We start from the raw sequence: 144179 nt of genomic DNA on the forward strand, positions 1-144179 counted from the left end.
AAATATGTGATCAGATATAAAACAAATTCAGTTTCATTTTTTTTCATTTGCAGATAAACCAGGTAGGATGAACACAAAGTTTTCTAACTTCACTCCGCATCATGGACTGTTTATAAAAAGCTCTGCACACAACTTCCAGCATGTAAAACAATGACAAATTGACAGCATAAGGGAGATATTACCACAGACCAAGCAAATCGTCAAAATGCTGCGACGAATGAGTCCGACTGCGACTGAAAGCAACTGAAGTCGAGAAGTTTCGAGCCCTCAGCACTAAGACGGCTGAAGTTAATGCTGCTGAACAAAAAAACACATTTTTCATGTCTTTCTCTTCTGGACCAGTGACAAATGATGCTGCGATGGATCAGCAGAATAAATAATGGGTGAGGAAAATATCTATGGGCTTTGTTATGTGGATGGACTGATGATAAAACACCTCTGAATTGTTTGGCAGGTATTGATAAAATAAACGAATACTTGTATTAATTGGGGCTGACAGATTTGCTTCAGCTGCAGAACATTGTTTTCCTCGCAGCTAATTTTCTGCTTATCTTACCTTGAAATTGTTACGGGAGGTAAACAAATAAATGTTTGCATTTCAGAGAAACATTCGCTGAAAGAATCGTGCTTCTGCTGATATGTGTATTTCTCCGGCACATTCTGGTGCTTCTGGGCCTTAATGTCACCACAAACACCCACATCGAGTAGCACAACTCGTCTCGACCTGCCACTCGGAAAAATAATGATCCACCTATTAAATATTACCCAGAAACCTATTTGAGATGGAAATGTAATGGCCCCGGTAGTAAATCACCTGGATAAGATTAATTTGTGCATGTGGGTGCTCGTGCCCATGCACTTATTATGTATTTCTTTGCGGTGGAGTCATGAGGTGGTGGCATAATAACTGAGAGCTGTGAATCATTAATGACAGTGCAGTGGGGTTAAGGAGGCTGTCTATCAAAGCAGACACAGGATAGTTAAGATGCCGCCATGTGGGTGGACACGGAGCTTTGTGTGTGTGTGTGTGTGTCTGTGTGTGTGTGTGCATCTGCATTATGATTCCACATCTAAATGGATAATTCACCTTGATGTTGTGGAGGCAGTTAACCGTGATTCTCACCAGTGCTAACAATAATGTTTTACTGTTTAAAATTCTAGTGCTCTTTGGCGTGCACCCTCCACAGGGAGGCCCGGGTGCAGTGGTGCAGAGTCATCCTCAGGTCAGCGCCGACACAGCTCATAAGGATGCACAGTCTCGCAGAGGACATTTTCGTGAGGGTGGATCATTTCCATATTGGGGGCTTGAACTTGGCTCCTCCAGTTGAGGAATCTTGTTTGTCATTAAGCTCTCACCGTGTCCTATACGTGTGCGAACGGAGAAAATAAAATGTAATTGCTTGTTGTCGGGTTCTCCTAACTTTTAGACTTTCAATTAACATGGACGCTTCCTGTGACTTCATTTATTTTAAATGAGGATTTTAGGATGTTTGTTTAACCTTGGGCACGGCAGTCATGCCTGACAGAGAGTGAGTCACATCCATGGAAGTGAACTCCACTGAAACTACTGAGGAAAACTATTCTGAGGGAAACATTAATAAATGATCCTCATGAAACTAATATCATTAGTCAGCAGATATTCATAATTAATTTGTCTTCTATTTTCCTGCTTCATTTTACATTAAATCACTACTGTAACCACGTGAGCATTTTTAATTACTTTCTTTACATTTACTGTTGTTTCTTTATTCATTAATTTAGCATGAATCCTTTTTAAAGGTCATTAAATACAAGGCGCCTGAAGGCAAATTGAAATTCTCTCTCAGTTGATTTAATAAAGTCAGAAAAAAAGTCCAGTAGCACCACAGTGCAAGTTTCATAATCTGACTTCAAAATAAAAGCAAATGAGTTTTTCAAGTCATGGTTTTTCATTAGTTTTTTTTACATTATGTATGTGGAAAGATAATGGAAAATATAACCTGTATGAATGTATATGTTGGTCAGTCTTTTCTAAGGTGTGAGAAATTCTGAACATAAGTAAAACCAACTGCAACGAAGAATTAAGTCCTCAAGGCTAATTTGAGTTAAATTGACAATTTATATTGAATTAGAATTCATATTAAATTAAGTTAAATTGGACTTACTAATTAATTGTGTCCTTAAAATGTTGATTGTAGCCTCATGCCCATCACAGATCATCTCAACCCTAACTTTTCAGAATGTATATTTTATTACATAGGCTACAACAATAAAGAAAACATAATGCATCTCATATGGGCTATTATATTTATTAGGAGGATTATGATTGATTCCTCGAAATATTAGATTATTACTTTACTAATATTGGCATTACTGTATTAAAAAAACATCATTATAAAGTGTAAACGCAACATAAGGGAATACACAAAAGCATTTAAAAAGAGAATTAATTCAAAAAATCTGATTTTAAAGATTGAAAGTAACAATGCAGTATAAGAAAGTTGTTATTTCATTTAATAAAAGAGGCAAACATCAAAGTTAGAGACTTGAATCAGACTTTTAGATTAGGGTTAGGTTTATTTAACACAGAATAAAAAATACATTTGAAGATGAACAATCTTAATAAACAGTATAGGAGGAGGCAGAAGTGATCTTATTTTGAAGCATCCAACTAAATATAGAAAAAATTCACAAAATTCTAAGTGTGTATACAGAAAATACTAAATTAACAGCAACATGTTTAGCTTAGTAAAAAAAAACATCAATGTTATTATGAATGCAACAGTAAAAGACAGAGTGTGTGAGTCGAACAGGGAAGTTAGAGACTTGTCCTTTAGTTGCAGCAGTGAGGTGTTTTACTTTGGTAACCGCCTCCGGAACTGGAGTGTGTCGTTATGGCTACCTTGACTCTGATCTGTGCCGCTCGCTCGCGCGCAGCTGCTCTCATTTCCCAGCGCTCAGTGAGAGAGAGAGGAAGCAGCGCGCGCTTCAACAAGAAGAAGAAGAAGAAGCAGCAGAAGACTTCACCTCTGTGAATATGACTCAGCTGTGAGTGAGCAGCGCAGGAGAACACGCACTGTTTGTGAATGTGCTTCACGTGTCCGCGCGCCACAGTGAGGGACACTTCACCCGTGTCACCGGCGTGGGGGTCGAGCCCGTGGATGCAGCGGCCGGGGGTCGGTGCGTGAGCCCCGCAGGATCCACCTGTCTTAGGGGCGCCCGCGGCTCCTCCAGCGGTTCCCATGTGGATGAGGAATATGACTCCGGAGATGCTGCTGCTGCTGGTGCAGATCCTGTGGGTTTTACCTGGGACCGGAGCGGCTCCTCCTGTGAGCGCAGAGCAGCTGGACACCGGGGTGGTAAGTTTCACACCTTCCCCTCATGCCTACCCCACTCATGCACAAGTTCCTCCCTCCCTCCCTCCACCTGCCAGTGGATCCAGGGGTGCAGGCTGTGGGGCAGAGGCGGGTTTCCTCCCCTGTCCTACTTCTGCTCCTCTTGAGCGTCCAGGGAAGGAGCAAGTGCCGTCTTCTCCAAATACTTGATCTGCATGTTAACGCCGCTCTGCAGCTCCACCAGGCTGGAGAGGAAGATGGACAATGCATCGAGTGGATGCTGATTCCTCTGAGGGAAATGTAATTCAGAACATGTTTATTTACTGTCATCAATAAATGCATGTGATAATAAGGGAGTCTTTGGTTGGAGCTGCACATTCATTAAAACTGGCAACCTCCACCATCCAATCCATTTGAGCCTGCCACTGCTTATGACAGGTCCCCCTTGATCATGTAGCACATCAGAGCTCCTCATGAGCAGTGAATCTCATGTATCTTCATGTTTTTCTATGAGTTCTAAAGGAACATGAGTCCAGACTTAAAAAATTCCAGGCAGCTGTATCAAGGGATAATACCTTGTGTGGGTTGCACGCGAATGTGAGAGCATCGTCTTCGTAAAACTTTAGATTCTCAGGCTTCTAAAAGCTGTTAATCATCTTCTCCTCTGAGCAACGTTAGGTTTTCGTTGCTCCTCATCCCAACCTCTGTCTTTCCTTCCAGTGCTTCAACTCCTCTTCTTAACACCTGCGCTCGGGGATTAAGTTGTTTTAACAAAGACGAGAACGAGAGCATTAAAATGGGTCAGTTTCTACAATTTTACTTATTCTTTGCTTTAGGGTTTTTAATTCCAGCTTGAATCGCTGGGGCTTTATTTTTCTTTAAGTCCCGGACACTTTGATTGGTAGCTTGAATGGGCAATATTTATAATCCAGCTAAGATTGCATGGGGGGGCGAGACAAAACTCGAATTCGATGTATGTAGGTTACCTAAATTTGTTCTTGAGTTTCATAATCTAGAGAAATTGTCCATAAGTCCAACACAGCACACACAATAAAACCACTAAGCATAGATTATCCAAATTTTCAGTTAGTGTGAAAGAGCCAGACTTGGTGCAGAAGTGAATGCCAACAACCCTGACATCAGGACACGGTCCGCTGCACCTCAGCTCTGAATCAATCTTTTTGTGGTTTTCCAAAAGGTCAGTGTCATCCGGCAGTGTTTTCGTCAGGACCGCTATACAGTTCTTTTTTTCCCTTTGGCCACAAAAAACCAAATGCCTTCAAACAGGCCATTACATCAGTAGAATAGACCTCCCACATTAAGACTTTAATTTCTTTGTCTTGTTATATTGTCTGGTTGAAAGTATGCTGCTGCCTCTGAGCACTGACCACACTGTGCGTTTTCCAGCTTCATCTGACCTTTCTGGAATCAATTTTAAAAATACATGGACAGAAATTGAAAAACTATGGCAATACTTGTTTTTCGTGTGGGTCTGTAAGGCTCCTTCTCTTTCTCTATGTTTCACTTAGTTGCACTTATCGCTTGTGATGTGGAACAGAGAGAATCTAGCAGAGTAGAGATGCCAAATCTGGGAAATTGAGGATTAATATCATTAAAGTGCAACACCCAACAACACCCAACAGAACAGCTTTGGCATACGGAGACAAGGAAGGCGATGGCAGATGTAAGAGTGGAGGAGAAGTGGAGGAGTTTTCCCCTCCAGAATAACCTGAAGTGGGAATTAGTGTAGTGGAGGACCATGGGCGTCCTGAGTCGTACCAGTTCAAGCCGTTGGCTACAGCTCCAGTTACTCCCTAACCTGGAGCTCTCAAGGCAGATGCAATGCATGGAAGAGTGGATGGGGGCAGGCTTTGAGTGGTAATGCGAATGTGAGAAAAAGGCTCAAATAAGTTGCTAGATGAGAAGCTGAGGTGAGAGCAGCAATTTCCTTCCATTTACTGCGACAGAGAAAATAATACACAAGGTGGAAGCTTTCCTGCGTTTTCAGATAGAGCTGTATATGACACACACAGTACAAAGTGGTCCTGTAGCCTCTCTGCAGCCTGTAGTCTGAGGGCCATTACTCTTGTTTTGATGCCTTGCTCGAGTTCATGTGGCGGTAAATGCAAAAGCAACACTGCCAGCCCAGGGTTGGATACACACCTGAGAATGTCCACATTTGTTATCTAGACTGGCACTAACTTCTGTTTGTCTATTGGTGCAGGTCCCCACACACAGAAATCTCACACTCTCTGGCTACCTCAAGAGTTTTTTTATGTCAATATATCTATAAAATCTGTTAAAAGCACCGTGTGTGTAGAATTTAAGAAACTTTGTACCAATGCAAAGACAAATATTGACTCTTCACTGAGCGCTCGCACATACAGTATATATTGCTTATATGCTTCCAATCACATTTTCCCGTTGCGTACACAAAGCAAACTCCACAACCAAATGAACACACACCAGGTTCCCCAGCTGCCTCTGCCTCTGCAGCATAGATCCATTAGCTGTAATGTATTGGTCATCAATGAGGAGGTCGTCTACACAGAATGATTTTCTTGACCCCCAGTATGATTCTCACTGTGACGACACACTTTGAAAGATCTTCGATAGAGCGTCTGCAAGGTAACTAGCTTTACTCCTTAAGTCCACCCTAGGGGGTAAATGTTTGAACTTCCTGTGCCCACAACCCACAAAGACATGAAAGTGCCTTTCAAGTTTATCATTTTGTACCAGTCACCCAGCTTATGAGTAAGCACTTGGAATGATCTTTGCACTACTCATGCAGGTCCAGGACAGGTCTTACATTCCCAAGTTTTTGGGGGCTGCCAAAAAAGTAGTCCAGAGTACAGACTCTTTCTTCTTTTCCCAGGAGAGGGAGCAGAAATAAGCTCTCTTTGTAGAGGCTCTTGAACCTCGAGGGAGTGGGTGTCTTCCTGTCTGCTCTTCAGAGGCCATATGTCCCTGCCTTTCTCTGGAGATTGAGGGGCAGATGGCAAAAGTTCAGTCCATATTCGTATGAATTCCACTCAAATCAGTGTCATACTAAATGTTGAAAAGCCCTGTGAGAAAGTTAGTATTCATGAAGTCGACCACACTGCATTATAGTCGCCAATTCTGTGGGTGCACAGATTTGCTCAACTGGAGGGATTATGCATCTGTGATTTTGGGGTTATATCATTGTCAGTCAAACTCCAAACCTTAACCACAAATCAGAATGTGACTCCCTATGATCCAACAAATCCAACTGGAATATTTAGAGTGCAGTTGTTTGGGCCTATGGGTTAGTGTTAGGGCAAGGGTGTCTGGCATTGAACTGTTAAGAGCTCCCACTGGCAGTAATGTAAATCGTTGCATTTGCACTGCGGTATCTTTAAGGAGGGGATATACCTGATAAAGGGTGAAATGTATTTTAGACATCCACCGTTGTCAATTACTTGAGAGACAAAAAGTTCCCCTCCTGTTTTCATTGCAAAAAACCCAGATTCCTCTGTGTGATCCCTGATAGCGAGGGCAGTTTATCTCAACAGTATAACGTAACAGCCGCTCCTAGTTCATCATGAAAAGACACAGAGAGAGTATGAGAGCAGGCAGAGCCGATGATGATTAGTTGGCCGGTGACTGATTTCATGTCACTGGGGAGCCAGAGGACACACAGAGAGCATCATTCTGCGCCACTGTAAAGGCCGTGAAGCACAGATAGGATCAGCTGATTGTACACATCATTCTTTCTCCACAGTGGATAAATGTGTGTGAGTGTGAGTCTAATCGTATTCGCTATTCACTCAGCATAAAAAATGTGAAAAAAACAAAAGAAACACATAACCACAAAACAATCTTCTCATCTCTATCATTGCTCCCATCCAGACCCATTACATTTCATAGCCATGGTGCTCCATCACTTGGCTTTTGGTTACGATTGTGAACCTTATATACGGCGTGTCACTTCAAACCAACCCCACAAAGTCCTTAAGTATCTGAACTACACACCCTAGCACAGATCAAAAGCTTTCGTTTTATAGCTTCGCTGCTCTCTGGCTTGATCTACCACTGCACAGCAGCAGTTGAGGGAACGCATTCCCAACAATTAAGATGTAAATACGCCCTGTATTTTTTCTACTCATCATATCAGGAGTTTTTTTTATGTGCTGTTTTCCCAGAGGAACTACTCAGCTAAACAGTCAGGGCTTTCCTTTGGATAAGCAAGAGTGAGCTCAGCAGATTAGCAGCTGATAAATTACCTACAATGCCGTATATTCAGCCACCTGTGGAGATTTATTCATTAAAGAAACACAACCATTACACATTTGAGTAATGATCCCAAAACCTTAAGACTGTGCGATAGTGTGTGTGTGTGTGTGTTTGTCTGAAAGGACAACTACACCCCACCAGTCCCTTTCTCGCCTTCATTTTGCTGTTTAATTTCTTCAATGGAAACACCATCTGGCATCAATTCCTCTGGAGCGGCAGGCGCTCCCCCGTCTGCTGCTCTCATACCGCCACCGCTCACTGCCTTCCCCCCACTGCTCCAAATCCAAAATGATGAGTTCCTATCAGGTCCTGGAATTGCATTAACAACAAAAACAAAAAATCAACTCAAACAAAAAGACAAGAAGTAGTCTTACACAAAACTTTTTTTTTTTATGCTGTTAATGATGCCCAGGAGCATTTTAGTGACGATCAAAATCCCAAATTCCTTGAATTGTGGTGAGTTCTTAGGATCAATTCTGATGCTATTTACTAGAGCCTGACTGATATTGGTATTTGGGGGCTGATGCTAATACGGATTTTTCTCATTTCAGATACAAATGTACAGAAAAATTCAGAAGACACCTTTATCTAACCCTTGTGATTAAGAATATTGAGAATTGTTTATTATGTAATCTAAAGCTTTTCATATTGACACATATCAGCAAACATACGCAGACATAGATATGTCCGTGAAAGGCTCAAATTTGCTCTTAATATTGTCCAACTGAGAAATCCTTTTGGGTTATTTTGTTAGGTTGAAAATAGCCACGTTTCAAGAGGGAAAATGTCAAGAGGGCTTCACTACTATGATGAGTAAGTAACTTGATCATTTAAGTACTGCCTCCATTCTTAAGAGATTCACAACAAGAACTCAAAGAGCATTCAGCAACAAAATAGTGGGGTACCAATCTCCCTCCTCCATAATCCTCCACCCAACAATGGTTCAGCAGTGTTTAGTCTTGTCTGCAAGCTGGAAAATGTTCATTTTAATAATTCACTTTAATAATTCAGTACATAATGGTGAGATCATTTAATTTGCAAGCCCTGTTTCTAATAAACGCAGTCTGGCTACCAACTTTACCACTGCACTCATTAGTACAGTGTTTGAAATGTGGGTACGTTTCACCAGCATGGGATTCAGTCCCCTTTGTCCCTTCTTCACTTACTCTGTCTCCTTCCATTTCCTTCCTGCACTTATCGTTGGAGGCTTTCTACCACACATCATGGTTCTGCTGATTACGCCCAGAGGACCAGAGATAGAGGGGGCTCAAAGAGAGAACTGGAAGCAGTGACAGTCAGGGGAAAGTATGATGGAGGGATTACTGCAGGAACATGACTGAGGTGCAAGAGAAGAAGACTTGCTAATTGAACACACTTTCTTCCCCAAAGAACAGTGGAATCAGAAGTATTTCTGTAGGTGCTTTCAGACATGCCCCAAAGTCCAGACCTTTTCCTGCAAACCCTTTAGTAAAAAGTCCAAAAAACATCAGAGTGAGCTCATTCTTTCTTTGGAAACAGGAAGAATACAAATATCTTGGAGAAGGCGCTGACAAAGATGTCAACATGGAAACACAACAGCAATCGAGAGCTTTTGGTGATAAGGGCAGATGCTGGCGTCAATGTGCCGTAAACTAAAACACCATTTTCCTCAGCGGGATATATATACATCATGGCCGACCACCTGCATGCTCTACCCAGACGCCACCCCTCGTCTGAATGGTTTCGGAGTTGTTCCTGTTGTTGTGAACATGCCTGACGCAGACAATCTCCGGTGTCATTCTTCATATGTTAAAGGAAAAACGTAAAATGTCCAGTTTTTGTATTTCTGTCTGGAAACAGCTTATGTCTGTCTATGGGTGGTTGGATTGATTGATTGGTTGTTATAATATTAGTTACATAGGTGATGCAGAAATGTTTAACCATGTCAGAAAAATCACTGTAGATGCTACTCACCACAAATCAGTGGTTACACTCTCAGCCTGGATCATTGGGAGACTTTGAGAGCTGCTGTTCCACTTCCATTAAGCATCGTGACCCACTGTCTGTAGAAATGTGTCGTGGGACTCGTATTGAGGACAACAAGATTATTTCAGGAACAATGTCATGTGTGAGAAGACTTGCACACAGAGATTGACAGAGAGCTTGTGTTCAGCTTGGAATATACGATATAGCACATTCTCGGCTTCTTGGGAAGACAGGAAACCCCAATCCACTCCTGTCCGATCTGTCACGAGAAGCCTTGTTAGGCCTAAAAGTTCTCCAGAGATGTGCAAGTTTCTGAAGAGACTGTCAGCGACACTGCAAAGTTTATGAGTTCCTCAGAAACCAATTCCGCGAGGGTCCCAGGAGCCCGGACACCTCATTGGTGGCACTGTAGCATGGGGGTGTGGGACTGATGTGTGGCAGCTGCTGGGCTTCTGCATGACTTTTGCCGACAATGACAACACGCTGGTTCTGAGTTACAGTTCCACAGCAGGAATACAGAACTCGATTGTCTGTAGACGTTTCTCACTCTTGACTCCTGAGTAGAATGGAATAGATAGGAAAATAAATACTGGCCACTTACTCTCAATGTAAATTTTAAGCGGTTTGAGTTTTTTAGGTCAAGCAAGTTGAAGCATATTGAACTCTGCTTTTATGGTTCAAACCAGTTTTATTCTGAGAGCTTCTGTTTTCCCTGTCTTCTTCTTTGGTCCATTGGCGGGGGCCATCCAAGGTCAAGGTGCATCACTGCCATCCACTGCTCTACTTCTTCTTTTTATTGGAGGCTGGCCTGTTTCTTTGTGGTTTCATCAATTCCATTTACTTCTTTTTTATTTTTGTCCTTTGTTGTAGAGCTATTTTAATATGAATGATAGAAATCTTTACCTTTCTTACATTTGCTGGTGTCGACTGGGATAATGTATTGTCACTGCAGAATTGATTTATTATTAGATAAATTACACTTTCAGCCGTAGTTCAGCCATGAAAGTGCAGCAAGACTAAGGTCTCTGGCATATGGACTGATTAGGTAAAGATTGTAGTAATAAATAACATAAATATATCATATGATAATTATATGATCACTTCAGTCCAAAGCTAATTCTGTGATAATGCCACTGAATGTCACATCGTAAATGGTCACATCTTTCTCTTTCATTTCGAGACTAAAGCCTTTTGAACATTTTGCACATAAACATGCAGAATACAGGTTTGTAGATATATGTGTGGTTATTCTATAGCATCCTGGTGTAATTTGTATGTGATATAATCAAAGTGAGTGGTTTTCCATAATGGCTCTGCAACATACCTGCCACCTTCAGATGGCTGCAGAGGGCTAATGAACTGAAAGCAGCTGTAGAGAAACCTCTGTGGGAAATAAGGATCATTTAAATTATGTTATTCATAGTAATGATGTATAGATTTTCCAGTGGCTGATGCAGATATTTAGAGAACAGGATGGCTGATGGCCAATATATATACTCCCAATATTATGCTGTTGTCTTTTTGAGAAATGAGACACAATTTACTATACAAATATATGACTCACTGAAAACACACACAAATATAATATGTGTATTGTTATGTGGATATGAAATTGCCTCTCTGGATTTGAGATTTTGGTCATTCTGTGCAGCCACTTCTACGCCTGAGACATATTTTCCATGAAAAGTGACATTTTATTTTGCTCTCTCTCATTTGAATGAACCTACCACCTGCTTGCACCTCTGCTTCCACCTGTGCTGCCGCGCTTGGCACCGAAACACCGCACAAATGGGCAAAAGCAAATGGGTCCAGAAAAAAACCAAACTGTTGGAGGGCAGCTTGTGCTAATCATTGCCCCCATCATGAAAATAGTGCCCTATGGGTCTTATAGCATCCCATAGCCATATATAGAGATTACTGCTCTGGTGCTGACTGAAGACTTAGTGCCACTGCAATTTTGTTAAAATATATTTCAGTGAGAGACCAAAGGAGCAGACAGGTGAATTTTATATGCAAACAATAGCTTGAAGCCATGTACATTCATCTATGGCTAACTGTGGGAATGGAAATCAGGCCTGTGCAAATGTGCCCAGTTTCACAATGAGTAGGATTTATAAAAACCAAACCATACATATGCATGGCCTCATAAATCTAACAAGCACAGTACGTTTGCAGATATCTGCCTCATCAGAGTTTTAATCTTATCCACAGAGTTTTGGTGCTATTTATCAGAGTAGGTGTGTATTGGAGAAGTACTGAAGTATTTTCCTCCGCTGTATTTGATCCTTGCCGTCTCCCATAGGCTGTTATTGGTTGCATGGCTTACTGTAACTGTGGTTTTGAAGCGAGCTCCCTGTGTAGAAAACCCCAAATCAACTCCATGTGGCCTTTCTATTTTAACCGAGGCATCTCGTCCCCCTGTAGTCACGGACCAGATCAAGGTTTTGGTTACCAATGCTATTCAAAGGACTGACCAGATCTTGTAATTATGGTGGTTTCTGGAGTTGTGCTGCTCGCACGTTGAAGTTAAAATAATCCAGAGGAGCCTCCAAGTGAACTGAAGGAAACCCCAAAGCAACAACAGCGCTCCTCTGAAGTTTTCCTTCTGAAACTGCGGCAGGATTGTAATAAATGGAGTATGTATGTGTGTTTGAATGCATGCGAGGAGAAGCAAAAGGCTGTTGCCTCTGCGGAGAGTGATGTACATACTGATTTTCATCTCTGACATCGGCACAGTAGTGATGGCACAGCTGGTTGTTGGTTTATTTCCTATCAATCAGAAGGATAAGTAGCAGAAATTAAGGGGGGGAAGGAAAAACTGAGGGTGCGTTTGATGTGTGCTTTGGAATTAACGTCCAGTACTGTACGCTACCCAAAATGAGGACACATTAGTCTGTGTGTCTGAGTAACGGGAAGAAAGACGGAGCGAGACAGACTGAGAGACAAACTGCACAACTGGAAGGCATCGAGTGTTTTGGCCAATGTCTGTGAGTGGTGTGTTTACAGCATCATAGTAAAAGCTTGGATGCAATAAGCATTAAGGCATAAAAAATCAGACGTTGCTACCGAGAGCTGAATCATTTTGTCCCACAGCTCCAAACACAGCCACATTAATTTGGAGAGTGACTGTTATGTTAAAGATTGTATCTTGAGGTGCCTATTAGCTCAGTTATTATTCATTGGCTAATTATGTATCCACAGTGTGTTTTCTCTCTCTCTCTCCAGCCCATGGGAGACAAATAATAAGTGACAATCAAACTAATTACATACCCTCCACAAAAAGATTTAGTGAACTCTGCATGAATGAAAAAGAAATTCGATTAAAGTTCAAGATTTACACAGCAGAGGTGATTTGTGGCAGGTAGCCAGCAGACATGGGGGGGAAGAAATGTGTTACTAAATTGATGATTAGACTGGAATTAGACAGTAATGCTTTATTTGTATAGTACATTTCAATAGCAGGGCAATTGTAAGATATAAAAGGCATCATGACTAAATATGGAAGTTCAATGTGCTCCTCAAACACGAGCTGCTAACTAAACACTCGTCTACTCACCTCTGCCGTCTGCTGTCATATTCTTTTAATTTACCGTGATGAGATCCTTTTCGGGTGGAGGAGGCGAGAATCCTGCAAAGTTATTAAATGATTGGGATGAATGTAACATTAATAAGTCACAGCCACTCTGCTCCTTGATCCATTTAGGTTAACCCAGTTTAATTAACTGATCCTGAAAGTGCTGCTTCCACTTTATTCTTCACGATCCTTAAAAATTACTAAAACGTCACTCGGTGCAAATGTGAATATGATTTGATTCAGGTTATAATAAATTACTTTATCCTTTCTTCTGTTGTCATTTGGATTCATTAAATATTCTCGATTGTCTCACTGATGAGTTTTTGAGCGTCTGCAGCTGTTTCCTTGTGGTTGAATCTGAGTTTTCTTATTTTATTTCCAGCAGCCCAAATGGAGTTTACATTTCGAACGGGGGAATCAAAGCAGGATAAAAGCGGTACAGTGTGTAAACTGGGTCATGGGGAGATAAAATATTTCCGCAATACAACTTTCACTTTACAACTTTCCACCAGGAGCTGGAGATGTTGATGATGACAAACCCTCGAGCAAGTGTCACAGCAGCACATGTTTTTATACACGCAACCACAACCTGCAAGTAATTAAAAGTAACACGTTTTTTGCTGTGAGTTTAAATGACAGTGGAAGACAATTTTTGGGGGATTTGATCATTTAAAAGAAAATCAAACCATATTCTTTCGCTGATGAATCACTGCATGGAAAATCTTCAGTTCACAGTATTTTCACGTGAATTTAAAAGATGTCTGAGGTGTTTAACACAACCGATGAGTGTCTACTGATTCGTCTTCACATGCTGACATTCTTTTTTTTACCTTGTAGCTGCAAAACAAATCCTCAGATCAGAGACAGCTTGTCAGTAATGCACGGTTGCTGAGACCCTCAGTCATCAATACAGGTGCAGGGTTGAAGCCAGTAAGTAGTTCACCGTGGTCTGTGGAGCTCTGCAGCAGAAGTGATGAGACCGACAGATGTGAGCACGTGTAAGAGTCTCAGGAGCAGTGTCTGCGTGACATTGATCTTTGACATATTTATTGGCCTCTGTGTGTTGAATGTGATGATTTACAGAAACCCAGATCAAATAGCCTAACTTATTAATATGCACTGTCCCTGTCAAATAAAGCAAAGTAAAGATGTTTCTATCTTTTGTTCAAGGGTAAATCTTTCTGCTAAGCTTGCTTCTAATTAGTTGCCATATTTGCTCTAACTATAATTAGATTGTATAAAATGGGGTGAAAAGTCATGATCCGCCCCTCGACCCCACGGTCACTACTGCACAGACTCTGGCTCCAAATTACGTCAAAAGCACAAGATGGTGGCACCCCATCAAGGATATTTTGGTTTTGTGCAACGACAGTACTGCAAATGATTTACTCTGAGGCTGAAACCTGTCTGTAAACAATAAATTACGTGAAAAAGTAAGTTACCCATTTTTCTAAAGTTTATTTTTTTCCCTTAGACCACTATTCGCTTAATCGACCAATCCTTTCAAAGACATCATTATACACCCTGTATTTCTAGGTATGCTTAAAGGTCTCGTCTGTATGTGGATTTTCTGAACTGCATTTCAGTTTTTAATGCATTTGTATGTATGAAGTTGCATTTTTACATCACTGCAGATATTCCTTGCTAGTGTGCTAACTCAAAGCCGCTCTATTGTTTGAAGTACTGCTGAAGTAAACACAAACCCTGTAGCTCCACACACTCAATTATTCGTCTTAGACTTCTTCGGCTTCTCCCCACACCTACCAAGTAGTTTTTATCAGATTGAGGCGGCACGATAATAAAAACATTCGTTATTTTCCACGACTGTAGGGTTTTCTCTCTCCTTTATCTCCCACTCTCTGTTTCCCATGAACACTGGCTCGGAGGGAATCTTTATTTGTGTTGATCCTTTGTTCTGTTGTCAAGCAGATTTGGCTTGATAATGAATTTCCGCCTAAGGTGACGATAGTTTGTTTCTATGCAAACAGTACATGTACATGTGTACTTGCTTATGAATGTATTGTGGCTTTGGCTTTGTGAGTTGGTCTTTATGCTTGGGTTGATTTGGTGTGTGTGAGTTTGAATGACTTTTACTGTGCAGGTGACAGGTGTTTTGTGGATTTTGTACAAATGAATCAGCAGTGATGTCTCTGCAAGAAAACTTATCTGTAATGTGCCAATACAGTATGAATTGGGATTCGTATGAGGACGATTCTATAATGCTTGTCTTCTCATTTTAACATTTTGTGATTTATAGTGACATTTAGCTTAAAGCAAAGCCTCCTCTGATTGGCCGGCTGGTCCACTTTGTTGTGATTGGTCAAACGCTTCCATCACATGTAGGAAATCTCGGCCTCAGCTCTGGCTTTACCTGACTTTGTTAGTGGGCGTGCCAGACTAGCCGGTAGAAACCATTATGCAAATGTGAGTACATTTAAAGTATCGGCTGAGTTTACTGTCCAGGTGTCTCAGGAGTTTTCTTTGTGGGCGAGGAGCTTCCTTCACTGCAGACTTCGGGCTATTTAACTTTGCAGACCTTTCTACATTCACAGAAAACCTATGTAGCACACTAGAGGAAAGAAGAACTGAAAAAGCATCATATGTCACCTTTGTACTTGGATAAGGCCAGAACTTATCTAACAGGGATTGGAAGTGCATGGAAGTGCATGAATTCAAATCTCTGGTGTTTCAAACCATATTTCGTCTCTGTTGTGTTTGCACATAACTACAAGACTGTAAATGTATTATTTCACCTGTAAACATGTTGTTTTACCGTCTACAACCATTTTAAAACAACTGTAATTGAGCTCAAATCATTTTTTGCCTTGGCCGCATGACTGTCGTGAATGTAAGATGAGCTCTACTCGGATTTCTCTCCCACTTACTGGCTAGAAATGTCTCGGTATACAGTTTCAGACTTAGCTATGCAGCTGGGCTCCGCTATGCCCATAAAGTATCTTACTGCCTTGTAGCATCACAGCATTATCCACAGGAGATGAGTTGAAAAACAGACACACACCATCAGCCTGACGTGCAGCACGAGGAGGGATGTGCACCAGGAATGAAGTCATAGGAGAGAAATATACAGCCCATGAAATAAATTCATGGTAATGCACTCGCTCACATGACCACGCCGGCTGTCTGAGTGCGGAGCTGCGGCTACATCACAGCGGAGAAGTATTGCAGAGAGTTTGAACCTTGACCCCATTTCCAGGCTGCAGTCGTGTCGAATTGCAAAGCAAGCCGGCTCCCTCTGCACCTCGTTTTGTCCAATTCAACTCTGTGTTTCAGCCTTGAAGTTCGACTTTGGTGTTGAACGAGCTCCCTGCTGCAGAGTCTCAGTGTCTGGCTGTGGAGGAATCAGCTGATCCACTGCGGGCCTGTCATTTATATGCAGCACTTTTATTGCTGTAGGTCCAGCACAGTTCCTCTCAGCTTCTTTTCCCTAATGAAACCACACACATCCAGACAGCTCATGCCTTTCTGCAGGTGCAGCGTGCGCGCACACACACACAGACACACACACACACAGACACACACACCACCACCTCTTTTTTCCCCTTCTGGAGCTGCTCCTCTTTTCTCAGATAGTTCTTCAGTGTCACAAGAACTTCTCATCACCAAGTGGTGTGTGTTGTACTTTTCACAGCTGGGAGCTGTGGGGGGGCTCCTCAATAAAATCCTTCTTTGTTGTTTTTTATTTGTTGAACTTCTTTTTTCCTGTTCTTGCGGGGGGGGGGGGGGGGCAGGCTGTGAAGTTTTTTTGCTGGAAGGTGAAACTGCTTGTGAGTGTGAAAATATACCGACTAAAGTTTGCAGCCTTGCAGGGATGAGAAGTTTGTCTCACGGGTAACAAGTTTTTCTCTTCAGACACAGCAGCACATGTGATGTAGCACATGTGATGTAGCACATAGACAAACACACATGCACGATGTTGCATGGCGCGTTCATGGTGACAATGTCTCTGGGTGCTGCCTGAAAAAGAGTTCAGGAGAAGCAAACTCTAATTTAAACCTTGTTCAAGTTTTGCCTTTTCAATTCACTGGATAAATCCAATACTTTGAGCTCATTCTAGGTAGATGCATTTCTACGCATGTATCATTGAGCATTGAACTAGTTCCACAAGCTTTGGGTTGGATCAGTAAACACTCCAGAAGTGTTAATACTCGTAGCTAGAGTCTACCATTTAGAAAATATGTGCATTCATTTTGAAAAGATCTCTCTTTATATTCTTCATCTTAATAAAGTACACGGTTTAATTATACATACATGGGAAACGTCAATGTCAGTATCGAAGATTTTACATGGTCGGCCTCTAATCAAAACCATGGTCACCAAAGTCCAACATGGCAGGAAGTGTGTGTAGCGTGCACCTGTGTGCTTCAGACCAGTTGCCACCAGTTCTCAGTGCGTGTTGTCATTTACTTGCCTCATAGCTTAACCATTGGGCCTATAAATTACATACAAGATCCATAAATACCCTCATATATTTACCGTGTGTGTGTGTATATATACATATATAAATTCCCTCAGCTTGTTTGAAGTCGGAGCCGACAGAGATACCATCTCTCATAACTTCACTTTAATGCAATACGAGCCAATAAATCCACGAGTGAAGCTAAATAAAAAAATATAACACGTTTAACTTAATTCACTGGATTTATTTTGACTGTCACACATAAAACTTTGTGAACACTAAAATCCAATCGCAGATTCACGCTCTCAGAGTGCACACTTAGAAGTAAGAGATTAGTCCTGGCAGAGGATGTCGTGTGCGATAGTTGAGCAGATCTGTCATGCAAACAAGCGTGCGTGCGTGCGTGTGTGCGCTAATTTCTGTTGTCGCTCTAGGACCCTTTCCAGCAAAAACACAGAAACCTTATGGGGACGTAACCCTGGTCTTAATGAGTCAAAGTGGCATTTTTGAGGTCCTGGTTGAGGTAAAGGTTAAGATGTGCAGTGTTTTTAGGTTCTGGTCGATAATGAATTAAAGTCAATCCTGTGTGTGTGTGTGTGTGACTCTGAATACTTCCTCTTTGCTGTGGCATGTGGGGTGAATGCCACAACAGGGACACTGGTCAGGCGTTATTCAATCCATGTGTTTGTGGGCCTTGACTCGGTGCCATGCCACAGAGAGGGGAACTTCAAAGAAGGTTTGGGGGCTTTCCCCCCCCGAGTGGGGGCCACAGAATCTTCTGCTTGTTAAAATAAACTTCAGTTACAGGGACAAGGCCTAATTGGCTCAAAAAGCCATCAGTTTGTTTATCTTTAAACCGAGGTTGACTTATTTTTTTTCACTGCGTGCACTCTGTTTGAATACCCTCTGGAGCTAAATAAAATATGCTATTTGGTGGATAATTTTGTCCAATATTCTTCAGAAGTTCACAGCACTCTGACAGCTGTGGATAGACTGACACCTTCGCAGAGCAAGTGCTGTGCTCCACACTTTCAAGAACAATTTATAAACCCATGCAAGCTCGGACTCTCAACACAATGGATTTGACTTCCTTACTTCAATTTCTACTCAATGTTGCATTGCAATACGCAAAGTGTTCGAAGTTTTTTACAAATGCAATTGATTTCACTACGTCGACTACACTTTTTTTAACTTTTACTTTACCTCAGAGGAATATGCCCACTGCTTTTCCATCTCGCTCTTTTTAAGCAAACACAGATGTAATGACGTTAGGGAGGGCAAAGAGGGACACGCAGAAACAGGATCCCATGTTTTTCGAAGTGAAAATCTCAATGGCCAAAGCTTTTTTTTTTATTTGATGCATAATTGTAAAGGAGGAAAAAGTCCAGACCTCAGGTTTTCCAATAAAACCACTAAAGCTCTGCTTCATGAAAACATGTTATGACTCCTGGCGAGCAGAGGGAACGACTTTATGGCAGGTTTTTAAAAAAGTTGCTGTTTACGGTGCTCGTATAGTCGGCATTTACTCCTAGAATCAACACATTTAATATCACACATGGTTTTCCCCTGAGTTGGGTCAGTAACGTGGATACATGATGGAGCCTGGCTGCGCTTCTTGTGCTTCTGTTTTCTCGTAGGCTACATCCACACACTTAATGTTTTTAGTAGTAAAATGAGTCAGTATTGCTACGTTTACTGCAGTGTTTTGGAGAAGGCTACTGTTCTCGTTGTAGTTTGGAAACCTCAGGCCTGCGTTATAGTCTGGACGGGCAAACAGATGATGCAGTCACCAGCCTTCGCTTCCTAATTGGTTCTTATCGGTCACGACAACAAGCAGTGAATGCAAAACATTCCCCTTCGTCGTTGCTTTTGTGCTGTTTTGACAAGAGAACTTATTACTATGGATCTCAGCTTTAGTTACACTTCTTCAAAAACTCACTCAGTTCAGCAAGTCTTCCAATACAATATCTACTGTATTAGTACAGTTGGCATCATTGAACCAGAGCTGGACACAGTCTCCTACAGCCGAGTGGCTGTTGGCTGATGTGGCTCAGGTGTTGGGCCGAGGTTTTCTGGAACAAGCTGCTGAACCCCAACAGCAGAACAGTGCATTTCATAGCAGCTTGATCACTAACACTGTGTGACAGTGTGATAAAATGAAAGGTGCTGTGAGGTGCTTTATCTTGCTCAGATAAAAAATAACCAAATATACCATTTACAGTGATGGTGATAGTTTTTGTGACTTGTCCCGGCATTTACTACTACATAGAAATTGTAGTTTTTTTAATCATAGACTGTATATATAGATGGACATCATGACTGCACCCCAAAAGTTAAGCCAAATCATAATCATAAATACCTCTGCTCCATCCTCTGATGGCTACTGTGCAGACTCCGCCTACAAATAATGTGATCTGTGCACGATGGCAGCGTTCGTATAGGAGATATTTTGCTCTTGTTACTGGATACTGGCTGGAAGTGAAGGCACGACCTCCATCTTTAAATACAGTCTATGGTTTCAAACTATAACCACCAGGTCCCTCTGCCCCCATGTGCACAGCTTGAGTCATTACCTACATTATGTCACGCCGGCGTCTTTGCCAGTTACTTCCAGCGGTGGGTTAACTCTCAGATCAATTCACTCTATTACCGGATGTCCATCAATCCCTCCATCCTTCAGTCCTCCACTGCTCTGTATTTAACAGGACTGAAGAAATGGTAGCTTCCATTAGCCAGGAATGTCTAGGTCACTTAGTGTTGAAGATCTAAGAGAGGTAGAGGAACCAATTTTACAGCTCTCCCTCCTCTCCCTCCTCTTCGTCCCCTTTCACTCACTCACTCACTCTCTCGTTTTCTCTCCTCGACAGACAGGAGTTGCGTCTCAGCTCTCTGTCGTACCAGCTGTCTCTAAGCCAGGGATTAAATGATTCACTTATCAGCCACACTTTAATCCTCGCTGTCACACTCTCGCTTTTTTCTCTTACACACTCGCACTTTGTTGATTCACATGGGTCCACCAAATTGAATTATATTTGAATCATAACCGAGAGTTTGAGATCTGCAATTATACATTGACATTTGGCTGCGAGTGGGAACCGGGTGTTGAAGCAAGCACACCCAGCAGAACATATCCTTACAACAAATCAGCCATGTGTTCCATTATAAGCACATTAGGTGGAAGTACTTGTCTAATGAGGTGATTGAGTGCTTCAGCGAGCTGGGGTGCGTGCCATCTGCTCGCGGCATTGTAGCTTTGATTCCAACAGATGACGACTATTATATGTCAGTCCTTGGCTGTCTTCACCATCCACTGCACTGATCCCTTGCACGTACAGTAGCTTGGATCGAATCCGCCGCCCACGCTTCTCCAGACATTTGTAGGTTCCAGCTTCTGTGATGAAAGGTTTTACTGCTTTTTTTTCTTGGGGTTTTCACTGTTGATCAGACAAAACAAGCAGTTTGAAGAAATAAAACTGGATTCTGGGGGAGAATGAGTTAAGAAAATCAGATCATTAATATCCTCGGCCAAGAAGGTTAAGAGTTGCTCCTGTCCATTGGTTTGTTGGTCGGTTTGTCGGCAGGATTGTGCAAAAACTGCACAAGGGATTTCCACAAAACTTGTTGGAAGGATGGGACATTAGACAAAAGAGAATTAATTACATTTTAGGGTTGATCCGGATAAAGAGGCAGATTCATTTCCTGTAACATTGCGAGAGAGGTTTTGTGACATTTTCACAGATTTTTCAGAGAATATATGGAAAAAATATGGATTTACTGGATTTAAATGCGATTTCAAAAGGGGACTGTTGAGCCTTGCACTCAGTCATCTAGCTGCAGCCAATTTCACACTCGTATCAGTTCCCTAAATGTGCATGATCTTTTTTTTTTTTCGCAGCAAAATTGAATGTGTTCCCTGACTCATACACATCCTTCCACTAAGTTTTGTAGAAATCAACATTTGCAGCCCTGAAGCCAGGTGAAGCAAACAGTGAAACTATATGGATACAACATCTTAAATGAAGAATCACATTGTATTCTGACTCTGTGTCTTGGTGCAACGTGAAGACGAAGATAAACATTGAAACTTAGATTTTCAGTAATTGGTTCTACTGCTTATTCATCACTTCCTTCTACATTTGTAGCTCTGTTTGGGTCGTGCCAATATAAACGTATACTGGTTATTGACGACTGTCAGACCCCCCCCAGCCTTGCACATAAAGATTATTGTGTCTCTTTATTTTCCATTACACTGGGAAGCACAGGTAGTGCATGTTGCAGCTGCAGTGTGTTGGTGATTATTTACTCTCTGGCGTCCACTTGTAAAGGCACATAAGAGCGTACATGTATCATCTCTGGTGCCTGCTTTTTATTAGATAATGACTGCAATATATCAGATTTGGACCGTTCGAGCACTATCTGGAAGCATATTAATGTGTGTGTGTGTGTGTGTGCGCGCACTTAGTTTTTCTCTGCACATTCACCCCCGTGTTATGTTTGCTTCATGTGGGTAAACACGCTGAAAATGTCCTTTCAACCTACTCTTCATTTTCTTGTGCTCCATCAAATGCATTATTATGGTTTTTCTATGCAAATGCAGAAAGTATGAGTTTGACAGTGTTGCAGTCCGCCTACATGGGAGATTTTATTTATTTATATTACTTGATTAGTTTTGTCTTCATGCATATTTTACTGATGAGAACAGGACAGTGGATCTCATACGTTTACGAAAACAAAACGAAAAGTAATAAACCCCCTAAATATGTGAAGATGATAAACCTGGACTTGTATTAGGCAAACAACACCAGTGTCCCTGCATCAGGATGAATCGTGTTATATAAAGAAAAAACAAGATCCTCATCAAAGATCGCGATCATATCCTTTTAATATTACATAAAAAAATGTTTTTTAAACCTCGGAATGAAATCCACCCAAGATCTATTTCGCATTCCGCTGGAAACTGCACAAAGAAGTGAGCTGATGAATAAAGAAATAGTTTCATTTAAAATTGTATGTTTACATCTCGGAGCCAAGAGAGAACAAGAGGAGGTTAGAGCGTTGGGAAACGATGAGATGTGCATGATGCAAATTTGAGGAGGTTGCATTGAAGGCTGTGAACGTTTGGTGCTTTGCCCAGTTGCCCCCTGGATTGAACTCGTCGCAGTCCAGGGGCAACGCAACAGCTGGACGACTTAATGATGAAATAAATATGAGGAAGTTGGTTGCAAGAAAAAATGTATGAAGCCTCAGAGCTGAATTTGACTTATCTTGTACTTTACAAGGCCTTTATGAGTTTAGTTTATCATTTTTTTTAACCCTGATTAAAAGATAAAGATTATTGATCGAGTAGCAGTTGAAGGATTTCTGCTACAACATGAATTATACTGGCTGAATGAAGAAATTGATGAATGTTGCAGGAACTTAAGCTGCGAGAAGATCATCAGAATTGAATGCAGTGTCTTTCGAGAATTTCGAGATGTCACCCATCGGTTTATGAGCTGTCGTTTCGAAGCCTCTGGTTTTTGTCCAGCACCATCTTGTTTTTAGTTTTTAAATAGAGGTAACCATATTTATAGAAGTGATGGGTAAGCCTCAGCCTGCTACCTACACCCATTGGACAGTTAGAAATTAAGTGAGAAGAGGAGACATTTTTTCATAGAAACTTTGATAGAAACTGACGGTATTTTCGAGTTGCCCTCTGCTGGTCAGGAACTTCTGCATTAGCTTCACTTTGCGGAGCTGGAGTCGATGTCCATTTTTATATACAGCCTATCGTGTGGATGCTGATTGTCATGAATCTAACTGGACCTCCGCTGATTGACATCTTGTGTATGAAGTCAGAAATGTGTTTAGACTTGAAAGTTGCTTGATGTGTGATTATTATCATTACCCTTTATAAATGGACTTAATATTTATAGTGTGTGAAGTGAAGACGAGTTGAAATCAGGCCAGAGCTCAAATCCCCTCTCGAATGAATGCCCGGTATTTCAGTCCATTACCCATAATTCCTCCATTGTGTTTGTCCCTTTCAAAGTTAGAAGTAATATGCCCTCAATCTGGAGGCCACAGGCTGTCACTTATATTTCTCTCCTTTTCCTCCCCTCCTATTGTAAATCGAACTGTTTATTATTTTCTTTTATCTGCACACACCTTTTCTGATAACTTATCCCTGCATATGGACGTCCTCGTCGCACACTTTAATTTCCGGGAAAGCTTTGGAACAAGGTCTTTCTTTGAGGAATAACAGTCTAAGATTTAGAGGTCGACGTGGCTTTTCAAGAGCTGCACACACTTTATTGTGATTATTATGAATGTATTAAGTTGAATCCCCGTGCTTGTCAGTCTTCATCCACCAACTGTATGAATAACCTTGAAGATCCACGCATCTTTCTTGAATCCCAAGCAAGTTCTTCCAACAGAAGCAAGTTTTGTTGAATCATATTTATTATGTGATCGTGCAAAACAAAGAAGCTTTTGCATATCTGGCTGTTCTTCCTGACAAATGGAGGAATGAACGTCTGTCGCGCAGCTCTTTGATATTATTATTGATATTTTATACGGTTTGTACCAAAAGCTTGAGTGTAAATTATGCATTTTGGGAATAAGTCATATTGAAGGATGCTTGATAACCGCTTCATTTTCATCACCAACAGAAGCATCCATCAAAAAACGTTTCTTATTCTATTTTAATCGGATACATCAGTCAAAACACCTTCCTGAAATGTTTCTGAGTCATCAAGAGAGGTTTTTAAGCGGGGGGATGATGGAGAGATGCAAAGAAAGACAGATAACGTCTAGACAGGCATTTACACACTTTTTTTTCCGCCTGCTCCAGTTTAATATTTCTTCAAGGTAGAACTCACATCATCATTTCAGATGTCAGTTAATGACAATTTGCCGTGTTTTTCAGTCAGATCTTCATTTTGACGGGTGACATGGACAGATAGAGAGCAGCCCACAGAAATTATGTGACACAATCTTTCCAAAAAAAGGTCAAACATATCCACTGAAATTCTCAGGTGAGGTTTCTAGTTTTGCCCACAACACATAATATTTCTGTGAATGTGACAGAATCCCAATGTCCTGTCCAATGTCAACACTGTCTATAGCCAATGAATGGTTGAGATGAGATCCTTTCTGTTGACGATTGGTTATTGGTTCCTTTTTGACTACTTCTACAAGATGGTAAACTCAAGGGGCGCTCAGAGAAGGCAAACCTCCACCATGGCTAACACCATACCTTGGATCTAACCGTTTATCTGGATCTCCTCCAAAATGTATTGGCTTCTTCCGTGGGTTTTTATCCACCCCTGCACAAAATTTGATGGAAATTGGTTAATTAACTTTTGAGTAATTATGCAGACAGACAAATAAAACATAACCACCTTGGCAGAAGTAAACACAAAACAACCTACCACTGTTCTTGTGCAGAATTGATTTTACCTTCAGATGGTTCTAAGTGCAATGTGCAGGCAAGGAAATCTGCAATTTATTCAAATGATATTTACTATAATCATAAAGAACAATAATATTCTTCCTGCTGTGTTGTGGGTTTTTTACTCCTGCAGCTGCAGCACAGTTCACCACCAAGGAGCAACATTCATTTTCAACACAGCAAAAGATGATAAATAAGCCAGGACAGGGTTAATGAATGTCACAGAGCACGGTCGTAAGATGCTCCACCATCTCAGCACCGTCACATCTGTGTGATCAAAGTATGATGCTGAAAGAAATATATATAATGCATAAGTGTATAAGAGACGTAGTTTTCACTGTATACAGTCTATATACTAAATATGTGCTGCTTTAATACCTTTAAACAGATGATATTATGTATATGTGCTGGTTTTGTTTAACAATGAATTTGTAAAACAAGCAATTTCATTACTTCAACCACAGACAATGTATAAACTCTACAACTCAAAGAAATAAATTGACGGCTCTTTTGAGTAGAGAGTAAATGTGATATTTAATCTCCTTCTCTCAGCCTCAGGTAGAAGTTAAAGGACTCATTTAACTCAGAGTTGTCACTTAAGGTTTGTAGAAAAACGTGAAGTTGGTCAAAGTGGAGAGGAGGGAGCAGGGCTGAGGTTAGAGCAAAGTATTTGTGTGTCTGGGATCCTGCAGCAACTAGCAGGATAAAAAAAGGTGCTCGGGTCTTTTATTCGTATCAATCTGTTCCTCCTGCCTTCTCACACATTTTGAAAAATTGCCAGTTGAGTTCTGGAGTGTGTGGTATTCTCCTGCAGGCGTCTCTCTGAAGCAGATAAAACCGCATTGCTAATATTCCAATTGTGTTTTGACCTGGGCAGAGAGCCCATCCATCTCGCTCCCTATCTTCCTTAACCTTATGTATATTGCCCAAGACAATGGCTGGAAGGTGGGGTTTAAATCTTCCATCACCTTCACACACCTTGAAGGCCACGTCCACACTAATTCATTTTAGGTTTAAAATGCAGCACTTTTGCAGCGTTTATGTCTGGTGTCCACATTACTCTGCAGCTTTCAGGCCTCTAAGAGAGAGATTTAGGAATCGCTGCAGGCTCTGATTTAGTTTGAAATTATTATGGGATGGGGTTTAGTCTGGTTGGAAGGAAACCGAGACAACCTGTTTCGGTCTTTTCCACCCAATGTGTGCAGAGATAATCGTGTATTAATCGTAATCCAGGTAAAAGTCGATTTGAAGTCATATCGCCCAGCCCTTGTATAAATGCAGATTATTTTTGACGCAGAGCAGAAAACACTTCTCTCAATGGATTCTTTTGTTTTAAATCATTTAAAGCGTTGTTTTTAAAATGAATATGCATGACGTAACAGAGGAGGTCCCTGGTGTGAGGACTCAGCTCAAAAGTGGAGGAGGTCAGCACAGTTAGGAAGATGGCAAAACAAGTGAAATGGAAAGCGATTGCAAGGGATGAAAAGGCTGAATGTAAAATTGTAGTTAAAGTTGTGATAATTGCTTTTCTTTTGGCCCCTTCGAGACTCCGCAGCAAATCCGAGCACGTAGCCACAATATTGTTGCTTTATAAAGTTGTTGGCGAAAGAGTCAGCAAACAACTGCCCATTCACACATCCAGCAGACAAAGACCAGAACATTAGCATTCATTCAGAGTCACAGCGCTGGCAACATGATGAATGTAAATCAGATATGTGCTCCTTCTGCTCAATATTCCTTCTCTGCCTCCGCCGTCTCCGAAGAAAATAATCTGGCACTTTATCCTGCTAGGTGTTTTGGCTCTTAATGATTGCCAGCAAGTTGTGAACACTGGACTTTATTTGTTTTTCTAAGCTTAAAAGGCCCCTGATCCAGTGTTGATGTGAAGGAAATATTGATTATTGGAGTTTCACATTTTACATTTTTTTAAAGAAAGAAAGCTGGTAAGTAATAGAAGAAGAATTAAAATCGATGCAAGGTCCCTGGTAATGTCTGTTCGGAGCGTGTGAGCAGCGGAGTCCCTCCAGTCCTCTGCAGCGTCTCTGTCCTCTGAAGCAAACATAACATTAGATGAAGAGGGGAATGATTCACCGCTCGCTGCTGTGTTTCCATTTAACTCGTCCCTCTTACCCCCTCTGACATCATACGACCGTGCATGTCACCCGCACACACTCTCGAACAGAGACACATACTTTAGGAACATCTCGGATTAAGCGTGACCCCCGGGGGTCAACATATGCTGCTGGTGTCGCACACACACACACGGCTCCAGTGTTTCAGTGTCTCACTCAACACACTGTATCACACACTCTAACCAGCGACACATCCGGGAGCTGATTCTTCTGCATTTTACGCTTGCGTTGGTTTTCTTTGGACTTGGTTTGAAGACATTCTTACATGAAAATGTGCATTAGAACATAATAACAGGACAATCAAGAACTCTATCGAGCGGGTAAATGGCTGCTAAGATGGTTATTGAGGTTAAAGTGAAGTATTGTAGTTAAGAAAAACCCATCAGGGCCTTAGTGAATTGCTGACCTTTATTTTTTTACAGACAGGGCCATGAAATGAGATGACCTCTATTCTCTGCAGAGAAATTAAAGAGAGTTGTGTGTTGACAGGCGAAGACTCACATCTGGGATTCTTCTGGTTTGGTTATCATCTGGTCGTAGTGCGCAGGAATAAACTGGAAGCTGTGGCTCAAAACTATGATTATTTCAAAATCATTGATCTGAGCCTGTCACAGACGTGTTGGTATCTGTGTTAATGTTTGTAGACATGCGCTGATATGAAAATCTTTATCTTGCTTTTATTTTAAGATGCACAAACATTCTGGCTGTTGGAAATGGTGTCAGTTTGTTCTCAACGAAATTTGTTTTTACTAATATAGATTTTTCTTAGATGTTAACATAAATTAAATGTTTACAAAGATGTTAACAATACACAAAAGATGTGAATTTATGTTTATTAATGTTGTTTATAATAGAGTTTGTGGTTGACATGTAATAATAATATCGACCCTTGATTACATTTTTTTTGTCTTAAAAATTTAATAATCATATTTTTTTTTAATATTTTATACAAAGGCTGATATATTGATATCAGACTTTTTTTCGGTTTGTCAGTTTCAGCATCAACTTCCAAAAATCTGTTGAGCTCTAATTACAACATGACGATCATGTAAAACGTCCTATGGGAATGGTGCTTTTGATTTTGCCCTACACCTCAATCTGTGGAGGCTAAAAAAATGTATTAATCTTGATGATCCCTTCAGCTTCATGTACATAAATGTTGTTGGTTCTCAGGTCACAGTAAGTGGAGCAGCACAGGTTGGTGGTATGTGTGTTAATTCAATAACGTCTCCCTTCTCCTTCTCATCCGGATCACGTCCTGGCTGAGGGGAAAAGTCGTCTCCATTTATTTTTTGATGAAGGCGTTGTGCTTTTTAACCCAGACTCTCTGTTGATTTAATCCTTGACCAATTTGATCAAATCCCTCTCAAAATAAGGTGCTGGCGGATTCCATTTCACTCAGACATCCACCACACACCGAAGCTTAAGAAGCTCATTTTATAACAAACCAAGTTCTGGCATCAGAATAGTTTATTTATTAAGGGATTCTCATTCGCACTTGGCACGTTCACACTAGGTAAGTCTGTTAGTGGTAATTTCCGCTGCACACACTTTCTCTTTGCAGTCGCCGATGCTCTCTGATGTTTTGTTGGCGCGGAGAAAGAGAACACGTTGAGTGATGGGTGGAGATTGAGGTGCATCTAATTTGTAAAAGTCGTAGATCTGCGGATCCTAAATGAGGCGAAGGCTTTGAGTTACATCCAAGCAAAGAAATTGTGATCATGGAGATTTATGAAAAATTAGTTTCGAGGCGTTTAATCAATGAACTTTAAATCACAGATGTGGTCTGGCTCTCAAGTTGGCAAGAAGTCGACTTCATCACAAGAGTGCGGTTTGTTTGTGAGAAGTGAGACAACAAGTGTGGGAAGTGCATCAGTGAAAACACACAACAACATATCTAAAGCTCAGTTTAATTCTCACTATGTGATATTTTGTGATCATAGCTTGTTTGGTCCGAACCTTCTGACTTTCCAGGTCTAAGGTGCCTCAGACCAATGTACCAACATTTAGTCCGACCAAAAGGGGTGGTCCAGATTGTTCAGACTGTCAGACCAATTGCAGGAAGTTGAGACTTCATTTAACGATAGAAGAAGAAAACAAAGCTGAAGCGGATTGCACGAAATTACCAAAATGAACCAAACCAATCAATGTCAATCCCTACATTGAAATGTGAAAACCACAACTAACCAGATCAAATGTGTTGGACCTTCATCCAGACTCTCAGGTGTGAAAATGATTGTGCAACCACTCCTGTGTGTCACCAGCTGTTTCTCTCCCCCTCTTATCTTTTACATCCTCTTTATTTTCCTCGCCTCTGCCTGCACAGGTGAAACCACATCCTTCATTCCTCCAGGAAACTGCATTTGCTTTCCAAGTCTGTCATTGTTTCCAATGTTTTTATGAGCTCCTTAGTCAAACACACAAGATACCACTGCTCCTCTTGTTATATCGTCCCAGTGTAATGCCTCGAGTAAACGATTTCTCACTATAAGCCGCCGATATAAAATGGAAAGCTACTCCAACTGCTTTGGAGAACGATAGCATCGCAGCAGCTACTGCATACACTCCCCGGGTGTTATGGCGAGCAACAGTTTAGAGAAATCGGCTTGGCTGAGAGCAGAGATTTTGTGTTGATCCACAGACGGCGGCACGGTGATGGTGGAGTATAGGAGATGTTCTCTGCAGACAACACTCAGTTTGTTATGTGTGATACTGTGGCTAATAGTTTTGATATCTTACGTTAGGATTATACTAAATATACTTAGGTTAATGTCATATCACACCGGGATTCAATTTAAATTCAAAGAGGACATTTCCACAAGCAGAGATTTGGAACATTGCCCTGGGAGAACGGGAGAACTACAAAAAAAAAACTTTATTTTTATAGAACCTTTCTTAACAATATGTAGCCCTTAAGTAAACAAACTTTATTTTTGAATCTTATTCCCAGAACAATGGTGAAAGTTTCCCTTAAATTTTTTTTTATATTTAGTTGGATCTATAGAGAATTTAATGTCATTTCAAGAACTTTCATGAATACACCCCCCAGATCTTGTGAATGTTAATATATAGGAACCATTTTGAGGATGAAAACTTCCTAGAATGTATTTTCCCATTCAAATGCTTCTTGATACAAACTCGTTTCCTCTTTTCTGCTTTGTATTAGCTCTTTGCTGCTCAGCAACCATGTAGCCGACAGGAAATACAAGGTCTGCCCTCGTCCCAGAGGCATCTCAGAACAATGTAAACACTGAAGTGGCCGCTGCTACTTCATTGAACTTTGAGAGACATTGAGGTCGCGGGGTTAAACGTCTCCTGGTGACTCATTACTTGTCACTGAGGCCGGGGCTTTGAGGGGACTCAGCAGCTGTTGGTCTGGAGGAGAAAACAGAGGGAGGCTCTGTCAGACAGGAGCTCGACTGCAGGAGGGACAAAACAAATTAAGCCTTTTACAGAGGCTGAGGTGAACTTTGACCTTTGGCTGAATGGGGAAGGGAGCTCGTCCCATCTGATGGGATGTGCTGCACGTTCAAATGACTTCCTCTTTGACTTTAACGATGAAGAAATGCTGTGGAGTTAAATACAGAATGCTCTGTTTATAGGCTTTTCTCCCCTCTCTGTCATTTTGTGTCGACACCTATTTCCATTTCCCTCCTTTTCTTTCATCTCCATGGGGAGTATGATTCATATATTTCATCACAACATGCCAATACACAGGTAGGGAGAGCGAGTAAATGGAGAATTGAGAATGACAAATAGGGATAGAGAAATGGAGTAATGAAAGAAATGAAAGAACCAGAAATATCTACTGCAGCCGTTTACCTGCTCAGTCCTCATGATATAATGCGATTGCAATGACCAGGGCTCCGCATTTCGAGACCAAGCTAATTTCTTTCCACGGATAATGTAGCATGAAATAGAACAAACAGAACCTCAAATGATTTAATGCCGTCGGTGATTGTACGAGTGTGTGAGGAGCGTAGAAAATGTGCTATTAGATCATAGAAGGACTAAAGTGCAAAGAGATTGATTTTCAGCTCCCTTTTCTCATAAAGAAATCTGGATCAAATGCAAAGTGGGGTTTGTTGTTTTCTGGGGAGAGCTGTATCAGAAGAGTTGTGATTTGCCCTCTGGTGACTTCACTTGTTGCTTTATGTTTTCTGGTTTACTTAGAAGGTTGAGACCTGGACTGACGACTACACAAGTTAAGTTTGTGTCAATTTAAGTGGGCGACTTCTGACTCAAAGCCTCTAATACGTTCTTTCCCCTCTCAGGTTGTCTCTTTTGAAAGATTTTTCTTTGTGCATCTCGATAATCATCTTGTGACCTCATGTTTTTCATCTTAGAGTCATGAATAAAAACATTCCTCGGTTCTCAAGTTTGATAAAAAAGAACTTTAATGTTGCAGAGCTTGCATCTACAAATGTTTAGAATATTACACAAGTGAGTTACACGGTGTCGTGCAAGACCTTGGGGCTTCTGTTTTAATTTGGTTTCTGTTTTGATTCATAACAGTGGATAGGTACACAGTTAAAAACTGTAAGAGACTATCAAGAGGATATAGAGGATTCAGCAAAACACTGAAACCGCTACTTTAACTGATTGTTTGTACAATGGGAGACGTATCAGGCTTTTGTTCAGGTTTATCATTTTACTTTCGGTTATTACTTGAAAAGGTTTGCGTGCTTTAATGTTCAGAAAACACATCACTGTCCTCATACTGTCCATTTTTGCAGCTCCTCTCTCCTCCTGATGAGGTGTTTCAGGAGAAGTATTTGAGGGAAGAGGAGCTCCCTTGACTTTGGGCTTTTTAACTTCGCAGATCCTTTACATACACAAAAAACCTCATATAAGACACCAGAGGAAAGAAAACCTGAAAAAGCACAACATGTCTCCTTCAAGTTAAACATGAAAGTTAAATGATAAATTAACCTACAGGAGATCATACATGTTTTGTTTCTGTTAGATCAATCCTTTGCTCTGTATTTATTCACAGGCATTGATGTGAGACTACCTGCTGTTTTTGTGGATGACGCTGTTGCCAAATTACCGTCGCACTAATCCTCAAGGTGCAGTCGACTATCCTCCCAACAACACGTTTGCTCAGAGCATGATAAGCAACCAATTGCATGCTGTTTGGCCATGACTCAATATGTTAGCGCCTCTGCATTAGTATCTGGCTGCAAGCTCAGGTGGTTTCTGCTGTCCAGGGGTTGCAGTAAAATGTTTGCAGTTTAGTTTGTTTCACGTACGGTGGAGAATTTCAGGCTGTAAACACCCTCAGAGGCAAATTTAACCAACCCATGAGACAGTTTATAAATACCAAAAAATCTCATGACAGCAATTATTTCTCCTAGTTTGCAGGGATGCAGTTGCGGCGAGAACAAGTTCAATCAAGTGCATCTTCACAGCTGGAAACATGCAGCTGCATTGTCTGACTTACAGGGACAAATACAGCGCTCTTTGACGACATTCTGACAGGGACGATGCTGTGCAGGCGGATTCTTTTGGGTGATCGAGCTAATGGCTAAGATACTGAAAGAAGAATTTGCGAAGGAGCCTTGTTTGCCGCTGTGAAGCTGCTCTAACAACACAAAGTCAAATGTTGCATTGTGTGCAAACACTGTGTGTTTTCCCACAACAAAAGCCTGAAGTGACGTCTGAATTATGCTGGTGAGTTTGCAAAACTCCTCCAGACAATTGGCGAGAGGTTTCAGGACATGATAAGTAAACACAAGGAGCTCAACACATTTGCTACACCATTTAACGTGGGAGCAGCCGATGTGCCTGACAACCAACAACATGGAATCACTGAGCTGCAAAGCATCGACAAGCTCAGGGCTGCGTACAACAACCTCCCCCTGCTGGAGTCCTATTCACTGTATGTGCATCCTGAGGACTTAAATGAGACATCATATTTTTGGGGGTTTTTCGTCCATCTGTCCTATTCTTGTGAACGCAATATCTCAGGAACACCTCCAGAGAAGTTTTTCAACTGTGGTGCAAACGTTCACTTGGACTCAGGGATGAACTGATTAGAATTTGGTGGTCAAAGGTCAAGTTAACTGTGGCCGTACTTAACACGTTGTTTTGTTTTGTGGATGCAACATCTCAGGAACAACTTGAGGGAATTTCTTCAAAGTTGGTTCATTCCTACGTTCACTTGGACGTAAAGGTCAAGGTCACAGTTACCTGCTTTGTGAACATAATATCTTTTAGAATACCTTGATAGTATTCATCCAAACTTGGCACAAATGCTCTTTTAGACTCATGGGTTGGCTGATACGATTTTTAAAGGTCAAATGTAAAAGGTCAAAGTCTTACAAAACATGTTTTTAGCCTCTTGAACACGATATCTCAAGACGTTAGAGTTTATGTATGTTTGCTGTGAGCAGTTATTTTCAAAACAGACCCTTGCAAAGTTCCGATTCTGCTCAAAACTGATTGACCCAGAAAGAAACTTATTCTGGTATCGTCCATTTAACACCAGATGCTTCGCCCAAGCAGCTCCACAAGCAGCTCCAGCCATCGTATTAGTGAGGTTAGTGTAATATATGTGTTCAATAATTTAGTACAGCCCTCGAAGGATGTTATAAAAATTTAAATGGCCCTTGATAGAAGAGAGTTTCCCAGCCCCTGTTGTACAACATACAGTGGAGCTCCCCTCAATATTGCAGCAGTGCAGTGTTTTACAGCCGCCGTGTGAAAATCAGTGCATCTTATTGAAGCAGTGAGCTGTGCGCCCAGAGATGGGGAAATATAATGACATTACATAATCACTGTCATTATCGTTGAACACTTCCTAAATGTTTTTTTTTTTTTTCACTTTAGCTGTGTGCTTTCACTGCTTTTACTAATCCTTGTGGATTCTGTGCGTCGTTACATAACAGGTTTTACTAATCTGGGAACAAAGTGGTTTGATGTGTTGGAGACGGCGGAACACACGTGTGTGCCAAACATGCAACTGTGTGACGAGACGAACCAGGAAAAAAGTCTGAATTGAATCCACTTCTGGATGAAATGTTGCTTCTGCGTGCATTCTTGTATTTCACGTTCTTTCATCTTCACCCTGCTGCTGCTGAGGTTCCTCCACACTGTTTCATTTCTAAATTAAAGCAAATGCTGCAGAGCAAAGTTTCTCATCAGGAGGCCGATACAAATCCAACAAAAAGCAGCAATGTGTCAAACATGTTGAAAAAAACACCTTAAACCGGTGAATTCAGAGCAATTTTTGTAATGCTTATGCAACTCGTGGCATAAATTCAACCAATTTCTCCCATGCAGCTCAAGAAGTACACGGTGTCTTCCATCTTTACACTGTGGCACATCACATCCCTCCCCGTCACCTCCGTCTCTCCCTCGCTGTCTTTGTTCTTGTCTTAAGATCTGCTCTCCCTTTTGTCCATCTGGCTCTTTGACCTGCTGGCGATAAGGAGGAGCAGCTGACAAAACCAGCTTTAGGTTCCCGTCTCTCAACGTCTGAGCTGCCCCCATCTCTTCGCTCGCTCTCTCTCCTTTTTGTACTCCTATTTATTTTCTCTTTCTCCTGTGCCTTTGTTCTGCAGGGGACTGATTCAAGTCTCGTTCGGAGACATGTCAAAAATGTGGGGGAGTGGGCTGAGGTAGAAGTGAAACAATTGATCCTGTCTGTCTTTGCAATTCAAATGTTTTACAATTTTTACGATTGTGGTAGATTTCCTTATTCAGCCCAGTGTCGGTATAGTAAGAATAAAACTAAAACAAAGTAATGTCATAAGCAAATAAACATTTCTCAATCATTGGGCCGCAATCTTTTACTGAAAAAATTGCTGCTTATTTGTTCTTAATATAAAAACCCCAAATCTTTATGGAAAATTCTGTATGTTGACATTTTAAGTGTTGACATATAAAAAATACGTCAAGAAAAACTGCTTGGTTTGTTTCTTCCCATTGGATTCATCATCTGGGGAGCATGAATGTCTGCACAACATTTCATAATATTAATAAAGGAGAGTTGTGGGCAAAATGAGTTGGATCCATAACCATAAAGTGTATTTTTCTGATCTCCACATATCATTTGGACTCAGCTTGTGTGCTGCCACACTCTCTTTTCTTATAATGACGCCCACAGCTGCGTCTGTCGAGGAATCTATCATTGATCACTTGATAAAAATATCCTGTTAAGATGATTGATCCAATGCTTCCCATCACTATTTTCTCTCCTTGTGAAGGACCCAGTCTTTGTTTGTTCTCGCTGCCTCTTTAAGCCTTTTATTGGCCCATTATTCTTCCAGCACATTCTGGATAAACTCTCTAAAATTGATACAAATGACTGTTTGTGTTCATCAAACTCTTGAATGAACAATAAAATCCCCTTTTAAAAAATGGTGGAAAGTCTCTGTTTCCACTTAGTTCCCCATAACACGTTCCACATTGATCTTTATATATTTAAGATATATATACACAACCATAAAACATTAAATTTGCCTTTTCAGTACAAATCCTCTCAATTTCTTGGCTCGAAATGTGGCTGTAAAGAGGTTGAATAAGAAAGTTTTTACAGTGGAAAGTGAAACGTCCACAGGAACTTAAAGTACATAAATACACACATAAAACCAGTTTGGCTGTAGAAGTACCTAAAACAGTCCTATATCCTCTAAACACTACCAGCTGGTATAAAACACACATGAGAGGACACGGCTACCTGTTTCACACTGACCTGTTTTCATACCACGGACATAAATCCACCTTTAGGAAGGTCAGCTGGAATAAAGCCAGTGATGCTGAAGTGTGTGTCTGTCTCCTTCTTCTTCTTTTGGGGTCAGTGTCATTCAGTCTGCTCATGCATGAATGACGTTTATCTCCTTGTCTGCGTGAAATTATAGCCAGTTGTTTGATTTGATGTTTACAAGGCTCCTGAGAGGATGAGTATCTTCAGACTCTTCGTCTTCCTCCGTCTACCCGAGTCTTTTGCCATCTTTCTTTTCTTTGACACACACACACACACACACACTCTTACTTACCCGTATTGTACTTGCTGATAGGCACAGTCACTTTCTGAGCAGCAGCATGCAGCCCTGACAGTTAGATAGATGATGGAGTTTGTGGTTCTCGATGGCGTAGAACAACGACCTTGTGTCAATAAATATGCGTCACAGCGATGGACAGCTTTTTAATAGACAGTCCAATTATGCTAAACTGAAGTTTGATATTGGATCTGCACAACCTCTAATGATGTTCAGTGACAAAGTGGTAAAGGACCCTTTTCTGTCTTGACCACTTGTGTACACACTGTACTTTCTCGTCTTGTCAAGTTAAGGCCTTGTTGGTTCTCACATTGGCTTCAAATGCTGGAATTGGTTGAACATTGTGCCACAGAAATGTTGCATATAAGGAATTTATTATTGTGGTGGACTGCTGTTAAAATGGGTCTTATTTTGAAACGTGAGACAGGAAGGACTTGTGTTGAGCTTGGATCATCATAAGCATTATTGGCTGAAAAGACCAAACGTGAGAGGAGATGCATAAACACAGACGTGATCCTTATTTACTATCTATTTACAGTTGTTCTTTGGTTCTTATCTACGAGTGGTGAATCAGAAGTGCAGATTCTACACATTAACGCCGACGTCAGCAGAGCAACTGAAACATGACAACGTCCGACAAAGAGTGATTTAGATCGTTCGGATAAAGAGCTTCAGTGCTGCTGGCTTGGCCGGATGTTTTTTTGTTTTCCGGAATATGTTTTTCATTTTGAAGAATATGTGATAGCCGGAGTGTTAGACCTCATTGTTTGCTGTAGTTTTCTGTGTCTCATGCGTGACTTAATGGTGGATGATTAAAGAAGAGTGTCGTCCTGGCCATCTGCGTCAGTCCCTTCGTGCTGCTGTTAATCACAGATTTACAGAGAAACTCATACGTGCGGCTTCAGTACTCTCATCATATACAGGCTGAGCGAGGCGTCTGCCCTCTCCACTCTACCTTTTCCTCTTTTTCTTTGAGAATTAAGTGTAATCAAATGTGTCCTTCAGTGAATGCATTTTTATAACTGAGCATCTGTTGTGTGTCATCTGAGCATCTGCAGTGCTTTACATGATCCGTGAACACAGAAACTCTGGTTTCAAACTGGTTTCACATGCAGCTGATGGTTGCAATGGTGCATATTGTATACTGCCTCCATTTTTTTCAGGTTTCCTAGGATTATATAAAGTACTATATACTAGTAGCCGCACCAAAATTGCACTCAAGCGTTGTCATTTGCCAAAAATGAAGTTTGAACGAATTTGACATGACACAGAATTAGTTGTAATGCATTTGAATATGCCCCGTCACCCACATGCATGTACGTAATCACAAGGTTTTGAACACTTGACGTTACTCCACTCGTCCGTGGTTCCTCCTCCGCTGCCTCAATTGAGTGGGAAGCTAACAAGTGAGCCTGCAGGTCTGTTGTCGTTGAAGAGTAAGATAGTTGCATGGTACGCGGTCAACAAAAAAACGTACCTTTGTTTGTTACTTTGCCGAACACAAGATACTTCCACAAACCGCATCTCAGATGTTTTGGTGTCGAGATCGTCCACCCAGGATACTCGTGCTTGCTAGCGTCCTTCATTTTTGTAGAAAAACAACATAACATACTGGTTGTGAGCGCCCTCAGGTGGATCATGAGGCAAACTACCTCAGGTGGTCCCATGGTCTTCTAGTCTGTATATTTTGAATTCCAACAGGTCATTACAGTTCAAATATGATCTTTACCTGCCACTTTCAAATGAATGTTCGAATTGCAAATAAAAGGTGACAAAACTATTGCAAACACTCATCGATTTTCAGTCCCCTAAATGTCCCCCAAAAAACGTGGAACGTTAAAGAAAGTGATAAAGACAACCCTGGTTCTGCCCCTTTGTCCGGATCCATGTCTAACTCGTTCTTTCTTGGCCCATGTCCCATCTTTCAACTACGTTACGTGAAATTCCATTCAGCATTTTTGCGTAATTGTGCTGACAAAGCAAAACAACAAAAAAGAACAAGCCAACGAACAGGGGTGAAAACATTTCAGTCGTTTTAGTGTAATTTAATATACTTCCTACTTACCTCAACTGATAAGATTCCTCTCTAGTGTGCCTGTAAGTGTCCGACTGCATTTTTGTACCTTACGTAAGGCACATTGAATTGCTTTTATTATCGTACTATCACTTCAGATCCAACAGCACTTTGGGATTGATGCTCTTAGTGGTTTCAACAATGTGCTGAAACTGCTCAATTGTAGTCAAAAGGTCCACTAATGGTATGGTGGTATTTTTGTGTTATTTTTTTCTTTGTGTGACGCACAGAGACATAGAAAGCTTGTCTGGATATGCAGCCAGTGGTATTAACTGATGTCTTTCTAGATAACATACAGTTAAAATGCAGAAATCATCCTTCTGGTCTCAGCGAGCTGGTCCTTGAGAAAGAAACCAAATCTATAGCCGCTGATATTCGCTCACCCTTTGATGTGACTGCCCTGTAAATCGAGGAAAAAACTGACATGGAAGTTTGACACCGAGGGAACAATATCGCCTTCTGAATACGGTATCATTATTTTTTGCTGCAGATTCTGCCAGAGCTTTCAGTTTGCTGACATATCACTCAGGCACTGAGAAGTAGGGCGGCTGGCTTTTGAACCTCAAAGTGCTTCGCTGTAGAACCTCAGCATAACCTGCCCCAGAATCCCTGTGCTTTTCACCCAGACCACATTCAGGGTTCCACATGTCAGCTCTGTCAGGCTCAACCCTTGATGCTGTTCAGAATTTTCGAAGCAGCTCTCTTTTTTTTTTTTTTTATCTTTACCTACTACTTCATAGTTTTTTCGGTCATTAACTTTCCTAATTTTCTTTTTTTCCCTTTTCTTTAAACCGGTAGATGTGCGGTGATATATTTACAGAACATCTCAATCATAAACCTCAGCTCATCTACCTTTTTATATCCGAGCCACCTGGCATGAGCGCCGGCACTAAAAGCACATCATCACAGAGATTTCAGTTTTATTAGTGAGTGAAAAGTGTCCCGTGTCCCTGACATTTATCAGGACATTAAAGTATAAGGCAGCGTCTGTGTGTGTGTGTACATGCAGGGAGTTTGTAGTTTGTACACATCGGAGACATAACTCAGATTTCACACAAGAACAGGACGATTCTGGAGTTTTAGACCCGCTCCATAAGAATTTGTGGACACACATATATACTTAACAATGCAACCACTAGAGTCCCACAGATTTATCGGTCGGCTCAATAATACACTTCTTTCTACACAAGGGTGTTTGTCGATATGGAAATTTGTATTTTACAGAATATACAATGCAGATGTGCATCTGTGTTTGTTTTTGAAAAATAAATAGATTACAATGACTTTTCTTTTTTAGAGGAAATTAGACTATAAATAGTGAACCTTACTTATTGTTTAAACACTGACCCCTATGTCTTATATTTTCTTATCATCCCCAACACTGCTACTTCATCTGTATTCTGTAAACTCCCCGTTTGTTAAGCAAAGCCAAGCACGAGGAGGCAAATATCATCAACATAAAGATTTGTGACAAACTAAAGTTAATGGGATTTTCACAGTGTTGTCGACGTGATGTTTGCTTCTGTATTGATCTGTGTCATTCATCTCAGCTGAGCGCTGATCAAAAATCCGTTAAAAAACCTGACTGGCTGTTAGATCACGGAGAGGTAGAGCTGAGAGATGGAGGACAGAGAGAGAGAGACAGAAACCGCAAGAAAGAAAAAGAGAGGAGCAGCCGGAATCAATTAAAAGAAGAAAGGGAGGGAATTTTGCCTTAATTGGAACAGATGATAATTGAAAGTAGAAGGGAAATAGTTTCACAGCTTCTGTGAATAAATATCCCTTATTTTATTACAAGCAACCAAAGGAAAGACTCTTGAAGAATTTACACAATTTGCAAAGATGTGGAACAGTGGGAGTATATCATTGATTGCAAGTTGAACAATACGCGAAAACAAAACTGACAAATCAGAATAATGGTATTAAACAACGGACTTTATAAACAACTGGCCAACGTGTCTCTACTTCCTCCCACTGTCCAGAAATGAAGCCAAAATATCCCACATACGAACGCTGCCGTTCCTCGTTTCTCCTCGTTTTTATAGAATCAACTAACTAACCAGAATCAAACTTACTGGAAAATTAAACACTTGAATATTCATCAGTGTTCTAGGAACTACCTAAAATAATAGAAACCATTTTTGAGAAGAATTTGGTTGACATTTAGTTTGGCTTTTTAGTTTGGCCCATGTCCAATCTGCCAACTTACATTGATTTTGACTCTGTTCCTTCTCAGTGCTGCTTTAAAATATCCTTTATTTTTGAGTCCTTTATTGTCTGTTGTTCCAGACAAGAGCACAACCTGTCGCACACTGACACAAAGCTCTCACAAATCCTGGATGCTCACACGTGTGCAGACACTGAATCCACAGAGCGTAAACACCAACAGGTGTCCAACCGTCTCAGCAGCTGTGGGATACTTGGAGTCATTGAAATGCCTGCGACGACTCTTGACCTCTGCGTCTGCTGTTTCCCTCTGCAGGACTGGCTGAGCAGGTTCGGCTACCTCCCGCCCCCCGACCCAGTGACTGGTCAGCTGCAGACCAAGGAGGCCCTGACCAAGGCCATCAAAGCCATGCAGAGGTTCGGAGGCCTGAAGGAGACCGGAGTCTTCGGTATGTGGCCTGTGTTTTGCTTCGAGGAGGGAGAGTTCCCTTTGATGGAAGCACAATGTGTGTGTTTGCTGTGTCACGACAATATGTGGGTGTGAGAGGATGAATTGTGCTTTGATGTGAAGTGCACCTGGGGATAAAATGCAAGACATGCCCCACAATGTAGTGCAATATCGCGCAATCCAGCTGACAACAAACACAAAGTACGGCTTCGGAAAGTGCCACCGAGTTGAATCAATATCATTGTGGCACAACCGGCGAACATTAGAACATTAGTCAAATTTATTTTTCACGCCTTTTGTGCTGGGTTGCATAACATTGCAAAGACGTCTAAACACCGTGGGACAGCTCGTAAACACCAATCAGCCGCTGTCACACACACGTGGGGCGGAATGACAGCACTGCACCATATGACTGATAACAGTGGCATCTGTAATACTGAATAACGGCATATTGATTAGTTTATTTCCTCATATATATATATATATATACTGTACACATCGTTTCTCATAAATAACTTCCAGTCTCACTCACATTTACACGCCACAATCCTCCTTTACAAGCAACATCATTCTTTGCCCCGACGTATACGACTACAGACAACAGAGAGCTTGATACTACGTGTGATTGATTTTAAAATAGTGCACTGGTGTATTCAAGTATAATTTCTGGCCTGAATAGCAGCATGTCAGAGCTGGAGTGTGACTGTAAAAGGGGTTTTCATAGATAGCATGTATGATTTAATGGCCTCTCACAACCTACGTTAGATGCACATGTGTATTCATGCGAGTGCACAGCTACTGAAGTGAGGTTTATTCCTTAAAATCGGATGTTTTCCACTAGATGAAACCACTTTATGTTCAATAAAATCTGTAGCTATTTGTCAACTGTGTTTATTTCTAAGATGCCTGTCTTGAAAAAAACATGTTGAATATATCCCCCCCCCATCACATGCTCTTCTCTGCCTCTCTTTAGACCAAGCCACACTGGGTCTAATGAAAACACCCAGATGTTCTCTGCCAGATGTGTCTGAGGCCGAGGGGACGGCGGGCCGAAGCAAACGAAGCTCGACCCCTCAGAACAAATGGAATAAGAGGCATCTCTCCTGGAGGTAGGGAAGAACTTAGTACACATTGAATTGATGCAATGACGAAACACCTCAAAAGAGTAAAATAATCCAGAATCCTACTTTGATTCTAGATGTCAAATGTCAAATGCTTTGGAATATGTGATGCAGAGATACTGTTGGTCAAGTGCGTTGACCCAAACTGAACCAAAATCATTAATTATTTACATCTGAAGTAAATCATAAAGTATTTACATCTGTAGTTATGAAGAATGAAGCTTCACAGAGATGTGACCACTGAGTCGATGAGATCTCATCATTAACACTATGGTGGGTCGGTGACGGTGTTTCTTCACAAACCAAATAACAAGCTCATCAGTCAAATTCATGTGTGGATATATTCATTTAATTAATGTACTTAAGTACAATTTTACTTACCTCAAAACAGTGTGATCTACTCTAAACACAGGTGTGAACGTTAGCTCACAAATATCAACTCATCATGTGTTGGAAACAAACAGCAATTGTTTTGCATAGGAATGACTTGTCCAGTAGTATTTCCATTTTATTCTACTTTATACTTTCTCCTCAAAAATAATTCAGATATTGAATTACACAGCATTCATTTTAGAATTGTACTTAATACTTTTGTTGCAGATTCACCTTATTCATAGAAAATTAAATCAACAAATAAAGGATTATGTGCAAATATGGATTAAGCTTCCCAGCAGTACTTAAAGTAGTTATAATTACCTTTACCACCAACAGCAGCATTAGAATATAAATTAATCCATCCATGATCATAATCCAATAATATAATACATATTTGCAGCGAAACCACTGCTGAAAAGGAAAAACTATTCCTCCCACAATTCAGGACACAAATAAACTACATGCTGTTCGTATTAGTATGATTTTGTACTAATATTTACCGCCGTGTTTCAGTGTTTGTTTTTCAGTGAAGTTCAGTCCGTGTCAAATGAGAACAGGTTCTCTCTGCCTCAGCACATCACATTATTGCGCTGCAGGGAACTCAGAGTCATAAACCATTACGTTTGTTTTGCCACTTTTCTCTCCATCTGTGCAGCCCTTGATAAATTACATTAGGTGGCTCTTCCTCAAGGCAGAAATGTGTAGTTTCTGGATCAATTTTTTGGCTCAGAGGAAGAGCATTGTGTTGAGAGTGGCGTGCTGGCTAGAGAGACTGGCAGGAAGTGCTTCTCTCCTCTCAGGTATACAAAGAAACGCACTCCTGTCGCTGTGTAAATAGAATATATAATAATTTACAACACTTCAGCAAGAGAAATGCACGGAATACAGAGGTTTTTTAACATGTATACTTATTGCATCTCTGTGTCCATGCAGTCCAACTCACGGTCCTGCATCTGTATAACTCCTAAAGATCAACAGTCAGTCTGTGGTTTATACAGTTCATGATAAAATAACATGTTCATGTTAAGTGCAGTTGGAACATCTGTCAGGGAAACAGCTTAGTGCTCGACAGCAGAGGAGGAGGAACATATGCTTGGTCCTGTGCTCATTCATGCACACACGCCATCAGCGTTTACACAACAAGGAGATGATGTACGCTGGTGCGGTGGCGAGTTCGGACATGTTGCGTGTGCAAATGTGTCCAAACACAACGCATGAATGCAGTAGACAAACAAACATATGCAAACACACAGGAACACAACGCAATGCAAAACACATATATCTGCTTATGGTGACTTGTATTTCCCTCCATGTTGCGTCTCCTCCATCTGGTGAGAGGTGGTTGTTTAGGATTAGTGTCATTACAAAGTCGTCATGACGACAGCCTACTTTTGATTAAGATCTTCCAGCTGATCTCTTTAAACCATTCATGGTGTTAATAGTATTCGTTCATGGGCTTGAACATCTCCCAATTACATCCCACTGTATTGTTGTCTTAATATACTAGCTTGTATATAAAGATGGACGACATGACTCCATGAGCTCCCTAAAAGTGAAGCCAAATTACCCTGATTGCCCCCTTGTGGTATAGGTCATAAACCCCTACATCCTCCGTGTTGGCTGCTAGGACATAGACCAACCTAAAAAGTCAAAGGACACTTAAAATACATTATTCTCAAAGATAGTTCCATATTCCAGTAAATTTGGCTTAAATTACTTATTTGATGTCATAGAAAGGGCGTGAAACATAATGATTGACACTGGATACTGACTTGTGATTGGTCGAGAACATGTATCGTCAGAACCTCAACCACGATCACTACAGCGCGGAATTTAGCTCCAAATGTCTAAGTCACTTTAAATTGCAGCCACTGTTTGCATCCCTCAGCTGTATTTTGTGTGTTGTGCCAATTAGTAAATATCAGCAAGATAATGTGCTGAACTAAGCTTTTAGCCACAAACCACCTGTGACACATATTGGCTGTGTGCTCATTCATGATTTGTCACATCATCAAGTAGCTCTCTCAGCTTATACTGAATTTTTATTGCTCAAGCTGGTTCTTGCTGCAAGTGTTGTAGCTGCAAAGTTTCTAATTATGCATGACAGGTATGAAAACTCAACCTAAGGACAAGTAACAGCTGCTGAATGTGTTGCACATTGTAGGTGCGCTAACAAGCTAATAACAAGGGAAAAGCAAGAAAGCTGTGGTAGAGAGGATCTGTTTCATTTGGCACATTGTAAACACAGCAACATTTGGTTTGATGATGCGTAGCAGGACTCTTTCTCTCTGATTTTAGTTTCATTATTATTCTCCCACTAGTGTTGAGCCACCTTTTTCACCAGTGTAAGAGTTTAAACTGCTTTGGTTCAGTGGAGGATCGGGCTGTTTACAGCTGACAGGCCACCACGGCTTCTCAGTCGAGCGCGGTGTTGCTCCACAAGCTGCAGTGCGTACCTGACAGCAGGAACCGACAGGTAGTCTGTGAGAGCCCTGGCAATGAGGATGTGTGGGGCCGAGATACTGTTTGTCAAGAAAGTAAGTTTGGTTTGTGAGTGTGTGTCCTGCAAACTAACATCATGACGAAGCTGCTTTGCTAAGGGTTGTTTTTTTCGTTTGGTTTACAAAGACCAAATTACCTTTTGTCCAATTCCAGACACATGAACTCCTGTCATATCTGAAGGATAAAATCAAGTCGAGGTGGGTTTGCTAGTTTGTTGCCTAAAGTAGCCAAAATACGCAAAGTGAACCTGCTGATGTATTTAAAAATTCAATATAAGATATAATATGCAGCAGTAAGTTGCAATATGTATACCGAGCAGAATGCCTGTGGGTACACAGCGTATGTAGCAGAGATCTGTTCAGTGGACGAGCACTAGTTAAACAAGTGTTTACGTACCCGAGGGAAAGTCTAAGGTTTTATTTTGCCCAGACCAACTTGCAGTTAAGGAGAATGGGACACAAACAGGTCTGATGGGGCCAAAGCAACAAGACGGATGAGCTGAGGAGGCTAATGGAGCTCAGGCAGGACAGAGGGGAAGCAAAATGAAGCAAGATGCCGAGGGAAAGCAGAACATCGGGACACTGGAGGATTGAAAGAAAACAGGTCAATAAGCAGGAACTCTCAGCTGATGAGGAGGGAGGGGGGGGCTGCAGTGCTGTAGGAGCAGAAAATAGAGAAGCCACGTCCAGCAAGACGAGCATCAGGCTACAAACTCTACAAAGAGATGTACTATGCTACTACATTGGTGTATCATTTTTATTTATGATAATTAGCGCTTTGCATTGAACAATCCTGCAAAGTCCTTGATTTGCATACACTGTTTCAGCCATAATGCTCAGGATAGCCTCAAGAATCAAATATCTAAATAGCTATCAGATGTATTTCCATGAAATAACAGATATTCACAACCCCTCACCTGAACGCTCAGGTTTTCAAAATCTGTAGTCTGAGCCCAGCTTTAGTTTAAGTTTGACCAAGGTTTCAGGTTTTAGCCTCTGGCTACAGGTGCTGGGCTGGGCCATCCCTCTTCAGTGAAGGGAGAGAGTCTTCAGCTCCACACTGGTTTGCAGCAGCCGAAGTTAAGACTCAGACTTTGAGGGGGGACTCAGAGTTCAGAGGGATGAATCACTTGTCCCCGGGGGCAGGATGGTTGTGGCGTATTGATAACAAATTACCTGGTGACTCTGTCCTTGCAGGCATTGCCTTGTTGCAATAATCCTCCACATCCACCCACCAGAGGCTTTCAGTCTGAGGTGCAGAACATTTTTTGTTGTGGATGTGATTTTTGCACAGAGGCTCTCTCTCTCTCTCTCTCTCTCTCTCTCTCTCTCTCTCTCTCTCTCTCTGTGGAAAACCTGGTGGCAGCGATCCAGCATCCCACTGCACAGAGACAGTTGTTAGGGAGTCAACATCTGCTTCAGGGGACCAGCATGCACCCTGCTGTAAGGACCCGCTGTTTTATGACTGGAACATTTTCTATTTTTCCTTCTCTCTTCGCCGTACTACTGCCAAACTACTGCTGCCAATCATCTCCGCCTCTCAGCTCGGCCCCGCTCGGCTTTGAGAATTAACCTGTCTTTTCAGTCCAGTGAAGCCACCTTTCAATGCACAGCTCTCGCATTTGTAGAACAGCCCAAAGCAGCCAAGAGTTTCTGCAAACTGAGATACACATGAACCTTGAATTTCTCAGCCTGGATCTCCTGCCATGAAACAGATGGTGAAGTTATTGTGCTTTTTTTATTATAAACACTTGTGGATCTATTGCTTTCATATTCAGGTTTCCATATGGTGTCACTTATCAATAGAGCAACATTGATATTTCATTCAGACCTGCTGTCTCAGGAGTGTAATTTACTTTATATATTCTTTAATCCAGGTTAATGTATAAAATGTTTCCTTATGGACCTTTCCCTTGCATATCTCTGTATGTAACACGCTGGTGCCGAGCTGATTCCCGAGGTGGAAAACTCTTCGCTTACACACTCAAAAAAACTTCAACAACAATCTCACAACTTTTACCTTCTATAGTCGACTGCGCCTTTATTCTGCTTCAAGGTCCCTGCACTGCCGGCGCCACACAGAGAAGATTCATATTCATCTGCAACAGATAAAGCTGGAAGGAAGCGAGTTGTGCTCAGATACTTTCAATCGGTTCAAAGTTTCCGGAGGTTGAACATGGATCCACAGACGTGGGTGTAAAATTGGTGCTGAACAAAAAGATGCAATATTTGAATTGGACTGTTGTTATTTCTCAGATATGATCTGACCGGGATTATTATGATGTAGTGAAATGTGCCACGGAGCCTGTGATGGCAAATCCCCATCAATCCCCATAGGACACATTTCTACGTTCGGCTTAAGACCTTGATTTCGTACAGATTTTCAAAAGGTGGAAGTTTTACATCCGTCAGATAAGAAGTAAAACTTTCTATAATAATTCATCTGCTCTACAACTGTGAAAAAAACTCTCCACAAGTATTTCAGTAACAAGAAAACTAGATGTACATCGACTTGGAATAAAGTAAAAATTCAAATGCATTCGATGTGCAGCCTATTGAGATTTACTGTGCTATTATACATGTATTGTTGCTTCAGCTCTATGGATTGTCTTGTGTGTCTGGTCTGCTTTACGATGGACAAATGTTAATTTGCGCACCCCAAAAAAATGAATTACTCATAAAACCCTTTCCCGAACCTTCCCCTCCTCTTATTTATTACAAGTCAAATAGATTTTAGCGTTAAAAGCTTTTCTCTTCTCACAAGACGATGGTTTTCAGACTGGGGGAAATTAACAGAGGCCAGAACCTTAACAAATCCAATTTATCAGAAAGAAGCAAAGTCATTTGGTCCTTTCAAATTAAAAGCCAGTCGCAGAGTTTCTATTTAACTCTGTGGCGAAGAAGACAAAAAAGAAATTTTCTACATGTGGCAGAAATTATTTTCTTTATTTTTTATAGAGATAATTATCCAAATCGTCTGATTACTGACCCCAGTTCCCATCGTGCTCTTTTCCTCTCCATCTTACACACCCGTGTCCTCTTCTTGCTCGCTGTCTGTCAGTTAAACACCACCGAGGAAGATCCACAGTCAGTCCTGCCGACTCAGTAGTGTCCGGGGCTTCTTAGATGTAAGCAGCTCTTTATGAAGGTATTAGATTTGATTGATGTGCAAACGTCTAACAGGACTCTCTCTGTTCTCTGATATTTACTTGCGAGTCAGTGACGCACACTCAGGAGCTCTGCTGCAGCTAAACAACCCCTCGGCCACGTTACGGCTGACGACTCCTTCTTTCTGCTGCAGCCAGAAACACTTGGATCTGCATTTTTTCTCCTCTCAAACGCTGCTGGCTCTTGTGATTATAACTCTCTAACTGCTCATCAGGCACAGGCGGGAAATTGCCCGAAAATAAACGTTTCATGCTTCGATCACACAGACGGATCATCCACAAGTTTATTATTTCAGAGATGAGCAGGGAAAACCGTGCAATGATACGACCGCTGCGTTGCTCCCCACAAACCACAACTTGACCACAACTTTTTACTGTCATCATTTGTTCCCGGTGAGTTGACACCCAACCCATGAATAAATGTCCCATTTGTTGCACCCAAAGAAGTCACAAATCTATTTAATAATTTGTTTATCGTCAGCCAACTCAGCTGGATTGGGTTATTAAATACATTGGTGAAGCTGCAATGAATTTACTGACATGATTTAATAGTAGATGAGATACAGTAGATCTGAACAGGCTGTCAACATTATGGCAGAGTTTGCAGTATTTCCTCTACACATCTATGTGAAGTAAAATAATTATAATTATAAAGTCGGTATTAGATAAATATATCTGCTTAGTTCACCTGTGGAATACATAGAAATACCAACACTGCTGCAATAACTTATAAATATTAGTTTTACTTTGGCAATGGCATAAATAGATTGTTTTTACATTTATTAGATGACAAATAAGGTTTTCTATAATGTAATGACCTGAAAATAAAGTGTGTGGATCCCCTACTACGCTCCCTGCAATTCATAAGAAACACATTTCATGTTTTATTTTGAGCCAATATGTAGATGAACTGCTTCATCAGCTCCCTCTTCACCACAGTGACGTGACAGGAAAGGGATTCTTCACTGCTGCTGTCGATTCCCATCCACCTGTCAGTTTCATGAGATCCTGCACATTTACAAACATGAACGGAGACAATGCGTCCTCTGTGGAGGAGGCAGAGTCTGAGGACCTGGAAGGAGCCTCATCCATAAACATGTCGCTGGCAAAGGTCAGTGAGGTGGTGCAGCAGCTCCGTGGTGGCTACGCGTCGGGTGTGGATTTGCTTTGGGTCCTGACCTCCATGCAGCATCAGTCACGTGAAGGTCAGGACAGTACCTGGGTGGTGGCTCCTAATCATCAAAACTATAGTTTTAATATTTGTGAATAAAAAGGCATTAGTCCGTTTTAATCTGGGGACATCCTGGCTACCATCTGACATACAGCCATCAGGGCCAGTTTTGTTCATTATCTTGCGAAAGGAAACTTCGGCATGCGGAATCGGGGAGACGGGGATCGAACCGCCAACCTTCTGGGTTAGAGGACGACCCGTTCCCCCTCCTGAGCCACAGCCACAAGAAGTGAATTGAAACGGAATGAACTTTTGACTGAGCTGGAATTCCTGAAAAGATTTTAGTTGTCACCCTGTTTGTTTTTTTAAATCGTCGCATCACAATCTTTTAAAGTCTATGACAGGAGAACAGCTAGTGTAAAAAAAAGTACTTGCATTTCCTTTTAATAAAGATCTGACAGCTTGATTAAAACATAATCAATAGCGATCAACTTGTAAGATTAAGAAAGTGACAAGATCCCTGTCACCGTCTGTTAAGTTCATCAAATACAAGGGAGGCGCCACAGAGGAGTGACACCTGCTTCATTTTCCATGCTCCTGCGGTCTCCTTATGTAAACACCAGCCGCTCCCTGGGACTGTTCTCCTTATATGAGATGCAGGACAGGAACGCCTCGACCTTGCAGGACTTACCTGCAATTGCACTCACACAAGCCAACACATACATTTAGATGCATACTTACGCTCTGACCAAGACGTGCACGCAGCCTCTCCTTCTTTCTCTCTTATAAACATTCTCACACACACACACAACCACCCTCGTCTGTCTGAATTAGGACTAATAAGCAGGTGAATTGTCTGTGGAGTTTGAGCTATTTGCTGTGACCTTGGCTATAGCAGCGGTTTGCAGTGAGGGTCACTCAGTATGAGTAAGTGGACAGTGTGGGCACATGTTTGTGAGCATGAAAAATTCATACTTACTGCACAGCACTGGTCTCCCCTCAGGATAGGATAGAATCTAAATTCGATTTTGAAACGACCCCGTGGCATACATTTTCATTTTAATGAGGAAAATCCCATTTTCTTATGGCTGTAAGCTCATGTTGCTTCTACTGTGTATGAGTGTTTTGTTAATAAAAACACATTTGTTAACTGATTAATGGATAAACAGCACGAATGTGGAATAGAGTTTACAGAGAAATCCTTTACCATGTACAATTTATAATATATATACACACATTTACAAGAAAAATACTCAAACTTGTACTTTTCAATTAGATTTTGCGAATACTTGTGATTCTAGTCCACAGTCTGTTACTTTTAAGTGTGTGAACTTAAATGCTGAACATGGATACAAGTAATAAAGTGAGGATTTACGGGGGGGGGGGGGGGCGTGGGTTTATGTCAGACGAAGCCTGAGGGCAAAGAGGGAATGAGGGTTTTTCAGGCAGGAGCTTGAGAAGTCAGAGCTGTGATCGTGGACTCAGGAGCACGAGTCGGGGGATTGACTGGGAGCGGGAGACCAGTAAAGATGAGGTGGTTATGGGGAGGTGTGTTTTTTTCGGCGAGCTTGGAAACAGGCAAAAGTGAGGTTATCCTGAAGGGAGTAAAGGACACTTTAATTACAAATCCCTTTTTAAGTGATGTAACCAGCGATATCGTCACATCTGCATTTGTGAAAATCTCGGTAATCACAGAGATTTTCTCTTTTTTATTCCTTCAGATGTTTTATTTTATAATCACAGAGAATATTCAAGTTTTCTTTTCTTGTGAATTTGTTTTTTTTCCTCATAAATTTACCATTGTAATGTCTGAAATTCTCTTTCAATATTACCCCCATGAAAATTTGCTTCCTGTCTAAAGTGTGTGTGTGGACTATATGGTTTGAATAATAAAGTAAAAGTAAAGTAACTTTATATCTTCTATTAGCAGTAAAAAAAGAAGAAAACTTTGACTGCCTTTTTCAAAGTAAAAGAAATTCTTTGAAACATGTTTCAGCTTCCTATCTGCTTCTGTTGTGCTCCTTCTTTAACACTCACTCCAGTGTATGACGAATCCTTTTTCTTCCTAAATACAGAAAAAGAAATGTAAGGAACGATTGTTCTTTCACTGACGGACTCTTTGACTAGTTTTGGACCAAATCAGACCTTTATTTCATCTTTATGTGCTGCTATTTTTGTTGCTCTACATGCTGAAAGATGTGCCTTGAGAGGAAGATGTTTTTCAGTAGCTTGTTTAACATGACGGATCAAGTGTGAGGAAACTAATGTCCACTGCTTCTCTCGCCCTCCCTTCTCTCAGAGTGAGGACCTTCCCTAAGGATTCAGCCTTACTGGGCAGGGACACCGTTCGAGCCCTGATGTACTACGCCTTGAAAGTCTGGAGCGACATCGCGCCGCTCAACTTCCACGAGGTGGCCGGCAACGACGCAGACATTCAAATCGACTTCACCAAGGCCGACCACGACGATGGGTATCCGTTTGACGGGCCGGGGGGCACCGTGGCACACGCGTTCTTCCCCGGGGAGAGGTTCACCGCCGGGGACACGCACTTTGATGATGACGAGGCGTGGACCTTCAGATCACCAGGTGAGGAAATGTCAAGTGCTGTATGCATGCACTTGAATATGCATGTGTGATATCGATTGATGGACATTAGAAAGTAGACGGAAGGTAAGTGAGGGAGGAGTGATGTTCTACGAAACGTCTTACCAAGACTCCCAGTACTGAATGTAGGGGACTGTCAGGCTGTTTTTAGAAATTAACTGTGGAAAACCTCCAGAAAACTGTGTCCGGACATTTTCTGGAGTTTGCCTTTCAGATATGAGGAATACAGGAGATTGTCAGTGTCAGATGTGTTCACAACAACAGTGAAATGTCCCGGGTAGAGCAGCAGGAGGCTATATCGTATATATTAAGCTGCAGAAATTAAGCCCAGCACATCAGTGTCGGCCTGTACTGCCAAAAGTCCTCGAATCTTATTGTCTTTCCATCTAAACATCTTCGTTGGGGTCTTCTATGTTGATGGCAAATCTTTTTCATCCTGAGATATTTGTATTGTTTTAGTTTTGTTAGGTTTTGCATCCGTCGCCTTTTAGAAACGTCATAAAAATGCCAGTACTCTCTCACTGTGAATTTGTATCCTGCTGTAATCTAGCTTAGTCACAAAATGTGCGAGGCTGACTTACTTTGACATTCGCCTTCTCACGTGCAGCCCCGGCGGAAAATTGCAGGGAAATATCCTGAGTCCAGTGCGTGTTTGTTAAAGTCTTAAGCTGCTGTGAAAATCACATGTGAAAGCGCCTCAACGCCGTTTGAAACTCTGTGTTTGCTAAGGTGTCTACATCCAAAACTAGAGCGCTGAAAGTGTTATATGGAGCCACGCTGTGCTTCCACCTTTTGTTCGTGTTCCAGATTCTGTAATGAATATTTAATGTGTTAGTTCTATCAATTCAGATACAGGACGCAGCAGGGAATCAAACTGTGCTTAATTGTTTTCATGAGCTTCTTATGAGGCATAAAAGGTGTCATTTCATTTCCTGTAACTCCCATAAAGACAAAATCCGTTCTAATGTGCCACTGATTGACTTTGTTTTTTTTTTTAAGTGAACAAAGGATGACTGAGCTTACTTGAATGTTCAAAATTGCAGAACATGGTTGTAACTGCAGTTAGTCTTTTACATTTCTTTACAGATTAATGATTTAGAAGAAAAAGAGAGAGAAAAGCAAATTTAGGCTCATTTAAGTATTTTTAACTGAAAGTAAAGTGTTCGGTTTGATTTGTGGCGACGAGACGCTGAAAGGATTCGTCTCTACGAGACCTCGGAGCAGCACTAATCTGTGATGTCAGCCAACAGCTGCTCCAATGGTAATCGATAACAGAGTGATTTGGACACAATGACACAGTGCTGAGATCTGCAGGGTTGTGCACGCACTGTTTTAAAGTGAGGGAACCGTGGTGGAAAGTCACCCAGTCCAGTGAGTGCAGTGAATATTTCCTTTTTGTACTACTTTTTATTTCCATCCCCGTGTAGACACTTAAAGAGAATTATTTCAATATTTTTTTCAACAGCTGGAGTTACTAGACACCTGAGAACCTCTGCACAAAACTATCCCGCAAAATATTTTTTTAGAATGTCCGATGTTCATATGAAAGTATTTGATAGAGACAGGAAACAGGGCAAATGGGATGCAGTAAGTGGTGAAGCCAGTCGGGAGTCAAACCAGCGACCTCATGATGTATTAACTCAACTGATATGAGCCCAAACCATTTAACCCTTCGGCTTATGTGAACCTATAAGGGCACTTGGGAATCTAACGCCCTATCTCGCCATGTTAGAGAACGTTTATCTGGATCCGTGACTAAATTTAAGTGGTTCCTCCTCCTTGGGTCATGCACCAGGTAGAGGGGGTCGTTCACTAACCAAAAGATCGTTGGTTCGATCCCTGACTCCTCCAGTCTTCATTCTGAAGTGTCCTTGATTGCCAAATTGCTCCTCCGACAGTTTGTGAATGTTTGATTATAGAATAAGTGCTGCGTAAAGGAGTGCTGTGTGAAATTGTGTGAATGTAAAGCACTGTGAGTGGTCGATAAGGTTGGACAAACACTAAATATATACTATTATATTTACCAAACACCCCTCAACAAGATTTAATGGAAATCGGTTCAGTAGTAATTGAGGAACTCTGCTGACGGACAGAAAAACAATCCCACAAACGAATGGTAATGAAAACAGCGCACGTAACTATAATATGATTAAAGGAATTTCCACCTCGTGCAATTTTGACATTAAAATGATGCCAACACATTCGTGCATCATAAAAAAATAACCGAATAACAAAATATGATGTATTTTGCATGTGTGGATAATACACATGTTTCTTTTTCCTGCTTATCCCTTAATGATGACGATGATCAAAGATGAACCTCGGGCTGAAAACTAGACTGCCCCGGGGCTCACAGGCTCTTAGTGGTGTCCTCCTCCCGGGAAACAGAGCTGAAAAACTTGTGTCTTGAGTGTGCATGACGCTGACTCTACCAGCTGGTGAGTCCGTGACGCAGCAGGGACCGACTCCATCCTCTTGCCTTTGCCCTTTTAAAGCGCTGAACCATATGTTGCAGCAGCTCAATCTGCTTCAATTAGACCTCCCAGCAGGCCGGTGGCAGCACATGATGGCTTAATGCTGTAGTAGTTTACAGCGCTAACTGCATAGAAGGGAGTTTGATTAATGGGAGCGGAGCAGTGAGGGAGGGAGGGAGGGCTCAGAGGTGTTTTCTTGTTTTTATGATGCCAATCTACTTCTCTCTTCAAACAACGTCATCCTCAACACAGACAAAAGATGATTTAAACTGAGAAATAAAACAAAGAAAACACCATCACACTCGCAAATTACTCAGCAATGAACGGAAGTCGGTCATAGAGTAAAAACTACGGCTTTTTAAGATAGTTGATGTTTCTGCTTTCAAGGCTTTCAGTCACAATGATAAAAAGTCAACATTTTCCTGGGGCTGATAACCCCCCCGTTTCTTATGGCCAATCAGTGTCACTGCTTTTATTCTGCTGCTTTTGGTTTGTGTAAAATTCTTCCATTCATCCATTATCTATACCATTCGCGGGGGGGGGGGGGGCAATCCCAGCTGACATGGAGCAAGGGGCGGGTACAGCCTGAATTAAAATGTGGATACCAGACGGGTTCGCACAAAATGTTTTAAATGATATAATGCCTGTCGGATTGGGGTCAGTCTCTGCGATTTTCTCTCCATTCACTCTCACACTCTCTAACGAACCTAACCCCAATCTGAATGTTTTTGGATTGTGGGAGGAAGCTGGAGAAAACCCAAAGACACGGGGAGAACATGCAAACTCCACACAGAAAGACCTGAGAACCTTTTTGCGAGCTTGTCCTTTCTCACACTCTTGTAGTTTAACACCATCTCCTCAAATGCCTTGAGCAGTTTGGGACTAACCTCTAAACCAAGGAGGACCTTACTAATGAAAGAATTTTAGATCTCTTATTTTTTTCCTCATGCACTGAAAAGGGATAATAGCTGGGGGTATAATAGCAATTAACTGTGTAACTCTAAAGTAATGTTTCAGTCTGACATTTGGCTCATTTCACAGCTCTCCGAGTGCAGTTTTAATTTCAGATTTGTGCAGCCTGTTACAATAATTATTCTATTATTCTGTTATTCTGATTATTCTGTTACAATAATCTGCTAATTCGCCTTTTTTGACTCTCGAGCCTGCATTGACAGATCTTTGGCCTCTTGGGGGACGGCACAGAAATGAGCTATTAACCAACGCCAACATAATTACGCTAAATTTGGGTGCGTTCACACCTGTGATCGGATCACCCAGAATAAAACAGGTCCCCTAATTGAGATATGATGTCTGGGTTAGAGTATAAACTGTGCAAGAGCCTGGAATATAAAAAACTTCTACATTGTGATATCCAATAATAGTATATATGGATAAATGGCATCCACACACTTAAAGTCAAAAAATAGTGGATGTAAAATATGTATGTGGGCCGGCTGTGGATGCAGATATTTCCAGAATTGATTTTTTGGGAGTTCATGAAACTATTTCAGTCTCGGAAGAAAAAGCTCAATCGATACATTAGTTCGTCTGCTAAAACAGTTTTTCCGTAAAAATGAAGACGCCTTAATATTTTTCCCTAAACATAAACTCCTAAAATCAATGTTTGTAATAGATTGAAATAATTCCAAAACACTTGTTAGCAGTAGAGTAAGGGTTAGCAGTAGTGTTAGCAGTTAGGTTAGCGTTAGCAGTAGAGTTAGGAGCTAGAAGTAGGGTTACTAGTAGGGTTAGGGGCTAGAAGTAGGGTTAAGGGGTAGTAAGCCTATTTACTTATATTAAGCTTTGTTTCAACTTTTGATCTCTGTAGAGAACTGTGATATAATCTTGCTTGGAGAGGCAGCTTTTTTATCCCAGAACATTCACCATCTTCTTTAAACACAGCAACAACAAAAAAAATTATAAACCTCAAATATTCTGATAAAAAGATATTGATTTTAGATTCATCGCAATACAAAGTGATGCAAGGTCACAGCACTGCAGGGACTCGCATCAAATGAAGAGGATGGCCCTCGGCTTGCCGTGCTCCTGCATCTTTTCCATCTACCGTATGCTACACTGTCCTTATTAAACTTTCAACCAGATGCTCCAGGCTATGTTTGTAGCATTCTGGAAACATCATGATAAATCCAAGCGCAAGCAACCCCTTAATATATTGTTTCTACTCTGCTTCAAAGTAATGAGATAAAAAAGAAAAATGCAATATCCAATAATACCATGAAAGGAGTTGTTCTATAGTGTATAAGTTACTGCTCCTGCCCTGAACAATGCAATAATACAATTTTGCTTCTGTTTACACTTGAGCTTTCTTTCTTTCGCTCTCTTTCTTGCTCGCTTCTCCTCTCTCTCTTTTCATTCATGGGTGTCCAACTCGATCAATCTCCTCCATCGACCCAAATTTCTCAGCCCTGCCTTTGACGGCTGGCAGAAGGATTTTTTTCTTTCCTTCGACCTGTAAATACGATGACATGGTACCTACTTTGTTCTGAGCCCTTGTTCTCTCACCCTCAATCCCTCTTTTGATCCACCTTTCCTCTCCGCACCGCGTGCTCCTGCAGATTAGAGTTGGCATTTGACTTCCGACTACCCCAGGTGTTTTGAGCGCAAGTGCGCGTCTCCATCTGTCCTTTGTCTCCTGCAAGAGCTCGACACCGAGATGTTCCCAAGTCGAGGCCAACACGAGGTTAACAGAACGCAGACTTGAGCCCAGCCACCCAGGAGCTCTAAGCCAGCTTGGCTCGACACGCTAGCACTCGCGTTTTTGCAAATCTAAATCTCCAAGGCCTGGGTTTTTGTTTTGCTTCACAGACTCAGACAAGGACTTTTTGGAGGCTTTGCCTTTTCTTTTTTCGCCGAACATCGAGGGTGAATGTGCTTTAATAACCTGCAGCCTCTTTGGATGTTTTTTTTTCCGCACACAGGTTTTGATTGGCAGCCCAGGGACTCGGGCTGTATTACCATAGTTATCTCACCACACCACATGCCTAACAGCACTCAAAGCCACCAGAGCTGTCTGTCACGCCTCTGAAGTTACAACTTCTGGAGTTCACTCATGAAAGGGATAAACATGCAAACAGGGGTCGTGTTGCTTCCACACGAGACACAAATGTTAAGCAGCAAGGTGATCTCGGCTGAAGTTGAAGCTGAGACAGAACTGAAACGTATCAAAAGTGAGAATTATGTTTTCACTGTGAAATCCTTGGCGTTACCTCTGATTCCCCAGAAGCATGAGAGTGAGGAAGATTTTGAGTTTTGTCATTATTCCAACTTCATGTGGTATATTTATTTCTTAATAGACATACAAACACAATGGACTCTGCGGGTCCTTTTTAATTGAGTTCATGATCTCTTTTGACTTACATCTATGTTCAGTATCCATCGTCTTTCTCTCCGTCTCCTTCAGACACCCATGGGATGGATCTGTTTGCGGTTGCAGTCCATGAGTTCGGTCACGCCATCGGCCTGGTCCACACCTCCGCCATCGAGTCCATCATGAGACCGTACTACCAGGGTCCCGTAGGAGACCCTCTGAAATACGACCTGCCCTATGAGGACAAGGTCCGCGTGTGGCAGCTCTACGGTACGAGGGAGCATCAAACAAAACTACACAATCACGTTTCTTTTTGTATGTTCATTTGATCTTTAATCACATTTCCTCCTCAGGGGTCAGAGACTCGGTGTCCCACACCAATCGACCAGCGAACCCCTCGCAGACAGCTGAACCTCCCGTCCTGCTGGACCTCCCTGAAAACAGATCAACTGTCTTGTAAGTAAATGCTGCATCTTTTTAATGCAGTTATTCTGCCACTAAAGCGAATGAAATGATCCACTCCAGCCTCTTCATCAACAAAATTCGATCTTCTCCTTTTTTTCTCCCAGCCTTCTCAAACACTCACAAGCTCACGATTGATTCTTGTCCAGCCTCCCGCAGGTGATTCTGTCCACTGACGTAGTAAAAAGGTTGCAGCGTCATAAATGTCCTGTATACACAGACAGGTGAAGTTAAAAGAACCTTAAATGGACCTTAAGTACTGCTGTGTGGAGCCATGTTTCCCCACAGCCCTGTTAGTTAAACACAACCTGTCGTGTTCCAATTGTGCTCCTGCATTGATTTTAAAACTGCTCATTGTTCAACTAGAAGTGGCTCTTATAACCAATGTTACAGTATTTTTAAAAATGGTTTTTAATTTGAAAATTTGCTCAATTTCCTCCACAGTTTAAAACAGAAAAAGATCATATTATTAATTATATTTTAGCGAATTAATTGAGGTAATCTTTGTGCTACAAGTGCCCCTCCGTTTTAGAGTCACTGCTCCAGGAGAACTATATATAAAATATCTAATAACAATCTGATTTATAGGCTGTTTGCCTCGGGAGCTGCAGCATGCTCAGCGTCATGACAATGTGCTGCTGCTGAAAGCAGACGGATCAACACAATAACTCGGTTTTACTGTGTCTTCTGGCCACCATAACAGAAAATGTCACGACCATCTGGGTATTAAGTTATCATTTAGCCTGAGGTGGGCATTAGAGGGGAGAGGATGTAATATTCAGAATGATCAAAAAATATAGGCAAGGGATCATAAATATGCTGAGTGGATATGTAGAGGTGGATGTTTTGGCTGCAGATAGGAGATGAAGGTGAGATCACCTCAGGGATCATCCTCTGGGGAACATAAATGGTCCCTATTGGCAAAGTGACATGAGGGCGGCTCCACAGGAAAGATGATAAAGAGCGAAGCCAGTAATTGACTATAAATTTTAAGACAATCTGTTTGGTACCTCGACAGTGCAACAGACCCGACCTAAGAGAGACATGCAACACATCAGTTAGGCTCCCGAACTGTATCTAAAGATGGACGACATGACGTGAAGTCAAATCGCCTCAATCATGAATTTTGTAGGGATGATCTGGATTCAGGAGTTTTGCTGATTCCCATCATTCCTCACAGCTGGAGCCACTAGTAAATATCTAAAATCTGAGGTTTCATATTACTGGAACTATCCTGTTAAACTCAAGGGACAAAAAAGACTTTCATTCCGTTTCTATCCTGCAGAGTTACAGCTCCATAATTTTCGAATTTAGCATAGTGTTAATCATGTAGATGTTACTCAAGCAGAGACTCTGCCAGTGAGATCCCTGCACTCCGATACAGTGAATTAAAGCAATCAACAGGGGGCAGCTTACGCGGGGAAGTGATCAAACTGAGCTTCAACCTACATCGACATCAACGCTTGCTGACCTCCCTGCATGCACCCCCACAAACATGCAAAGTCTACGCAGCAGTTCCAAACTGAACAGGCAAATAAAACCCACTTACCCTAGTATCAGGCTTTTCACTGCCCTCATTACTTGTTTTCCACCACCTCCGTCAGGACGTGATGCGAGGGGGAAAAGCTGGATTACGCTTTGACAAAGGTCACGAATGCTGCCCACTAGTCAGCGGTGTCGTGTTAATAGAGCCCTGAATGGAGATCTTTGTTGATAATACAAGGGCTGGCGGCCTCCCACTCACAGTGGTCGCCCTGTGGTGCTAATGGCTTCATCATTGGCAGGCCAACCACATCACTGCTTTAAATCACTTATTAGGCCCAGGGCTGAATGCAATGGGGCCCCTCACTGTGTTTATCCTGTTTTTTAATTGTAGGGACAATGTGCACATGCATCCATGTGTTCAGACGGTCAGTGGGTTGGCGCAGTTATCCCATGGTTGGTTATTTGTGTGTGCAAATGTATTTAACTCTATTCCTTCCTCCAACTTTCTTCCCTCTCAGCCTGGCACGAGACGCCCCAGACAGATGCTCCGGTCACTTCGATGCCGTGGCGCAAATTCGCGGGGAGGCCTTCTTTTTCAAAGGTATTCAAGCTTGAGAGCAGAGAGTGAACAAGAGAGACAGACAGACAGATAGAGAGTGACGGGAGGAAAAGAGGTGAATTGAGTAAGATAAAGTGAATGGGTAAGGGACAGGGACCGGGCACAGCACAGAGTGGCTCCAGCGATCGATAGGAATCCAAGTCATGTGTGGCTCCGAGGGCCCGAAGCACAGACTCAGACACCATCACATATTCTGCAGCCTAAACAAAATGTTGCTGTAGTGGCCAGGTTGTCTGGACCTTAATATCTGCTGAGGTTGAAATGGATCTCTTTGGCTCATTTGTGAGTCTGAATATACTCACAAAACAAGACAGCTTCCATTTGCCAAAACTTGTTGAATAAATTCAAATTGAAAATAATTTTGTTAAAATAACGATACGTGATGTGTATCAGCCAAAGACTCATCTATGATTATTCCTGTACTTGACTCCTGAAGGATATCATGAAACGGCTCTAACCTGCTCCTGTCTGTCACAGGGAAGTACTTCTGGCGACTAACTCGAGAGAAGCATTTGGTTTCTCTTCGCCCGGCTCAGATCCATCGCTTCTGGAGGGGCCTCCCGCCCAATCTGGACAGTGTCGATGCCGTGTATGAGCGACCTGGGGACCACAAAATTGTGTTTTTTAAAGGTGAACATATCTTGTGTCATATCTGCATCCATACTCCATAAGTCTTTTAACTGTGTATAGACTCCAAACTACAAAGTTATTATTTTTCCCTTTAATAATATCTGTGTTTACCCCTCAGGTCTCAAGTACTGGGTGTTTAAAGACAATAACGTGGAGGAAGGTTACCCTCGTGCAATCAGTGACTTTGGTCTGCCCTTGGAAAGCATAGATGCGGCGTTTATTTGGCTGCACAACGACAAAACCTACTTCTTCAAGGACAACCACTACTGGCGCTACGACGACCACCTGCGGCGCATGGACCAGGGCTACCCCAAAGACAGCACGCTGTGGAAGGGGCTGCCGCTGCATCTGGACGACGCCATGAGGTGGTCGGACAGTGAGTAGCCCTCAAAAACGATCCCTTTCATTTGCATACTGCTTTGAATTTCCAGGCAGCTCAGCCTAAACTTAGGGGTGAAGTTAAACTTTATCGAGTTGCAGAGTGATTTAATGAATCGTTATGCTCTGCATCTATAGAGAGACATTGGAGTTAAAACAAACCACATTTGAAACTGAGCGATAGACAGAAATTTCCTCATCACTGGAAAAGTAATGAAAATGTGAGAACAGATTTACAGAGTTTTATGTGACTCTGAGGGGAGCTGTTAAAAATCAGGGAAAACTCGCGTCACTCAGGTAAAATTAACTCTTTGAGAAGGAAACAACTTTTATATGAAAAACGCTTAAACTGTTTAATAAAAATAAGGATTTTATAACACAAATGAACACTGTACACCAACTACCCACTTGCAGCCGCATGAAAAACCACAGATACAGATATACAGGCTCTTGTTAATATGATGTATACGACCACAAACTGTGAGCTGCGGTTGTGGGAAATGAAATCTACAGCGGCGTGTGTTCCCTTCAGAGACCTCTCCTGGATACGAGCGGCTCAACTTCCCAGACAACCAACTTTTTTTAGATTACAGACAATAAGTCAGTGTAGCAGAAAGAGATGGTGAGACTCTGCAGCTCAGCTTGCCAACAAGAGCCCTGACCTTTACACTGCAAACGCCGTGGAGCGCCGTGCTGCTTGTTATAAATCCACAGGCCCGCCTCCTCTTGTTAATCCATGCTGCCCCTGCGAACTCAGCGGAGTCCGTCAGATTCAGGGGGAGCGCACCGTCTGAGAAACACCGACATGACAGGACCTCTAATCTAATTTAGGAGGTCCCACCAACGGGACCTTCCTCCAGCATTGACCCAAATACAATCGATGTCTCGAAGTCGATCCTGATCCAGTTCTGCAGATCCATCTTCTGATCTTCTGGAACCGGAGTTTGTCATTTGAACGGCCGAGCAGTCGGTCGGCTTGTAAAAGGGCTAAATGGCGCCAGAGCAAGAAGAAGGGAATGAAAGAAACTCCCATTCACAGACTGCATCGGTATCAGTTACTTTCCTCACGGCAGTCAGCATTGAATCGTGTAACAAACCCTTTGTTGAGTAAATGTTTTTTGCCAGATTTAACAGAACAGTGTGCAGGACTCAAGAGAATCGATTGGAAGTTATGAAATATAAAAGTCGACATTATTTTTTCATTGGTGTACAATCTGAAAGCAAGAATCCTGGTTTTGTTTAGAATGAGTCTTTCATATCGGGTCCTTTTCCATTTCTACAGTTCCCCTTCATGTTGTTATTGCTGCTTTTAATCGTCTTTTAGCTCATTGTTTTGGATCATTGTTTTATAGCTGGTTTTGTTGCTTCAGTGGCCCAAATCAGATAATACCGCTTTATAAGATTTATGTTTGGTTCATTTTGAAAGTTATCCCTAATTAATGTTTGCTGTTTGAAACTTCCACGAGTAAAAATTATCAAACGATGTTGATCAAATATCGGTGATACGTGGTGTATAGGGACAACTAGAGCCTCCGAAGGGCTTTGCATTTCCAAACATTTCAGCCTGATAAAGTAGACCTTTGTGGTGTTTGATCGAGGCAGCGGGCCCATTGCCTTCTGTTCATATATAATTAAACAGGTTCCGGAATATAATTATAGTGTAATTTCTGAAACACATCAGGGAAGAAGTGTCGGGCGCCAGATGGACGACACGCGTCTTGTTCCCTCGCTAACGGCCTCGAATTGGCTCGTAGCTTTGTGACATATGGTCGCCCACTAAACAGCAATTGACATTAACTTAGAAAAAGTCGTCATCAGTCACTGGCGACCTTTTTCAAAATATAAATCGGTCAATTATGAGCTTTGATCGGCAATCAGGGCGAGTTCCAGGTCACAGCTCACGTTGGACTCACTAAGCACGAAACTTCTTTAGTCCTGTTGGATCTCGATTGGTTTGATTCGTCTTTTGAAAGAAGTGTGATCCGCTGCTTTTCTAATTTCCTCCATGTACAAATTAACACTATCAGATATTTACCACAGTTTCCAAGTGAGTGAAATAGTTTACTCAAAATAAATTACACTTTTCATTTAGGAAAGCCCAAGGCAATATTTACCCACAACAATTTTAATGAACAATTAATATAGCAATGTAAAGCTTTATTTGAAAGCATATTTATCTCCTGGTGTGTGTTTCCCTCTCTTTCCCATCTCTCTCCTTCTCCTTGATCTTAAGTATCAGCGTGTTTTTGGTATAATAACTCCCGATATTTTGAAAACCACCTCTTTTAAAACACATTTCTATCCATGCACAATATGTTTGGTTTTGTTTTCAAGTTACGTTTTTCCTCATCTAAGTTTCAGCATTCTTTTCTTATAATAATTGACTATTTTATTTATTTATTTACTTATATATTTATTTGTACGGCTCCAGAGAAACACACTTTAACCTATGCATAATTGTGTGTAGTTCTAGTTTTAGGTTGTACTCACTTAAGTTAAGAATTGTCTTAAATATTACTGATAATTAGTTGATTCCTAGCCATTTCCTTTAGGATCAATTTGGTATTCACCTCCCCTCCCACCTCCCGCCTACCCACCCACCCCCTCCTCTCTTTCCACTCCTTCTCTGAGTGGCTAAAGCTTTATTGGGGGAGTTGAGGTAATGAGACCATTACTGTATCATGTCATGCCTGAATCTGTAAAATCTCTACAGATGCATCTGTGCCTGTAAAACATCCCGGGCCTTTTAGCTTCTCTCAAATTTCTAGTACCTTCTATAAAACACCCCACAAACATATGCGGGTGTAAAAATCTATCTGTGTGTGTGTGTGTGTGAGTTCACAGCTGGCCCTGTGTAACAGTGTGTGGCATTAGCATGACATTACACATTATGAGGAGTCGTGATTAGTGAGTACTGGAAAGTAAATTACAATAATTAGAAACATTCATCAACAGTCACTTCGAATTATATGTGTGAATACAGTTTTTACGCAGGTTCAGTGTTTTGATGCATTTTTGCCTTGATATTTTGGTTGCATACACAATATATTCATCATTTGAGTGTAAACATAATGTCTTTGTTTTGTTTGCAGCTTATTTGTTCCGATGTTTCTCCCAGAGTCAGAAGTTGAAAAGTTTATTAACAAGCTCATTGAGATTTAGAGTCCCTGACTAAAGAGGGCGAAACCGAGAGCTGGTTTCATAACTCGATTTAATCACTGTGCAGCACAGGAGGATGTGGAGGACAATCGTAGGAGACTTAATGAGTCCAGAAATATGAAATTAATCAATAAGACAGTTCTGAAAGTCACAAATAATATTAGAAGCGATGAAGGCCATTTTCACTCTAGGGACTCATTTTTCATGCTTTGAGCAAGAAAATAAATCTATTGAGGTTTATCTTGTTGGGGTGAATTAATATCTGGGAACTAACTTTTCAAACAACCAAAGATTTGTGTTTACTCCTAACTCGGGTGCAGAATGAGTCTGAAAAATGAATATTTTAATAACAGAACCTTTTTTTTTTTTTTTTTTTTACATATGTTCAGTTGAAATCCAGTTTAACCTCATCTGTTTCTGCAGAATGCCAAGAGTTCCCGCAGCTAAGGTAATGCTTGGATGTAGCCTAAGATGTAAATCAATTCAATTTTATTGCTGAAAACTATAGATATAATATGATATATCGTGATAATTTTGTCTGACCATTTAAAATGATCATATCAGCGTGTTCCTCTGACTACATTAGAGCTTTGGATCTTGACTTGGACCTCGGGAGGTTCCCTGCTGCTGCTGCTGAGCAATTATAATAGGTCAAACGCTCTGGACACGTTTCCCCCATTGGGATTAATAATGTTTACTTTACCTTACATTGTTTTGGCAGCCTTTACCCAGCGAGTCCCCTCTGAGGAAAACTTCCCTCCCCTTGTCCAGATTAAGGTCTGATAAAGAACTTGTAGATGTTAAAAACTGGAACAAAACCCACTAATTAGCTGGAGCTGCTCAGACCTTGTTTCAGGTCGCTCTCGATGGGAGCGCACGGCTTCACCTCTCTCCCAGCAGCGGCTCCCAGCTGAACGTCTGGAGGCTCTTTTTTGTGTGTTGTGTTTAGAGGTCTGGGTTGTGTCGGAGCTTTTGCCAACTTCACAGGTCCCCGCTCGATGCTTTCTGACGTGCGTGTGCGTGTGCGTAGAAACAAAACTGCCTGCATATACTCTACGTAAGATCAAGTGATGGTGAGCAGTGAGAGAGAGGAGTGTTAAGAGACAGACGCCCATGAGAAATCACAGGTTTATGAGATGGATATGAAAGATGATGAGGGGAGAGAGTTGGTGTGATAAGAACAATTCTGGAGAGAAATAAGTTGAAGGAGGGAGTGGAGGAGCGTCCGTATTGTTATTATACATCTGTCTTTCTCAACAGGCTTGCACAGATATTTCTGTTTGCTGTATTTTAATACTAAATGTCCATAATATTTGGGCGGGAGAGGGTGAGAACAACTTTTAGACTTATAGGACATATATTATTGTATTGACTTGTTTTCCGCTGTTGGGTGCCCTCACACCGAGAAGGTTCCCGGTTAGAATCACGGTTCGATCGGGGTCTTTCTTTGTGGAGGTTGCACGCTCTCCCCCTTTTGTCTGCAATGGGTACAATGGGTGTGTACTCCTGGGTCAAATTAGTCGGCTTTAGACAAATGTTCTTATTGTCTCCATGATGGAAGCACAACCCTCGGGTGAACACACTAATTTGGCTAGACAGCGAAGTGAGACAGCGCCTCCGTTTTTGGTGCGTTTGTGACATCGAACATGATTCACCAGGAGAAAAAAACTGCCTTTTTATAACAAGATTACCCGTGTTTAAAAAACTTGCATATACCTGCAAATTTTGGTGTAAAACAAGGTGTATATGTCGGCCTGTGATCCGCTGGTGACCTGTCCAAAGGATGAGTGATATAGATAATGGACATGTTGTTTTGTCTGTGTCTCATAACACAAATATATACCAACCCTCTCTCTTCTTTCTCCCCGTGAAGGCTCGTCCTATTTCTTCAAGGGGAAGGAGTACTGGAAAGTTCCAGGCAGTGACATGGAGGTGGAGGCAGGTTACCCCCGCCTCATCGCCAAGGACTGGCTGCTGTGCACGGAGATGCAGTCGGACTCTCCCGACACGGAGCCCAAAAGCACGGAGACGAGAGTCAACGTGCACCATCAACCGGACCACGCGGAGAACGGGTACGAGGTGTGCTCCTGCACCTCGGACTCCGCCTCGCCTTTGGGCGCCCGCCCCTCCCCTTCCCCCCTCTGGCTGCTGCCACCACTCTGGACGCTCTCGCTGGCCCTCAGCTCCGAACTGCTATGATACCAAAGCACGGGACTAAGTTCTCAAGCTGAGGTGCAAGAGACAGACTCTCAAGAGGAAAATACAAACTCTACCATTTGTTCATATAAATATCAATTGGTATGTTTTTTGCAGTTGTTTCGCTGTTATTTATTTCACATGCCATTCGGTGTCATCTAAAGCGCCTTCCACTCCAGTAAGGGTAGTGCATACAGTTATCATGTTATTATACTAGGGCATCCCTAGTAGCTGTCAAGTCACTGACAATGACAGTGGTAGAACCATACTTTACAAATTCAGTTACACAGAATCACAACTTCTATTCTTTGGCTTCTCAACTGGCTGAACTGTTTCTGCGAGGAAAACAAATTGATGATTGGGACTTGATGTGTTCACTCTAAATACAAAAGTATTCTATCAGCACCAATGATAATTACTTTTTTTCATGTACAAGTTTACAGCAATAATGAATGGCACTGTGGGATGTAAGCAGATAGACACAGGAACAGAGGTCTGGTTTTATCTCGAAGAAATTAAAGAAAATGTTGCTGAGAGTTGGATGAGAAGATCGAACACTAATGTCTGTACGCTAAACACGAAGCGACAGCCAGGAGCTGGTTAGCTTAGCTTAGCATGAAGACTGGAAACAAGGGGGAAATACATATATATATTACTATTTAATTCATGTTTATTATTACTGTAAGACAACATGTGGATACACATGCTCGACCAATCATGAGTCAGCTGTCTATCACGATGTTTCACCCCGTTTTAATAGCGTTAAATAACAAATTACAACCAAACTTAACTAAAACATACATCAGTGTGTTAAGGACAACCTTAAGTGATTGAAACAAATTTGAATGTGTACTTTGATTTTTTAGTTTGGTCCATGTCCCATCCAACGACATGGAGGAAGAAGGGGCCTATACTGTAGCCAGCCACAAGGGGGCGTTCAAGATGATTTGGCTTCACTTTTAGGGTGCTACCATATCGTCCATCTTTACAGTCCATAGTTTCTCTCTGTTTCCAGACTTTATGTCAAGCCAAGCTGAACCAATCCCGGGTGTGGCCTTGTTTTTAAATCTATTAATCTTATTACAACCGTATTCTCTGTAATGTCTGTTGCTTTAAGCGGCGCCTGGTGAGCAGAGCCTGCTCGCCAAGCTGCTCGCTGCCTCCCAGCGTTCACCAGTGAAATTGGTTACAGTCGAGGATTTGGTCACGGCCGTGGCCGGGGTTCGGGTCCATCAATCCATCAAAGAGGCAGGACTTTAAATCAGTCCGACAGGAGGAGCTGCCTGAAAGACTTAGAGCAGGGCAAAGAGTGACATTAGAAACATAGATCCTGTAGTTTGACGGGTGACTGACACGCTGGCATGCATCGAGGCGGACAGGTGAAAGGTACGCTGGGATGTAGAGTTTCTAGATAGCTAGGTTTACAGATGATAGGCCCCATGGGATGTGGACAGAAAGACTCAGGAACGGCATGCTGGGATGTCGACAGGTAAGATGAACGGCATCAGCAGGCAGACAGGTGAAAAGCTTCCAGTGCGGCTCCACGGAGAAAAGTTCACGCTGGGATGTGGGGAAGTGAAGACAAATGAATGATTTCCTGTTTGACAGGAGATCCCAGACTTTCTTTTAACGTCATTATCCTCCCGTTAATCCCTCTCCTGTTCTCCCGCCTGTTTGAGGAACCGCTGTATCTCCACCAATTCATCATTTCAAACATTCGCTGCCATCATCAGAGGCGGCATTTGGTTTCGTTGTATTTTTTTGGGTAATAAATATGGATAGATTATGATTCCATATTGCTTCGATCAGATTATCGTTCACTGAGCCTTTTTTCTTCGTCAACCCAAGCTCCTACTGGTGACGTCCTTCGCAGACCTCACAGGATAGATTTACAGTATTCTTCTTGCAGATATATTTACCTACAGTTTAAATATAGACACATATATTTGAGTTGAGATATTCCATGGTTTCTGCAAAAAAACGGAAAAAAAAATAACAGGTGGACTGTGTATATTTCAAGCTGTGGTTTTTTTAATGTAAAATATTTTTGTAGAAAAATAAAAGAACCTGGATGACTTTATCGGCGTAGTGTGGTCACGTGTTTTCAGTCCATCACTCGTACTCAGTCCTGCGGCTGTGTGGGCTGAGTGTGTAATTATTTAGTGTCAATGAAGAGGAGCCGGGGCTGGAAGACGGATGAAGGTGACATGACAGCTTGCAGACACCAACTGGGAGAGGCTGTCTGTTGATCTCCTGAATCGGGTTTACTCTTAAAATGGTCGTCAGGAATGCAAACCACGTCACGTCAGTCACATCACACACACGCATTCTCTGACTGGTTTATATATATATATATATATATACACACACCCCTGCCTCATAAGAGCAGTAAAGTCACCTGACATCGAAAAATTCAGCAGCTTACGTGACGCCTGGTTGAAGATGGAAGTGATTTGTAGGTCGCAACTAAGTAAGTGGTCGGGAACATTGAACCAGAGCTCGATGTGAGTCACAGTTTAGCTCTCACTCACTTTTATAAAAATTTCAGAAGTTGAAAGTGAAGGTGACCTCCATCAAATAATGAACAACCAAACTTTTGGGTACCATAACTTTAACTTGAAGGGCATTCAAAGGCTGATCTGGCCCCTTTGTCACCATATTCCATATACATGTATTGCATCAGATATACATATACCCTGTACACAGAAATGCTATTTAAACCGTTTCATTAAACACATGCAAAATATCAGTTCTCTGACATCGTTCAAAGGAATATTTGTTACCATGATGAATTAAGATCAGCCTTCTAAAAATACTAAATCTGGGTCATTATCCCGATTGGCACCATTTTGAGATATTCACAAAACTGTGGAAGAACCTGTAATGTTTAAGAAAGAAAAATGCTGCTGATCCCAATCCACACCAAAGTTCAATGGGTTCTTCCTCTTTGAAGGAAATCGGTTCAGTAGTTGTTGCCTAATCCTGCAAACTAACAAACAAACAAACGGCCAATCCAGATCATAATCCAGATCATTATCCAGATCCGCACCAAAATTTAACAAATTCTTCTTTGGCTCATTCTCCACCCCTCAGTAAAATTTAGTTTTTGCGTAATCCTGCAAACTAACACATTTAAAATAGATAAATACACAAACGCTGATGAAAACATAACCTGCTTGATGGAGATAAAAAGCATCAATTACTGTGTTTGCTGCACTGACCCTTGACTGAGTGTTTATTCTTCTATTTACAAGTGTATTTTCAGTGCTGCAGCCCTGAGATTACATGCATCAATTACACCTGCCATTGTGTTTCGTTGTAAACAGGCTGTACATCTGCTCTGCTTTTCAATGCACCTTTTCTCCCAGAATTCTCCTAATTTATTACCACGTTAGTTTGAAGCGTGTTCATTGTTATTCCCCGAGCGTCTCCCTGTGTCTGGCGGTGCAGGTCGGGCTGTGACACCACTAAGAGCACTCATTTTTCTTCCCTCCTCTTGACACACTTGAGTGGTGTTAATTAACTGGTGTGGTTGGATGGCCACCGGGGGAGCACCTGTCCCTGGGGGGGGGGGGGGGGCGAGAGCGGCGAGACGGCACACATTCGCTCGTCCAACTGATCCTGTTTGAGATGATGTCTGAAGCAAACCAAAGTGATAGAATTAAAACTCCACTTGTCTATATACTGCCGTTACTGTAGTTACTAGATAAGAGGAGTGGAATTTATTAAAGGTTATTGCTTATTAAAAAATCCTTTATTTGTTATCAGTAGTTCTGTCAGCCAACTTCTCTGTCTCCTGACGCCCCTAAACTGTGACAGGGTAAAAAGTTTCATGTCAGCTAACAGCAGGTCAAAAACCACTACGTCCCCTTGAATTCAATCAAGCTGCACCAAAGTTCGCACACTCATAGATTTCATATTCAGTTTCCCTAAATATGACAGATCCACCCACTGATCCAGATCGATACCAAAATTTAACTGGTTCTTGAATCTTTCCTGTCCTATAGATACTGCATCTTTCTACCAAGTTTCCTGGAAATCCATTAAGTAGTTTTTGTGTTATCCTGCTAAGTAACGAACAAACAAACACAGATGAAAACATAGCCTCAAATATGAAGTTAAAAATGAACCATAATCAAGATGTTACTCCCAATGAAACCACTGATACAGATCTGATGGTGAAGTTTTGGTTTTAGCAAGAGAGCGTACAGAAAAATAAAAAAAAACAGACAGGTGTGAAGACATATGGACTGATGTGGCTAACATCTGTAGAAATATGTAGAAATAACTGGTGGATTCTCTCAATCGTCTGAAGTCAGAGGAACGTGAAACAACATCTTCATCTTCTTCATCTCACACCAGAGGCCTCTGAGCTGACAGGTATTAAACTCTCAGATCACCACAGATGAAATAGTGTGTGCAGGAGAACTGACCTGTGCAGTCCACTGATGGACAGTTTGTATATGTAATTGTGTGTGGCCATGCGCCACAGTGCATTTGTTCCCACAGTCAGTGTGTGAGAGGGAGGCTGTCATGAGTCCAGCTCCTCGCTGATGCATGGTGCTGTAAGGTTGTGAAGGGGAGGACTCAGGAGTCAGAGGGAGCCGTTTCAAACTGGCGTGGTGAGACGATCATTCGGCTGCCTTGTCAGTCCGGGCTCTGGCAGCTCTCCGCCGTCACATTCCACCAAAGGTCATACTGAATTCAACTCTTGCCCACACACACGTCAGGGGATCCAGCAGTAGGGAAGGTTCGTTTTGAAAGAAGTTCGAGCAGGAGCTTTCGGCTTCACTTTTAATGAACTGGTGTGACAGAGAAGTGACGGAGCAGGAGATGAGAGACGTCAGCTTGATGAAGATGATGTGTGGACGGGTGCAGCAAAAACAGACACATGGTACAAGCAATGTATGAAACCCAAATGTCATGTTGGTACTTCAAGCTACAAATAAAAGCCTAAATTATACAGGTTTGGGTTTTGACTTACACCTAATGTTATTATCACACTGGCCAAATTAGCTCCGGAGTTTTTAAAAAGCAAAAATCAAAACAGTGAATGAGTAGAACATGACATCTAGGTCCTTGACTAAACTACATCAGTGACCAGCGCCTGCCGGCCCACAGGCCATAACTACCACAGACTAAGCAAACAGCCCTGCACTAGTTCAAATTAATCTCTCATTGTCTCGCTGGTCATATTTATAACAAGTTAAAACCTGCGTTGCCTCTGACTTCAATACGATCTCTGTGCTCAAGTAGCTCTTAAAGTCAAGGCATGAATAGAGAATAGGTCAAGGGACGTGGAGACAGAGCAGTCGTTTAAAAAGCATTTAACAGGGTGTCCCCTTCGTGCAGCCACAGCGTTATCATACCGATCTGTTATGTAAGACGACTGAAGTCAGCGCTCAAACCAGTTGTGTCTCCACAGACACTCAGAGCTACTTGATGCTTTATCCGTTACGTCACATCTATGAATACGAAGGTCTCCCCCGAGTCCAAGGCTGCCATAGTTGTAATAGAGCGTATTGAATTTCCTTCTGCTCCTCACTTTAATTATCTGGCATGACCTATCGGCGGGGAATCACACGCTTCAGCATAGCAATGCAGCGAGCAGACAAAACTATTATGCTGATCAAGTCTTTAAAGTTCATTTCAGCGACCGGGATGAGTTTGAAAAAGCATTGACCTTCATGGCCGCATTTGCAGCGATCAATCTACGTGAAAAACACTGGCCACCATTCAGCTGTGCGGTGTTTTCACCAAGTGGAGAGAGAATGTGTTGATGTGAGACTGAAGAGATGCAGGGGGCGATGCCACAATGCTCCGTGTTAGCTAGGTGAAGGGGGATCGTGATGGATGGAGTCTGCGTCACATGAAAAATGATTAATACTATGATAATAATATCGCTCCAAATGTTCAGGGTGAGGAAAGACAACTAAATAAGTAAATATGTTTTTTTAAATGAATGTGTATGTAGTTAACTGAAAAAGTGGATGGTGAATGTAAAAGTAGAGAGTTTGATGGATGACAGATGAGATGAAGTCGACTGTTCTCAGGACAACATACAACAACACACTTTCTCGGTTGTGAGGACTGACACTTATTGTCATTTTGAGAAATCTCTGTCTGTATGTGATTCACATATCTGGAGAAACTTTCATGTTATCAGCTTCAGACTTGGTGCGCGTGTTTTCAAGGGCCCAAGGAAGCGTGCAGTCAAATTTTGTGGGATTTGTTTTCTTTGACATTGATAAACTTGGACTAAACAGGCGACCAGCGTTCACGACAAAAGCAGCGACAACAGTTGGAGATTCTGCGTGTTGAGTCGAGCTTTGAATAAACATGTGAACAGCTCTTTGTGCAGCAGCAGTGGCTTCAGGGTTCTGCAGTGTTAACTCGCTGTGGCTCAATCACTGCTGGTCACTTTTACAGTTTCAGAAAGAAAAGCTGCAACCAGCATCACCGGGCCGAACAAAAAGTTTTTGTCTCCATAGTGGAGGTAAGTCTCCTCGGTGTGTGTGTGTGTGTGTGTGTGTGTGTGTGTGTGTGTGTGTGTGTGTGTGTGTGTGTGTGTGTGTGTGTGTGTGTGTGTGTGTGTGTGTGTGTGTGTGTGTGTGTGTGTGTGTGAACAAGTAAAGCAAACACACAATCCACACTCATTTCATTCCAAATGCAGAGAGCATCCCGACACTAAAAGCAACAACACACATCAACCTTTGAGACAATAAATTATAGCTTTATTATAATATTATTATCTGTAACTAATGCAGAGTGTTTTATCATATGCATGGCTGTCCTTGAGTCATCATTAGTGGTTGTTTAATGCATTACACGCACACAGATAAATCAGGTCATTATGTCCTTGCATAGATCTGATGAGTTGAGGAACCAGTGTGTGTGTGTGTGCGTGCGCGCATGACTATTTATAGTTATTAGGGACAATTTTGGTTCAAGACTATCATTTTGAGGACATTTTGACATTGTGAGGACATTTTGACATTGTGAGGACATTTTGGCTGGTCCTCACAAAAGCAATGGGCTGTTTGAGGGTTAAGACTTGGTTTTAGGGTTAGGGTGAGGGTAAGCATTTAGTTTGGATCGTTAAGATTAGGGTAAGGGGCTAGGGAATGCATTATGTCAATGAGTGTCCTCACAACTATAGAGAGACTTGCATGTGTGTGTGAGTACGAGTAGTTAGTGTTGAATACATGTCTCTTCGTGTATGTGAACGTCTGATAGCAGATACAACAGAAGTTTAAGACATGTGATATAGTAGTTAGTTCGTTTTTTTGCATGTATTTTAGGACACTGCAGGCTATGGAGTCTGTCCTTTGCACCAACTGTCACCAGCAGGGACTTAATATGGGGCAGGAGGAGCCAATCAATCATTCTGTAGGAGCCACGGAGCCTCTGAAATATTCAAAAAGCGGAGCAAACCCCTGCAGAGTGGACACCTGTGACAGTGGCTGGTGGGCTGCTCACAGCGAAATATGCCAAACTGTCGCTGTGTAGTCAAACTTTGTGGCACACTAAAACACTCGCTGAAAAGCAGCAGAGGGAAAAAAACTGAAGCAGTGTTTTTTCTGTATACATAAATAAATGCAGCCGCGGCTTGTCAGCGGAACATCATTGTGCAGACCTGTGAATGTAGCTGGATTCTTGGCTCAGGGAAACTGCCATGACTAAATTTATGATAGAGGGAAACAGTGCTGTTGGACAGTACTGCACCGGCATTATAAAATAACTGGCTGTCAGCGAACCTCCTATCTGCTAAGGTGCAGCAGCAGGAGACAATTTGTTATCGGACCGACTGAGAGAATGCAGAGAATGGGATGTTCCTCCACAACTTCGAAGAAAAAAGACGTTTAAATAACTTTCCACTCTGTTTCCAGGTGTAATTTATTCCATGATACTGTCGCTGATTGTACATCATTTACTGAGGGAGTGTTTTTTTTGTTTTTTTAAGGAAAACTAATATCCAAAGGGTGAGATAACACAAATGGAAAGTTGAGAAAGGGACTTAAGATTTCTGGGTTTTCCTTGATGTTTTCATATCAGTGTTCAGCATAGACTCCTCTGCAGTCCTCTACTTCCCTCCTCTGGTGGTTTAACATACAGAGAGTGTCCTGAATACAAATCCATTAACTTCTTCACACATCAGCCTTATAGCGTTTGGAGAAATCTGTCAAAAGAGCACATGTAAGCAAAGAGAAATTTCTCCCTTCACAAAGGTATAGACAATAAAGTTTATTTCTATTTCCTAGTTTGTCTCAGTACATGTTTTGTCCCTTCTGCCATGAATACACAGAACAACAGAAATCTGTGTGTTGTGAATTCACATCAGATTGTTTGCTTGTGGTTGTGATGTTAAATTGGACATGTATCATCTGAACGTGACTCTAGAAAGGCTATCCGCTCAGGTAGGTACAGCTTTTTAGTGTTTCCTTCATTGCATTTCAATCAGGAGCGACTTATGGAGAAATAAATGAAAATGAGTGTGTGATAAGTAGAATTAAAGGCTGTGATTGGATGGTTGTGAACAGATTATATGTATGTCATCCTTTTCCATGTGGACCCTGTACATCTCTTCCTTCCTCCTCCTCCTCCTCCTCCTCCTCCTCCTCCTCCTCCTTTCTTCTTCCATCTCTCCATCACCACTCAGTGTTGTCTGCCCTCATCCTCTGGACACAGAGAAAAATCAAGTTTGCTGCAACAATCCAGATAAATGTCATGCATAATGTAAAAGTGTCGGCCACTATGTTCTAATGAAGGCCCTCAAGGTCTCACTGTCTTCCCTCCATTGTTGTTTCTGTCCATTTTATTGATGTTCTTCCATTTGCAACTGCTCCACATGTTTCTCTCCAGGTTTGACTGACATTCTTTCTCATTATCTCCACCTCTCTTAGTTTCTGTCCCATAATCTTACATTTTTATGGATTTTAACTCAACTGTGTCCAAAGATGCAGTGCATTTACTTTACCACCCACTTCCCCCTCATCCTCTTTATTCTACCCAGGGGTGAGTATCATAAAAATAAAAGCTTATGGTCCAAAATGGCACTTTTATACAAAGCAGATAGATATGTTTTGCTCTGTTCACGTCCCCTCCAGAGCCCATGATGATGACTGTGGGGATGATAATGAGCATTATGAATACCCATCACTCCATCTAGTGGCGAGTTTATCAAGAATGACTGTGAGGTAACCATTTCAACTTCAGTCAGGGGAGTAAGGTAGTACTTCCTCTCATTTTAACAGAAAAGATTGATATAATTATATTCCACACAGGCCTACCGACATAAAATAAACCCATAATGATAAAGTATATAGAGAAACAATATTAAGATATGAAAGATACAATGCCTTTTGAACTATTATATGTTTTACACCTTTTATATCACATTTTGAGGTATTTAGCTTTTGTTCTTATACGTCTGTATGCATGTGTTTGAGATGTCTTTCTTTCTTTCTTGGATCAAACTGTTTTATCTTACTGAGCTTTTATAAACTACTCTCCAAAGATGTGGAACAAACTGCTGCTAGACATCAGAGAAGCTAGTTCAGTAAACGTCTTTAAAAGAAAACTTCAAACATTTCTCTTTACTTCAGCCTTTAACTGCATCTTACACTCGCCTGGGCTCCTGTGCTTTTATCCTTTTTATCCCTTTCTTTCTTTTCTGTCTTTATGCATTTAACATAAGACAGAACCCTAACCCTCCTTTTTTTATTTCAAATGTTTAACATGTTCTTACATTACTTAAAATCTGTTCTTTCATATGAATTCCATTTTACCATGTTTTTATTTGTATCCATATTGTATGTAACGCACGTTGAGCTGCATTTCTTGTATAAAAGGGTTAGGGTTAGGGTTATAATAGGTTTATTATTTTTATTATTATTGATTGGGGTCTTATTTGTTTTTAATCTTATAATTTACTTTTTTATTTGCCTCTGTCCTTTTATATTTGATCTTGTTTTGACTTAGTAAAGCCCTTTGTAACGTTGTTTTTAAATGTGCTATTATTATTAATACTATTATGATGATTATGATGGTTATTATGATTATTTATTTCGTGACTGAGGGCCCTGCTCGGCTGACGTCACACCTCCAGCTGTAACCGAGCTGCGCATGCGCTGTGCGTCGGAGGCAGGACACCGTCTGTGTCTTCGGGGGGGGAATCGATCCTGTGACATTTCGCTGAGACCACGGATCGTATTCACAGCCGCGGTTAGTCCCTAAACGCGGTTCACGTCTCGTCCCGACTGGACTTCCTGCGCTGGTGTCGCAGCTCGGACGCGTCGGGCCGCGGGGACGCGCAGCTCCTGGATGTAAACAAACCGCAGCTCTGTTAAGGTGGCGCGCGTCACCGACAGCTGCAGCGGGCGAGCGACTCCATCTTTTTAATAAACACATTTCCCTGCTTTTTTAAAGTTCGTTAACTCCGCGTCGGCTTGCTTCTGTCCCCCGATGGAGACGAGCGCCGGGCCTCGGTAGGCGCCCCAAGCTCCAGCGCGTAATGTGCGGGACCATGAGAGGAGAGGAAGGTTCGATGCCCGTGGCCAGTGAGAGAGGGGCCGACCATCCCTGCTGCTGCAGCCGCCGCTGCCCACTCCTCAGCCCGCAGAGAGCAGCTGACCCGAGGCCTCCTGGTTCCTCCCGCAGCTCTTAGAGAAGAAGACTCGACATGGAGACGGTGGGGAAATTCGAGTTCAGTCGCAAGGACCTGATCGGACATGGCGCATTCGCTGTCGTCTTTAAAGGGAGACACCGAGAGGTCAGTGTTCAGCCTCTATCCTCCATTAATATCTCACATTCATCCCATAACACACACACACACACACATGTAAACCCACAGCAGATTAAAGGTGGTGGAAGTGATTTGTGTTCATTGTTCGTGGTGCATCGCCTTTCACTTCCCCCGGTCTGTTGTTTGTTTTCATCGTACGGCCTTAAGAGGCCTGGCAGCCCAGACAGGATGCTCAGAAAAACAAGAGCTAAAGGCTCAAAATACTGCAATTCCCTCTTTTAAATACATGTCTTCTGCAGGATTGTCACTTTGTAAAGAGTCTTTACTTCTCAAGAGGCGTATAATGCACATGATGCGCGTCCATGAGCGTGGACAAAATGTAAATATAGGCCAGCAGACATGTATTGTTTCCAGAAAGCCTGAGGCTGGGGCCAGCAGAGATCATGTAGAAACATGTCTCCACACTTGTAGATAAAGAATATACAGTTCATGGTCATTTGATTACACGCTGATATCATCACATATCATATCTTCTGAGAGAGAGGAAACACAGGCCTGCAGCTGCTCTGGTGCTTCATCTGGAAATTTGCATTGAAGATATATTGCATCTACATGAGAGGTTGACACATATTGCAATACTTACAACTTATAATACAGTTAAATGTGCTTAAAGGACATTGATTGTTGGAAATATTAAAGTAAACATGCTGCAAAACTGCCTTTTTATACCTAGACCTCCTGTCTGATTTCAGCGAGAACCACATTTCATTAAGAAGAGAAGCGTATAGAGACCAACAATCAATATCAGTCAGCAAATATGTGCTTTAGTTTTATACTTCATATATCCTACTGTGGTAGAATCCATTGTTTTTTTATCAATAAACAATTCAGACACGTTGAATAGCTGCGGACGTTTCTACCGGGGTATCAGGTTTTCATTCACCAAAGCAGAGACAAAGTGTTACTGTGCAAAAATTATGATTTTCATGTATCGTGTGCTTCTAGAAACACGACTGGGAGGTGGCAGTAAAATGCATAAACAAGAAGAACCTGGCCAAATCCCAGACCCTGCTGGGGAAAGAGATCAAAATACTCAAGGTAAGTTCCCTGGTTTCAAGTTGTTATAAAACAAATACTAAATAGATACTGAGAATAGTATCCAGGGCAAAATAGAACAATAGTGTGTGTCCTCGAGCAGAGTTAAACCTCAGAGTGACTGATGTTTCAGGTCACTGTGATATCTCCAAGTGTTATAAAGTGTTTATTACTTTATTTAGCTGCTTCAGCGCCATATTTTGTTGTTGCATTTAATGTTTCAGTATCCAGCCCTGGAGAGCCGCCAGATGTTAGAGTGAAATATGAGCAGTGATTATCTCGGCATGTTTATCTCCTCGGAACAAGGAGATTTCATCGTGAGAGTAAATGTCCCAGGAACAACACGGGAGCCTGAATGGCTGCTGAACGTCTCTGTTAAAGTCAAACATGTACATGCACAACAATGGCTTTGCTTGTCCTTCCTGCAGGAGCTGAAACATGAAAACATTGTGGCGTTACTGGACTTTCAGGTATGTAACGACACACTCGACACCCAAAAAAGCGTCTAGGTTATGTCCGTTTGAACAGACAGTCTGTTTACACGTATAATCATGGCGCCTTTTATTGTCCCAGTTTCCTCAGCGAGCTCTCAGAGTGGAGCAGATGGTTTTGCTGGATGTGACCCACTTCTGTCTCACGCAGCTTGAATAGTTTTGTTTTTACTCGTGTAAATGAGGCTTTTCCTGCATTTCTCTCTTTCTTCCTGCTCGAGCACGTTTCCTCTCGGTTGTCTGCGTTTACAGCGAATCCTCGTAAAAGTTTCAGCGAGCACCTCAGCACCTTTGTGTCAGGTTGAAGTCTGTCATCATCATCATCATCTCCCCCCCCCCCGTGTTTACATCCTGTCTGCAGTTGCATGGCCTGTCCCTGCCACTCTCCTTGATGAGGGCTTTTCAGGGAAGTGTAGTGTCTTGCCTCGGGCGTTTCTTCTCAAGTGTTTACTTTTCGAGGAACAAGGCAGGTGCTCAGGGTTCAGATCAGGTGATTAGGTGCAAACCCAACAAAATACAAACTGAATCCACAATCCCAGCGATGTTGTTGCCTGTATCCTAGTTACCAGTCGCACTGAGGCACCGCTTCCTGATTGTTAAGATGGCACAGCCCCCACATAAATACCTGTCTTAACTCACCAGGTGCCTCTTTTGTCTTTGTAATCCACGACTCTGCCTTCTCGTCAAAAACCACGTAACAAGCAGGTTGTGCTCATCGAGGTTCAGAGAAACTTGCTCGGAACAAATGTCTTTGTTTCATGTGTTGCAGCAACGTAAACACAATCCAACTGCATCAGTATTTCTTTATCATACTTTAACAGAAATATTTCTGGTCTCACTCTGTTGGTTTTAAAATGTTTCTGGGCTATTGAATTTTCTTTTATCCTCTATGAAATCTCATATTTGAAATCTGCATCTTAAGTCTGGGGGAGAGCAGATAATGTAGGTTTCTGAGATTTGTTATATTGATTCAAGTTTATGTTTCATCATCTATTCTTATACCCTTTAGCGTCAGAGGGCTTAGTCACCAGGCACAGAGACGAACAGTAAAGTCGTGACTAATTATACATTGTTGAATTGGTGGAAAATAGGGAATTAACTGCTTTGCCTTAGAGCTCCTCTTCAGTATCTTTGCAATCATGTCTTTGCTCAAGCACAACCCCAAAATACTCCTCTCTCTAATCTTCATACCCAGTCACAGTGTCACTTCTCTGGGCATTTGTGGATTGAACTGGTGTCTGATTACAGGTTTGTCGTCTCCCAGCAGTAAAGAGTGTAGACGTCCAGAGGAGGGGGGGGATCCTACCACTCAGCGATCTAACTAGGTCAGGAGGAGACTGAATCCAAAACAAGCAGTGGACACCAGAGAAATGCTAAAACTTTGCTTTTACTTTGCAAATTTCCCCTGATTGTGTCACACAAAGTGACTCAGAAGTACTGAAGAGAGTTCACTAATTGGGTTGGGCTGGATTTTCTCTGGGTTGTACGCGAGCGCTGGTGTTATCGTCTGAGTACCACAAGATTTTAGCCATGCGACAAGTTCCTGTTTCGAAACAGGTTTTGAGCGAGGAGGGCAAACAGCAGATGGAGTGTCTGGGCAGAGGTGATAATGTGATGTTTATTTAAGAGACGCATTTTCACTCCTTTATAAACCGAGTCCCTGTGCAACCCTCACTGAGGACACTGCACCTTTTGAACCAGGAAATAGCTGCCACCTCAAAACAGATTAGGTGCTGTCTCTCACTGTTGTGCATTGGGTCATTTGCATTTGCATTCGCCCACCATGGCACCGAACTTAGTATTTTATTGCAAGTCATGGTGCAGGGAGACGGCCCGTGGAGGAACCAGACACCTGGTCGCCGTCCATCTGCATTAAAAACAGACAGGACAACCAACTGGAAGAAGGCCTGACTCAGCTGAAACGGCAGAGACGCTCTGGCCTCCGGCTGGTGGATCCAACAAGAGATGAGGTCAGAGCGTCAGTCATCTGTGGCCATGTGATAAGAGGGAGGCCCCGCTGTTTGTTTTCCAGACCTCGTGCCTCAGTCGGTTAGCGAGGATCGTAAAAGAGAAAGTAAATAACAGATGTTTTACGAGTTGCTTATACCTCAGTGCTGTAAATTCACGCCCTTTCACTTTTTTGCTGTCGTTGTGGTCGTTTTTACGAGTTAACATTACAGTCGAGCACCTCTCACTCTCTCTCGCTCCCTGATTCACCCATTGTGTTGATAATGCTGTTGACAGCCGAGCCAACTGCTCCGATTCCCTAATTGTTTTTGGCTCAGCCCGAATGTAGAACTCTGTGTTGTTGTTATTTTCTCTCATTTCTCAGTAAAGTCAGCAAACGAACACAAGATCCGAAGCAAACAACAGGCCTCACTTTGAGTCTGGGATAGAGCTAATTATTCATTATTAATAACTACTTAACATAATCGCCATCAATAGTAATATAACAAAAAGACAAATATACAAATCGATATTTGCACTGTGCCAGTACTGTGAGGAGGCATAACACAAATAATTGATCTGCCTCAGATTTGTAAAGTGTTTGTCATTCTCTGCCGAGTTTAAAACCACAACCGTGACTCAGGAGCAAAAATCAATCCTTCAACTTTAAAAAAAAACATTTATTTTGATGCTTATTGGTATTTTTACTTTGGAATGAGTTATTTCTAATTAGAGAAAACAGGAAATTAAAATAAAAAAGATTCGAGGCCACTTCATATGTGTGTATATATATATATTTGTGTCTCACAATTGATTTTGATATAATTTTGGCAACGTTTCAATTTTACGAATTTAGAATTCTAATCCGACTAGCAGCTTCACTTGTGTTTCTTCCTTTCCAATCTCTCTCTCTCTCCTTAATCCTTCTTTTCTCTGCGACCCTTTAGACTGTTGCTTATTCCTCCAAACCACCAGCTTAGTTTCCCCGGACGGGATCAGCCTCCCTGTTCCTTTCTTTGTCTGTCGCTGACATGTGTTTGTTTACATCCCCCCCCTCTTTTCTTTTCTCTCTTTAGGAAACTGCCAGCTCTGTGTACCTGGTGATGGAGGTAAGCTCGCTGTGATGTTGGTCTTTGTTTGCCGAGCAGCTGTATTGTCAGCCTTTGCAGGCAGCTGTGACAGGGCCCGGGCTATAATTAGCTGTGTCCTCAGGCATCAAGGGGGGGGGGTAAACGACCGTCAGTCAGCCATTCAATTGCTGCAGGTTTATTCTCTTCAGCTTGGCCACATTTCACTGGTGAAGAGCCAGAGTTAAAAAATTATACTTTTAAACAAATCTCCTAACTAAAGTTTGAGGAACTCTATGGTTTATTTCCTGCACATTTTCTTTCTAGCCTGCTCAAATGCAATAATACTTACATATTGATCATTTATGTAAAGATGGACGACATGATGGCTCCTTAAAGTGAAGCCACTTTTACTGGCTGCAGTATAGGTGATAAATCCTGCTTCCTCCATGTTAGTGGAAGGGACATGGACCAAACTAGTCCTTTCAGATAGTTCTTATCACACTGATGTTTGTTCAGGTGTTCGTGTTTTCATTACAGTTTTAATTAGTTATTTGATGCTATAAAATGGGGTGAAACGTGATGATTTACAGCTGAGACTGACTCACGCTGCTCAGACACGACTCTCAGATATATATACAGTATGTGAGCATGCAGCAATTGACAACATTGTTGTTGGCAAGCAGCCACGGATGTATAAAGCCAGGCGACATTCAGCAATGGCCAAAGGCATCGTCAGATCTCAAGATGCAGTGTTCACATTCTCAATGAATACATGTTCTGCTTGGAAATGTGAAAATGGTTTGGAATGTCTGTAGGTGGAAAAGTTCTTTATTTTTTTTATTCTCCATGGATGGCTCCACATTCTAAAGTTATAATAGCTAAATAAACAGCAAGTGAACGTCACGTGACGCCAGTGAAACTGACTTTCACTTGGTAAATACTGTGTCTGTTTGAAGAACATTTACATCTGCAAAGACATAATATTGACATGTTGTCACGTGTTCTTTTAATGTCACTCAATATTTTAAATTGGCTGAAAATTATACAAAGAAACAGCAGATGCATTTCTCCAACTCATACAATTTATTGCCATCTTCACTGTCTGAGTTTATCTCTGCATCTTAGAGAAGGAAATGACTCGTGATGCAGCCTTTCAGAGACAAACCTGTCACATCAATGATGCTGGGAATCAGAGCAAGGTTATAAATCTGTAACACAGTCGTCAAGTTTCTCCTCCGCCTCTCTGCTCCCCTCAGAGACCGGGTGACGTCAAAAACGTATTTCCTGTGTTTACTCATCAGGGGTCGTTATTACTTGTGTTTTCTAACGTGATTCCTTTCTGTCTGCTTCATTTCCCCTCCCTTCTTCTCTCCCTCTCTTTCCAATCCCAGTACTGCAATGGGGGGGACCTTGCAGACTACTTACACTGTAAGTGCAGCAATTCATCCACGTTCAGTAGAAAAAGACATTGAACCGATGGTGAAATATCATGTTTGTTACTTGATGACAAGGCATCTCTCCGCTGTGTGAAAAGCAAGATCATAAATGTTTTCATGCAAACAGGGTGAACAGGTTTGAAATATTACTCTCTGTGAGTGTTTTTATAGGGAGGGAACCATAGAAGCTATAAGATCCATATTGGCAAGGCAGTTGTTTATTATGATTTACAGACCAGAGAGGAGTGAGTCTCAGTGATGTGAAGCTTCTTGAGTGAATTTCCGATTCTACCCGTTAACATTGCAGACAAAAGACAGATGTTAGTGGGGGTTTTACCACTGGAGAAGTGGCTTAATATTTAGAGATTAAATATTAAAAATGCATGAAACAACTAGTTCAAGCTCTCTTCCACTTCCAAAACAATAAAAAAAGTATATAAAGTAAAGTATAGACTGAAAGGCAGCCACATCACTACTCTGTCTTTTCCAGTCCGACCGCAGGAAGCAGCTTTTTTATCTGCAGTCCTGACGACAGAAACAGATTTGAAGTTTCAGAAACAGCTAGGGGAACTTTAAGTACCTGAGGCTTAAAATACACTTTGACATACTGTGCAATAAAACTCACAGAGAAACTTCCCTCCAGTGTTTTCTCCTGTCTTGATTCATCATACACACAGTATGTGAGACAACACCTCTTTCCAATGAGTCAACAAACAGTTTATCCCAGGTTTACCACATCTCATAAATCACTGGACTCTGAATAGTCGTTACACTCGTGTTCTCTGACCTGCTAACGTTGCCCTGTCAGGTACCCGCCCACACTCTAAATAAAGCTCCTATTCCGATAACAGTCATCGCTGCTCTGGCTAAGAAACATTTTTTTACAAGTGGTTTTGGATTCACTTCCCACTGTGGTCAGTAAACTAACGGTTCTCCTGGCTGAACCTGGCTTTTAAAACTCTGTGAGGAGCGAGGTGGAGTCAGAAAGTAATTCAAGAGAAAGGGAGGAGCTCCGTGTGGCACCACTGTGAGATGAGGGAGGTGATTGGAGGGGAAAGGAGACAAGGAGCAGAAGGCCACAGTGGGCCGATGTCATCAAGTACACAAATATTTCAACAGATACGTTTAGAGGTAAAATGAGGTGATCTGCAATGTGAGCTGAAGATTTGGTAGGAAAATAGTGTCATTTGAGACATTTGATTTATGTTTCCTCTGCAGCCAAAGGCACCCTGAGTGAGGATACCATCCGGGTTTTCCTGCAGCAAATTGCAGGGGCCATGAGGGTCCTGCAGTCCAAGGGAATAATCCACCGGGACCTCAAACCCCAGAACATTCTGCTCTCGTACCCACAGGGACGCAAGTCGCACTCCAACAACACCTGCATCAAGATTGGTAGGTGTGGTGGTGGGAGGAGCTTGTACATGCAAACATCTGTAATCATAATGTATGTTGATGTGCATTGTATCGCATAACATCTGTTTCTGTTGTTGCCTTTTAACACACTGGGGTTGTCACAAAGTGCTACAGGGTGAAAATGATTGGCAGCAACTTTATTTTATAATGACCTTTGTGGAAGAAACTGCATATGGAAGAAAAACAAGTAAAAAGAAAACTACATAGATGGATAAAAGGTCAATGATCATCTAGAGTTAGTCAATAATCGACATATTACACCAAAGAAACATTGACATTATCTTAACTTATCTTCGCCCAAAATCCATAGAATCTGATGATTAAAATGGTTCAAATGTGTAAAGACGGTAAGAAATAAAATACTTCTACACTCCCGATGTGAGAAGACAGTATGTGGGTGTACGTTGGGATTTAATGGGAAAGCACCAGGAGCCTCTACGTGAGCAAACGCTAATTGAATTTCCGAGGGGCTCCGTATGGATATCCCTACAGCGCAATAAAGCTCGTAACAGCAGTTTTATTGCAAGAGGACCTAATAAGGATTTTTTTATCCCAAGGCAATTGATCCCACTAAGATTAGAAGACTAATCTTGTTAGAGGAAATTTATTAGATGATGCAGAGAATTTTTACATTTCCCTCCGGCGGTGTTGGTAGTCTGGCTCTGACGCAGCACACCAATGGAAAAATACCAATAGGGAGAAAACCCATTCACAGATACATGAGGTATGTGTCGATTTGACCCACAAATATGACGTTTGTTTAACAGCAGGTAATCACCATGATGTTAAGTGTCATGTGCAAGTACAGCGTGTGTGTGTGTGTGTGTGTCGGATGTTTGGGAACTCGGCTAATCCTTAAGCCTGTTAATTCTTTTATTTTTCCTCTGGAGAGAGTCGGTGGCCCAGCGGGACTGAAGTCTGAGGCTGGTGTCGGGCTCAGTCACAACAGAGTGTTATAATCCTGCAGGAAAAACACACACACACACACACACACACATTGTACTTACACAGATGCAGGTATACACATGCACATCGACAGTGAAGCAGGGGATTACTAATATAGATTTGTTGACTTTTTTAATAGGCAGCATGCTGGTGCTTCAGGACGTTAGGTAACCTTTGTCTCTGAGTATATATATATTTATATGTCCTGAGTGTGATTACGATTCCTATAAAAACGGAGCTACACATCAGTGAAGCTCTACTAAGGAGCTGTGGATATTTTACTAAGCCATAAGAGTCAAGTGGGTCCAGAGTGATGATGCTTCATTGTCACCAGTAATCACGCAATAAAATAGAAGATATGAAGATAATATTCATCTCAGGCTGCTAGAATAATATGACAAATAGTTTTTATTGGTTTTGAAAACAAACCGACCATTTAGCTGAGATCCTGTAGCAGGAAAAAACTACTTTTTCTGAGCACTATCATGAGCTCAGTTTTTCTTAGGAAATGTCTTTTCTGTTTTTACCTCCACCAGGGAGGGTTTGTTTTCAGCCTTGTTGGTTTAGCAGGATTATGTAAAATGGACTGAACAGATTACCATGAAACTTGGTGGAAGTTTTGCACACGGGTCAAGAAAGTGTCCCATTACATTTTGGTGCAGATCTGGACAAAGGGGGAGGATCCAGAAATGGGTTTTTTTTGTTGCTTTCTTTGACATTGTGTTATTTTAATATATATTTTCACCAGTTTCTCAGGGAATAATTCATGGATCTTGATGTTTGATTGAATTTAAGGAGACAGTTCAGCCTTGGCGGAGGTTTATGCTGGACCTGGTGCCATTCTAGTTGAAAACAAATAGACCAATCCGACAAAAATTACTTTTTCAGAGCACTGTGAGCTCTTTCTCTTGTTTAGCAGCCATCTGCAGTTTTTCTTTCAAAGGTCTTTTCAATTTGTTTTTCTTATTTAATCATTTTGTTTCAGTCCTCGGGATCAGAGCCATGTCTGGATGAAGATTCAGCTGCATTTGCTTCTTGCACCAAATGTTAACTCGTCCATCTTTTGCCTCTGCTTGTTCTTTATCCTCCGCTCCCTCCCTCCCTCCCTCTCTCTGCAGCGGACTTTGGCTTTGCCCGGTACCTTCAGACTAACATGATGGCGGCTACGCTCTGTGGCTCTCCTATGTACATGGTAAGCACGTGTTGTTTTTTTATATATTCAAGTTTCAGTTGGTTGATCAACCCGAGCAAATTCAGATTTCATGGCTTCTGTGTGTTCATTCATAGGAAAGGTTAACAGGGTCCATTATGGGCTGGGAAGGTTTCTGTATTTTTAGTTAAAAAATAAAGGATGTTTTGTCATTTCTGAGATTTTAATTTTTATCTTAGTATTCTTAGTATTAAACAGCAGAGCTCTAGTTCTTTGAATTTTTCCGTGGTAATTGAAACCCATCTTTAAAAGAGTCCAGCATTACAAAGGAGTAATGCAGCTTTGTCCTCCAGCATTATGAAAACTCCCATCACCTCATTAAATGTTCATGTTTTTACCTCACCAGGCTCCTGAGGTCATTATGTCCCAACACTATGATGCCAAGGCGGACTTGTGGAGTATAGGGACCATAGTGTTTCAGTGCCTGACAGGAAAGGCTCCTTTTCAGGTAAACACGTCAAATTCATCAGTTGTATGCATTCTTCATCTTCCTCCATGTAGCATAGACTGACTCTGATTTTATGAAGTCAGTTATTAGCTGTGTACAAAACCTTCCTGACTGTTCCTTTCACATTGTTCTCATCCTTGTCGAGAGACGTCACCTCAGTCTGTCGGTTTCGAGTAAACACACGAGCTGTCTCCTCTCTTCAGATCATGTGAGAGATGAGCAGCAACCTGAACACCAGGCAGTTTGTCCCCCATGAAAGATGAAACTTTTTGGAAACTTATCTCATCTAAACATATCTTAACCAGCTCAGCAGCATTTCAGAAGCTTCCTTTCCTTGCCTCATTAACAGGCATTTTTAAACACGCTCTGTGGAATCTGTGCGATGGCGACGCACTGATTATAAAATGCATGTGACTATAGGAGGACACTGCTATGTCTGTACATGCACACGCTCACATTCTCTCTTGTGATGTCCCCTCATCAAAGGCGAAACATGTCCAAAATATCTTTAGTAAAGTGGCTTTAATCTCTGTTTGAACTTTATATTTAATTATTTCAGTTGTTTTATTATTGTTTTTATGCTTTTGTGAAGTAACCAGAGATTGTGACATAAGTAGAGCTCATCATTATTAGTATTGTTATGTCTCTCTATCCTCTGTCATCTGTAGGCCAGCAGTCCTCAGGACCTGCGGCTGTTTTATGAGAAGAACAAGAGTCTCAGCCCAAAGTAAGTTTGAGTTACACTGACATGACAACATGGTTATATTTTTATTCAGTAGACGTCCTGAAAACACTGAACTAAACCGTGTTTTTGCTCATCAGAAATTACCACATTTCCTATGATCCGTCTACAGAGTAAAATAAACAATGAAAAGTGAAGTTCTGGCCAAAATCACTATCTTTGAGAATGCGTCACTACAGTACTATGAAAATCTGATTTTTAGAGCTAACACCCGACGTGCAGTTTGCAAATCTCACCTTCTAGAGAGATGCTACCAGCTGGGCTGTTCCAACAGCAGTTGGAATACATATTACTAAACGATTAAATTCACTGCAGCTAAATGTGTTTCCTTATCAATAACAACAGGTTTCTGTCGTATTTTGTGACCTTTACAGATTCCCTTGACATACTCTTTTCTTCTGCACAGCAGCAAACAATAATTCCGGTGTTATTTGTTCGCAGCATCCCCAGAGAGACGTCCAGTCATCTGAGGCAGCTGCTGCTCTGTCTGCTGCAGCGCAACCACAAGGACCGCATGGACTTTGGTGAGTGAACATTACAATGAGAGGTGTAGGAGTAAAATGGATAGAACTGTGTGGTGCAGTGAGTTTTCACTGATAACCTGAATTGTATATTCTGCCATAAATGGGTTCAGGATACGTATTTGTAGGTAGTGATCTAGTTACCCAGGCAACAGACGTGAGAAATATTCCTGTGAATGTGACGTTTCCATTCAATGAAGAAGTGTTAGATTATGAAATATCACCCACAGAGAAGAACGCTGTGCGTGTGTGTGTGTCTGCGTATTGTCTGCAACAGAAATCATGGTATTTGCATCTTGTGCTCATGGTTACATCAATTCTCCTTTTCCACAAGATTCTGCTCATTACATTTCCTCTTGTGTTGCTTGTAGATGAGTTTTTCAGTCATCCTTTCCTGGAGGCCAGCTCGTCAGTAAAAAAGAGTAAGTGGGAATAAATTATATGATTCCTAACAGAACCTGGTTGGGATAATTCTCACTAAAACACGAGTTCAGGATTGATTATATTTTTGTGAATATAAACAATCCCCAGTAAACAGTCATCAAAACATGTCATCCTTCAAAAGCCATGAATTATTCCCTTAGAAATCAACGGAAAACTTGGAACAACACTCGCTAGTTAGAGAAAATTTAAAATTGGCTCTGATTTGGATCAAAAACATTCCACATTTGTGCAAAAGTGCAAAACTTACCAGCTCTTCCAAAATAGAATGTAACACAAAATAATACATTCTTGAAATTATATCAAGATTACATTTTTCATCCACTTGATACACTAATTGCATTATATTCCATTGTACACCCATATAGTGATGAACCTGATAAAAACCTAGTGTATTTTCATTAGCAACACATACAGTGTCATGGTAAGTGACCTGGAGACTGGTCCTGTAAACAAACGTTCTGCTTACGTTCAGTTTCTCTCACCTTTTGTTTCCTCGAGTTCTCTAACAAATATGTTGTCTGCATTTTTTCTGTCACAGCAACTCCGACTGTGACCATGACCTGTTTCCCAAGCTCTGCGTCAGCCAGCTCCTGTAGCAGCTCCTCCACCTCTCATCTCGCTTCACCACCGGTTTGTGTTTATTGTTGTATCCCCTGCCTCTCAGTAGTTTCTCTGTCTGTACCTGAGTATTTATAGTTCTGTTCTTTATGTGCAGTCAATGCCTGTTTGTCCTCCTCTCACTCTGTGCTTCTTTGTTTATCTGCTTCTTTCCAATCTCTCCGTCCCTGCAGCAGTCTCTTGCTGAGGTCCAGCATTTGCGGGCCAAAGCTCTGGCCTCCCCTACCCAGGAGGCCGCCGGTTTTCTCCTCAAGGACTCGTCTGGGGGGGGCGGCAGCAGCAAGAACTCCTCCTCCTGTGACACGGATGACTTTGTCATGGTGCCGGCTCACTTCCCCAGTAAGAAAACTGTTTTTCATGAAATCTCCACCTAAATGTCAAACACAGCTGTTTACAGTCCCAGCTTTGGCTCCAGCTCCGTTGGATGAAGTTTTTGAAGTTTGAGTCTATATATTTTTTTATAGACTGTCTTTATGTGGCATTTACAGCGTTTCATAAGCTCTTTGTTGTGGAGTAGTGATGCGCGGTTTGCAGTTATAACCTTATTCTTTTCAGACTTTGTTCAGAATGTTTCTTATTCATTTAATAGAGTTTACAATACAAATGAAATAATACCTTTGACTCCTCTTTGATTTGTTTTTCTTCTGGTTTTCCAGCCGCTGAGCTGACATGTGAGAGTAAAGTGCTGCAGGACAGCCTGATGAACAGTGGGTAAGTGGGATTGGCCATCACCTGTATTTTTCATCAATTTTACATTATAACAGAATACTGTGAAAATTATTGATATTCATTAATTAAATCGTTGCACCTTAACAAACGTGTCACGGTGTGTCTCCTGTTTCTTTTCCCCTCTGTAATCAGCTCTCTTCTTGCCTCTGCTGGTCTGTGCAGTCAAGTCAAAACACCCCCACACTCGCCCTCCCACAGCGGCTCTCCAAGTCCTGTCAGGTAACAGCACGTAGCTGAAAGTCGACATTTCTGGTCATGCAGGTTTAGAAACTAACACATAGTAGAAAGGAATACTTGAAATTCTCTGACACTCATTTTATGCTAATGAGTCGACTAAAGCTGAAAGAAAATATTAAATTAAATATTAAATTAAATATTGATAATTATCAAAAAGATGTGAAGGTAAATTATTATGCTATGTGTTTTTTAATTATTTTAATTATTTTGATGATAACCACGGTGATCAATGTTAGATCTGCATAAATGTACATTATACAAATACTGAAAGTTGAAAACATGTCTGCTGTACTGTTACACTTACTCCTCCACATTGAAACACACACACACACACACACACACACACACACACACACACACACACACACACACACACACACACACACACACACACACAGTGTCTCATCTTGTCTGACAGTTTCCCTTGGCACACTCTGTCCCTCTCACTGTTACTGGCAGGCCCAGCGAGTTCTTGGGAAGTAACTATGGAAACCACAGTAAGTCATCGCCTATCCCAGTCCCCACTCAGGTCCAGAACTACCAGCGCATGGAGCAGAATCTGCATTCTACTAAACAGGATGGCTCACCACGGTCTGTATCCACACACACACACACACACACACGTTCTTCTACTGCAAAATGCAGATGAACTGAATGAATGAATGCTCATGAACGTGACGTCCTCAGGTTGTCGACACCGGTGCGTCGCTGCAGCAGTGGAAGCTCGTTGGGCTTCGCTCGGATCGGACCTTCGCCACCACACGTGCAGGCGACAGTTACCACGACCCGCAGACTCTCGGTGGGAGGCGGTCGAACTTTCCAGCTCTCGCCTCAAGGTAGCTCAGAGGATAGTGTTCACTTTCAAAATCACGTTCGCAGATGCAGGTCACAGTTTTCCCCAAAACTTTATCTAGGCCTGTGTATTGAATACAAAGTTCCAGTGAGCATTTTGTTTGTTGGTTCTATTGTAACGGAGCTGTGTTGAATCAATGAGTCCACCAATTGATTAGTTCAGCATTACCCCTGTGTCTACTTGTGACCACTCGTTATGGGTTGTGGACTTCTACTGTGTAATTCAGCAGGGACACTTTAATTTGAAGTGTTTTTAGAGGCTTGAAAGGGTAAAAGAATTCAGTCTCTCACAAAAAGAGATAAAAACATAAAAGTCAGAAAGAAAAATGGACCCAAGTCTTTTACTTTTTTCTTTCTTTCTTGGTTCTTTAATCAGCTTTTGACCCTGCAGATTTATTTTGGGACATCTTTGGGTGTCCTGATGAGCAAGTTGGGAACCAGCTGGATTACTTGATGAAAACTTGCATCGATTAATCCTTTAAGCTTCTCATATCTGAGGGTTTGAATCAGATATATTCAGGTTCGGAAGTGTTTATTGGATAAAACGAGGAATTAAAAGATTTTGGTCTGTAGTTTTGAAAGTTATTGGTTGAGAAGACGAACCGCCCACACACACAGACACCCTGTCGTCTCCTCTGTGCTTCACACAGTTCCTCAGCTGTCGGACATGCATGCCAGCAGGGCAGTGGGAGAGTCAGGCAGGACTTGTCCGTCTCTGCCATCTCTTTGTAGATTTGTTGTTATCTTGTTGTCTGACATTTAATTTTTTCTGCAACACCACCTTCTATCTAAAGGACAAAGAAAATATATATCTATATATCCTGACCTCCTTCTGCCCCCCCTTCCGTTGCAGCTCCTCAGCACGCGGAGCCCCGGCCGACTTCTCAGCAGCACCCGCAGAGGGCAGGACTGGGAACTCGGCTCCACAGTGCCCCCTGTCTTTCTGAGTGTGTCACTGGTGGCGCCAGGCAGAAGATCAGGAAGCAGCACTCGGACCCGGTGGTCGGCCCCTCGTCGGGCCTGATGACCGTCCGCCCCTTGCACTCGTCCCCCAGACTGAGCGAGCTGATGCAGCGCAGCCCCCTTCCCACCATCCTCGGCTCCCCCTCGAGGGTCAGTCGGCTCTGTTGAGATACACAGCACAAGAAGAACACATCAAGCAGCCGAATCTGACCTCTGATGTGTTTCAACTGTCTCTCCTCAGGTCATCCCTCCGTTCGAATTCCCCAGGCCTCCCAGCTCCCCGAACCTCGTGACCTTCCTCACGCAGCAGGGTTTGGTCTTCGGCTCTCCGGGCAGCAGGACTGCCCCGTCGGAGCCCAGAGACCCAGGACAACAAGCCCAGACACAGGTCATCCACAGACTGACCGATGACCCCAAGAGCTTTGGGAGGTTAGTTTGTTGTTTTTGCTTTTGTTCACCTACAGATGCAAGACACATTTTATTATGGTTTTCTATTTTAGAGCTGGAAATTTATCATCTTTCTAATCCCATACATTGCTGGGTTTGAATTGTGTTTTAATCTAATTTCCTGTTCTGATTTGTTATATAGCATTTCTAGCATAAATAAGTCACAATTTATCATAGAACCTGCAGATCTGTTTTATTTTAAGGCAGGGATTAGAAATCCTAAAGCATGGGAGGAAATAAATAGCTTAATAAATAGTTATAATACATATTTAACAAGGATGTTGGTCTAATTTTTTTATTTTATTATTTTTTCAGTTTATTTTCTCCTATGTTCTCCATTGCCTCCCCATGTTTTCGGTGCAGGTCTCAGAGTGCCAGTCGTCTGACTGACATGCTGCTGTTGGCTGCGTTTGGACCATGCGGACCTGGGGGTGAACGAGGCAGCGCGGAGAACCTGACCCCTGAAAAAGCCATAGAAATAACAGGTGGGCGACTCTAGTTGATTTACAGGGTTTGTATGCAGTGAGATTTTTCTTTTTGAGTGGCTCAGTCTGATTATTAGAAACAAATAACTTTTACACACTTATAATAATTCTGAAAAACTATAACTCTCAGATGAGGCTCATGATATATTACCTTTACCTTTTATTAATTCCTTTTCTCTCTCCTCTAGTGCCCTCCGGTGGTGGGGTAGGCCTTGCACCTGGATCCATTAGCCCCGCACAGGTGGTTTTCACTGTGGGCTCTCCTCCCAGCAGCAGCACCCCACCTCAAACCTCCAGACAGAGGAAATACTCAGGTAGCACATGCACACAAGTTATTTGTTTTAAGTGGGAATCAAACCACACATCCGCAGCAACTTTAATATTATGCTCCACATGTCGTACAACACGGAGCACTGGGAAGCTGCTGTTTTCAATTTCCATGATTTGAAAACTTAATTAAAGTGATTGTGAAAAGCATCCAGGGTTGATTTTCAGCTGACCCAAGATTTAAATGAGGCCAAGCTGTGGAGAGATTTAGTTCCACTCAGGGAGCAATAACCCAAATTACTGTTTTTCCTAACACACAATTTTCCAATTGGTAATTGTCACTTAGAGTATTTATGGAAATAAAAACTAACTTAGTGGCTTGATCATTAATTTTAATGCAGCTATAGCTGTGGTCCACACGGTGATTTACCTGTTTATTCAAGAGCAATGAAAATTTATGGCACTTGATATGAAATGATTTCACACTTCTCTTTTTCTGACTCCTGCAGGCTCATTCATATCAGTCAGCCCCGCAGGCTCTTTCATGAGCCGGTATCCTCAGACAGGCACCTATCTGGACGGCTTCGAGGCTCCTTCCAGTCCTCGCTACAGTTTCACTGATCCCATCACAGCCAACATGGGAGGCCCCGTAACCTTTGAGGCCCCGGAGCTGCCTGAGGAGACGCTGATGGAGGTGAGGAGCAGGTTTCACTCACAGCTCTGGAAAGTAGAGATAAAGGAGTCATCACTTTTTATTCTAAGCATGTATGAAGTGATGATTTTTTACACCAATCTGGGGGTTTGTTCAGCGTTCCTCAAGTGAGTGTGGAGAGAATAACAGAATGAAAGACAGCATGGTGTAGTTCAGGTGCCTGTAGCTCAAGTTAAAATGCCTGCGTCCTGTTTAAAACTTACCTTCAGACTGAATGACATAGTCCCCATCTGTTTTCCTCCGTTTCTAATTCTACCATGAAATTGTCTCCCTCTCCTCCTCTCTCCGTCTGACGTTCTCCCCTCTCTCTGTCGGAGCGCAGCAGGAGCACACGGACACGGTGCAAAGCCTGCGTTTCACGCTGGACTTCGCCCGCTGCCTGATGGAGGTGGCTGGGGCCCGTGGTATCGCGGCGGAGGGGGAGCAGCTGGAGGTTGCTCATGCCTGCCTCGTTCAGCAGCAGAGCCTGGTAGCCGATCAGATAAGCTCGCTGAGCCGAGAGTGGAGGTGAGGCCACTTCAAGTCAGGCTGGGAGTCTTTGCGTTGATGGCAGTGATACTGTTAATTCCCTCTGAAGGGAAAGATACTTCTGGCTTTGCACAGTAACTAAGCAAATTAGTAAAGATAATTCTACATTGAGGTTTTAAGCGAGTCTACTCGAAACGTTTTTTTTTCTTTCAAGGTGTGTTTGAATGCAGAGTTGCACCACAGCAAACAGAAGCACAGTGACTGAAATGCAATCGGCTGAGATGTTTCTGTTCTGCTGAGTAGTGGACTGAGGAGTTTGAATGTAGAGAAAGAGGAAGATTTTGATCAGTAGTCTCGATTCTTGTTTTTAAAGACAGCTGGTGGCAGAGATGTGTTCCGCATCTTACATTTTAAAATGTGTGTGTGTGTGTGTGTGTGTGTGTGTGTGTGTGTGTGTGTGTGTGTGTGTGTGTGTGTGTGTGTGTGTGTGTGTGTGTGTGTGTGTGTGTGTGTGTGTGTGTGTGTGTCTGTCTGCAGTCATGCAGAACAGCTGGTCCTCTACCTTAAGACTGCAGAGCTCGTGTCCACTGCCTTACACACAGCCATGGAGCAAGTGAAGCAGGGCAAACTCTACCCATCCGCTACAGTCAAACAAGGTATGACCCATTTCCTCAGATAAGAGAGAGATGTCGCACGTGTCTGAATTCATTTGTTTTTAATTCTCTGTCCTTCCACAGTCGTGAGGAGGCTGAACGAGCTGTACAAGTCTAGCGTGGCGTCCTGTCGCACGCTCAGCACTCGTCTGGAGCGCTTTTTTTCCAGGAAGCACCGTCTAATGGATCAAATCACCTCCATCACAGCAGAGCGGCTGCTGTTCAGCCACACCGTGCAGATGGTAAAGCTCCGAAAAACTTAGCAGGAGTCAGTCAGACGCTGTATCTGTGGGCATCCAGTTAATAATTAGTGCTAGTTACAACTTGAATGTGCTCTCTAATTATTATTCTGATCAAGGCTAAATTCAAGCTCCTGTTGTCGTCCCAGGTTCAGGCTGCTGCGCTGGATGAGATGTTCCACCAGGGGGAAGCATCGGTCCTGCGCTACCACAAAGCTCTGCTGCTAATGGAGGGCTTGTCTCTGCTGCTCACTGAACAGGAGGACATCCTCAGTGTTAGCAAGTGTAAGTATGTCCATCGGCTCGTCTTACACAAAGCAGGGGCCATGTCCACTTAGCTCCGGGTACCTTCCATGAAATATTCATCCCTGCACCATTTTCTCTGATGTTAAAGTGGATACAACAACACAAAACCCAACTAACCTGCATGTCTTTATGGACGTGATTTATGTTGAACCGCTCACTGACACTTTCCCTGTTTCTTCGTGTCTGCAGGTAAGGAGTGCATAGAACGCCGCCTCACCGCTTTGCAGTCAGGACTCTGTGTCTGAGAGTCGGACTTCTGCACGGTGCGCATCACCAGCGAACTAAATGTCCACCCACATGACATGGATCTCAGTTGTCCAAATACTTCAGTCTCCACAAAATTTCTGTTTTCACCAAAGCCTCCAGCTCTTCGAATGGCTTTGTCTGTTTGGACAGCGGCAGTGACTTCCCCCCAACAGTAAACCCGGCTCAGTGCTGGACATGAAGCACTTGCGCTGTAAATGATTGTCTGCGCTCTGGTCTATGTGAGAGGACTGTGCTCATGGCACTCAGGATGGTATTTTTTTTTATTCCTCCCACTCGGCGTAAACACATCTAGGAGCAACTATTGCCAAGTATCCACGTACAGCTCTTAACTAAATATAAACACATAGTGCTGTAAGAAGTAAATATAGGCTACGCGCTTCAAATTTGCAATAAGCAAATCTGTAGATGAGATCAGTAGCAGGAGGGAGGGACCAGCTTTCTGCTGTGCACCTACATGTTGGACGTTTGCTGATGAAGTCCAGGAAAGAGTCATGCTCATCACACGTTTCTTTGTCTTATACCCTTTGTTCGCTTTGCTCGGTTTGTTCTGTCTTGTTTTTATCTAATTGTGACAAGTTGAAGGGATGTAAATAAGACGATGTTACAGTCGGTGACCGGAAGCACGTACAGGTACTTTTACAAAACAGTTGCCAAAAAATGACTTTTTAAAATGCAGTTTTGTTTTTGCTTTATGTTTGATTTTAGATTTACTAAGCTGGTTTGGAAGAAAACAAATACTTGTGTTGACAATTTATTGATTCTATACTCGCTCAAGACCAAGTCCCCTGAATAAAACAACAGGATAATAAAGCTACAGGTAGAAAATGGGCCCCGAATAACCTGCACCGTGCACGTTATAGCTTTTAATTCAAGAGGGACTGAAACTGGTCTGTTAGCGTCCCTGATCACAATCATATTAATGCAACTGGAGGTGTATACATCAGGAGTTTAGGTGTCGCTGTCGGATTCTGTATTTGGTCTTTTTATGTTTTATCTGTCATTAATGTCAGAGTTTCGCAAGTATAATCAACTTTGAATGTAGCGCTGACAGAAAGACACCGTAAATAATATCCCGATGTTGGATAACTAACATTTTCGACTGATCGGGGGGCTAAATGTTTTTGCACTGTTAAAGTACTGTAGCTTGAGTGGAACATGCTAAATAGTTTGTGGACATTGCTGGACATGGTTTTGGTCATGTAGAGATTTTCTACTTCCATACTTTTAGTGCAATTTTAGTTGAGTGTTACTGTCCGGAGGTGATGTGTGTTAGATGTGTGAGTGTTGACGAACAGATGGTATAAGCTATGAAACCGTAGGAGGATTTCTTCAGGACATAACGAAGGAAAAGGAAAAATTTGCTTTACACTGAAAAAAAAAAAGATTTGCATCAATAGTGCTGTGTTTTATTTGAGAGTAGCTAGTGGGTGGTGATTGTGTTTGGTTTTCTAAAAAAAGTGATGTGTTGATTTGGAGTGCTAGTTTTATTTGTGCAATGCTGATATGGACCTTCGACCGTACATCCCCTTAACTCCCCTGAATTGTGGGCCAATGGGAAAGGTCAACTTCTACTTGAGTTGCTTTGGAGGAGACGTTGCCGTGTGTGCATGCGTGCATGAGTGAAGTGAAGTGGTGGCGTTTGAGGTATTAAAGTGGGATTTTCCCACTTTTTACATACAAAACAAAATCCACTGACAAATTGAGGGTTCCTTTTGTGTGCCAGGCCCAGGACGACTCTTTTCCCTGAGGTGTATTGTCCTGTCTTCTGTTGTAACTTTATTAAGAGGGTGAATAAGTTCATATTTTATTATTTGTGTGGTGAGGACTGATGACGAGATGGTGAAGCCAGTGTAGCAGCAGCATCAGAAGAAAACAGAGGAAAGTTTTTTTTTTTTTCTTAGTGCAGATTTCTCTAGATATACATGACGTGTATTTGATTTGTGGCCTTTTGTCTTTTGTCTGAAGTTTTCTTTGACGCGACTCTACCGAGAACATTCTCCGTGTGTATTCCTCGTTTCTGTGAGTGTACATTCCGTATATCAGCTCATCCACAGACTCCACACGTGATGCTGTGTTCAGGCAGGACACTGTGACAATGTCTCAAGAGATGGTAGCAGAGAGTGGTGACCTCTTTTCTAAAAACCCGATGCATGTGTCACTTTTTATGTTCCCTACAATCATTGCTGTCAGCCATCCTAATGACAACGAGGGGCTGGTAACTGCCATAAGGACCATTTGTGCAGCAGCTGAAATATACAATGATGGAGAACAACAGGTAGTAGGACAGGCACCTTTCCACTCTGCTCAAGTGTCCTTGAGCAAGTAACTGACTCCCTACCAGCTCTTGGGTTGCTGTTCAAAGTGAATTGTTAAATGTAACCATCATAAGGATTAAGCCTTTGCTCTGTACACTCCCACGATAATCTGTCACACTCTCTGTATGTTTGCGAAGAACATACCTGAATGTTTTCATTTTCATGTTTTGATTTCCCTTTTTCCGTGTTTCCTGTACATATTGTAAATTAAGTTATTGTTGTTATTGTATATATATACAGTATAAATGACGCTGCAGGCATAGAGAGGGCAGAACCATTGCACCTGCACATTTCCAAAGAAAACGCCTCCTTCTTCCACGTTGTCACAAGAGCAGTTTAAAGCTGTCGGACACAAACTCAGCGTCCCCGTGTGATATAACCTTCACTGTTTGAGAGTTGCAACATGAATAAAGTGAAAGGACAGGTCTTAAGATGATGTGAGTTTCCTCTGCTGATGTGTCACCTCAGTTATGAAGATTTGTATTTGTCCTACAGGAATCCTTATATGACACTTGAATTTACTAAATCCTCAACCTCACCATGGCCGCTTTGGTCTTGGAATAAATCAGATTACTCAATTGTCCCGTTATCTGTGGGATAAAGCCTATATCCTGCCGCTGACCTATTAAACCAAGTGTAATGGGACTTAACATAAAGACCACTTAAAGGAACATACCAGTGTTTTAACATTGTTCACATGAGCCATTTACCTCCACCAAAGAGGTTTAGTTTCATTTGCATTTGTTTGTGTGTTTGTCTGTTCAATAATCAAATTTTATGTTTTTTTAGCCTATATTTTAGATCGTGAAACAATTAATTGTAATGGCTCCAAAATCATATTTCTGTAAATCTTTCATTTACATTACAAAGATAAGATAAAACTTTATCGATCCACACAGCATGAAAATTCTGTTATTGGGGATAATTTTTCATTTCAAAATAGCCACAAAACAAGTAAAGATAAATCTACACAATGTGAAAACTCATAATCCAGATTTTGAAAAGGGAAAAGAACGTGAGAAAGAAAAAGGTTCAGTGTGTAGAATTTTGTGACATCTAGTGGTGAAGTTGCATGTTGCAGCTGAACCACCCCTCCCCTCCCCCTCCCCTTCCAAACGTGAGAGAGAACCTGTGGTAGACTTCCGTTGTCATAAAAACTCAAAAGATGTTAAGTTTGTCCAGTCGGGGCTACTGTAAAAAAACATGGCGGCCTCCGTAGAGAGGACCAGCCCCTGATGTAAATATAAAGTTTTTAAATATAAAGGCTCATTCTACGGTAAAGAAAACAAATTTGTATAGTTTATAGGGTTATTACACACTAGTGAAAACATCACTATTGTGTATTTATATTTAATTTCTGCCAATAGATCCCTTTCACCTAAATCTTACACTGAACCTTTAAGTGTGTTTTCTGCTTGACACAGGGTACCGCCCCTCAAATACATCCACCAATCAGATAGTTAGGTTTAAACCCTCCACCACGTTTGATTGGTGGATGGATCTGACAGTCCTGACGGAGGGGGCGGGACTTGCCTTGAACTCGGGCGATCTGATTGGACGCCTGGTTGTCACGGTAACGTTGTGTATGACCGTGACTGAAGCGCGTGTGAACTTCGAGAGTCATTCTGGGTAATTAAGGTGTTTACAAGCAGCAGGCTGCGGCTAACTAACTAGCTAACTAACTAGCTAGTTGATACTGGTAACGTTAGCTTGTCCTCACTGGAGCATGGTTGTAATGGAAAACACAGTTAGCTTGTGGTGCTAGCTCGGACGCTAACTTGGTTAGTAACGAGGTTAAAGTCATGATCCTTTAGCCGGGGGGAGCCACCGCCATGTCAGGGAACAGCCTCCCACCGGTGAGCCACCTGCCGCACTGGACCCGGGTCGGGCGTCCCGGGAAACCGCGAGGTTTACCGGCGGCGAACCACCACCACCACCACCACCTGCAGCCCCTCCCCGGTGTCCCGTCAGCCCAGAGGGGAGCGGGGCGAGCGGCGGAGCTGCCCGGTCACAGCGACCCGGACCCCCGCGTCGCCTCGCTGGAGAAGAACATCCAGTTCCTGCAGCGGCAGCACAAGGAGACGCTGGAGAGGCTGCATGCGGAGATCGAGTATCTCAGACGGGAGAATAAAGGTGAAGGGGCCGGTGGTGGGGAAGGGATCCGGGACAACAGCCTTTATGATGTAATGGACACTTTATAGGAGGTCACTGGACGATGCAGCCTAATAATTTGGGATAATGAGCATAAATAATTCACATGTTTATAATTTAAGTAAACTGCATAATACAAATACTGTAAGCGAGTCAGTTGGTAAACTTTAATTGAATAGGAATTTTAAAAACAGTAGCTACAGGAGGGAGGAAGAATGAGAGAAAGGAAAAGTTTATATGATATTTAAAGTTATGAAATAAAAGAAATTAAGATGGTTCAAGATGTTTTTGTGCTCAGATTTGGCTTGTGAGACTAATAATAATAATATATCTTTATTTATATAGTACTTTCCTAAACATGGTTGAAATGTGTTTCACAGAAAAACAAGTAAAATCATAAAACAAATAAAAACAGAGTAATAAAACAATAACAAATGAATAAAAACACTGAATGTGTGATAGAAATTTTAGAATGACCTCCCAATAAGATAATAAAAACTAGAATAAGGTCAAATCTGAAAATGGGGTATGATAAAAGTATGTTTTAAGCTTTGATTCAAAGGAAGCTACTGATTCAATCTGCCGTATTTCCTCAGGCACGGTGTTCCAGAGCCTCGGAGCTCAGACATAGAAAGACATGTACTTTTATATTCCCAGAGGAAAGTTGCAGTGACATGGACTACTGACACACGACCCTCAGGGGCATCAGATCATATCAATCCATATCATTCTTTTCCATATGTTCAAGGGATGAACCCTGTAACCTGTGTTGTCTATGCCTGTTATATAATGAATTCAAGTTAATGGCAAAGACCTGTCCAACTGACAAGGTGCTGACACGAGAGACATTCAATCCAGGTACGGTGGTCACATAGCAACTCCAGGGTTTGGAGGGTTTCTCTCAGTGGGAGGTGAACACAGATCCGGTGTCACGTCACTGAACAGGCCTCATGCTGTTCCATATAACTTCATCTCCACCCACCAGGGGACTTCCTGGTCTTTGCACCGCCACGGAATGAGCTGTCTGCTGGGACTGTGTTATAAGATTGTTGCTAACGGTGCATCACACACTGAATTTCTGTTGTTATGGATGTTGCAGAGTTGCAGTATAAGATGATAATGGAGCCTCCCAAGTCGAGTAGAAAAGGTAAGGCACACATCTTCTTAAAGGACTTGGATAGATTAAAGCAGACATGTTTGATTCCTCTCTGGTTGTATATTTGATTTAATATTACAAATTTTGGTTTAATTCAATTGAGAATGAGATTATAGATTAAAAAATATAACCCAATTTGGAATGTGTGATTTTGGCTAATCCTCTAATCCTCTAAATCCAATATTACTGAAAGGGATAGCTCCCATGTAAAAAATATGGCAAACATCTATTTCAACACAGTTTATCATCACTTCAAAGCCACTGCAAGAATAGGAAAATCCAGGTTGTTATGTGAAATCCTGCATGGTAAATAACATTAATACCTCAGCTCTTAACAATACTTGATCATCTTTCTTCCAGGACCGACACATAGTCGACGAGGCATTCGGCCACTAACTCAGGGAAGAGAAGCTCATACGGGACTCTACCTGGAGGAGCAGCTACAGGACATGCGACCATCGCAGGACCAGGCACTAAGGTGAATTTCCATCCAGCATAATATATTATATTAAACTTAGCACAGTTCAAAACCTCTGAGCCTGGTCAATAACAAACATATTCTATATCAGGTCTTGTCATACAAATAAGGCCAGTGAATGGGTTTGAGTCTCCACCCACAGCTGTATTTACAGTATAACAACTTAGCAACCAAAACAGTTTGTAGATTACTTAAAGTTTTGATTGATATTATCTGACTCTACTGGGAAGAAGCACAGCAGAGGGCAGTGAAATTCTGGGATCCACCCGGCAGGACCACGGCCCAGAGGTGAGGGGCGGGCTCATCACTTCGTTACAGCCTCTACGGATTCACAGAAGCCCCTCCCATCCGCCGCGTGCTCCCACAATACAGGAGTGTGAGGTTATCATCCGGCAGCTCTACAACGCTAACAGTCTACAGTCTCAGGAAGTAAGTACCCATCAGACAGAATATTCCAGTGTTGTGCAATTAAAAAAATCTGGTGTTTCATGACCACTATGTTTCACTTAGATTATACGTGTGAAGGCTCTGCTGAGAGATATTGTCTTGAGCAAGAAGATCACGCCAGAAAACTACATTCTGACCAAGGCCTACCTTGTTGATGGCACTCGGTAAAGTGATAAAGAGCATTTCACCAACATAGAGTACAGCTTGAAAAGAAATACCACAGTTGGGACTAATATTTATCTAATTTCAGCAAAATATCTGAAGAAAAGAAATTCCCAAAACTTACTCTTCAGACGTATCCAGAAAAAACGTATGTATATTCTCCTCCTACGATGCTTTGTGATTTTACTGTATATGAAAAAGGTTTTCTATTCATTTGCCTCAGTACAATATATTGCTCAAACCTCTATAACATCGTTTTTAGTGCCACTTCTAACCATTACATGGGGCTTTTCGAGATGCCGTTCATGTCCACCTCCTTCTAAGATAAATTCACAAATTGCATATTTCCTGTCCCAGGTCTGAACCCTCCCACTCTGGCGTGGTCCTCCCAGCCCTCAAGCAGAGCCTCAGCTCCACCATCGCAGAAAGACAGAGGAGAACACGTGCCGTGCAGAGAGACCGTTTTAAAAGGACTGTGCATTAACCAGATCAAAACCACAGCATCAGCTACGTCAACCTCAGGACTGGGGTTTTCTCGATCCTTCTAAAAAAAAACTTCCTATCCAGTGATGCAATGAGTGTATGTATATGGAAATGTACTCGTATGGTAAAGGTAATATAAAGAAAAACAAAATGACTAAAAAGCTTTTAGTTCTGCAGACAAAAGAGGAGAAAGAATGTCTCAATTCTAGCTTTGTACTCGAGATAATTTATGTATTTATTTATTCATTTTCACCAAACAATGACAACATCCGACTTAGAGATGGCTGCTCATTTAAACTAAGTCAGATGTTAGTTTAGGTTTATTTGGGTTTTCACTGCACATTTGCTCTAATTCTGCCAAATTCGTGGCAGAAATACTGTATTCCTAATACCAGTATGGAACTGATGACTTGTCACTTTTAAAACAGCTGAAAAGTATTAAAAACAGTGCAAACAACCAAAGTATAAAGCCTCCATGTGTAATTAATGAAACTCACAGGCTTATTTCTCAGGCGTTTTTGTACTGGTCACCACTGTATGTTTAGTAGTGTCAAGTCCTGACTGGGCAGGTATCACCAGTCATATACCTGCAAATCAACTGAGCAAGATTAACACAGAAAACTCTAATAAATTGTTAGAACACAAAACAGAATTGTGCCTGTGTTTTTCCTCCCAGATTTATATTTAATACGAGAATTTGACTCAAAATAAGTGAGAAAATGAATACGTTAGTGCTGGTTTCTGTGTCTGCAGCTTTATATTCACTCATGGGAAAATAAACCCATTCACCAGCACTTGGCCTACTTTCAAAACATGAGTCGAAGCTTTGCACGTAGTTGTGCAACAGCACGGGGCAGGTTAAGAACTGCATGCAGCCAGGCGGGGCGGCTAGTTCCTGGAATGAACCTGACTTTGCATCTTTCGCTTCTAGAGCCATTGGGAATGACCATCTCTTCATACTTCGATGGAATGATCAGGCTGTAATTAACTGGGACTGTACATAGGATGTGATGCAACTGGCTGCATTCAAATGTTACCACACTCACTTCTTAGGAAGCAGCCCAGCCAATAACCCACAGCAGTGGTTTCAGTAATCCTGTTCCTTGAGGGCACGGATTTTTCTCCTTTGTCTTTTAATGTAGAAGTAGAATGAACAGGAAACCCTAGTGGATTGTCATGGTACAGTCTTGTATTTGAACTCAGCCAGATGTACACAAGGCCACAGTTGTGCTTGACCTCTTCTATATATTTAAGTTTGTGTGACATTCTTTGCACCAGCCCAGACAATACAAATAAAGGTTTAAGACATCACTGTTATGGATAAACAAGAAACAGATCAAATCGTCAGCAGGTCACACACAGGTTTGCCATAACTTGTCTTAACCATTTCCAAAACCTCACAGGAATTTTGTTTATTTCCTTTCTTGCCTGGAGTGTGTCTATCTGGTGAAGTGACAGAAATGAAAGTCCAAACAATGACCTCTGAAAGAAATCTATGTTAATCTATTGATTTCATCACTTTGAGGAAATTAACTCATAACACATAACCTGGTCAAAACAAAGGATTGAAACCATGGTTAAATAGTCTTTTGTGAAAATGCACAAACAATATGAGTCTGTAAATATCTTTATTTTTCTAATAGGTCTGCAGAGGAGAAAGTCCTGTTAGGCTTTTTCATCCCAATTTGTTGCATCACTGTGTCTTTGTGGAAATGTGGGAATTGGCAGGCGCTAGCCAGTAAAACCCAGTGGGAGCAGATCTATTAAGATTCAGACAGTGTTGCAGTGATGAGAGCAGCTCTGTGCCAGCTGCAGCCTCATCAGGCAGGGTCATCGGAAACTTTGACAACCAGAGAAGCAGAACTGGCTCTTTGTATATTCTACTGTCATCGATGAGCAGGCGTTGTCCCACCTCATTGGACAGCCTGTCAGGGTCGTCAGTGTTTTCCAATGCTTTTGTCTTTTGTTTTTTGGCATTACTCTTTGTAAAGGCGTCTTTGGAGACACTGTCCCCTGCATTTTAATTCACTCTCTCCCTTTCAGCATATTGTGCTGTGAGCTGGGTAGGCTGGGGAGCGCCAAAATTGATGTGTCACGCTCCTGTGCCAGATAATACTTTTTATGAGATTGAATGGAGGGGGGAAGTTGGAGAGCAACAGGAAATGGAAATAGGGAAATATGAAAAAAACTTTTTACTGGTGTAAATAGTTGTTGACTGAGCAAACACTGATTGTAATCACTCATTTATCATCATAAGGTAAATATAGTCAAATTTACCTCTGAATGGACCATTAACCCTAACAGCTTAAATGGTAACTGCTTAACTACATTTGAAATGTGAGTATTGTTCCCTAACCCTAAAATATGACACAATGTGTGTGGGTATTGGAAAACGTATTATATTAATATTAACTATTTTTGACTACTATTATTAATAACAATAGTACATCATATTTGTATCAGCCCCCAAAATTCCATATGGTAGTCTATCTCACGTGTTCTATAAAAGAACATAACATAATGCGAGGTCTGCAGCAGGTAAATTAAATAAGTCACATACAAATACATTTTTTACATTGTTCAGGTTGTTGTTGTTGATCAAAGCTCACTGATCACTCCTTTAAATTATATTTTATTTTTAACGCACCTCATCACCACAGACATTGTTTCATTGAGCTTTTGGTGAGAGTTATAAAAATCAAAGACAGAGATAACGGTTCATTTCTTTATGATCCGGTTCTGGTTTCAAATTGAGCTGTTCTGGATTCTGTCTTGACGTCACTGTCGCTGTGTCATGGAAACATGATTGACAGCTCTGTTCCGTGCACGGGGACGGGGAGGGGGGGCTGTCCCCGCCCACTCATCGTCGGTGACGTCATCCAGAAAGCGGGACCCGCCCTCCCGTCGCCATTTTCCGGGTCCCGTACTCTCGCGCTGCTGCTGCTGCTGGTGTCTGAGGGGCACGAGCGGAAAACACGGTCAAAGTATTTATATAAAAAAATAAAGTCTCGTGAAGCCCCGGGGATCCCTCGCGCGGGCTGCTGTCGGTGAGCGCACGCGGGAGCCACGGCGCGACGTACCGGGGGGGTGCAAGAGGAGGAGGAGGAAGAGGAGGAGGAGAAGGAGGGGGGGAGAGTAAGAGATGCACGCGCGGGACACGAGCCGCCGCCGTCAGATCGTTTTTCTGTGTGAGGACGTGTTGGTCGCGAGCCGCCATTTTTCTCCCCGCGCCGCCTCAGAGGAGTATAGGAGCGGGTTCGTTTCCGTGACACCGAGGAGCCGCCGAGCCGCGTTGCCCACCGGCGAAATGCGGATATAAAGAAGAAGAAGAAGAAGAAGAGGAAGAAGAAGTGAGGGGGCCATCTTTTTTATTTGTCTCCCCCCCCCCCTTCCCCGCCACCCCTGTTTCCCCCCTCTAACTGACAACCGAGCGAGGCGGAGGATTCACCGGAACCGGAGCTGGTGCGTGTTTCTCGGAACGAAAAAAGAGGAAGAAGCCTCGTTCATCAGTTGTTGCTTCGTCCTGTGTTAAGTTTCCCTCCGGGCTTCACTCGCTGCCGAGCACAGGAGCCACATTATGCTCCAAAGTTGGAACCAGCCGGTCGCCGCCTGCATCTGAGAGAACACCAGGTTGTTGTTGTTGTTGTTGTATTTTTTTTTATTTTATTATTTCTGCTTATTTAAAAAAAACCCGGAAGAAACCTCCGGAGCCGGCGTCGTTTGTGCAGAAATCACTCGGGGGGGAAAAAACCCTCTCAGTCGGCCGGGGCGACACATGCCCTGCCCTGCCATCCTCCAAACCCTCCACCCAGCGGTGATCGACCGACACACGGTTTAACTTATTCTCTAGTTTTTCTCACTTAACTTATTATTTTTTTGAACGCAATCATGTCCGCTCGGTTCGATTCCTCCGACCGGTCCGCCTGGTATTTCGGCCCCGTGTCGCGCCAGGAGGCACAGACCCGGTTACAAGGACAGAGGCACGGTGTGTTCCTGGTCCGGGACTCGTCGACCTGCCCCGGCGACTACGTGCTGTCGGTGTCGGAGAACTCCAAAGTGTCCCACTACATCATCAACTCGTTGCCCAGCAAGAGGTTCAAGATCGGCGACCAGGAGTTCGAGCACCTCCCGGCTCTCCTGGAGTTCTACAAGATCCACTACCTGGACACCACCACCCTGATCGAGCCAGCATCCAGGTAGGAAAAGTCACCCAGTGCCCCCTTCACTACATTTTTAGAGGACACAAATACCCAAACTCCAAAATACTGACCCACTTTCCGTCAGACTGCAGTAACCTGCCTGCAGTGCACCCAGTTTGCCAAATCTGACACAAGCTCTGCCAGTTTACTGCTTTCATTAGAGCTCTGTGGTGTGTCCCAAGAAAAACAAAGCCCCTGGTGTGTATGTTACTAATCCGTTGGTAGTGTTGCCTTAACTCAAACCAGATATTGCATGTGTATCTCTAGTGCCAAAAGTGTGTATCCTTCCTGTATGTCAATATCCAATATCTTACACAATTACATAGTTCTGATTATAGCATTTTGCTCACCCACTTGTATTCACTGCATAAGCAAACATCCATGTGCAAGTGTAGTTTGTACTGGTTGTGTTAGAGGAAACCCATCTTTCAGAACATACACCCTACAGCGTTCCTGAAATCCACTTGACACAGGCCTCCTTTTTCTGATAACCTCATCATGTCTCCTTCCTCTGCCCCTCGGTCGTGATCTCCCAAGGTACCCAAGCACAGTGAGTGTTCCCATCCAGCCAATGGGCGGCCCGGACGAGAACCTGGAGTATGTGCGGACTCTGTACGACTTCACTGGCAGCGATGCGGAGGACCTCCCCTTCAAGAAGGGGGAGATCCTTATCATCCTGGAGAAGCCAGAGGAGCAGTGGTGGAGCGCCAAGAGCAAAGAGGGGCGTATCGGGATGATCCCCGTGCCCTACGTGGAGAAAGTGGTACGACCCTCATCCCACCCCGGCCAGCCTTCCCACGGATCTCGCAACTCCAACAGCTACGGGATCCCCGAGCCATCCCACGCCCTCGTCCACGCTTACGCTCAGCCCCAGACGCCGTCGCCGTTGCCCCCTGGCACACCCGGAGCAATCATCAATCCTCTACCGTCCATGCAGAACGGCCCTGTCATGGCAAAGGCCACTCAGAGACGAGTGCCATGTGCCTACGATAAAACGGCTCTTGCTCTAGAGGTATTTCAACGCTCATTTCCAATTCTTGCCGTCTATTTGATCTAAAATGTGCCTTTTGTCTGTTGTCTTTCTGTCCTCAATACTCCATGACTGCATTGAAATCACCAGTCGTTCAATATTACACCTTAATAATATGCTGTTTTTGTAAATTATGGGGTATTTTAGCTAACACCAAATTGTTTGGTCTTCATAAAGGCAGCTAAAATCGGTAAATTCTGCAGACAAGATTAGTGTTGAGCTTTGAACGCATTAACTTTTGGTAAAAAATTTGGTGACATCGAGAGCAAAAAATCCGTAATATTTTCAGATCACAGGTCATGTTCTAAATCCAGCTTATTGTTTGTCACGTAACCAGTAGTACTTTTCTTTTGTACTGCAACAACATGGATTAAATCTGAATGCCACGGAAGAGCCTTAGCTACAACTGTACTTGGTTTAAAGCTACAGGGCCTGGTTTTTTATCTTTTGATAATAGTCAAGACAAACATGAGTCCAGTTGCAGTGTTTATATAAAAAGGCACTTGGGGACCAACTCAGCCATAACCATGCAAACAATAATGTACCATTCAATACCTCAGTTTTAGTTTCTAAGTTACAACACAGAATATGTTTGTAAGTGCAGAAGTATTTCACTTTATGAAGAGAATCTGCTTCAAATGACCACATGATAGCTCCGTGGTTGGTAGACACCTTAAGCAATTTTGTTTTATTGGTATGGTAATGAGAAAAGATCATTCTTTTACAATTCTTTATGTTCACCCTGTTGTCGTTTTTAGAAATGTCTCAGATTTGGACAGCCCTCGAAGAACGCATCAAAAAAGTGTAATGAGGAATCGTCCGTTTCACACGTTTAGCAGATTATATCTAACACTGCACGGTTTCTTGAAATGTTGAACTATATTCTCCATTTAAATTGCAGTAGTCAGTATCTTATAAGCAGCATCGGGGTTAACACCGGTGCCAGCCACAGACCTACCACAGCCACATCAGTGTTTCTATATATGAAACTGTTGTACCGTGACTTGTGGTGCTTCTTGAAAACTACGCTCATACTACTGCTCGCTGGCTGTAACAAATGTACCTCCTCTGTTTATGTTTATTATGACATTTTGGGGGTTTAAGTGAAACCACACCCTGTCTGCAGGTGATTCATGTTCATTGGCTGCAAGTTGTCATCCTACGACGTGCTGATGTTGTGGTGATGTTGCTACTAGCATTCATGGACACTTTTAGACCCTGATTCCCTGGCTTCTGATTTGACTAGAAGTCACGGTTGGGTGACGGAGCTGGTGGTGTAGTGTGGTTTGTCTACATATTGTCACTTGATTTCCTCTGAAAAGCCATTAGAAACCCAGTTGGACTGTTTGTCTGTAGCGCACAGTGGCTTTGTCTTCTTGCTAGCCGGCTAGCTGCTAAACAGGCAGCAGCACTGTGGCATTTCTCAGCAGTGCACTCTGGCTAATACAAATCTGGCCTGACTGAACTAACATGTTGAAGCATGTGATCTAATGCTCGGTGTGCACTCCACATCTATAGTGGGGCTCCCAAAAGCTCAGATAGGAGAGCGAGCTGCAGCTATGCCCTCAGGGGAGGGATGGAAATTAAAGGTATCTTAGCTAGAGATGGCTATCATTAAGATTTGAACAGTACTGGCAAATACTGCTTATTGGTCAGGTACTTTCACAGTATTCTCATGGGTTGTTTTTGTTTTTCGACAGAAACAAGGAAACAGATGTCTTTTTACTCTGAGTTCGTTTGTCTGCGCTGAGTGATCTGAAACTATGAAGTTCTGACATTTTGAAAGATGCTCTGACCATTTCAGATTGAATCTTTGAACTCATCCTTTAAGAGCGTACATTATAGGATCATGTTTACTTCACTTTACCTTAATTTAGTAAGCTGCATGTGTGGACCTCTAGCATACATACCATACCTGAGGCAATAATAGATCAACTGCATTTCACCTGTATGTCACTGACAGGTTTCTACAAATCGCTGGTGTTTCTACCCTTTGCCACACTTCTCGATCCTAACATGTTAGACACCCTGTGTAACTGACACATTGAATGTCACACTCTTAACTTTGTATGAGGTTCTTGTTCCTAATACCTAATTTATCAATGATAGTTCATTTTTGAGACGGCCACCCTCGAGAGGGTGGCCGTCATGTGTAGCATGAAATAAGTGTTTCTGCAGTTCCACAGAGGTGTTACAGAGTGGCAGTTATTTTTACCTGCAATAGCGACGCTCAGCACGAGCAAAGATGACAAACTGCAGCTAAATCTTTTTTCCGAACTGCATTGCTAATAATAATGCTTGTTGAGATGCTAGACTTGTTTTTCCCTTCCCCCAACGTCCATGGTGATGTTTTTCGTGGTCCACATTTTCACACGTCAATGTGTTATATACGGTGTTTTCAGTATGCTTCCATAATCTTACCCTAGCTCTGCTGCTGTTCGTGTGAGTGGTTGTAGGAAGTGGTGCACTGTGGTATACTTGTCCCTGTGACTCTTGCACAGGAATGAGTGTAAATTTGGACCATGATTAAACCTGGTGAATGGTATTCTTGCTAAAGGTTAGCCTGCTCCCTCTAACAAAATTACTCCTGTCTTCGCTGCTCTCCTCCTCGTTTACCCCTTTTTTTAAATCGATAACTGATGACGACAATTAACACAGGAGATGCGTTATACCTGATTCTGCTGGACACGGAGTTAAACGGGTCAATAAGAAATGTCTGCACCGCTCCGCTGCCTGTCACCACCCACCTTCTGTCACCGGCTGCACTGAGCAGAGATGGAACTTTCCATTTAATAAGAATAATGAATTGTTCATTTAACCAGCTCCACAAAGAGAGACCGAGAGAGGGCAAATAGAAACATACCTTCCTTGGCACTTGTGCTAGGATATTCTGTGTGATCGTACAGTTCAGCTGTGGAGTGTTCGGAAACTGGTCTCATCCAGGACGATTTATTAGATCCACGTCTCCCTGTAAAAATAGTTATATGACTCTTTGAAAGCAGCTTCCCAATCCTCTACAACTTTCATTCCCAAATGAATATCCAAAATACTATATTACATGGATTATTATCTGTTTGGTGTTATAAGCTGGTCTCAAATGTGTGTTTTGAACTGATTCAATATTTTGTTTTCAATCAGTAATGCCTTTATGCCACGTTGTTCTCTGTCACCACGCAGAGTGGAAATGAAGATGTCCACCCAGATGGTGAGCATATAGCTGCTGTGAGATTATGAGTCACGTTGCCTCTTATTCAACAGTATTTTCTAGACCTACATCATTGCACCTCAGACGTGCTGCTGCTGTTGTGAAAAGTGCATCTGAACTTAACTAGTTTTGTTAATCCAGTGGACAAAGAGAGGCTGTTCAAATCCATGAGGCCGCAACTGCTTCAGACTGGTGCCATTCTGTCTCAGACCCAAAACAAGTGAGGAAGAATCTAAAGGAAAATTGTGACGCAAACAGCAAACCTTACTTGCACATTATTGTCACGATAGACAGGAAGGCAAACCCCTCCTCCGGCAATGGGAAAGGAGACAATCGCCTTTTAAACAGTCAGGTTTACCTGTGTTATAGTAATCAGAGTTTACCAGCTAATTTATGTTTTAAAAGAGATACACGATTGTTTAGAAGGAGCTTTCTTTTGGTTTGGTTTCTCTCGCCTCATGGAAATTAACCCATCAAACTGTCAGCGCTGATTGTGTCCACAATGATGTACGCAACAAACTTTACACTCACCGTCTGTTGCCCTGGTTGAATTAAGTTTATTTGATAACGTCAGCGAACATATTTTTGGGATTTACCATTGGTAGGCTTGAAGTTATAACTGCTAGTGTCCCCCCTCCCCCCCTCGATGTTTCAGTGGGTTCAGCTGTGTCTCTAGATGTTGTCCATGTTATGACTTTAGACTGATCCATAGATGAATGAACACACGCTGTGAAATGATGAAATTTCAATGGTATTTGCATTGACCACCAAATTACTGGTATTGTGACGTCCCTTGTTCGGGATTTCTGAGGAAAAGTTCTTACTTAATCACATTTCTTCTTTTCTGCTCATTCGACATGTTAATGTGGTTGTTACATGGTTTTTGAACATTATGACTAATCTTACCATATCTTAAATATTTTGCGTAACTAAATGGATAGGGCCCAACTCGATTGTTTTCGAAATCTAGAATTTTTAGTTACTGACCAATGAGTATTGTCATTACTTGAACTGAGGGGAGAAAGACACAAGGAAACCATAGAAGTCAACCATTTGGGGGAAAACATAGTATATCCTGGGATATTTTTGATTTACAGTTCTAGTTTTCACCGAGAACACGCACTTCAACATGTCTCATCTTATCTCTTCTCTCCGTGTCTGCCTCAGAGAAAGTCGTGCCTTGCAGCACAAACCCTTTCGTTTTTTACTGTGGCTATTTTGGGGCCCGTGGGGTTTAAGAAGCAGAAGCCCTGAGTCATTATTTATCTACTTCAGAGACAGACAGTCCACAATAAATGAAATCAGGTTATGTCCTTCTTGTTTGCATTCATTTGTTTTGCAATGTTCTATTCTGCTGTTTTACTGCTTTCATAATTCACGATTCTTTGAAGATGATTTTGCCATAACTCTTTTACCCTGAGCTTTTGCTTTGTCACAATACATTTGATCTGTTTGAATCTGTTTTTTAAAGTACTGGGTTTACAGGGATTTCTTCAACACTCTTGAGTATTTAGTCTGCGTTCATAACATTAATCCAGCACTTCACATTTGAAACTTTGGAAGTTTAAAGGCAATATTTTCTGCCTTCACATGTTTTATTAAATTTTTGTGATCTTAATCTAAGTTTTCATCATCATTTTTTTTCAAACTGGCAGATTCAATGGAAGTAGTTCTTTGAAATGCAGATTTCACAGCAGCTTTTATGACTTAACAGCATTCTTATCATTCCAGAGTGGCGTAAAGGATTATTGTTACAGATGATGTCTAGGACTGGATGTCCTTGAAGCCTCATTTTGAAGTTAAAGCTACAAATGGTGCCTTTAAACATACACGTTTCAATCACGATGGCGACTTTCCCCCTTTTAATCCTGATGAAGAATGTGGCTTTGACAGATTGGGGTCACATGCAGTGTCACTAACCCATCTGAGCGACCGCTCTGTGGTCCCTCGTCATCTGTTAAAACCACAGTGTAATGCGCGTGTGGAGAAAATCTTATTTTGAAAAAGGGAATTTGGTAAATCAGTTGTACCCATTGATGGGGAAGCTCAGACTGTTTGTCTATATTGGCGAATATATATTTAACAAAAATCTCTGATTCCCAAGATGTCATTATCAAATCCTTATGACAAAGAGAAGGCGTGGTATTTTACAGTGTGACCATAAATGCTTTTATAAATAACTATAATTATAAAGAAAAGACAAATGCAACCAAATATTTAGAATTTGAATTATAATAAATATAATAGTTTTCACATTTTAACATGCAATGTAAATGCACTAAATGCCGTTGAAAAACTCATATCGTCCGATTTTTATCAGCTAACCGATAAATTGGTTGAGATCTAGTGGCAGTTACATGGAATTGACTTGTTTCGATATATATTTTTTCTCATCTATGAAATGTTCAAGTTTTAAGTGTTAATGTGAAACTGACACTTGACCGAACTTAAACTGTGATACATGCAATAAGTACATTTTTCCCTCTGTGACTCATATACTGCACCTCCTGTAACTCCGCCTCTTGTCCTTTTCCCCCTCAGGTTGGTGACATGGTCAAGGTTACGCGGATGAACATAAACGGTCAGTGGGAGGGCGAGGTGAACGGACGACGAGGCCTCTTCCCATTCACCCACGTCAAAATCATAGACCCCCAGAATCCGGACGACTGTGACTGACCTCCCACTGGAGCCTCTTGCCAGTATCGACGTGTACCCAAATCTGCTGGCCGACGCCCCCTTTTCCCGCCATTTTCACCGCGGTTACGTGCTTGCCTGCTTGGGGCTGTACCATGATTGCGGCCCCGCTCGTTGCCAACCGTCGCAGGGCTTACTGACTGTTTACAGCTTTGGACAGCGGATCCAAACTAAAAAAACCTGACCCCACGTCTCCCCCGTCCCCGTCCCCTTTCCCGTGTCTTGGTTCCAGGCTGGGCAGTGTTTTTTCGCATTAGTGTCCTTTTCATTTCCAGATCACTGGGCATCAGTGTGAGTGTGTGTGTGTATGTGTGTGTGTATGTATATGTGCATGTGTGTAGGAGTGTGTTCACAATAGATATTTACCACATGACATCACATGTCTGTTTTGTTTTTTTATTTGATTTGTGAGTATTTGTTATGTTTGAAGTCTTGGGGACTTTAGAAAGCGTTGGTGTGCGATTGTTTAGTTGATGCTGAGACGTTTGTACGAAGACTTGGACTTGGGAGAGCACTGAGGCTATGAGGAGTTAACCAGCCAGTCAAAACCTTATTTCCCCCAAACAATCAACAATCAAGTCACTTTTGTAACTTAACCATCACACACTTACTGGCCATGAGGATTTTCAGGTTGACGGTTCATCGTTGTGTATGTGATGTGCGACTGGAGTCAGTAGGTAGCAGATGTGGAAGATCGCAGTTGTAATTTGACATTATAGATCCGATAATCCCATCCAACCTGGCACAAATCTGGCTGACAAGATTATTTATCCTTCTGTTGATGAGATGACGCGGCCATTATGTGATCTCATCTGTCCCTTATTTGTGCCACATGATCAACAATATTTCTTTGTTCATTGTTATTTTTAATGGAGACATCGAGAAGATGTGTTGTGGAGGGTCTTTTTTTTTTTTTGCATGCCCACTTGGTACCGCTTGACTGCCATTCTCATTCTTTTTAAATTTATAGACGAGCAGGTTTGTTTAGTGCCAACAGCAACAAGCTCTGGAAGATATATTCCAACTTTTCTCCAGTGAAGTGCCGAGCTTTGAACAGCTAGCTTAAAGCGCAGCATGAGCACTCGGGACTAAAGGCTTTTACTGAAGCGAGAAGCTCTGCTATGTCAGTGGCGTAGGTCAGGAAACGTGGAAATGTCTCAGCGAGCCGATGAGATGCCTTTTTTTCCAGATAGTAAATGCATCTTTTAGTGCATGCGACGCCCTCTCTAACCTTATGTTTTAAATGTGATGTTACAACCTGCTCTATTCCTTCAACATTCAGTCTGTGCACAATTTTTTACTCATTTTATGCAAACAGACTCCATCGGACTAGTTCAAACTGTGCTGCAACCAATTCAGTTTGTTTAGTGGGAGCTGAGGATCGAACGGTTACGAAAACATTGCCGACCCCCCCCCTACATTTCTGCTGTAAAAAAAACGTTTTGCTCACGTGTATCCCCCCCTCCCAGTGCTCTCTGTTCAAATCATTACTCAGCCGTTCACTCTGAGTAACTGTGCAGCTTTTAGTTGTATCCAAATTTTTGTTTGTAGTCGGCTATTAAATCAAGCATTTTTAGTTTTGTTAAAATGAGTGATGTTATTAAACAAAAAGTACCTAAGGTGACATTTACAAAAAGGGAAAAATGCCTGCTGGTTGCCTCTGTGCATGACCTCTTGGCCGGGGAGATGTTTCTGCTCGGCCGAATGCTGCTTAATGTCATTCGTCTCCTTATTGAATAAAGGTTTCTCTTATTTGAATCCCCTCTGGTCTGTGCAAACAAACCAGTGTGGGGGTTTTCCTCATCAGACATAATGAAATCTACTAATTAAGCAATATGCCCTGATTAGTTCCTTTTCTTGAGGTGAACTCGCTTTTCTCATGCTTCTGAGTTGTTTATTTGTAATGGCATTAACAGTATTACTGTGCTCTCTTCTCATATTCTAGGAAAGCCTGTCTTGTACTTAAGAATTGAAAATTGTGCCTTTTATTTTCTTATACCATTTACATGTGTTAATATTTCCCATGGTTAACACCTGTGCTGGTATTGACCCTTTATGTACAGAACAAGTAAATAAAATTTACGTCTACTTCTTTAAGTCGCTGTGGTGTCGTCCATCTGCTTGTTGTTTTTATAGGCGATTGTGTGTCTGTGGGGGGGGGTGTTTTGGCATCACAGGTTGTGTATCTGGAGCACAGGACACTCGCTTGTGCTCTAATTTTTGACAGTTCCAGTTTTGATATCTGGCTGCGCCCAGGAGAAAGGAAGCAATTAATGAATTTTAATGAAGTGCTATTAAAAGACAGTCAGCTGACCTAGAGGAGGGGAGTGGAAAACTTTTCAAGGGCGACGTTTCAGACGGGCATCGACAGCGGCTGTTTGTTCAGCACTTAACAAAACCAGGTACAGACAACATGAGTATGAGGAAATGCGTTCATAAAATGTTGTGTCTTTCGTATACTGAAGACTCCGGACGCATCGGCTAAGAGAAATATGACACAAATGCAGGTGCTGGCAAAACCGAGCTTTAGATAACTATAAGATTTTACCACGAGCAGGGACCCTCCTCTGTATTTAATTGAATCTACAAGATGTAACAGTTTATTGGATGCACCATGACACAGATAGAAATGGTCTATAAGGCATAATGCTTGTCTTTGTATGTAAATACGTCCCGGTGCCGGTGCCAGTTAAACAAATTAATTCATCAGTAAAACCAGCACAGCCATCTGTAGAATAGTGTGTCATCCACACACCTCATTCCAGTTATAGATATTCCCCCCCTCCAGCAGACGAGCAAACAAATTGAATACGTGTATTTATCAGTATGGTTCAATCCTGTAAAATATTCCTCTCTCTGGGACTTGATCTTTTCATGGTATCGTTGAGGGTTAGTATAGATCTCATGGAATTGGTTTCGCTCTGGTTGAAGTCCTGACCAAATGCTCACATGCCCTTTGGTGCTGCCGTTGTAGCTCGAGCACACTAATTGACCCCATCTGTGCTCGATGATTCATTTCACAGCGTGGTGAGAGGAATCCAGGATGAGCTGCTGTATGTGGGTGACCCAGATGACCCAGGCTGCCACAGGAAGACATGGAGGGTGGAACGGCCACCGTGTGCTCACAGAGTCACAGTTTGAAAGCTTCCCTATGGGCAGCATGTCTGAGTGACTCAAACCGTACCTGCTCAATGTTTGGTAACATTTGTGTCTTGACCTCTTGGATGAAATGCGCTTGTTTCTACATTTCTTTTAATATTGATCTATAAAAACTTTATTATGTGCTCTAGAAAAAGGCTTTTGCAGAGTCTGCTCCCCCTCGTGTCCCAGATATGTCCTCCCTCTCCCTCTCTCGTAAAACATTTACAGCACAGACGCTCCGGCCTTCTGCTGGGGAAACTATGCCAGACAATGATGGTAACTCCACACTCGCTGACTGTCATCGCTGTGTCAGGTCAGACTCGCCGCATCGAGGACGGTCTCACCCTGCTCCATCGTTCTCACCCTTTCTCAACTCATCCCAGAGTTGTTGTGTAATGCTCCAGCCCAGAAGATTCCAGTACAGTTGATGGGTTACAGAACAACACTTTAATGGTTACACATGTGTTATGTTCCCCTCTGTCTGTTTGTTTGTTTGATTCTCAACAGGATTACCCTGAAAACTACTTAACGGTGCAAGGATGAAGGAGGAACCCATAAAATCTTTGCAACAGATCTGGACAAAGGGGCAGAAACAGGACATGTTTTCACTTTCTTTAATATTGTCAACAGGCATAACTATGAGACTGATATTTAATGGTGTGCGTGCAATCTGATGTAGATTGTGGGCCTTGGCAGAGAGTCACATTCTATTTGTTTGTATTTGAATTACCAGAGATGAGCCAGTTCCTTATTTACATGATCTTGGTGGTAACTGGAGCTCGGCAGGTTAATACTGGTTCTATGGATTGTGATGACGGTCGATTGGTTGGGCCACCACTTTGGTTCAGACTGAAATACCCCATCAAATATCACTTATCTTAACAAATATTGGATGGATTCCCATGAAATTTGACAGATATTAATGTCATGTGATCCTTCAGCTTTTCATAATTAACATGTCAGATCTTCCAATAATTTGTTTCATGATTAAACATTTGCAGAAATAATGCACAATAACCTGTACTTATATATATTGGTAATTGGCACGCTAAGTAAACTAAGATGACACAAGACGTGCTCACTGAGAGCTAGTTAGCATTTAGCCTAAAGCAATGCTGCTGCTGTGCCTAAATAAAGCTTTGCAGAGCTGCTGACGTTCGTTGTAAACCATTATTGGTTTAAGGGTTTCTGACTCACGTTCGGATGTTGACATTTTTATTTTAATGTATTCAGTGGATCGCATGAATCAGATGAGCTGTGTCCTTCAATCTGATCCTACCACTTGGAAATAGAAGCAGACAGGACGTCGTTCTCCATTTATTGGGCTGTTTATTTCCTTAGCATCTAAACCTGAATATGAAACCATGTCACTTTTTGATGTTAATATGACTGATACACGATGACCTGTCTGAATAAAAATGTTCACACAGTTATGATGTTGAATAAAAATTCAGTTTTTTTATGCAGTCATTTTTTTGTTTGAAGAAAATACAACTCTTGATGTTTGACTCTTCACCTCAACAGTCTTTTTAGCTCCAGATTTTATTTCTCACTTATTTACCTTCTGAAAACAGCTCAATATACAGTATAAACGTCTAAAAACAAACAGTAATCTATATACTGCTCATCTATTTACAACAGACACCTGTGAAAGCTCAAGCACGTTTGCAGGAACATAAATCTAAATTTTAGAAAACCCTGATTTCTGCCCAGGTTACACATGAGGTCCTGGACATATGTGAAACTTTGTACACATGTTTAACACAAACCATAGAAGTGGTCTATCCGTTTCTGGTCTGCTCATAACAAAAGCATTTCTTCATTCTTTTCAAGGCCTTAGTGACATTATCCTCCATTGACGCTGTCCCCATTGCAAAGGGTCAAAGTTCACCAACAGGAGTACGAGAAGAGAGGGTACTGGCTCCAGTCCGCTGTGTTGCCGTGGTGATGGTGGTGCTGATGGTGGTGGTGGTAGGTGTGTGGTGGTTGGGCTCCGTGCTCCGCTGTGGAGAGTGTGTGAGGAGGGGGGTGGACGAGGGGGAGCGCTGGATCCACATCATTGGACGGGAAGGGGAATCTGGCGAACTCCACAGATCTGGAGAAAAGAAAGTGATGTCTGGGTTAATTTTAATGCATCGTCGTGAGTTTCATAAACTGGTCTGACTATAGGGTTAATACATTTTCGTGTTACTGCTTTATTTCTTGTTTATATTTGATCTCCCTGCTCTAAGCCTCATTGGATTTTCATCTCATCCTAGGTGTCTGAACACAGACCTGTAGGGCTGGTGTGCCACGGACGCAGGCACCATCTGTTCTTCGCAGCTGTAGTCGTACTCGTGCAGCTCCAGGGGCTCAGCGTGGAGCCTCTCCGACGGGTCCTGCTCCACCGCCCAGGCCGAGAGCTGACCCCCCTTCGGTGACGGCTGCACGGAGGCCTCATCCTTCTCCGCCTGCACCGACTGAGAGGTGGAGGGCATCCTCTGCAGGTCTGAAAGGGAAATACAACGTTTAATGTAGGATCTCACAGGTATGTCAGAGGGATTGGAATGCTGCTTACAGAAAATACTTGATAATACCCCCAGGGTTTGTATCTGCTGGTGTAGGTTGATTAAAAAACGTACCTGGAGATGTGCTACAAAGAGCCTTCCTGTCCAGCGTGGCTCTCTTTGCAGGAGGGCTTCCATTCCGACACCTATGGAGAGATAAAAACATTTAAATCCCTGCGTTACACTCACAGAAACGTGTAAAGTAGCACAGAGTTGCTTTTGACTGCATGCAAATGAATTCTTACCTTTTGCCGTGGGAGTGGGTGCCTCCCTCTCTGAACCCCTTTGCGAAAGGGTTGTGGTCAATCTTCAATTTGGTAATCTGAAAAGAGACAAAGATACCTCACTGTTAATCTTTGGTTTCTTTTTCTGTGACCTGCCAGTTGCAGATTTGATCAAACTTTTGTGTGTTTTTCAAAGGTCGGTCTGCACCTTTGGGTTTTGGTAGGCCGTCACTGAAGTGAAGGACGTCTCAGGGAAGGAGAAGGTCTGGAAGGGTCCCCAGCGGACGGTGTAGGGACTGTCTGCTTGTATCACATGGAACCTGGGGAAGTAGCGATGCATCGAGTGCAGGATGATCTGATGAGGGAAAAGGAAGAGTGGAGTGAGCCAAATGCAGATGGATAATTAGCATCGTATGATTATTTAAAAATAGCGAGGTGGTGTCTTACGTGGCCGTGCTGGTCCAAGGTGTTGTTGGTGAGCTTCACCTTTAGGAAAGAGAGCGACTGCTTCATCCAGTGACTTCCTGTGGCAGGGGAGTCCGGGTGCATGAATGTCCGACACGGGGGCTGGGGCTCTGCCTTCCCTGCGACCTCCCACTGATCCTTTTTCCACTACAGAGAAATTGGGGGAGGGATGCAAGGGTGAGTGTTGAGACCTCAGGACGAGACTTGATCAATCAATTTCATGAAACGTGATTTTTTTTTCTCGTGGTGGAGGAAATCTTTATTTTTGTTATTAATCACAAGGATGTTCTTTGTGGTGTTCGGTCACAGGGGGTTCAGGGAGGCTCTTGTTTTCTGCTCCTTGATTTTGATGAGATTTCTTTTTAGCGTAAATCGTAAAAATCCCTGTTTCTCCCCAGTCGCCTCCATTGTAAACTCATTCACAGCTCTCCTACAGTACTTTAAAACCTTTATAGTGTACTTCATTGTTTTCAAGTGTGTGCTAAGAGCAGTATTTGTGACCAAATGGGCCACATCAGTTGATGCAGGAGGCTGTTGACTGTGGATGGTCGACTGCCCCTCACTCACTGATCGTGAATAAGGAGGGATGCTAATTGATTGGGCCTCCAGCCGTGAGTGCACAAACAGGAAGCAATGAAAGGCTTTGATATGCAGCGGAGTGGCCCACAGTGGGGAGGGCCGAGTCTGGCTGCAGAGCAAACTGCTGCTTCCAACAAACACACACTTTTGAGTCCCTGAATTTAAAGATGTGCAATGATACACGTGTGTTTACCTTGTATTTGAAGCTGTCTACGGGAACCATGTCCATCATGACGATGTAATTGGCAAAAGGCTGGAGCCCGGTCAGACTGACGCTGCAGTGGGGGAACACTCTCCTGAAACAAATACACAAAATCATCAGCCAGGGAAGGTTTCAAATGTTTTCTTTGCAAGTGGAATCAAATTGTTGTGATCCTTGAACACGGAACTGTAGAATATGTACAAATTCTTTGCTTTGCAACACTATTCACATATATCTATTTTCAAGAAGCCAGATTTACCCTCAATTCCCAGCTCAGTAATCGACTGATCTTACCTCCCATGCTTTGTTATGATCATCTCTGTTCCGATGTGGTCAAAGGACTTCCAGAGGTCTGCGTTCTCCAGGATCATCCTGATGCTGCCCTGCTGGTATGAGTCTGCTGCTGGAGGGGATCGAGGCACGCTCATGTTCGATTTAGAGTCTGAGGACACAACGGAAATAAACATCTTAACAGTTCTGCAGCTGGAGGTAGAGAGTTTTAAAACAATTCTTACAAAGCAGCCAGATTATATCTCCCTGCGATCAGAGTTTATTATGTGCTGTGGGGATCAGAATAGAAAAGCTTGATCTCTGTATTTATTCCTCTCAAAACAGTAAAATTCCTCATTTTTCAATGCATAATAAGAATGTGCATTTTACGGAAGAAAGTAATCTGGGGGGAAAAGCTACACAACTATTTTAATGCTTCATAACCAAATGCATCTTGCAAGACTGGAATTATTTGACCTACAGCCCAAAAACAAAGCATTACATTAAATACCTCTCTCTATGTGCATCACTAGATCCAGTATAAAGATGCACATGTTCATTCTACACAGAAAAGACCAATACTGAGACGTAAACTCACCAGAGAAGTGTTGCATGTTACTGAGTCCTGTTCTCAGAGTTCTCCCAGTGGATCCTTGAGGTTCAGAGACTAAAGTGCTGCCTTGTTGTCAGAAGTTCTAACTCTGAAGTCAGATCCATCAGGGGTCTCTATCCTTGAGATGTTCGAGCCTTGACCTTGATTGGTTATTACAGAGAGGGCGGAGTCTAAACAGCCGAGGGGGGTGTAGTCAGGATGGACCGAGTGGGGGGGCAGGTAAAGAGTGTTACCTGATGTTTTGAGGCCTTTTGTTGTGAAGTTCACACGCTCTGTCTCCAAACTGTGGCATTGTGGGTAAATGTTGGTGTCACCTTGTTTTATACTTTGGCTGCTGGTACGTTGGGGGTGAAATCACAGAGAAACGTAAAAATGACCAGAAGAGATGTCAGATTAGATGAAAACGTAAATCTCGAATAATTTAAATCCATCTTTCATTTTCTCTACTTCCTCTTTTTGCTTGGTCTCCAACATACGATCACAACAGCTGCTGTGATTCTGCACATGAAGACGCACCGGCCTGCGGACCAGGCCTGAAAAGCTCCCTGGTCTCCTGTTTAGGTCCAAGTTGAAGGACGGCTGAGCAGAATTTCAAAGTGCCTGTGGGGGGGGAGCAGACAAACAGGTCCCTTCCTGGCAGCTTCAGGTTGTGTATTGAGGACAAGCCGGGATATTACAGGGCTGATAATCCTATGAAGCCATTTGGCCCCATGCCTCCTCCCCCCCTCCCCCCCCCCTTCATGCTACCTTAAGTGCCCCGGGAGGGGGACGAGCGCTCAGATGGAGCCAGCAGTTAGCAGCCCGTTCACATGAAAGGCCGATGGGAGGAAGGAGGGGGGGGGGGGGGGGCACAACTGTGGGTCGTGGAGGAGAAAATTCAAAGTTTACAGCCCAGTCACTTGAATCCTACATGAAAGAAAAATATATCAAAGCTAAAGTTCTAATTTAAATCAGTATTGCCTTTGTTTTGTTTGGTTTCAAATCCTAATGAATATTTCAGAGTTCTCAAAGACACGACCTATGCAGGGTACATGTATATAAATGATGCACGAGGGTGGAATGCTGCAGACACAACAAAACACAGTGGTCATCAGGGGTTTGAATACTTCATCGATGTAAACATCATTTAGATTTAATGAAGAGCTGGAACAAGCTGAATAATGATGCAGTAAAACAGTTGAATTTTACAGCATTAAAGCAACTTTAAAGAACTACAGCGACACGTACCAGAGTGTAAACCACGGCCAAGGTCCAATAATCAGAGATATCAGTCCCCTAAATATTCCTGACTCGTTTAAACGTGATCCATAAATGATGTAATATTATCTTATCTCTATGTATAGCACACAAAATAAAACAATACTTCATAAGACCACACAATGCATTACCCATAATAAAATTCAAGAAAAACACATTGAGGTCAGTAAGACCTTTTGTTCTCACTTTCGACCAGTGTGGTTTCAAAGTTTCTTCTCAGTCATGTGGGTGATGCACGGCACCAGCGACATGACTCTCTCAGGGCTTTTGGCCCTGAGGTTACATCACAGTGATACTTGAGTCGACCTTAGTAACACTTTAGACGAGGAGAATATCCTAAATGTTCCCACGGTCACATAAAGGAAACAAGAAGTTTGTGTGTTTTACATGGTTACAAAGTTTTCAGCTGCATCATCCTGAAGCTAAATATTCACCGGGAGCATTCGTTCAAAATGTGTTTAACGCCAGAGAGATCCACACGACGTTGTTGGCTCCTTATTGCTCTGTCAAACCAAACACTTCATTTAAATCCTCTCAGCCATCAGGAAAACTGAGAGTGATGAATTACTTGGAATCTTGTTCTTCTGTTTTTTCGCTGTTTCTCTGACCTTTGTCGTGCTTACTTTAAATTTCAGATTCGAGGATGTGAGACTTTCCGTCTTTAAGTTGAAACCATGACAAGATATTGAACCTAAAGCTCAGTAGCACGAACTCAGTGTAGCAGTGAATAATTGTGTAATTTGGAAAGTTGTGTCTGGGACGTACCAACTGGACCGAATCATTTCCCTGAGCAGACTGATGCAGCTCTATCTGGATGTTACTGCACTGTGAGAGAGCAGAAGAGTGTGTGCGTGAGGCATTTCCGACTGCAGGCATGTTGAAACATTTCTCCTCTGCTTAAATCAACTTCGGGCTTGAACGTGGAATTCGGTTTGTTCACACCTGCGGCATGTGTCACCTCTGCAGCTCCTCCACAGAGTCGAGCTCATGTAGAAAAGACATTACTCACATCTGCTGCTGCGAATGGTATTTTAGCAGGCGGGGGAGGGGTGTGTGGTGGGGGGGTGGGGGTGTTGCTGCAGTGGGAAATGCAGAAATGCACTGTCAACATTTTTACATTAGGTTTAAGGTGATTTATTTGCCATTTTATTTGCAGTGAATCCAACAGTGTAGTTAAGTGCAGATCACAGATAACACTGCAAAACACTCTGCAGCGTTTCTCCTGCATTGCATCTGTGCCATGTTGTTTCTCTAAGGTGTCAGTTCTGCTGACGTGAAAAAAAGATCTCAATGCACAGGAAATGCTGTGGTTTCAACAGTTTCAATGAGATGGTCTCAGCTGCAGCTGCACGAGCCTGCCGCTGGTGATTCAGGGATGTGTCTCTGTACGTGACCTTTCCACCACTTGAAGTAGGATCTTGAGCGACTAGAAACAGAAAGTAAAGTGTGAATTATTTATATTCTTCCTCCTTTGTACATAACCTCCTCCAGGATTCTGGAAAAACAATCTATAACTTCTCTGATAGAGACGTCATGTATGACGTCATCGTTTAGATTTACATTTCCTCAACAAACATCCACGGTATAATGCTGCTCACCAATGTTTGACTATTGCAGAGAAAATTATATATATATATATGTTTATAATTTAGTTTCATTAAAGCTTTGATTTGCCAGTGTTTAAAGTACAAAAGTAGACTTCTCCAAAATTCATATATAGAATAAACAAAATGTACAAATATAAATACCTTATATTCATGTTCATTGAACAAACCTTTATGTTAATATGTACATCTGTATACCTCCAACAATCTGTCTACATACTTTTTCTTTCCAGAGTAATATGAGGTCTCTGTGACCTTGACCTTTGACCAACATAATCTAATACGTAGTACACAGCAATTATCAACCTGAAATGAATTATAATAATACTAACATGAAGAAATACACAAATTGACAAATTTTTCAGTACACACAGAAACAGATTCAGAAGAAAATAAAGATATATATATATATTTAAAGCATTTAGAAGACGCAGCACTTTCTATGCGTCATAACCTCCTGGTCTGCTGAGCATGCTGACACACAGAGTTGGGAAAATGAGCCTTTCTGAACCTAATGTAAAATCCTGTTTCACCGGTGTTAGGAGGATAATGTAATTTCCAAAGAAGGATAGAAATGTATTTACATCTTTTTTCAGCCTTTTCTCTGAACTGCTTTTATTTGATATATTGTCAGATGCTTCATGAGTGAAATTTATTCCAGCACAAAAACTAATCGTGTGTAGAAATGGATGAAGGTGAATGACTTTATTCTTACTTGTGTAAATGTAATGTTTGTGTTTACTGAAAATGAATGTAGTCATGTTGTAGGTTCCCTCTCATTATATCAATACTGAATTGTATGATGTTGTGTTTGAAATGTTCATGTTATAACACAGCTCATTCACTGATATATATGTTTAAAGGCTTTGTATCAGTATACGTTATAAAGATGGACGACATGACGGCTCCCCGAAAGTGAAGCCTGAACATCTTGATCACCCCCTGGTGGCCGGCTGCAGCATTGACCAGAAATCCTGCCTCCTCTCTTTAGACCCGACCTCCGGAGGATATCCAGAGAAGTTTCACACATAAACAACACAGCAGGAGATTCTCAGGTTTGTCACGTTCAGTCATCATTCAGATGAGGGGGCCGGTGCAGCAGGAAGAGGCAGGAGGTGACGTATGAATTCTGTTACGATCACATGTTCTGGTTTGCAGCACATCGACCTTATCACCGAAAGATTGTGACATCTTCATCAGTGTCTTCTACGTGTACGGCGTTCATCTTTCATCATTTACTAGAGGACTGGCTGGAGGGAATCTGCAGAAAGTCCGGAGGCTCTCAGTCGGACATTTGCGAAATTCGGAGTTCAGTTGAATCTCTGAAAGCAGCTTATGACTTAAAAAGAAAAAGTACGAGGCTGCAATATCACTGTTGCATCAGCAGACAAGAGAGATGTGTGAGGAGAAAGAAAATTAAGATTCAGAAGGAAAACATTTCAAGCACGAGGGAAACAAATTGCCTGTTGGTGCTGAAAGTGCAGCCAGATCAAGGACATCTCAACGCTCAGACATTTTTCATGTAAAGCAAATAATGACTTTTGGACTTTTAGCGCGAATAGCATGACAAATGAAAAGAAACGTGAAAAGGAATTGATGGAGAGAGAGAGAGACACTAATGAAATGATTAAAAAGAAAAATTAGATGAAAGGTAAGCAGACGAGACGAAGAGAAGGACAAAAATACGGGAAGAGGACGGGATGAAAGATGAGGAGGAGGCACAGAGGGATTGACTGAGGGAGAAAAACTTCCTGAGTCTGGATGTGGTGGCTGAAGATTAGAAGGTAGAAGGAAACTGAAAGGACGTTTATTCATCTGAGGAAAGGGGGATAATAAAAAGAGGAGGTAGAGAACAGATGGGGCTTCATGCAGAGATTAGTTTATTTCAGAAGTTCTGAAGTAAAATATGTTTGTTCAAGATTCATTCAGGAGGAATTCAAGAGCTGCTGAAAGTTCTTCAACCGTCGTCCAGACAAAATTAATTTAGTTTCTTTATTGATTGTGGAATCGTTTCATGTGGAATATGAATATGAACAACACAGTCCTGCACATACATGGCTCCAAGCAGATTAGAGGCTTATCTCTTGTTTTCAGTTACTGTTTTTACTTTTCATTACTTTAATATTAAATAAGATTGATGAAAACAATGCAGAACACACTGTATTTTATTCTTTTACATGAATTTGCAAATGATTAGTGATAAGACAACTAATGTCAAAATCTTATATCCTAGCACCAGCAGAGGGCAGCAGAGCACCAATGAATAGCTGTGAATGGAACAGTAGGTTTTACTATTCTACACATTTACAGTTAAATTATTGAAAAAGGTAAAACGGGTTCGGTTGATTGATTGATTGATTTAGCAAAATCCAAATTTTTCTCTTACTTTTTTTTATTTCAAAAAGTTTTTATTTAGTTGTTGAAAATTCTAAAACATGTACAGAAAGCTTCACTTTAATATTTGTTACTTAATATCCTACCACATTCTCTCATTATCCATCTGAAACACGATTATGATTATTTTAACCTCAGTTTTGGTAATATTTTGACTGGTTGAGGAACTACACTAAATTCTGTAATTATTATTATTCGCTGTACTTTCCTTTAAGAGTCATTTTCCAGACCCCAGAGTGTGTTCATGCATGTGCTGATTTCATTTGTTTGTCCTACAGTCTGACAGTTGCTCTTTCACATTATAAAAAACGTCAGTGTTTTCATTGTTCAAAAACAACCACTCCAGCATCTTGTCTGCTCGCAGCATCTCCTGTGGATCGAGTGTCGCACCCTGTCAGATATGCAGAGGTCCACGTTGTGTATTCTGCACCTGTGCCAGCTTCGGGGGGGTGGGGGGGGGTGGGGGGGTTCCTGCTCCGGGGCTCCAGGCCTTCAGGGCTGAGGTGTGTTCGTGATGACAGGCGAAATGCAAAATGGACAGACACAACAGCTGCTCCTCTCCCCCATGACCCGGGCTCTGTCTGAAAACCCAACACCAGACACACTGAGGTGGAGGTGTCTGTGTGGGGTACAAATAGAGGGAGGTTCAGAGTTATTGTTGCAGAGCACTAACCTCCTTGTCTGAGGCAAACTCATGTGTTACTGATTTCACTGTGTCCTTGTCACAGGTCTGACAACGAGAAGTTTGATACTAAACTCTGGCTTTTATTCAGGGATCGTTTCAAGACAATGGTGCAGTGGCCGTTCTGAACCTGCCTGTTTGGAATGAGTTGTTTGTCTGTCCTGTGAAGACAGCGACTCCAATGATTCCATTTCAAAGTCATCAAATTAGGTCTTATGCTGTTGTTTTGATTTAGTGACCCCTAGGGGCCAAAGTTACATATTGTACGTTTAAGTTTGGTTTTAATTAGCTATGTGATGCTATAGAAAATAGTCAAACGTCATGATTGACAACCGAGACTGACTTTCACAGACTTCGGGATATTTTGGCTTCATTCTTGTGGAGCAAATGGAGATTCGTCTTCCATCTGAACGGACAGTACATCCTATAGAACTTGTGAGATTGTAAAATCATTACCAATAAAACAAGTCCATTTTGTAATAAAAACAAGTGGCCAATTATGATTGTACGGCTGAATTGCTTTCTTATCTCTGCCGCTGTCTAGAGATGACATTAAATTATGTTTTTACCCCTCCTCACGTCTGTTTGTCGTCTTGCTGTTTTGGTTCTTGTGGCTGCTGACTCTTCTATTTTCAGTTTGCCTCTCTCTCCGTTTCTAACCCTGTCTATTGCGATCACTCACTGTCAGTCCACGTGTTTTCTCCTCTTACCGAAACGCTTTCTTCCAGAAAACCCTCCCACTGCAGCTCCTCGGCTCTCCTCCAGTCTTCAGTGGTTCAGCTGCAGAGTGATTGATTGGTTCTGCCTGGCCCATCTGGAGGCTCAAGCTGTGACAGTGTCAACTGTCGAGGAAGCTCCGTGGATGATGCCTCTATTTGAGCATCTCCAGTGTTTAAAATCCCAGTTTCCTGTTTCTAAACATCCAATATGACCAAATCAAACACATCTAATCGATCTGTTTATCACATCTTACAGGACGTGCGGCTAGAAAGTGACCCCCCCCCCCCCCCCCCCCCCCTGCACTCGCCTGTGGGTGCAGGTGCCCTCCTGCTGGCTGCTGAACTGCACCAGTTAATTAACACCACTTGACTGTGTCAAGTGAGGGAAGGAAAACTGCTGCTGTCGGCAGAAGTAGTGACTGGGTGACTTTTTAAACTTTTAAACTAGATTCTACCTCAAAGCAGAATGAGGGATCTGGGTCTGCATCCATTTTGGCGGGGGGGTGCAGCCGCGGCGCTTTGGGTGGAACAAACATGCACAAATTTGTGTCTGTGCATAGTTGAGACATTACTTAAATGTGTGTGTGTTTGTGTGTGTGTGGGTGTTTGTGTGTGAAGACTCGACAGGCCTGTCATGCTTTTATCTTTGTTCTCTGTAATAGTGACATCGGAGCAGTATTTTGGGATTTGGTGACGTTACTTTCCTTAAGAAACATGTCAACACATTTGTGTGTGTGTGTGTGTTAGTGCAGTGGGATTGACACAATGTGGTTTACCACTAGCTCAAACCCAGGTTCCTTTTCATCGACACTGAATAATCGACACAGACGTAAGATTGATTACTCTCACTCGGACATTTTGCAGACATTTTACAAAGGGTTTACGGAAAACGTTCGGAGAAACCGACCCTAACATTTGCATTTGCACGTCTGAAAGCAGCTTAAATAACCCTGATACAAATTCATGTGACCCCACTAAGACGATAAAGTCAGATCCTTTTATTTTTCTACAAAAATATTTTACATTAGAAAACACAGCTTAAAATATACACAGCCCACTTGGTTATGCAGCCGCTGCAGCACCTCTCAACTCAAATATATCCGTCTATAGGTAAATATATCTTTACAGCAAGAATAAATCTGGGCGCCATGTTGGAGAAGGACTAGAAGAGGTGAGAGGGAAACTGTCCAACAGTCACAAAAAGCCTCTATAAACTCTATAACCTGATCCAAGCAATGTAAAAAGTCAACAGGGAAATCTGACACAAAAATACTAGAGAACCAAGAGCAGGGACAACCTCCGACCCAGAGGTGAAAATAATGAAACCATGGAAATGTAGTCATGAGCAGCAGCACATCACTCCGGAGCAACGCTGTGGGATTTAGAAGAAGAAAAAAATAAAAAGAAGTGGCGAGCATCTGTCTCGCTCTCACAGTAAAGAAGTTTTCAAACTGTCGGCGAGAGTCAGAGCCGTCACAAGCACTTAAGTCTGGTTCCGACCTCACGTTGAACAGTGATGGATATGTGTGGATTATGGGGTTTATTAAAGGGTCAGTTCCCTCAAATACTGAAGATTATTCAAAAAAGCTCACTTCTCTGTGGTGGTTTCCTGCAAATGCACATAGTCCTGTTCTAGTTAGAGTTCTGTGGGCGATCAAGAGTAAATGCTCATCTGTGCTGCCTTCACTGTCCACATGCCTCCAAGCATCCTTCACGTTAGCATGGTTGTCATAATGCGTCCTCTAGAGGGCAGCACAGAGTCGAGTGTCCTATGATCGTCTCACTTGATCTATTGGCAACACTGCCCCCCCATGATTTCCGGTGGTACTGCTCCGTTTTGGCTGTTTTATCCGTATATGTAAACTTTAAGATGTTCACAAATAGGGACAAAATCAACGCAGACAGACAGACGGATCTGTCCATTGAGCTAATACTGATATTGTTTTTCGCAAAGATGCACAACTTGTTGAAGAGCATAAATGAAATTCCATCCACTTCCATCGATTTGGGGTGGAGGCAGAAACATGAACCATCTGTTTACTCAGATACCACCAGAGGGAAGTGTGATAATATGTTTATGGCACTTTTAAACCAATTTTGGTGAAACAACCTGCTGTCAGTTAATAATATAGGCAACAGTGTGTGTCGGCATGTTGTTAACCTACAACCCAGGAAGCTTGTATCCGTCTGTGTGTGGAGACATCGATCAGTGCTCATGACGAGAAATAATCAATAACCATTTCCCTTGTGTGGGTCGTCCACGAACCAGAAGGTGGTTCGATCCCTGGCTCCTGCAGTCTGTATTCCAAAGTGACCTTGGGCAAGATATCAAGGCAACAAATTGCCCCTGATGGCTGTGACGACTGGTGTGGGGGATAGAAAAAGTGCTGCACATAGAATGTTGCTGTTTAAATGTGAATGTGACTTAGTGAGAAAGACCTTTATAAGTTCAGTCCTTTTATCTCTTCCTTCAATAAACATTTATAGAGCGCTGTGGGTAGGTTGATGTCTTTACGGACCAAACGCCAAATAAATAATAACAAAAACGAGAGCAAAAATGATAAAATGAGAACTAAATATTCCAGTTGTAGGATTGTGTCCACTGGCCCTCCACCAGTCAGCTCAGGAACTTGGTCCCGTGCTTTGGTATCATAGCAGTTCGGAGCTGAGGGCCAGCGAGAGCGTCCAGAGTGGTGGCAGCAGCCAGAGGGGGGAGGTGGAGGGGCGGGCGGAGTCCGAGGTGCAGGAGCACACCTCGTACCCGTTCTCCGCGTGGTCCGGTTGATGGTGCACGTTGACTCTCGTCTCCGTGCTTTTGGGCTCCGTGTCGGGAGAGTCCGACTGCATCTCCGTGCACAGCAGCCAGTCCTTGGCGATGAGGCGGGGGTAACCTGCCTCCACCTCCATGTCACTGCCTGGAACTTTCCAGTACTCCTTCCCCTTGAAGAAATAGGACGAGCCTTCATGAGGAGAGAGAAGAGGGGGGGGGGGGGGGGGGGGGGGGGGGGGGGGGGGGGGTGTTAGTGTCTGTGTGTTCTTTATTATCAACAGAATTATCTTTGCTCTCATCTCAAGCACACAACAAGCTCAGAACACGTAGAAACATCAAGGGCCTTAATTTCGTGAACCAGTGATCCAGAGTAGAAAGTGTTTATGTTTAGCACTTTCACAGTGTTATTACCCCCCCCCCCCCACACACACACACACACTTGAGATGCAAGGAGAATAATTTGATTGCGATTGCAGAAGATGCATATCAGCGGGATGTGTATGGAAAAACAAATTCATCATGGAAAATCTAATGCAAAATTAAAGCAAATATAAGTTAACAATAATGATGTTGAAAATTTTTTGCTAAAAGTTGTATGTGTCCACAGACCAGTGCAGTTTCAGTCCCTCCAGGGACACACTGCATTTACAATAAGAGGTCAGCGTGACCTTTGACCATTGAAATCTAATCATCTTTGAGTTCAACTGACTTTTGGTACCAAATTTGAAGAAACTCCCTCAAGGTGTTATTAAGATATTGTGTTAACAAAAATGGGTCAGACGGACAACTGAAGACATTATTGTTTCTATTCCTTCAGTGGCCTGAAAACACAATGATCATTCTGACTCTGCTTGTATTTTTTGATAAAAATGTAGCTTTGAGTCTCCTAATAAAACGATTCTTCAAACTAAAACCTCCCGATCAACCTAAACAGTCGACTCTTTTCTCTCCATATGAAAACAGCAGCTACTTTAATTGATTCAAATCTAGTTTTATTTGCACCGACACAAATGTCAATTTTTTTAAGAATACATAAGTAAAACACACGAGGATCACATTCATAAAAGGGTTTAAAATACATGTGAGTGTGTGGTAACTTCGCCGGCTCTCTGTTGGACAGCCGAGATCACAGAAACTCCTGGTGGGCATTCTTGACACCGTAATTGCACCGTGCCACTTGATCGTTACCGACACTCCCCCTACTGCGCCGGTCCTTTCACTGTGGTATATTTAAGTTAATTAGTGTCACCAAAATACTAAAAAAGGCTCCGACAGAATCTCGAGAAAAAGACTGCACGCTGTGGAAATACCACGTTTTAGGAACAAAGCCTTCAAAGCCAATGTGAAGAAATAGCTTCAGTGTGATAGCTGCGGTCATAACATTCTTTTTGTTGGGGCTAGTGTTAGTTCAGTAAAATCTATAGACCTTAAATCAATTTTCTGAGGTGTCATGTTGAAGGTGTTGAAAGAAGAGAAGATGATGAAATCAGAGCAAATTGATATCTTCCGTTGGTCGAGGACCTGAACACAGAGTGGTATGTTTACATTTATTCCTTCTTTCTAACCTTATCTTTTACTGTTTTTCTCTTGCAAACATTTTAATTCCATCTTATTAATTCTTATCCACACTTGTAATTATTCCCTTTGCATTTTGGCTCAACTGTTGTTGTGAATGTGCTGCATAAATAAATCTCACTCGACTTGACAATCTCTTCCAAATAAGATCTTCAGTTAACGTTTTTTCTACTTCTTCCAATTCCCTCTTCTGGTGTTTTCCTTATCCATCTGTCATCGTTACCGGAGGACAGAGCCCAGAGGCCTGAATGCCACAGTCTTCTCCAGCTTCTCTCTTTTCCTCGGAGACCAAAAGTCAGAGAGGCGTCAAAGTCGGTGAACAAATCCCTGAATCAGTTTGAGAAGAGTTTTTCTTTTGATACTAAAGATAAAATCGCAGCAATGTTGAGCAAGTGAAGTCGACAAAAGCTGCTTTCACGGACATTTTCTAGAGCTCATGTGCGAAAAACAGGTAAACAAAGGGCTCTTTTGTTTTTTGGGGATAATAATCCAATTGTATTGGATTTGGCTGCAACGCCGTTTAGCCCTGAAACTCCCAAAGTGTTTTGTGGACTCAAACACTTCACCCCCCCCCCCCCCCCCCCCCCCCATCTGCATAGTGGTGAATAGATAATGAGTGAATTTAAATTTTCCGGTGAACTATCCCTTTAAGCTCCTTACATTTTCTGTGCAGGTATCATGGTTATATTTGTGTGTGTGTGTATTCGTGTAGTAATTTCAGGAACTAAACATCTCACCCAAAAACTGTTTAATCTCCAGCCTGCTGCTGCAAAATTAAATAAAAAGAAACAGGGCTAAATACTGCATTTATTGCACTAGTTAGTTTGGGATTAATATGCCAGTTAGTATTCTGCTGTACTGTGCGTATGGGACCAACTCCTAATTTACTGCATTTCCCAGGTTTGAGGTAATGACGGCGCATGTGACTGAGACTGTGGCTCTCTGTTTGTATTCGTTTCTGGACAACGGAATTGGAATGAGCTATTTCAGGCTGTGGCTACACACACACACACACACACACACACACACACACACACACACACACACACACACACACACACACACACACACACACACACACACACACACACACACACACAGACACACACAGTTATTAGTGGGATAAATTCATTGTTGCTCATGGTATTTTCAGTGGATTTGCCGACAATAAGACAACAACAGATTGAAGGGAAATCTGTAGCTGTAGAGAGATTTCTGTCGCAGCCAGTTTTGCTGACTGGTCTCTTGCTTTTTCTTTTTTTTCTCCAAACATTGCCACCGTGAAAACAACCAGGGGACTGTTTCGGTTCAGAGGAAGTTCAGTCGGATTTTTGGACTGAGGCCCTGTCTAAAATTTGAAACCCTCCTATTTTAAAACCCCTCGTATGAAAAATGCAGGATCCACTTCCAAACTTTGTGGCAACAGATGTCGTAACTTTGTTTTGACAAATGCGACGCTGTATTCTCTCATTTTCCGGAGATTGTAGCAGCTATTATGATTCCTCTATTCGTCCTCTGAGTCAAGCCATCCATCCTTCTAACATCTCCTCTCTTCCCTTTCCTTGTCCTTTCCATCTTTTTCCTCAGGTATCCCTCACATCTCTCTGCTCATCTTTCATCGAGAGGTGTCGCAGTCTCTCCTCCGTGCTGTCGCATCACTCTCCCCCCCCTCCCCCCTCTGTCTCCTTTCTCTTCACATTCATCCTGAGCTGCTGAGACAAACAGAGGGCTGGCTTTGATGTGGCTCCAGATCCCGGGCCCCATGGTCCTCCTATGTGCGCCTGTGCATGTAGGTTTCCAAGTTTACCCTTGCAGGCTCTGTGCTGATAATAGCCGGAGGTGCAGCAGGGTTGGGACTGTGCGATTGGCCTCTTCTCTCTCTCTCTCACACACACACACACACACACACACACACACACACACACACACACACACACACACACACACACACACACACACACACACACACACACACACACACACACACACACATGCACGCTCATGCACGTGTGTACCAACATCTAAGAGCTGGGAGCGAGACCTCTGAGTCTACAAGCTGAGGAGACAGAACACAGGCGACTAAACACCTGACAGGGAAAGAGCTTCCTTGTATTCACATGCTGCGGGGGGGGATTAGGGACACCCTGGCCCCAGCTGAGAGTGGTCTCACATTTCAGGAGTCAGGGGCTGCTTTTCCTTTTTTCTGGGTATTTTTAAAATGTAGCACCACCCGGAGCTTCGTACACACACAGAGATTATTGTACCTCTATCTTGGTGAGAACACTCATCGGTATAATGTATTTGCAAGCCCCTTACCCTAACCGTAACCATCCAAACTAAATGCCTAACCCGTACCCTAGCTAAACCTAATTCTAACAATAACCATAAAAGCAGGTGTTAGCCCTCAAACAAGCCTCTGAAAAAGCGGGGACCAGCCAAAACTGTCCTCACTCTGTAGGGTCTATGCCTAAAGTAGTCCTCACAAAGGTATAAGTAGAGTATAAAACACACTCACACACACACAAGACTCTAACAGAAAATAAAATGCTGCACAATTGCCCCACGCTAGACCTTCCCATTAACATGAATACGTGATCAGATGAGTGTGGCTGCTTGATGGGAGCAGGCGTTGTGACCTTGACGCTGGCTGTGATTACACTGGGTTAGCTCCAAGGTTTGGACGTGTTCGACTGTGTGAATGTGGAGCAGAGTGTTGGCAGAAAAGATCACGTTCGCTGTGTCAGAATAACAGATGAATATGTTTAAAAAAAATATGTTTTCAAATGAGAAAAAAAACAAAACACAAACAGAAGAAGAAAAAAAAAAAATCAAATGCAAATGTGCCTCTAATCTGAAAACCGCAGCTATGCCAAACAAAAGCATGTGCACGGATGCAGACAGGGATTGACAAAATAAACTCAAATAAAACAAACTGTATGAGTCACAGCAAATACTGAAATAGGGAATATATTTATCTGGTGGAATGTCTTATCTTGGAGTGACAGAAGTAGATGCAAATGAATAAATACAAAAAGTTGTGCGATGTGCAACATCAGTTATTATTACTTGAGTGTCTCAGTATTCCAGGTGTAAAAGTCTGTGGTATTTTGAGACTTATACTGACAGCAACATGAATTTTCTTTCTTTGAGCATGGTAGCATTTTTTGTTTATTAGAAATAAAGGTACAACTGAGGCAGATGGGAAATCTGTTTTGGACAAAGAACAAGTTTGACCTGATGATGATGTTAAAAGATCCCCTGGTAGTTACAGTTTTATTTTGAGGAGAACATGAAAAGCTGAACCAAAACAACATGAATGGACCACAGAGGAAGTGTCTGTGTCTGTAAAGATTCAACTGTGGTTCATTAAGTGGCTGGAAAATGGTCAGATGTGTCATTATCATGTTTATTTTCGTGTTTGTAATCAAACCAATGTTTTGCCCAATCGACCACTCACCGTCCGACCACCTCATGGCGTCGTCCAGATGCAGCGGCAGCCCCTTCCACAGCGTGCTGTCTTTGGGGTAGCCCTGGTCCATGCGCCGCAGGTGGTCGTCGTAGCGCCAGTAGTGGTTGTCCTTGAAGAAGTAGGTTTTGTCGTTGTGCAGCCAAACAAACGCCGCGTCTATGCTTTCCAAGGGCAAACCGAAGTCACTGATCGGACGAGGGTAACCTTCCTCCACGATATTGTCTTTAAACACCCAGTACTTGAGACCTGAAGAGGCAGAACACGGAAAATCGACTTAGCAATCGTAAAGATCACACATAACAGACGGCGTATCCACTTGAGATGATACGTCTGAAATGATGAGAGACCTGTAAGACATGTGAAGGACAAAAAGATAATAAATTTAAATGGTTTAGACATATTTTCTGATCCGCAGCCAGTGACGAACGTTCTCTGCCCGGAAGACTGTTGAAAATCTTACACCGACTTGTGCCCTTGTTCCTGCACCTGTGTTTTTTTATTCAGTTTATAACTCTTGTGTTTAATCTTCTCCCACAGTCCCAGTCAAGTTGTATGGAAGGTGTGAACAGCCTCTTCAGAAAGACGCGAGGTCATCAGCAGTTTAAAAATATACTGGATGTACTGTCACTAAAAATACAGTATGTACTAAAGTATGAACATTTGATTTTTATTTTTTATTTACTGACAAAAAGAGAGAGAAGCTCCTATGATTCCAGATTCTCACTGTCACTATTGAAAAAACTAGGAAATTTGACGACATATTGGAAATGCAGATGGGTTTGTACCTTTGAAAAATACTATTTTGTGATCTCCTGGTCGCTCATACACGGCGTCCACGCCGTCCAGGTTGGTCGGCAGGCCCCTCCAGAAGCGATGGATCTGTGCAGGACGCAGAGACACCAGGTGCTTCTCTCGAGTTAGTCGCCAGAAGTACTTTCCTACGAGGAAAGGTACGGGTGTGAGTACGGGGAAGCAGCCACATTCAGGCTGCAGGCCAGAGATGTTATTGTTTGTTATCTTTTGTGCATTTCCTAACAGCGCAAATGTAAATTCATCTAATGTGCTGTCACTGGTATTGGTGTAGAAATCTTATTGACGTTAACCTGCTCTGAACTGTTTCCCAGGCTTTTCATTTTCATTCTTTCTTTGTATTCTCTATTTTTATTAAATTCGAACATGAAATTACTTTTCCAAAATGATTTCGTTGCATCGTTCACATTCTACCCTCCCTCACAACTGTCCACTCATGAACTCTGAGCCAACAGTGCTGATAATAATGATTTATCCTTAAACCTACAATAACAATAACAACAATAATAGTGAAAATAAAGTACATATTTACAAAAACATATATATGTTGTACATGTTTACATTTGGCATGTTCATCAAAATCATCTTATAATAAAACATCATCTGATTTTAGAAGATAGATTATCAGGCCTCGATTCAAACAAATCCTCTCCTGAAACCTGATGGCTGAAAATAACGAAAAACATACAGTCAGAAAAAGAAAAGACTAAAGCTAGTGTAGCAATGATCTCTAAACATTGAATGTCCAGTGTTCATATAAGTAATGTAAAAGATTTAAGAGTTTTTTTAAATAAGAGAGGTTTGCAAAATGTCAATTAAAGTTCAGCATTGTTAACACTGCTGCTGAGCTTCTGCGAGTCGTGCTGCTCGTCTGGGTTCTGGGTGGAAGGCTTCGGGGGTGATCCCTCCAGAGGCGCAGGCATGAAAGCCTGATGTAATTTTTGGGTCTGTTGGCGGGGCTCAACCGGCTCAGCTGGGTGTCTGTACAGCTGCTACCCCCCCTCAGCTCCTCTCTCTCTCTCTCATCCTCTTTCCTTATCGCTATCTTACTTCCGCTCATTTAGCTAATTTCTTTCTTTTTTTAATATATATTATTTTCCCACGCAGCTCTGCAGCTCTGCGTCTCTCGCTCTTCTCCCTCTGTGCTGCTGTACCTTTGAAAAAGAAAGCCTCCCCTCGTATCTGGGCCACGGCATCAAAGTGACTGGAGCATCTGTCTGGGGCATCTTGCGCCAGCCTGGGAGACGTGAAGAAAGAAGGAAGAGGATTAGAAACGAGGGGAGAAGAACGTCTTGGTCGAACCAGCACAATTTACAACACTTTAAACTTTTAAAACAACTACAAACAATGATGTTTTCTGCAGCTGATGGAGGAGGAAACTCCCGTCCGACATCTTTTTTACGTATCCACATTTTATTCCCACTTCTTCTGTGACTGGATACCTGCATGAGTCGGTGACACCAGGCTAAAGATGAGATTCTATCACGTCGATGTGGTGAAGTCCCTCTGTGCATTTATCACGGATTTAAAGCCCCGATGTGGTCGGCCTGCCAATGATGAATCCATTAGCACCACGACGCTGTGGGCGCGAGCCTGCCAGGCCTTGTATCACCAACAAAGGTCTCTATTCAGAGCTCTAATAGCACCACACCACTGCTCAGTGGTTAGCACAGGAGGCCCGGTCAGAGCTTCTCATTGTGGCATGATGAAACAATATTTAATACGAGCAAGTTATGAGTGTCGTAACGAAAAAGTAGCCAACTTTGCCTTTGATTTTCTCAGAAATTCTACAGTAACATCTTCCCGAAACTTGACGTACAGACAGTGAAGGTCACCATGAACAAGAGTCAAGTGAAATATCTGTGTCACCTCAATGAAAACAAATCCCCTTAACCAAAACCGCTCCAAAAATCAATGGGTTCTTCCCTGACCCAATCAAAACCCTTCCCCAAAGTTTCGTGGCAATCTGTTGAGTAGCTTTTGCGTAATCCTGCAGAAAAACATACGGACAGGGGGGAGGGGAACGTTGCCTCGCTGGTGGAGGAAAAGAAAAGGAAAGAAGCTTTAATTTAAATCCAAATGAAGACAGGTTTCTAAAGTTGTTTTGCTCGGGCCTCTTGAGGGACTTCTTTAAGGTTAGCGCTCGGTGGTTTGGGAGTGTGTGCGTGTTTATGTACATTCAAAATACATTGATAAGACAAAATTAAGTCTAATTATCCTTGATAATAAAAAATTACTTCTGCCTCTTAGCCGACCGACTTGCTGCAAGGAATTACCTAATTAGACGAGCAGGCTCCAAATTACTGAGCCAATTTGCTTTGTTGACACCTCATGATTTCATATCAGGAGGCAAAAAACTCTTCTTTACAACACATGTAGCGAGTTCCTGCACAGATTCATAACATCGTCTCTCAGTGGAAGTGGTAAAAAAAAGTGAGAAAATTAAAATACAATCACAACTTAATCATCCTGACGTACAGGGAACAATCCAAATAATAGAAATATCTCTGTAACAACGTGCACTACAGTTTCCCTGCAATAAACAGCACCTGGGTGAGGCCTATATAAAAAGTTTAGCGTTGTTATTTGATGCAGCTGAACTTCTGTTATTGCTTTAACTTTTAATGACTGTGTAAACATGCACAGTCAAGGAATGTATGTGTATTTGTGTGCACGAGAAGCCATCATAGAGCAGCACTCTCTAAGTTGTGTGTGTGTGTGGAGAAATCTCTGAGGTACCAAGATACAGCTGATTTGTATTGACCCTCTTCGATATGACCCTGTTTGAAATTGGCTTGAACAAAAGAAAAAGAAGATCCACATGTATCGGTCCATATAAATATTATGTTAGAGGCCACAAATAAATCATTGTTTGAGAAACACTGAGAAGAGTAAAGATCCCTTTGGTTCATAGTGAAACTGCCGGCGGGTCAGAGGACGTCAGCTGAGTTCACGGTTCGTCAATGTGGCTCACGACGCATTTGAGGTCATGCAGTCAAAAGAAAGTGTCCCAGCTATCTCTCAATGTGACGCATCCAGGACGCATTCGGTCCTGTACTTAGCTCTGACCACTTTTCGATTAGATCACACAGGACGGATGTTAAAACTAGGCCCCGGGTCCCAGACCACCTCCAAATGTGGTCTGAGTGATCAGATCTTAAAAGCGTCCTTGATGCATCTTGGGGTTTGTGGGTGTGGATCCTCGACCCGAGCCCCGTTGGTGCCAGGCTCATTTGGGTTTGGCGTAAAACTTTGAAATGATATCTGGGTTGAGGTTGGGTTCGGTCACGTTTGGCTGGGCTGTCTACTTGACTTATTTTCACACCGCATGTATCTGTAATCTGGGAAAACATTGGGCTCGGTTTGGGTTCGGACCCAAAAAACACTGCCTGTCGGGTTTGGGTCAGGATCGATTACTTTTATCTCCGGTTCGGAAAGAAAAGTGCGACCCAAGCAGCCATCTGTCCACGTTCGATCGGATCACTCGGGTCTAAACGGGTCCACCAGCGCTCCTCTGGCCATTAAAGCACAGGCAGTGTCCTGTTGAATGAGATCCGCAGCGAGTGAAGCCCGGAAAACATCTGCTAAACCGCAGCGCCGGTGACGCTGGGTCACTGCGTTTTATCGAAGAGGCTGGGGTGGATTTTCTTAGTGCGAGTACAGTCCAGTAACTTTTTGTTGCATGTGAAAAAAACAGAGCTTTTTTACTCACAGGACGTTGGACCTGTTCTCAGGAAGGTCGAGCAGGACGGGAGGCTCAGCCGTCTGCGAGGTGCCGCCTGGTCGGATGGTGTGGGACACCGAGTCTCTGACACCTGGGAAGAGAATTTACAACATATTTAGTAAAATTCTGCTGATTCATAGTTACTTTCTGTATCTCTCTTCTTTTGCAATGTCATTAATTTCCTATTCTGTACCACAGTATTACATAGCGAATACTGTGTGCGGCTCCTCTGCTGCAGTTTTACCTCCACTTCACTCCACCTCAACTTGATTCAATTCACTTGCCCTCGCCACTTATTCCAGCACTTCATTCTCTCTCTCTTCATGTTTATCATTCTCTTCTCTCAACCCCGCTGCTTTCCTGTATCAGGGAGCGGCGTTATAAGGTCAAATGCCACAGCGAAGCCCAATTAACTCCATCCCTGTTTTCATTAAATCAATAACCTCGCTCTACAGAGCTCATCAACTGCTTCCTGCATGAGGAGGTCTCCGTATCTTCAGTATTCTGAGCTGCCACCGGCGAGAAGCTGCCTCCGCCGCTGCCCCGGGAACACACACACGTAATTACAGCAGAGGCTCTTGAGTCATGGTCAGTGGAGGAGAGGAGGAAGTGTCGGTGAATGCAGATATGTGCGTCTCCACGGCGGTTTTCACACAGACAGAGGATTTATCAGAGAAGAAGCAGAGATTTATTTTACGATCTATCAAAATTAACCAGTATTTACTGTAAATTCCTTGTTCATAATGAGATAATATCGCAGATAATGATGGAAATTAATATCTCCGGTAATGACTTTAAAGGGCAAGGCAGGTGGAGACACAAGAAAATGTTCCACACTGACTTCTGATGAATGTCATACTTCCATTTTACGTCACAGCTCCTTCATAGTTATATAACCACTTAGCTGTTTTTGACAGCAGCGTCCCCAGTACTTATACAGACAGAGAGAGTGGAGACCCAACTCGAGCCCAGGCCGGGTGAGGACAAATCATTTTGAATTGAATTGGGGTCGGGCCAAGTGTCAGGGACAGAGGAACACAAAGTCAGTGCAGCTTATATTAACTGCATCGGGTTCCTGTACCTGTTGGGTTCAGGTCCAGTTGGATTTCTCTCTGGTTCAGATGAGTTTCAAGCCGCACTCTAATCAGGTACTGGACTACTGTGTAATAATGCGTGTGTGCTTTTTGTAATACTGAAAGCAGATTTATTGGAGGAAATGAAAATTACCCTTCACATACACACACACACGTACCGTAGAGCTGCCAGACGCGGACCTTGTCCTCATAGGGCAGGTCGTATTTCAGAGGGTCTCCTACGGGACCCTGGTAGTACGGTCTCATGATGGACTCCATGGCGGAGGTGTGGACCAGGCCAATGGCGTGACCGAACTCATGGACTGCAACCGCAAACAGATCCATCCCATGGGTGTCTGAAGGAGACGGAGAGAGAGAGAGGGGGGGATGGATAGAGAACATGGATGAGTGTCAAGAAAGATCATGAACTGGAGAAAATAGGAATAAACATAAGGCAAACTCCATTAAATGCACAATCCAAAGGTCAAAGTTCATTTCAGTGGATGGTTTTAATTTTTCTTTCAAAATACAGAATAATCACTAAAAACTGTAGCTGGCTCCACGAACCCACTTCAACCTGCTTTTAACACGGGCACGGTGAACTCATGCTCACCCCCTCACACCAGTTACATGAGCCTCTATGTTCAAATGAAAATTAAACGAAAAATCCTTGATATATGCCAAAATTAAAAGGGTTATTTCCCGTGACCTGTACCACATCCTTCCACCAAGCTTCTTGGGAATCTGCCAAGTAGTTTTTGTGAAATCTTGCTAATAAAGCAAACTAACCAGCAAACTGACAGAGGCGAACCTCCTTAATTGACGGAGGTGATTTAGTGGATGTTCCAGCTGTAATATAGTAGATAAAAGGGGCGTAGGGTAAACTGCTTCATATCAGTCACTAATAACCTGATTTAAATGGTCAGATGTGTTAGGGTTAGGGTTTAATACATTTTGACATATGAAGAATACGCAAGATTCTCTGTGAATTACTTTGGGATGACCCAGTGGCTAAACTCTCTGATGTCACCTTTAAGCTACGTCTGTGTCCTGAGATGACCCGGTCCAACCCCCGCTCAGGTATTTCATCCTCTCTCAACTCATCTGCAAATTAAGAGGCATGACAGACAGCTCAGGGGGCTTTGAGTGCTGTTAGGCGTGTGGTGTGGTGCGATAACTATGGTAATGCTGCCTGAGTCCCTGCACTGCCAATCAAAACCTGAGAGTGGAAAGACACCTAGAGAGCCTCTGGGCTATTAAAGCACATTTGAGAAAACCAGCGAAACTCCTTGTCTGGCTTTGCAGAGCAAGACAAAAACCCAGGGCAAGGAGATTTAGATTTGCAGAAAGAGTTGGCATGTCGAGCCAAGCTAGCTTAGAGTTCCTTGGTGGCTTAGCTCAAGTCTGCGTTCAGTTAACCTTGCACACACGACAGTACCCACCTGGGGTATGCAGGAGGCAAATGCCAACTCTAATCTGCAGGAGCACACGGTGCAGAGAGGAAAGGTGAACAAAAGGAAGGAGAGAGAGAGAGAGAGAGAG

General features: G+C 42.3%; 6 protein-coding genes across 10 annotated transcripts in view; 4 read left to right on the top strand and 2 right to left on the bottom strand.

The window, feature by feature from the left end:
* Positions 1–2932: 2932 nt before the first annotated feature.
* On the top strand, positions 2933–68531 carry mmp17a (matrix metallopeptidase 17a). The gene is made up of 10 exons (XM_034602237.1): positions 2933–3338; positions 40650–40782; positions 41755–41890; positions 51416–51702; positions 57616–57792; positions 57876–57978; positions 59988–60070; positions 60566–60718; positions 60837–61094; positions 66129–68531. Exons 1-10 carry the CDS (start codon positions 3222–3224, stop codon positions 66452–66454), a joined length of 1773 nt encoding a protein of 590 aa, XP_034458128.1. The 5' UTR covers positions 2933–3221; the 3' UTR covers positions 66455–68531.
* Positions 68532–76549: 8018 nt separating this feature from the next.
* On the top strand, positions 76550–98945 carry ulk1b (unc-51 like autophagy activating kinase 1). 3 transcript variants are annotated; one of them, XM_034602229.1, is made up of 27 exons: positions 76550–77222; positions 78201–78293; positions 78719–78760; positions 81805–81837; positions 83190–83226; positions 84453–84626; positions 86711–86784; positions 87149–87250; positions 87919–87977; positions 88434–88516; positions 88885–88935; positions 89496–89587; positions 89749–89914; positions 90232–90286; positions 90437–90523; positions 91001–91132; positions 91229–91377; positions 92247–92506; positions 92598–92785; positions 93167–93288; positions 93477–93602; positions 94065–94249; positions 94590–94774; positions 95273–95391; positions 95473–95630; positions 95777–95916; positions 96127–98945. In XM_034602229.1, exons 1-27 carry the CDS (start codon positions 77133–77135, stop codon positions 96176–96178), a joined length of 3054 nt encoding a protein of 1017 aa, XP_034458120.1. In that variant the 5' UTR covers positions 76550–77132; the 3' UTR covers positions 96179–98945. The 3 variants fall into 3 exon arrangements, with proteins under 3 accessions (XP_034458120.1, XP_034458121.1, XP_034458119.1); XM_034602230.1 differs by having other exon boundaries at positions 76551–77222; positions 89752–89914; positions 95777–95912; positions 96123–98945; XM_034602228.1 differs by having other exon boundaries at positions 76552–77222; positions 95777–95912; positions 96123–98945.
* A 1129-nt stretch (positions 98946–100074) lies between these two features.
* si:ch211-222n4.2 (uncharacterized protein LOC101885505 homolog) lies at positions 100075–104039 on the top strand. 3 transcript variants are annotated; one of them, XM_034602243.1, is made up of 7 exons: positions 100077–100648; positions 101766–101813; positions 102183–102300; positions 102531–102729; positions 102811–102911; positions 102998–103057; positions 103267–104039. In XM_034602243.1, exons 1-7 carry the CDS (start codon positions 100348–100350, stop codon positions 103391–103393), a joined length of 954 nt encoding a protein of 317 aa, XP_034458134.1. In that variant the 5' UTR covers positions 100077–100347; the 3' UTR covers positions 103394–104039. The 3 variants fall into 3 exon arrangements, with proteins under 3 accessions (XP_034458136.1, XP_034458134.1, XP_034458135.1); XM_034602244.1 differs by having other exon boundaries at positions 102534–102729; XM_034602245.1 differs by lacking the exon at positions 102998–103057 and having other exon boundaries at positions 100075–100648.
* A 2261-nt stretch (positions 104040–106300) lies between these two features.
* crkl (v-crk avian sarcoma virus CT10 oncogene homolog-like) lies at positions 106301–116617 on the top strand. The gene is made up of 3 exons (XM_034602246.1): positions 106301–107588; positions 108129–108603; positions 114368–116617. The coding sequence occupies exons 1-3, from the start codon at positions 107281–107283 to the stop codon at positions 114500–114502; spliced, it is 918 nt and encodes a 305-aa protein (XP_034458137.1). The 5' UTR covers positions 106301–107280; the 3' UTR covers positions 114503–116617.
* A 2523-nt stretch (positions 116618–119140) lies between these two features.
* LOC117771694 (T-box-containing protein TBX6L-like) lies at positions 119141–122220 on the bottom strand. The gene is made up of 8 exons (XM_034602372.1): positions 121972–122220; positions 121669–121771; positions 120879–121043; positions 120640–120786; positions 120453–120529; positions 120283–120353; positions 119936–120149; positions 119141–119756 (listed from the first exon to the last, which is right to left on the bottom strand). The coding sequence occupies exons 1-8, from the start codon at positions 122142–122144 to the stop codon at positions 119549–119551; spliced, it is 1158 nt and encodes a 385-aa protein (XP_034458263.1). The 5' UTR covers positions 122145–122220; the 3' UTR covers positions 119141–119548.
* Positions 122221–130199: 7979 nt separating this feature from the next.
* Positions 130200–144179, bottom strand: part of LOC117772088 (matrix metalloproteinase-17-like) — a 55789-nt gene continuing 41809 nt past the window's right edge. The window contains exons 5-10 of the mRNA XM_034603031.1: positions 142817–142993; positions 141553–141655; positions 138995–139077; positions 137816–137968; positions 137019–137276; positions 130200–132176 (exon numbers count right to left, since the gene is read on the bottom strand). Of these exons, the coding sequence (XP_034458922.1) occupies positions 131866–132176; positions 137019–137276; positions 137816–137968; positions 138995–139077; positions 141553–141655; positions 142817–142993 (1085 nt within the window). The 3' untranslated portion in view covers positions 130200–131865. The remainder of the gene's footprint in view (positions 132177–137018; positions 137277–137815; positions 137969–138994; positions 139078–141552; positions 141656–142816; positions 142994–144179) is intronic.

This window comes from Hippoglossus hippoglossus, chromosome 12 (genome assembly GCF_009819705.1).
Source record: "Hippoglossus hippoglossus isolate fHipHip1 chromosome 12, fHipHip1.pri, whole genome shotgun sequence".
NCBI lineage: Eukaryota > Metazoa > Chordata > Actinopteri > Pleuronectiformes > Pleuronectidae > Hippoglossus > Hippoglossus hippoglossus.

Bases quoted from the DNA above. Each gene is read 5' to 3' on its own strand.
- ulk1b (XM_034602229.1), top strand. From the start codon at position 77,133: ATGGAGACGGTGGGGAAATTCGAGTTCAGTCGCAAGGACCTGATCGGA. The intron at 95,392-95,472 runs GTATGACCCATT...GTCCTTCCACAG, and splicing joins ATCCGCTACAGTCAAACAAG to TCGTGAGGAGGCTGAACGAG. The intron at 95,917-96,126 runs GTATGTCCATCG...GTCTGCAGGTAA, and splicing joins CTCAGTGTTAGCAAGTGTAA to GGAGTGCATAGAACGCCGCC.
- si:ch211-222n4.2 (XM_034602243.1), top strand. From the start codon at position 100,348: ATGTCAGGGAACAGCCTCCCACCGGTGAGCCACCTGCCGCACTGGACC. The intron at 102,301-102,530 runs GTGAATTTCCAT...TCTACTGGGAAG, and splicing joins TCGCAGGACCAGGCACTAAG to AAGCACAGCAGAGGGCAGTG. The intron at 103,058-103,266 runs GTATGTATATTC...TTCCTGTCCCAG, and splicing joins CAGACGTATCCAGAAAAAAC to GTCTGAACCCTCCCACTCTG.
- mmp17a (XM_034602237.1), top strand. From the start codon at position 3,222: ATGTGGATGAGGAATATGACTCCGGAGATGCTGCTGCTGCTGGTGCAG. The intron at 51,703-57,615 runs GTGAGGAAATGT...CGTCTCCTTCAG, and splicing joins GTGGACCTTCAGATCACCAG to ACACCCATGGGATGGATCTG. The intron at 57,793-57,875 runs GTACGAGGGAGC...TTTCCTCCTCAG, and splicing joins CCGCGTGTGGCAGCTCTACG to GGGTCAGAGACTCGGTGTCC.
- crkl (XM_034602246.1), top strand. From the start codon at position 107,281: ATGTCCGCTCGGTTCGATTCCTCCGACCGGTCCGCCTGGTATTTCGGC. The intron at 107,589-108,128 runs GTAGGAAAAGTC...TGATCTCCCAAG, and splicing joins CTGATCGAGCCAGCATCCAG to GTACCCAAGCACAGTGAGTG. The intron at 108,604-114,367 runs GTATTTCAACGC...TTTCCCCCTCAG, and splicing joins AAACGGCTCTTGCTCTAGAG to GTTGGTGACATGGTCAAGGT.
- LOC117771694 (XM_034602372.1), bottom strand. From the start codon at position 122,144: ATGTTTATTTCCGTTGTGTCCTCAGACTCTAAATCGAACATGAGCGTG. The intron at 120,787-120,878 runs GTAAGACACCAC...TTCCCTCATCAG, and splicing joins CCTTGGACCAGCACGGCCAC to ATCATCCTGCACTCGATGCA. The intron at 120,530-120,639 runs GTGCAGACCGAC...GTCTCTTTTCAG, and splicing joins CGGCCTACCAAAACCCAAAG to ATTACCAAATTGAAGATTGA.